At 39.6% G+C, this 134,094-nt stretch overlaps 12 protein-coding genes across 14 annotated transcripts; 5 read left to right on the top strand and 7 right to left on the bottom strand.

The window, feature by feature from the left end:
* Positions 1–22,184: 22,184 nt before the first annotated feature.
* On the top strand, positions 22,185–28,896 carry taf5 (TAF5 RNA polymerase II, TATA box binding protein (TBP)-associated factor). The gene is made up of 11 exons (XM_063884632.1): positions 22,185–22,608; positions 23,987–24,215; positions 24,372–24,687; positions 25,267–25,430; positions 25,616–25,751; positions 25,921–26,041; positions 26,123–26,252; positions 26,915–27,079; positions 27,178–27,355; positions 28,011–28,188; positions 28,329–28,896. The coding sequence occupies exons 1-11, from the start codon at positions 22,191–22,193 to the stop codon at positions 28,541–28,543; spliced, it is 2,250 nt and encodes a 749-aa protein (XP_063740702.1). The 5' UTR covers positions 22,185–22,190; the 3' UTR covers positions 28,544–28,896.
* atp5md (ATP synthase membrane subunit k) lies at positions 28,897–30,516 on the bottom strand. Its single transcript, XM_063884633.1, has 4 exons — positions 30,364–30,516; positions 29,323–29,427; positions 29,106–29,199; positions 28,897–29,015 (listed from the first exon to the last, which is right to left on the bottom strand). The coding sequence occupies exons 2-3, from the start codon at positions 29,407–29,409 to the stop codon at positions 29,110–29,112; spliced, it is 177 nt and encodes a 58-aa protein (XP_063740703.1). The 5' UTR covers positions 29,410–29,427; positions 30,364–30,516; the 3' UTR covers positions 28,897–29,015; positions 29,106–29,109.
* A 94-nt stretch (positions 30,517–30,610) lies between these two features.
* On the top strand, positions 30,611–50,832 carry pdcd11 (programmed cell death 11). The gene is made up of 36 exons (XM_063883851.1): positions 30,611–30,645; positions 31,089–31,229; positions 31,713–31,853; positions 31,988–32,152; positions 32,477–32,638; positions 32,742–32,856; positions 33,000–33,169; positions 33,322–33,429; positions 33,542–33,754; positions 34,612–34,736; positions 34,836–34,896; positions 35,725–35,871; positions 35,973–36,224; positions 36,949–37,074; positions 37,163–37,357; positions 37,465–37,635; positions 38,094–38,307; positions 38,392–38,544; positions 39,179–39,291; positions 39,874–40,373; positions 41,349–41,411; positions 41,635–41,731; positions 41,826–41,915; positions 42,018–42,120; positions 42,963–43,140; positions 43,940–43,996; positions 44,079–44,201; positions 44,304–44,426; positions 45,435–45,600; positions 46,639–46,770; positions 46,861–46,998; positions 47,169–47,419; positions 48,525–48,693; positions 48,901–49,054; positions 49,251–49,416; positions 50,261–50,832. The coding sequence occupies exons 2-36, from the start codon at positions 31,128–31,130 to the stop codon at positions 50,430–50,432; spliced, it is 5,415 nt and encodes a 1,804-aa protein (XP_063739921.1). The 5' UTR covers positions 30,611–30,645; positions 31,089–31,127; the 3' UTR covers positions 50,433–50,832.
* zgc:175214 (uncharacterized protein LOC557610 homolog) lies at positions 50,825–60,395 on the bottom strand. The gene is made up of 8 exons (XM_063883852.1): positions 60,216–60,395; positions 59,700–60,125; positions 59,150–59,511; positions 57,258–57,411; positions 55,879–55,921; positions 55,322–55,363; positions 54,544–54,626; positions 50,825–51,722 (listed from the first exon to the last, which is right to left on the bottom strand). The coding sequence occupies exons 3-8, from the start codon at positions 59,172–59,174 to the stop codon at positions 51,602–51,604; spliced, it is 468 nt and encodes a 155-aa protein (XP_063739922.1). The 5' UTR covers positions 59,175–59,511; positions 59,700–60,125; positions 60,216–60,395; the 3' UTR covers positions 50,825–51,601.
* Positions 60,396–64,475: 4,080 nt separating this feature from the next.
* Positions 64,476–68,888, bottom strand: LOC134864351 (calcium homeostasis modulator protein 1). Of its 2 annotated transcripts, none has more exons than XM_063883259.1 (5): positions 68,740–68,888; positions 68,435–68,513; positions 68,099–68,320; positions 66,958–67,545; positions 64,476–65,585 (listed from the first exon to the last, which is right to left on the bottom strand). In XM_063883259.1, the coding sequence occupies exons 4-5, from the start codon at positions 67,501–67,503 to the stop codon at positions 65,076–65,078; spliced, it is 1,056 nt and encodes a 351-aa protein (XP_063739329.1). In that variant the 5' UTR covers positions 67,504–67,545; positions 68,099–68,320; positions 68,435–68,513; positions 68,740–68,888; the 3' UTR covers positions 64,476–65,075. The 2 variants fall into 2 exon arrangements, with proteins under 2 accessions (XP_063739329.1, XP_063739328.1); XM_063883258.1 differs by having other exon boundaries at positions 68,435–68,567; positions 68,740–68,834.
* Positions 68,786–73,482, top strand: LOC134864349 (inositol 1,4,5-trisphosphate receptor-interacting protein). Its single transcript, XM_063883255.1, has 2 exons — positions 68,786–69,083; positions 69,878–73,482. The coding sequence occupies exon 2, from the start codon at positions 69,878–69,880 to the stop codon at positions 71,762–71,764; it is 1,887 nt and encodes a 628-aa protein (XP_063739325.1). The 5' UTR covers positions 68,786–69,083; the 3' UTR covers positions 71,765–73,482.
* zp3c (zona pellucida glycoprotein 3c) lies at positions 71,884–74,761 on the bottom strand. The gene is made up of 8 exons (XM_063883257.1): positions 74,163–74,761; positions 73,969–74,075; positions 73,745–73,848; positions 72,959–73,142; positions 72,746–72,872; positions 72,574–72,662; positions 72,299–72,372; positions 71,884–72,106 (listed from the first exon to the last, which is right to left on the bottom strand). The coding sequence occupies exons 1-8, from the start codon at positions 74,706–74,708 to the stop codon at positions 72,024–72,026; spliced, it is 1,314 nt and encodes a 437-aa protein (XP_063739327.1). The 5' UTR covers positions 74,709–74,761; the 3' UTR covers positions 71,884–72,023.
* A 717-nt stretch (positions 74,762–75,478) lies between these two features.
* On the top strand, positions 75,479–81,219 carry LOC134864352 (ras-related protein Rab-40C-like). Its single transcript, XM_063883260.1, has 6 exons — positions 75,479–76,170; positions 76,262–76,322; positions 76,416–76,476; positions 76,585–76,662; positions 77,323–77,545; positions 79,378–81,219. Exons 1-6 carry the CDS (start codon positions 76,017–76,019, stop codon positions 79,683–79,685), a joined length of 885 nt encoding a protein of 294 aa, XP_063739330.1. The 5' UTR covers positions 75,479–76,016; the 3' UTR covers positions 79,686–81,219.
* Positions 81,220–82,178: 959 nt separating this feature from the next.
* Positions 82,179–85,632, top strand: wfikkn1 (WAP, follistatin/kazal, immunoglobulin, kunitz and netrin domain containing 1). The gene is made up of 2 exons (XM_063882697.1): positions 82,179–82,761; positions 82,864–85,632. Exons 1-2 carry the CDS (start codon positions 82,498–82,500, stop codon positions 84,364–84,366), a joined length of 1,767 nt encoding a protein of 588 aa, XP_063738767.1. The 5' UTR covers positions 82,179–82,497; the 3' UTR covers positions 84,367–85,632.
* Positions 85,139–88,515, bottom strand: mettl26 (methyltransferase like 26). Its single transcript, XM_063882698.1, has 6 exons — positions 88,161–88,515; positions 87,754–87,916; positions 86,490–86,549; positions 86,303–86,370; positions 85,518–85,596; positions 85,139–85,421 (listed from the first exon to the last, which is right to left on the bottom strand). Exons 1-6 carry the CDS (start codon positions 88,352–88,354, stop codon positions 85,365–85,367), a joined length of 621 nt encoding a protein of 206 aa, XP_063738768.1. The 5' UTR covers positions 88,355–88,515; the 3' UTR covers positions 85,139–85,364.
* Positions 88,516–89,106: 591 nt separating this feature from the next.
* ccdc88aa (coiled-coil domain containing 88Aa) lies at positions 89,107–111,885 on the bottom strand. Its single transcript, XM_063882926.1, has 29 exons — positions 111,498–111,885; positions 111,324–111,415; positions 108,741–108,846; positions 106,726–106,795; positions 105,652–105,710; positions 105,474–105,557; positions 104,706–104,846; positions 104,321–104,496; positions 102,791–102,872; positions 102,084–102,242; positions 101,814–101,960; positions 101,564–101,708; positions 100,231–100,869; positions 99,433–99,638; positions 99,146–99,340; positions 98,583–98,713; positions 98,349–98,490; positions 98,071–98,244; positions 97,095–97,256; positions 96,600–96,877; positions 96,366–96,509; positions 95,625–95,811; positions 94,764–94,909; positions 94,468–94,560; positions 93,704–93,915; positions 93,102–93,179; positions 91,824–92,078; positions 91,613–91,678; positions 89,107–90,707 (listed from the first exon to the last, which is right to left on the bottom strand). The coding sequence occupies exons 1-29, from the start codon at positions 111,558–111,560 to the stop codon at positions 89,683–89,685; spliced, it is 5,457 nt and encodes a 1,818-aa protein (XP_063738996.1). The 5' UTR covers positions 111,561–111,885; the 3' UTR covers positions 89,107–89,682.
* A 2,583-nt stretch (positions 111,886–114,468) lies between these two features.
* Positions 114,469–124,432, bottom strand: pld5 (phospholipase D family member 5). Of its 2 annotated transcripts, none has more exons than XM_063884316.1 (10): positions 124,157–124,432; positions 121,649–121,785; positions 120,727–120,910; positions 120,135–120,243; positions 119,581–119,708; positions 117,692–117,889; positions 116,835–117,007; positions 116,553–116,718; positions 116,055–116,145; positions 114,469–115,735 (listed from the first exon to the last, which is right to left on the bottom strand). In XM_063884316.1, the coding sequence occupies exons 1-10, from the start codon at positions 124,202–124,204 to the stop codon at positions 115,473–115,475; spliced, it is 1,497 nt and encodes a 498-aa protein (XP_063740386.1). In that variant the 5' UTR covers positions 124,205–124,432; the 3' UTR covers positions 114,469–115,472. The 2 variants fall into 2 exon arrangements, with proteins under 2 accessions (XP_063740386.1, XP_063740387.1); XM_063884317.1 differs by having other exon boundaries at positions 116,856–117,007.
* Positions 124,433–134,094: the final 9,662 nt, after the last annotated feature.

Raw genomic sequence — 134,094 nt, 5'->3', positions numbered from 1 at the left:
TAACATGGTTAAAATGGGGAGTTTTGTGGCACACTTGGTGCAGGAAAATCTGCATCTAAAACAAAGCCATTTTATCAATTACCATGTAAGGTTCAATGTTAATTCTCAGTATTGCAATGGAAATATTATTCCATCATGTTCTCAGGTCTGAGGAAGGAGATAATCATGTTGCTTTGATTCATCTCATAACATAAATGTTGCTTTGGAACATGACAGGCCAGAAAGCAATGTCACCATGACCTTTTCATGGACGTATTCTTTCGACAGGGCCACAGTGTATTAAAGAAAATATGATGGATCACCAGCCGCTGTACTGCACGGTGATCTTTGTACCCCCCGACGCTGCTCCACACACTTACAGACCCTGAGACCTTGGGCCCCTCGTGTCTCTTATTAGTTCATCTCCCCTCGTCCACAAACTGGGTGGAACAGTTTCAGTACTGAATGTGCATGTGTGTGACGCTGGTTGCAGTTCTTCAAAGATTTATACCCCTGCAATGCTGCTGAATAGAAGGTGTGGTGGGAGCTATCCACTAAGATGCCAGTATAAAAGCGCTGTTATGAAACAGCCCTCCCTTCTCATGCTTCAAACTTGAAGAGTGCTTCAACTTTCTATTTTAAGTTTCACCTTAGGCCCCCTTCCTCGCAATAACCATAGAAAATACAGGAGAGTATTACAGGGCTACAAAGACCAATGTAGACAATAACGCCTGTTATAAGATACTCTGGGGATAATAAGAAATGCATAGCGTCTGAAAGCTATCGGGTGATTACTCCTTCAGATCCAATGCAGTCATCATACATTGCAAATGGCTGATTTCTCAAGAGTCACATTACAGTTATTGCACTTATGCTTGTCGTAAAATAGTTGCTGTGTTTTAATAAAGCAGTATTCACTAAAGATTTCTCCCATCAAACCTTTTATTGCCATCTATGTTGCTGAAAGCTTTAACAAATCCTCTTATTCACACCCTCTGAAAGTATCACATCTTCATTATGCATAATTTATCGAGTCCATACTATTTTCAGCTAAGCCATTTTGCTAAACGTAAATATTCTTGCATTTTTTAAGCAAATTTACAATATTTTGCCAGACATGTCTGGACATATTTAGACATTTTAAGAGCTAAACTAGAATTAAAAATGATTTTCATTTATGTATGTTTCAATAACGTTTTGGTATACAGTATGAGTTGGAGAGGTTTATTAGCAGTTTATTTATTAAAATCATCTAAATGCATACTCATTGACTGTTGCAATGATTCTTTTCCTGGTCTTCGCCTTAACAATCTTTATGAATAAAGGAGGCTTTGTTGAGGGAAAAGCATGTTTTATGTTCTGTCTAAGTGATAAGTGTCTGTGGGGGGCTGTGATGGTGGGGAGAATCAGGACGTGGAGCGAGAGGGCTACAGCCGTAAATTTTTACCTATAGGCCAGCGTCCTAGCCATCCCTCTTCACTGGACTGAGGCGTTGGCTCAGCAGACATTAAGAATGTGATGGCGTGTGACCTTTCACTCACACACACACACACACACACACACACACACACACACACACACACACACACACACACACACACACACACACACACACACACACACACACACACACACACACACACACACACACACAAGAAAGCTACATCACACTAACATAAGGCAAAAACTGCAGACGTGTTCAGGCAGTTATTCCCTGAACATGGGAGATGGTCACATTATTCTTTAACCTTCATCTAAGCTTCTAAGAGTCCTCTCTTTTGTGACCAAACACAAATATTTTGTGATCCATTTGGTCTGGCAACATAGTTCTCTTTTTGGTATACGAAGTAGAGATTTATTGGAGGCCATTCAAGAAACATCTTGGTAAGTATTGCAATAAAAAAAAACTAGAATTCCATATTTTTTGATTATTTGCCTTTTTTGTCCCTGGAGTATAAAGGCCCATTAAGACAGAATGTTATGTTTAGTAAGGAATATAAAAACAGTTTGAAAGGCGATTTTTATTTTCAGAAGAAAATTGAAAAATATACCTTGCAAAAACCCCTACTTCTACTTTCATGTTGTAAGTTGCTAGCAAACCTGCTAACAATACAACAAGAATCAACTGAGTTTTTTTGTGTCAAACCAGTGTGACTTCTGAGGTGCTAAGCACCATCATGGGTTCCTGGTGGTAAGTGAATATCGTGTCAGCTAACTGCTCATGAAACCATTTAATTTAATATGTTACAAAATCCACAATGTGCAGTCTGACTAGCTAGCTGTTTCTCCCTTTTTCCAACTTTTGGCACTATGCTAAGCTAGGCTAAACATGTAGCTGAACTTGCACAGAGATGAAAAGGCTATATGTTAAGCTAATGAGCTGATTAATATCAGAGCTCTTTCCTCTACACATAGAAAGACATTTTCAATGCATTTTTTTATTAGCAGTCATTCAACCATTTGACTCAGCAACAGATGGAGATGCATGTTTTCCTTCTCTTTGAACTTGTTAACCAAATGTTAATTTGTGAGACGATGCTGCTGTTTCCTTGGAATCTGTTTCTAGCATCCTGCTGTGCTTCAGTAACTCCGGGGAATTAAAGCTCTCAGAGAAACAGTGTGCCCTCGTCCAAACAGGCACACAAAGATACGACTGAAGAGAGGATTATAAAATGATACAGAAGCCAGATTGAAGCTACCGATAGTAGTAGTTGAGTCACAGTTTTAGATAATGGCACACTGAGGCAGGTGGTAATGTATGTTGGATAAGCCTTATACATGTGAAAGTAACACCTAAAATTGGTTTGTTGACAAGAAACATAATATTCTGTGGGGAAAATTGCAGTTATTAAGGAAGTATTAAGCATTAAATTGCCATTCCAATCTGTTTCTATGCCAAGCAGAAAGTACTGAGTCATTTTGAGGTAGGCCCTCTGTGTGACGTAGGGTTCTCTCCATTAGGCTTCTTTTTTTTCTTCCTTTGTGCTAATAATAGCAGAGACAGAGCCAGCAGAGCCAGACATACAGACAGACAGATGGACAGGCAGGCAGACAGGCAGGCAGACAGGCAGACAGACCATCAGACAGAAGGAAAATCTTGAACAAAGGGGAAGGCTTATTCTGGACCTCTGTTTTAGGATGGAGTGATATTGGGGGAATTCAACCGGAGAAATACAATTTCATTATGGGGAAAGTGCATTACACTAATCAGAAAATAGAAAAACGGCACGGCCTTTGTTCTTTTTCAATTACTTTTGATATCGTAGATAGATTTAGGGGTTAATGTTTCATTTGTAGTAGTAGTAGAGTACAGGTTAACTGACTTAATCTACTATAGGTGTGATCATTTTTCTTTCTTTCTCTTTGGTCAAATGATCAGACTAAGCAAATGTGACACTCAGTCAACATTTAATCTTCTATTTAACATTTATAGACAGATTTCAGAAATGTTGGTTAAATCAAGTGCTTATTATTTATATATGTTTTGGAGTTGGAGATCCTTATAGTACAAAGCTATATACACATGCATACTTCAATGATTCTACACCAGAACGAATGTGATGAATGCAATAGTGATGTCAAATCACTTTGCAACATTGGAATCTTCCAAACCTTCCAAAAAGCATCGCACAGGACTGTCTTGGATGACATCTCATTATTTCTTTCGTTTTGAAGAGTGATTCATCGCTTCCTGCAGCTATTAAGTGGAAATGACTAAAACCCATTCCTGTAGAGTCTGATAAGATGTTAAAAAGAACTTATTTTTAGGTTAAGAGAGAGTTAGGTACAAACTGATATGAGCATAAGCCTTGCACCCTGATGCTGTGCACTGGAGCCAGATAAAGTGTCACTGTGGATTAATATCTGGTTAAAAAAATACATGGAAGTGACTTTCAGAACATATACATATTTTATTTTGCTTCTGATAAATGCATTCTGTCATAATTAAGTTACCTAAGGAATTATCTTTGATGCCTGATAAGCCATAAAGAATTCCTGAAAAAATAGGAGATGACCTTGAGTTGACAAATACTGTAAATTCGAATTTCTGTCATACTTCTGCAGAAATACACAGAGTGGGTTAAAGAGTGAATGGTTGCTTGGTCCCTATTCAGATGGGACTCATTATTTTGGTGATGGAGAGTGCAGCAAAACAAGTTCAATCTGCAGGGATGTGTCCTTGGAGGAACCTGGTGCTGAAGCCTGCAACCTGACAGTATCAACAGCGGATGTATTTTGAAATAAAACCCACATTAAAGTATCCATTTAGGTGGTGACATTCTGGTTTATAGATCCATATCAAGCAATCCTCATGAAGCTCCAGCCAATTTCAGAATGTCTTTTATATTAGCAATGTCAGTTCAAGTTGTTGTTCCATAGATAGATATTGTATCAGTTAGGTCCTGTCAGGTTCAGATACATGGATAACACAGAAGTGCATAAACCATGTGACAGTTCTTTCAGACAAGTATAAGATCACAGTGTACCATCATGTTCGGAAATGTTGCTTCAGGTCTTTGGGGTGTGTGCTGCCGCTGGTTAATCCATAATAGAGCAGCTGAGCCCATCCAGGGCTTTCTATTCACCATCCAGCCTGCAGACTATGACACAGCATTCTGAGGGAGAACAAAGAGAAATTTAAAGTATAAAAATGATGTGAAAAAAATCACCTGGGATTAAAACCCAGTAGTTCAGTATTTGAAAAACACTAGAAGCGAGCGTCACAAATGAAATAATTAATCATCAGGCGCTGAAAGGGTTTCCTGTGATCCGTTTCAATGATCAAATCAAATGTTAAAAATTCCCTTTTACAGTTCTGTTAGGGCTCTAATGACACATCCTGAACAGCTGAAAGATGAGAGACAAGATTTTGATCATGATTTTTCTCAAGGCTTCTCATTTCTTCGTTGTTGTTGTTGTTGTGCATAATCAGAAAAATATTCAGATTACTTCACCACCATCTTGTTCGATAACTGTGGAGTTCGAGCAGACGTCTGCATCATCTTAAAAAAGCATCTATTTCCAGTGATTTTAGCAAGCATCACGTGGATTAAATATAGCATTTCATCATTAGCTTTGTTCAGCATTATTTGGCCACATCAGTGTGAGCATTAATTTCCTCTACTGCTGAGCAGCTGTGAAACTGTCAGAGGTCAGAAAGAGTCCTTGCGCTATCATTAATCTTCACACTGCAGGATTTAATCAAATACATTAAAGGATCATTTTTAATAAGGCCATTATTTCAAAAATGGAACACATTTCCAATTAACAAGGTATCTGTAGGTCTATGGTAAGAACATATTTCCTGGTCTTTGTTTTTGTTGAACCAGAATTGCGTGCAGGTTAACCTAGGAAAGGACTTCAGAATGTAAGGGCTAATATTGCCATGATGACTGCTTTTCAAGATGGTGAAGACACTCGTCGGGAGAACATACTAAAGGTCACCTTGGACATGAGATTGTTAATAATTAGATCTCAATTGAAAATAAACCAAATTGGAGGACTCATAATTATGACACTCTTTTAGGACTGATAAAACTGGAAGCGTTTCAAGCTGTTTATGAAAAGAAATGTAAAAAATAACAATCGTCTTATTTTAGCACCAGGATTTCAAACAGGAAGTAAAAAAGATAGCCTAGCTCTGTCCAGAGGTAAAGCTCAATCATTCACATATTATATCAACAGGTTGGTCTTAAAGATAATTAGTTTAGGTTAAAAGATAGTAGATTAAAGATAATAGTTTAGGTTAAAAAAGAAAATACGTACGTATGGTTGTCCCGTAAGTTTTGTACAACCAGGTTTAAAAAAGTCATCGTCAGGTTTCATACAGGCAAGAACAGCTGCTTTCTGTGTGAAAAGTTCTGTTCTGTTTTGTTTGACCTATCCATCAACCCTAACACAAATCTTAAATCACCTTCCTCCTTTAATCCCGTTAAAATTACTATGGCCACTAGAGGCAATCTTGCATGTGCAAAACTGACGCTATAGCGCCACTGTCCATTTTTAACCAACACAAATACTGATGTGTAACAAAAGTGATTTGCTGTGTTAAAGGGGCTTTATGTTCTGGACTATTTGATAACCCCTGTTTCCATTAAGATAAGATAACCAGCAGCTGGCTGCAGCCTGACTCTTATTGGACAAATAGGACACTGGTACTATTTTCTTATCTAACTCTCTGCAGGATCGATATGTCACTGTATCAACCAAACAATCAATGTATCACTTTTTTTTTATTGACACCATAAAAATGTTGACTGCAATAACAAACTGTTACCTTTTACACATCAAGCAAACACAATCCTATCTTTCTGTTTTATTACTTCTATGGCCTGATTTTTTTTTTTGCTTTAGCTGCTAAATGCTCGACCAGTTACCAGCTTTGCAGTTTCCCTTTTCCCCTTTACAACAGGTTTAAGGTATTTTCTCCCTCAAAACATCTGGTGGCTATTCATCAGAGAACTGTAACGGAGGAAACGTGACACATTAAACCAAGATGATGCGTTGAATAAAAATGAAACATCAGAGCTGAGCAATACCGGTGAGTCCGTTGAATTCTCCCTGGGATCATAAAAGGAACCTTTTTACATTAGATATTACTGTTAGACCCCTCATATTTCTTTAAATATTAAATAATGAAGCTTAAGTAATCACAAAGTCATTGCTGTAAGCTTGTTTTGCCTCTCTCTCCACAGTGGTTTCATTTGCATTGTCAATTTCATCTTTATCTTTGAGAGGATTAGTGTCGAACCTTAAAAAGAACCCTCATTATATTCTGTTTATTTTGCAATTGAATCACTGCAATTTTTCTCACAGTGTTGTTAGTTAAAGAAACATTTGTGAAAACATTTAATGTGGCCTTGACTGGATTGATCTGCTTCCCATGCTCATGTGATCGTTTAGCTTCAACACAACAATCAGCAGCTTTTATTTTTTCTTATCAACAAACAATCATACATGCAATCCCTTCTGAAGATGTCCTCTCGTCCAGACTCCCACTGTGAGTGAGATTACTGTTTGGTTTATATTTTGTGTTAAACAGCCTCACTAGCTACCTACCAATGTGCAGCAGAGGGTGTAAGAAGTGGAAAGGGACACAGAGGGGGACACTCCCTTCCCCACACAAAGGACTGCAGGCTGTCAGGCTGCAGGAATAAAGATTACCTGCCCTCCAGAGGCCGACTTATTGACAAAGCTCCCATGCCGTATAAAGTCTTGAAACATCCAGACGTGCACAGGGGCCCATTGGAGGGGGTGGGTTTTGGCTGCCTGCATTGAGGGGGATAGTGCCGTCCATACACTCCCCTGCCCCCCTTTTGAGAGGAAGATAAGTGACATGTGTATCTAATGAGATAAAGGTGAGATGTTATATTCTCTGCTGCTGCGAAACAACAGCGTTACCATTCAGCATTGATCAATCACCGACAGGGATTGATTAAAGCACTTAAGCACATTCGTACTTGAACACTCATTTTTGGATAGCTTTATTTTTATGTTGTCCCTTTACCCTTTATATAACCTTAATTTTTAGAACTGTTTACATTTCTGTGTATTAGTAATTACTTCTGATGACACATAAACACCGCTGACCTGTTTCAATTAAACACTATTTCTCCACCAGGCGTAGAAGATATTAGACAGATAGATGGATAGATAGAAGTACTTTATTGATCCCAGTTTGGGAAATGTTTGCGTTGTACCGACATAAAGACAAGGCATTGTACATTACAATAGAAATAAAACAGCATTAAAAAAAAGTAAAAAATATACATATCGTACTTAAAATGTACACAAAATATAAACAAAAACAAAATATAAAGGAGGATATTATATATGTGTATATATAAATTATAATACAATGTGTTTGTTTGTTCTGTCAGAAGCAATTTTGGCATACAACACGACCAATGACTTTTTACCAATATTTTGCGTCTGCAAGATATTGGTAAAAATAAAGCATTTTAGCATCTGCACTCTTTTATGTCTTGGTTCTAATTTTTACAGATCTGAACAGGAATTGGAAAACTGGTTGTGTTATTGTAGAACATACAAAATCATTGTTGTTAAATACTTATTTATACAAGCATTGTTCGGCGGGATCCTGAATTGTCCTTCTGAATGACCTTTTCTCCCTAATTGTTGTGCATATGACAAATAATGACTTGAAGTGTGCAGGAGGCATGTTATTTCACACTGCGTACATGGCTGCCACACCTCGGAAAATCCTGCATCAGGTCCGGGTTAAAAATATCTCAGTGCATCAAAATGCAAAGCACACTCTCTGCGCTGTTAAAGGCATGAAGGTCATGTTTGAACATGTCCTCTTCATACAGAAAACTGCTTTAGGTGAAGTTTTAAACGATACACAATAACCACAACAGGCTGTCCATATTGAGTATGGGTTTAAGAAAACAAATCCTCTTATGTCATCGATGTTTTTGCGAGAGAAAGCAGTAATTGTGCAAATGGGGTTTTAAAAGGAAGTCAAACAACATGAACCAATCAGACATGTTTAACACGAATCAATGCACACCAGTTTGAATTTAAATTGACTATAAAAACATAGATCCTTGAAGAGCGTGACAGTTTTACATATATTTGCAGATCAATGTAAAATAACCAGCAAACACTGTCTCTGTGGGATGACATCGTTTTAATGAGAAGGATGACATACAGCAGCAATTTCCTACTAAGGATATAAAGTTGAAAGCAATAGTGTTTTAGTTGTTTGTAAGTAGTTTATCAATCGGATAGCCATAAAAAGCTATCACTTTTTCTATGAAATGTTGAGAAAAATCACTTTGGCTGGTGCTTGTGCTTTCTTGCTTTGTCTAATTCTGGCTTCTTTTATTCTCCACCCTGGTGCAGAGCATCCATACCAGGATACATTTATAAAAAATTCAACATTTTGGGCAACGCCCAATGGCGTAAAATATTGACGGTACAATCAGTGCAGCTACCCAGAATCCCAGAGGTTGTCTGAAAGGAGGAAGGCAATCTTTTGCCATGCATCTCTTCATTAGGGAGTGGCAGCAGGCGTTTTAATCCAGGTTTTTTTTTGTAGAAAATATAGTATGAGGGCAAAACTGTGGCGCTAATCTTATACATAAGATATATCAACTCTTGCCAGAACATGGCGCCCGTAAACAAGATGGCGCTGCAGACGTTAACAACAACGCAACGTCAGAGCGCCGTCAAAACAAAGCTGTCTATGTCGTCTAACGCTCTATTAGACACGATTTTCTTACTTTTGGAGTAATTATACACTTTTTGAAGAAGCTAAATATTCTTTAATGGCATCACTTTAACAATTTACGGGGAGAAATTGGCATTTTGGTATGACAGTAACAGGGCGCAGTAATAGTAGTATTACAATTTGTAATACAAAAGCAAAATAAAAATCACACACAGATAAAATGCACAACCCTGAAAAAACTAAAATCTTTCTTAACATCCGCTGGGCTAACGAAATGTTTCTGATTCCTGATATTACAAAAATATTTCTTTAAAAGCACGACACTTAAGAGTGTTGAAAAAGGGGTAATGTACACCTACAATGAAAGAAAGAAAACGGATGATTTGAGGAAACCCACATTGTACATGTGTTGGTAGATATATATATATATATATATATATATATATATATATAAAGCTTCAATTACACTCAGGATAAGGAATGTTGTTGCTCCATGTCGCGGTAAATCTTTATCATCAGTTGGGTGTTTATTTTTTAAAGTTATTAAAAAGTAGGTTCTAGGACAAGAAAATCAGAAAAAAGCAGGGGTGGAGGGATGTTCCATCTCAGTGCCCCTGTTACCTGGTTTAGACACAACCCTGAAATCTATAGCTATGTGATTTTAACCTCATATTTGTTAGAAAATTAGCACCTTCTAGTTTCAGATAACATTTGGCAGATGAGTCCATTCCAGGATGTTGAATAAGTGTTGATGAATTGGACACTTTGACTAGTTGGTTGCAGGATCCATGGGGTTTGCTAGGTCCTCGTAACATGGCAATCATCTGGAGCCTGTGCGAGTGTGTGCACAGGAGTGTGTGAATCTATTTAATGTAAAAACATTTGGAATTCCGTGGCCAATCACAGTTGTAATATGCTACGAGAATCAGTGTTCTTATAACTCTCTGCATAACAGCCTATTCCCCAATAGGAACCATAGTTCATTTATTAATGACTTTTTCTAAAATGTCATCTTGTCTGATCTGTGATGCAAAAATAAATGATTTATTAACCATTAATAAAGTCATTTGTCGCAAGCCATAAATGCTATAGTGTACCATATACCATTTTCTGTGTGTTGAATTATTTCTATGGATGGTTTAGCTGGGAAAGCGGCCACCGAGGTTTATCGCCCCTTTAGTGCCGCATGCATCCCTCAGCCTTCACCCGCAGAAGGTGATAATGTCTTTGTACGTGATGGTGTGTGGTGTGTGGGTGTGTGCTTAGATGAGTGGTGCTGAAGTATCGAGCTGCACCGCCATCAGCTTACTCCCCTGTGCCCATTTGAGCGGCAGTATCTCTTTCCACCTTCAAGCTTTAAAAAATGACATCAAGATTAGGGACCTGGCTGAGTGTTTCCCTGGAAGTAAGTCATTTAAGCTAACCTGCTAGTCATGGGTGAGTGCAGGGTAATTACAAGGCATCATTCAAGATATTAAGGCGGCAAAGAATGACTTTATAGCATTATGATTCTCTTGGTCGGCTAACAGAGCGATTGTGCTCTTAATAAAGGCAGAGACAGTTATGGCAGTGTATCACACTAATGGCTGCTTTCATTAATCAAACGTCACCATTGATCAAAGGCATTGCCCTATCGAGTGGGAGAAACAGATGTTGTTAACTCATTGACCCAATTTGTTTTGGCAGTGTCAGCCGCGGTGTTACTGGCCGGGCATGAAGACAAACTGTAGCCTGTATTTTTATGGTCAGCACAGCCCATTTATTTCACTTATGTTATGTGCAGCGTCACACACTCGACACACATTCTGCACTATATGTGGGGGAAGGTTTGAACACTTATGCAAGACTGTTTGTCTACAGCTGAGTTCATTAAAGGCACAATATGTCATTTTCGGACACTAGGGGTCTCTCAATCAAGTCAATAATGAAAAAATTAATATGGTAAGCGTTATGAAGTAGCGTGGGATCATGGGAGATGTTGTCATCCTCAGTAGTGTATTCAGCTTCAGTTAGGATTCCTTGAGTATAAATTGTTCAGGTTTTTTTTTAACCTGAGCCTAATTATCTGCAGTTTTCTTTCTACAAAACAAAAGGACTTATAACTACTTAAAACATCAGATGAATCAGTTATTCTTGAAATGTGTGATTCTTTTACAGTGTTCTGTGGACAAAGGACATCCCCGAGGGGCTGAGAGTCCATCCTTCATCAGATTAATACATTTAATTCATATATATATTATTAAAAATGACCAAGATGTGTATGTGTATGTTGCATGTATGTATATGTATGTGTATTACATATACTGTATATTCATTTAACAATATTTCTAGTGAATATTCGTGTGTATGAGTCTCACTGGCAGTGAATGTAGTGGATTACTTTAGTCGTTGTTTGTTTGTTTGTGTTTTTTGTTTTTTATTTTTGTCTTTGTACATTTATCAGTACAAACCATTTTCTCATTTGTATATGCATATATTTTGCTTCCCATTTCTAAATGACAAGCCCTGGTTATGCATTGTCGACGCGTAATAAAAATATGTTTGATCTGAAAAAATGACCGAGATCTAAAAGGTGTACTGTAAAAATGTGGCTTAAAACTGGATAAAAAATACATTTATGGCACAAAGGGGATAGTGTACACAAAAGACTGATGCAGGAATGCATAAACCCTAAAATGAGTTGGCTTTTTAGCACTTTTGGGTTCCCCCGTCTTGAAGTCAATGGTTATTTGAATTTGTAAGGGTCAGATTTGAAGCTTTTAAGAGGCTTAATAAAGGCACAATGCTAACTGGACATGGGCCTACAAAATACAGGCAACACTATATATTTTAGGCTCCTTAATAAATAATTTCCATGATTAAAACAAAGAATTTCTCTATATCGGAAAAGTCTTTATACATTTGCAAGAACATGACTCAACAAAATACATATTCAACATTTAAGTATAGTTGTTTTTAGACATGTTAATGCAGAAACGTTACCCATTATACCTTAAGTGTCTGTTTTCCTATATCTCTATCCTCCTCCCTTCGTCCGCCTGTCTGTGTGTCTCTGGTCCGGCTCACACCGCAATGCTGCAGCATGCAGTACCCATCAGAGACAGCTTTTAAATCTATGATGCGAGGAACCTCTGCACCCTTGGCTCCACCCTCTTTGCTGCACTACACCAACACAGCAAAAACACGCAATGTCAAGGCATCCCATACAGTATGCATGTGTGCATTATCCCCCTCATCCCTCCCTTCTCCTCCTCCCCTCCTCTCCCATCACATAAAGTGCTGACTGGAGTCCTTCCCCACCTGCTGGCCGCCTTCCCAGAGGCTGATATACTGTGTCACTGTACACACATTAACAGCTATTGATCGGCCAGAAAACACCAAAGGCATTCCATTATGTTGGCGTGACCGTAATTAAAAATGGCAACTCATTCAGAGCCTGTGGGGCCCTGAAGACTCATTCAGGCAACCTTTTTCCGGATGGCAAGCCGCTAAAATATTTACCTCCTCTAATGAAGTGAAGGAATCCAGCCGAGTGGTGTAAAGGTATGCATGAGGGGCCTGTGTGCAGAGGGTTTTGTTTGTGTGTACTACAAGGGCAGCTGATCCCTAGCAAGCCTGAGCCCTATAATTAGAGAGCAGATCGATGGAGCAGGATCAGCTATTAATTAAAAAGCAGTTCAGAGGCTTGTACAGTCAGCTTTTGAGAAGACTGAAAGATCATATATCACTTGCCTGTATAAATCCATCCTCAGGCCTGTTCACAGGTTTGTTTATTTGCTGGTTTTGGGTTATTCCCACATTTTAACTATCTTGTTTCTGAGAGCTGTGAGAGTTTCTGTCACAGTGAGCTGTGAGGTTAGTATTTGATTTACACATGTATGGATGAGACTTTCAGGTGGTAGCCTTGCGTTTCTTTACCCATGAAATAGCATAATTACAGGCTCCATCAGTGGGAAGATTTCCTGTTATTACTATGGAAATCGAAACGTTCATTACACTGAATAATTTGCAGTCCTTTTACTCCGGAATATGAACGGCAATAAAACCCAGATGAGATTCAGATTCCATTAGAGATGGATATAAAATAAGCAGAATACTAGTTATTCTGATTTCTATTGTAAGGTCAATTTTAGAATCGGGGGGGACAGGGCTGCCCCTTCCCTCTGGAACTCACTCCCTAAACACAACTGCTTTAAATTTGAAATTAATGTTGTGTTTTATGTATTTTAAGTGTTGTTTTAATTATGTTTTTATGAATTTTCAGCCAGTAAAGTGTCTTTGAGTTTCCAGAAAAGCAACATATAAATAAAATGCATTATTATTATTGTCATTATTCAAAATGTTGTAAACATGATATATTATTCATTAATATATTTATTTCCCTGTGAATGATCTTCCTTTTGAAATGGCTTTTTAGGATTACTTACCAACTAAATTAGACTACATTTTTCCATTATGTGTATTGGTTTTTGGGGTGTATTACATTTAATCTTCAATACATTATGGAGCTCACCCATGTACAGAATAAAAAAACGTTCACCATACACCAATGACATCTGTGAATATTTCTAGCTAAAGGGAGACAATAAGGGTGATTAGGGAAGTTTCTTTTAACACACACATTAACTCACTTGTTTGTGCATTCGCCTTTTTGTCATTTCGGATGTATGTATCTTTATTTTTTCACACTAGATAGAGAGAGAATGATTGATTACCTTTTTGCCCCGACCTTCCTGATGACAAGGCAGAATGGAAATCAATGTGTCCTTTGCCAACAAATTACCCGATAACCTATGTGGGAAAAGGTGCTCCTAAACACTGTAGCCTACAGAGAAAATCAGGGTTTAGTTTGGGTCCACAATTACAGATTTCCAGAATTTACCCAAAGCTCCCTATGAGCTAAACATGGATCTTATTTATCCGCCAGTCTATTGTCCGGGGTGTCCTCTGAGAAAAATCCTGCCAATGTGACACAGACTGGGAGAGAGAGGTGCGATATCCCTCCATAAATTATTCAAATGTATGATGGGATTGATGGAAAGAGCTAATAATATCACAGTGTCCTTCTTCTACTCTTTTTGGGTTCATACAAGAGACAATTATGTTAATGATTTGTCTCTAAATTGTCACCATTGGTTACAAATTATAATTATTGATTCAGGCTTTAAGTACCGGGCTCTGACCTTTAGCAAATTGGAGGCCACCCCTTTATTTAACCTCAAAGCAGCTGTCAGTGTGTGTGTGTGTGTATGTGTGTATGTGTGTGTGTGTGTGTGTGTGTGTGTGTGTGTGTGTGTGTGTGTGTGTGTGTGTGTGTGTGTGTGTGTGTGTGTGTGTGTGTGTGTGTGTGTGTGTGTGTGTGTGTGTGTGTGTGTGTTAATCTTTAGACATGCTCATTGGACCGCAGCAGAGACTAATTCAGTAGGAGAGCTATCTAAAGAGGTTTTGATTGCATGGACAAAGGACATTCATGCAGGGAATTGTCTCTCACATAAAGCGTAATTCTGCAATAACAATATGTGGTTCAACAACAAGGAGTTATAACAGCAGCAATAATTATGATGTCATATGTAAGACGGAGACATGCAGTTTGGGGTGCATGGAATTACGAGTTGAATCAGAATGCTTCAATAGGACTCTGCGTGTTTCTTGGTTGGAGTTTGTTATGCCGCCTCACTGCGCCGTGTTGCCTTATTAGTTTTAGATGGGGCCTGCATTATTTATAGTGATAAAGAAAACAGTGGTGCACAACATTGTGTTGGGAAGGACCTGCAGTAGGGGGGCTGCTAAAGTGCCTGGTTAAATCTTCTGACAGAAAATGCGTGGGAGGGAACTGAGAGAAATAATACAAAGGGAGAGGGAAGAGAGATCGTCTGAGAGTGAAAACAACAATACAACATGACAGTGTGTAAATAAGATCATTAAAGACTCAAATAAATGTTAGGATAGATGATTTTTGCAGTGTAACTACTCAAAACCACCTCAGAATAATCTATAAATAGCTTCTGAATTTATAATCAGTTTCTCTCTAGTCAACTGAAGAAGATTTGAGTTTTTTGGTGTCTATTTCTATAAAGTATCAACCAATCACGATCAAGGACTGCAGGTACACAGACTGTGTAAAGCGCATAATAATTGAGCTCTTAAAACATTTTTTAAAAGCATTTCTGAAACAGCTAGAGGGAAGATTTTGACCAAAAAAAAGCCTGACTTTGAAAAGTTTTGGGGCACTTCCTGACAAAATATCGAAACATAGGTGGCAAAAGAGGTCGGGCTGGTTGGCAGAATTTAATCTGGTAACCCATTGGCTATCGTTGGCCAATGGGATTTTGCTTAAAATTAGCTTAATATTAGTTAATCAATTGGCTACTTGGACAAAAGTAGTAGTAATACAGGACACAATGGATTTATGTAATGTGGGTGTAGACAAAGTAGTCCTAAAGTGATGGCCTATTTCAATGGCAAACATAAAAATTAAAATTAAATCAACAAAGGAAAGTTCCTTTATAGTCCTCGACATATTAAGCTTTCTCTACAGCGTCCATTACAATTACATTCGAATGCCAATTAGGTGATGATGTCATTCAGCGACTTCTAGCGACTTTTAGGACAGCCAATACCCACTTTCCTTATTATGGAGCTGGCAACACTGGTACTTGTAAAACAATCTGGTTATAGACTTTGACTCTCAACTCCATTTTCTTTATTGCGTCTTAAATTAAAAATACTATATGCGTTAGCAACATGGCTGCTGTTAGAACAAGTTACCAACAAACAAGTGGTCCAAAGATGTCGACATGTGGCTAGGAATCGGGATTCATTGACAAATTTAAAGTGGCAAGTACACCAAGGGATGTTTTGTTATTATTTATTTTAAATTATTTTCATTTTATTCAGGAAACCGTAAGCTAGCTTTATTCTTAGCTAACATTATCACAACCCAACAGAGGGCGTAAACTTACTAACTTTTGCCCAAGGTAAAGTAACGTCCCCAGCCCCAAGATGATAAGCATCACCAGACCACCATTGGTTCCTAGTTTGACTTTAGACTTTGATAAATTACAGAATGTTTCCCTTAGTCATGGCATACATAGCCCATTAGCTGTTCTTGGGGATTGAACAAAGTTGCTGCCGTGCGGTTGCTACCAACCTTCTGTGAGGCTCGCATGGTCGACTACTGCGTGCGAGATGCAGACTTTCAGTTAGGTCGGTATTGAATAATGCAGGCTCCCCGCATTTTACCCCCCCACCCCACAAAATGGAGATCTCTAGTGCACCAGTTCTGCCTTCACACCCATTATTCCGCTTGGATGGGCAAAAGGCTCTAAGATGCACTCATGCCACCCGCACACAAGTGCAACATCACACACACACACACACACACACACACACACACACACACACACACACACACACACACACACACACACACACACACACACACACACACACACACACACACACACACACACACTTCCTCACAAAGGATGGGAGGAACAGCATGTGTTAGACAAGGAATGACAGGATAGAAGCTAATCAGAAATAACAAGGAGCTTCTAGGCATTTACGGAAACATAAGGACGGATTTGAGGGGAATTAATGGCAACCACATAAATATTTGTGATATAATGTTTTAAAAATAATAAAATGACAAATAAAACCTACATGTACACTGTCTCTGACCCCAACCATGTCCCTAACAAAATGTAGGTTAAAAACTGGAGGAAAAAGCAATTCCTCTTTGTTGCTAATGGCTACCAGAAGAGGAATCCTCATCCCTTTCTGCTCACTTCTTGCATCACTGAAATCTGCTTGTTAGCTCTGCTGTTTCACTTCATCTCTCACACACCACACTTTACACTTGCCTCTCACCCCTCACATTCACATGCTCCTCTCCTCTTTGTCAGCCGAACATCCTCTGAATTTGAGACACCATCCTTTCTGTCTTGTTACTGCTCCCCATGCGTTGCCCCACCCCTTCCTGTTCCCTGACCCGATCCCCATCCCAACCAGCATGCTGCCTTTCCCCACTCCCTTCTCTCCCTTCACCCCCCCCCCCCACCCTTTCTTCTCTTAGGGCATTTTCTACCTCTTCTGAGAGTCATACCTCATGAATTATTAACTTCCACATCTCAGTTGAGGGATTTTTTTTTCTGCGTTTCCTAACCGTTTGCTGCTCAGAGATAGACAGGTAGTGGTTTCTGATGCAGGAACTCCTTTACAGTGTGCAGGTAAACACAACAGTTTTGATTTACATGCCTGCGAGTGCTGGGGGGCCCTGCCTGAAGAACAATGACACAATCTCAGAAAAGCAACGATTGACAAACACAGCAAGCCAGACGATCGTTATTAAGGTGTTAAATTTAAAGAATATATAAGAAGGGATCCCAGAAACAGCTGTGGTCGTATCATGTTCGATTATTCCTATAATATAAGGGCCTTTAAATAACGACATGTAAATGTATTTTAAGTACATGCAGCACGACTGCGGCATTTCTCAAAGCTGGGAAAACGGGGATCTTACATGTGCATGCATTAAAATCAAACATAAAAACTCCTGAGAAATGACTGGAAATCTGCCACGCCCCACTCTGCACTCCCTCCCAGGAGGACATCACTCTCTGTTGTATTCTATTCTATTCTATCTCACACACACATACACACACACTTTCCTGCAGAGTAACTGAAATCATTTTTCCCCACTTGAGGTGATGCCAAAAAATACAGATTAGCACATCAGCAATAAACCTTCCCTCCATCTGTTAGTGGACATTTTTACGGGCACATAACCCCGCAGGCTTGAGTGGACATCCATAACAGCGCATCATCTCCTGAAGCGCATTATCAATGTAAACACAAAACCTTTTAATTTAAATCAGTAATGCATGAGATGGAATCAGCCACAGACTGGATAGCAGTGAACGTAAGCTCTTATAACAAGTGCAGGCAATTAACATGACAACGACAAGAGAGCCATTACATGTTTTATGTTGAAACATGCAGGGATTTTATAACGTTTGCACTGCATAATATGCTATTTTATTGCTCTTGAAAAGTGTGTTGCAGATCTAGAGGAATATAAATGTTATTCTTTTTTTTTAGGGTCTTTGTGTGTTCGTAAAGAGCTGTGTCTCCTTTGCTCCTTTGTGATGCCACACCCTGCTGCCTCCTGACACACACACACACACACACACACACACACACACACACACACACACACACACACACACACACACACACACACACACACACACACACACACACACACACAGGGAGAGGGATAGGGTGTTGGTGTGGGAGTCCTCCAGCTTCTGCAGACACAAAGAGAGAGAGCGAGAGAGAGAGAGAGAGAGAGAGAGCGAGAGAGAGAGAGAGAGAGAGAGAGAGAGAGAGAGAGAGAGAGAGAGAGAGAGCCTGAGCAAAATCGTCACTGAGGTGTGAAAGCAGCAAATTAGGTGTGTCTTGACTTACACTTTTTTCTATTGTGAAGAGCATGCAAGCTGCTTTACAGTACTGAACGAAACCACACACACCAAACTGAAGGCATAGAAAAGACAAAAGGGGACAGAAGTGGGCGAAGGTCACTTAAAATCCATAAAGGATCTGGTGAAATGACTGACCTCTAGCCGCCTCCTTTACCACAGAAAAAAATAAAAGGTGGAACATAGCTGCAGCCAGGTACTGTAGAGGAGGGACAGATGAAGGTGAAAATGTAATCGATTTTTTACGAAAATAGCAGATTTCTAGGTATGGACTGTCTGTAATTACATCTAATGTCACAATATAATGTAAGCCAGGAAGAGATCTTACAATTGCTTGAATTTGTCCTTGAATTTGTTTTAAGTGGACCTGCTGGGATGCAAGAGACATTTCTGACTTGATCTGACCGTAATAATTATCATGTCGGGTCTTGCCTTTTGTCTGATATTGTATCCTTTTTATCCTTTCCTATCTATCGTATTGTTTGGTATTGCTTCGTAAATACACTTACATCTAAATTAACTTAAAGCAAGTGGAAGGAATCAGATCAAAAGCATAGCGATAAATGAAGAAATATTCCACAAATGGTAAAAGTGTGTTACACTGTACTTAAGTACAAATTTGAGGTACTTTCACTTAACTTGAGTATTTCCCTTTTATGCTTCTTTGTATTTTTACTCCACTACATGTATTTAATACCTTTAGTTACTTTACAGATCTGGATTAATGATGGTAAATATAATCAGCCCTTAAATCAGACTTTAGTTCACCTGGAGTAAATCCAGCAGCTACCCTGCAGTATACAGAGCCATTCAAACTAGCTGCACCTTTACCAGCTCTGAGAACACTTTAATGATCAATAATTATAAAACATATCAGAGATATTATTCTCAAATGGACCAATCAAACAATGACTTCTTTTATTTTTGGTACTTTAAGTAGATTCTAATGCTAATATACTAAAATACATTTTGAATGCAATACTTTTACTGTAACAGAGTAGGAATACTACAGTACTTCTACTTTTATTGAAGCGTAAGATCTGAGTTCTGGTCCCCCTTTGAGTATTAGCACTACTTTTTCCTCCGAAATGTATAAGATGAAAGTTATAACGTAAATAAAATGTTATGGCTGCAACAACTCATTTCATAATTGATTAATCTGATGTTTTTTTCTTCATGATTCAATTAATCATTTGGTCTAGGAAATGTCAGAAATGTCCCACTTTCTCAAAGTCCAAGGAAATGTCTTTAAATATTGAATCAGTATATAATAGAAAATGGGTTAAAACAGCAAAATCTCAATACTTAATATTTAATAAAAAGTATTATCTGCCCTTTTTGCATTAAGAATGACTTCAACTAAACTAAATGATTATTTCACCAACGCTGCAGCTCTAATAAAGTTTCACTTGTCTCTTCTCACTTGGGCAATTTATTCCTCAGGCACCAGCCCTACTTCTGCATGTAATCACTCAGTTTTATTTCAAATCAATGTCAACACTGGTGAGCTGCCATGAGGAGTTAGAGCAAACAGGGGAAATAGCTTTTTTCCGTCTCTATTGTCACTCATTATTCTTTCATCTTGAAAATAAAAGCACTTCAACACAACAGCCAAATGAAGAGATTATATAAAAACATCAAAGCACATGTCACTGTCCTCTTTATGGTGGTGCACTCAGGTGCAGCCTCTATGGAAATCGCAATATGAAGATAACACGTATAGATCTTCAATCAATATCCTTTAAACGTGTTTCGGCTCTGGTCATCTGCATATCTGCTTGGAAAGTCACCCATGTGTGTTCAAACTGCCAATCTCAGTATAATGCCACATAAATGGTCATTCAGTGACACTCAAAAGGAACCACGTTACATTGAGCCTGCACTGAGGACCACGCCCTGAGCTGCTGATGTTTGTCTCCTACACCCTCCAACCAACCAACCAACCCAACCCCAGCCCCCACATGGAGCTGCACCACGCAATGTTATATAATGTCACCTGCTGCTTCTTCTTTTGTCCCACCCTTCAATGTGGACCTGAGCCCAAGTAAAACCTGCTGCTGAGTTATCACTCTTATGAGCCAGAGCAGGAGAAAGAAGCTTTTACAAGTACATCCAAGCTTTGATTCAGTAATTGCTACACAGATTTCAAAGTATTTACATATCCAGTCTTAAAGGTGTTATTAATTAGGATGTAAAGAAGGGATTTGTAATGAATGAAAAATGCTGAGAGTGAGTTTACATGGCATGTGTACTGTATGAAAGATCTAAAATGAAATGCTATTAAGTTCTGATTTTCGACGGACAGCCTATTAGAAATGAAAATAAATGCCGTGCTGTCCCAGTGATGCACAGTCAGCGGGATACGAGTGCTTCTCTGATGGGGAGTTTAGGGAGGGAAGGTGTGCTACTCTCTAGGCAGAAATCCCGCCTCAGCAGAATGCAAAGCACTGCTGGTACTTGTATGTAGTTTCTATCTGTCATGTGCTTTTATATAAGTATAAAGATAATATATAAGTGATATATAATTAGTAGTTTTATATAAGGCAGTTGATCAATCCAACTGACAAACACAAAGTTGGGTTGATCAAGATCACAGTTAAATAAAACTTGTATTTTCTCTCTGTCTGACATTAAATAGTTGTGTATCCGATATAAGAGGAGATTCTGCATTATTTAAAAATCATGTGAATGTGAAGCAAATAAACGTGGGTCAAATTCTATTATAGCAGTGAATATTTAAAGGTGTTTGACTATTGATTGGAAAAAACGACATATGAAAGCTCTGGGAATGTGTGACAGACTTTTTTATTTAAGGATATTTTATAAACACATATCTGCTAAATTGAGAAATGATTCAGTTGCTAAATAAAAATAATCATTTGTTTTCAATAATCCTTTTTCCTTTACATTTGTCCAAGAAGGAGGCAAAGTTGTTGGGACACTAGACTGGACAGGGGTTGTGTGGGACCAAAGTGCCACCATCTGGTGCAAAATGGTACATCAAATCATATAAATTAGTAAATTAAATATGCATTCCTTCTTGCAGTATATTTAAAAATTGAATAAAAATTATAATTGCTGCTTAAGTTAATTCAGTTTAGATCTAATAAGATCAGCCTTAATTGGTGAGATTGTAGGGCGTTCAGTGTTGCAAAAAACCCCAAAAAAACAACGACATTACTAAGTACAAATGATAAGAAATAAAAATAAGAATACATAAAAACACAAGTAGAAAGAAAACCTTATAGAATGAAAATGACAACAGGTCCAATAGGTCTTTGTTAACATTAAAATATCTTATTTGAGAAGTGTAGGAGCATAATTAATTATGTTGATGACTACATTATTGGGTATAATTTTAGATTTGATCAATAGTCGCTACCAACCAGCAGATAAGATGCTGATGGCGCTAGCGGCGGGACTTCAGCGCTACGTAAGATGACGCTGCATCATAAGCACCAATCAGGTGTCCTAAACTTACATTTTAGTGTTTTCCGTTTTTGAACCTCGCACATGCGCAGTTCATTTCTAAAATGGCGGCCGTACAAGGTGGTCAGGTCGAGGCGGTTGAAGAAAAAGACATTAAAACAGAACCATCAAACGATGGCGGTGGAAATAATAATGCAAATGATGGAAGGCTGCTTTCTACGTCCCCCGGCTCTAGTTCTTCGACTGGAAGTAATAAATCAGCGGCAGGAGCCCCGGAGGACCAGCAGACGCTGCTGGCGGTCCTTCAGTTCCTCCGAAAGAACAAACTGACTGAGTCCGTCGAAATATTGCGTCGTGAAGCCGGATTACCGGAGGATTCACTGGACCTGAAGGGGGGTGACACCTCTGGGGCAGGTTCTGGTGCTGCTGCGGGCACTGTGGACCTAGCAGGCGGGGATGCAAGCGCTCTTCTCAGCCGAGTCACCAGCTCAGCCTCCGCTGTAGCTCCGGCGCCAACTAAAGGTCCGATTACAACTTGGCTTGTGCCGTTTTATTGTATGAAATGCTTTTGCATAGGGAATATGTACATTTAAAATCCCCTACTATGAGTGAGAAGCATGTGCTCCTTGGATTACTATCAGGTTAAACAGAGTTGTACTCAATGACCTGAAGTCCATAAACTACTATGTGTTGATCCAACTCCAAAAATACGCCCAGCGGGGGAATACGGTTGTTGCAGCAGCAGACGGATGAATACATACAGATGAGTATAGAATAAATAAAGATAAATCATAGGAGTTACCTATGTTGAAATGAAAGTGTAAAATAGCTACACAGAAATAAATAACCAGGGTAAAATATTATACAATGAAGTAATGGTTTGTGTTTATCTGTATTAATATAACATAATATGGTAGTTTATGGTATAATATAGAATATGAGACATAGTATAAGGTGTAGCAGTGTAGTAATATAGTAGAATAGTCCATACTGTTTTGTATAATACAACAACATTGTGCAAGATATACCATAATGTAGGTTGTTTAGTACAGCAATATATAACATAAAGAGTACATCAAATATAGTGTTTAGTGGAAGTTATAGCCAGTTTTTTTCACAAAGGTATATTTCCGGGATTTTATTATACAGATGTGTATTGTGTTTCTGGTAACTGTTTCACATTTTCATGTGATCACAACTTTTAATGTCTTAAAGTCTTTAATGAAGCTAAGCGATCCAATTAGACCAACTGCCAACTATTTCCCCATTCATTCAAATGTGCAAGCACCAGTACGCACGTCAGTTTGAGTGCATTTGCAGGTAAATACAAAACCAACAGTTCTTCAGATGTGCTTTATGCAAAAAAGAAAATCTGACTCAAGGAATAGTCCATTTAGTAGCTTTTTATTAATTTGTGGAGTCTTAGGAATGCACACAGAAATCCTGGTAAAGAATAACACCGAAAAATATATTTTGAATATATATGTATACAATGTAGTAAAAAACAAATGAATACATTAGATAATAAAACATTTCTAAAGTTGAAATTTAAAGATGAGCAAATAAAAAAAGTTGTCACTGCCTTGATTGGTTAGTTTCAGTGTTACTATGTGACCTGGTCAACCCGACCTAACCCTTAAACACACCATTGTACTGAACAAATAAACATGAAGATAAATAAAACTGCCTTTTAATTTATTAGATTCCTTTATTTCATTATTGCATTTATTTCTCTTTATATTTTCATTTATTTGTTTACTTATTTCAACATTATAATTTTTACAGCTTTTTTTTTTCTTACACTTTTATGAAAGTTCAACAAAACAAACAACCTCAAACAATACTAACTTGAAAAGCTTACCTTAAATTGCACATCTCACTCTGCCTTGTTCCTCTGCAGCTGCTGGGGAGGATCAGCCGGACGTCAATGTGGTTCTGTCGGCTTACAGCCAGCAGGGAGACCCCCCTCTGTACCAGGTTTACTACAGCGGCCTGAAGAAGTTCATAGAATCGGTTTTGGACTGTCACCGAGCGGAGCTGTCCCAGGTCTTCTACCCGCTGTTCGTGCACATGTATCTGGAACTGGTGTACAACAACCACGAAAGTGAGGCCAAGGCGTTCTTTGAAAAGTGAGTTTCCTTGACATAATTTGTGTCAAATTCTTTGGTGACATATAAGGATTTCTGATTCTGGTTCGTTCCAATTTAAAACTCTTTATTTGTATTAATAGCATGAAATCCTGGATATCTGATAAACCCTTACCTCTCTGTTTGTCTCCCTCTCAGGTTCAGTGGGGATCAGGAGTGTTACTACGAAGACGACCTGCGCATTTTGTCCAGCCTGTCCAAGAGGGAGCACATGAGAGGCAACGAGACGCTGCTGGACTTCCGCACCAGCAAGTTCGTCCTGCGGATCTCCCGCGACTCTTATCAGCTGCTGAAGAGGCATCTGCAGGAGCGCCAGAACAACCAGATCTGGAACATCATACAAGAGCACCTCTACATCGACATCTTCGATGGCATGCCCCGCAGCAAGAGCCAGATCGATGCCATGTCTGGCAGCCTGGCAGGAGAGGGCAAGCGGGAGGCCAACAAGGCGAAGGTGGGATTGATACACCAGCACGCTTATTTAAAAATGTTTCTTTGTTTCCCAATCAGGGGTCTTTTTGCACCTGTCTCATTTAACTCACTCTGGCTGTGTTTTTCAATGCATTATAAAAGTACTGCAAGTCTATCGGAACAGCAAATTCTTGGATAGAGGTAGAGACATCTAATAAATGTACAGTATGACAGTAATGTAAGAAAAAAGGCAAGTTGATTTGCTTGGAATTATTTATTAAGAATTTTTTGAATATACTGTATATTTCAATGTTTTTCTGACTGCAGATTTGTACTGAAACTGGTTATTGGAAAGACTTTATTTTTAGCAACATTTTATACCTGAAAATTAAGTATTTTCTACTTTATCTTTTTTTCCCACTTTTGGAAACATTTTCACACCTGATGTGTTCAAGGATCGTATATCATTTTAAAGACCTGTAGATTTTGCGATGATAAATGATGTCATTTTTACCTTTCTCTTTGAAGAAAGCATGCATTTCTAACTCATGTTGGTTGTGAAGTCAAGACAGTTACCGGTTGTTGAAATAATAACATGTTTGTTTCATTATCACTCAATCAGGTTTACTATGGACTGCTGAAGGAACCAGAAATTGAGCTGCCCCTTGATGACGAGGATGAGGAGGCAGAGAACGAGGAGGGCAAGCCCAAGAAGAAGAAACCCAAGAAGGACAGCATGGGTTCCAAGAGCAAGAAGCAGGATCCTAATGCACCTGCACAGACCAGGTAGAGTTAACATTTTGTGCCCATAATTATAGTTTAAATAAATGTAACCACCCTCAGTACAAGAAGGTTTATAGTGTTTTACTTGCTAAACATCCAAGCTTCACATTCTAAAGCTTATAGGACCTCATATTTTCAGTTATTTACTTGAACATCCTTAAAAGTGTGACCTGTTTTTTGTTGTTCAGGATACCCCTTCCAGAACTAAAGGACTCCGACAAGCTGGACAAGATCATGTACATGAAGGAGGCCACCAAGAGGATCCGCCTGGGACCAGACATCCTGCCTTCCATCTGCTTCTACACTTTCCTCAACGCTTACCAGGTAATCACTCATAACCTATCACCGGGTGGTGGATAGAATGGACAGTGGTGGTAATCTACGTAAGGGTAATATGCAGCGAGCCGGCCATCCTAGCTCTAATTATTATTATTATAAGACGTGTAATAAAGGACAATCTTTTCGAACTATTCTCACCTTTTTCCCCCTTCAGGGTCTGACTGCTGTTGACTTCACAGACGACTCCAGCCTGATCGCAGGAGGCTTTGCTGACTCCACAGTACGGGTGTGGAGCGTCACGCCGAAGAAGCTCCGAAAGGTCAAGTCCGCAGCAGGTACGTTAACGACCGTTACCACTGTGAATCCCTCTTGATGTTATCCTTACTCTCTGTAACACAAGTCTCTTCTCTCCCAAGACTTGAATCTGATCGACAAAGAGTCGGACGACGTGCTGGAGAGGATCATGGATGAGAAGACGGCCAGTGAGTTGAAGGTCCTCTACGGACACAGTGGCCCGGTGTACGGCATCAGCTTCAGCCCGGACAGGTACAACACTTGTTATTGTTCAATTTACAGATACTTTATCATGTGCACTCAAGACAACCATTTTAAACATGTATAGGGACTTTGAAAAACAAAACTTTTGTAATAGAATGCTTCGAAATAAGCTGTTTTGCACAGACAGTTCTCTTGCCTACAAGCAAATGGTTATTAGAAAGGCTTTTGGTAAGATGCCTGAAATAAGGTCAGCGGTTTTTTGTGCTAGTTGAATGACACTTCAGAGATTGCTGTGGACATTAAACGTCATCTCACCAAACATGGAAAACGCATCCATGCCGCCTTGTTGTTATACTTCTCCTGCCATATTTATCTTAGGGTAGAAGAAGTAAGAATCCGAAAAGACAAATCACAAGTTGGACTGGGGCTGTAAATCAGGATTTACCATGGTATAGTTATTCCAAACGTTACATTTTGACTTCAGGCATATGCATCAAGGTTTTTGTAGCAATATTTTAAAATCCAATGGGAAAATCCCATGGCTTGTTGTGGAGAGAAAACTTCTTCCCTGTAGCGTTCTGTTGGATCAGGCAGAGTGGTGAAGTAGATGGAAAGTATTTTAAAAAGGCCCTCAGTGGAGAGACCCTTTACTACCCCTTCTCTATGCATTCTAACTTGCCTTCTGCTGACCTTCTCGTTTTGCATTCCAGAAACTATTTATTGTCGAGTTCTGAAGATGGTACGGTCCGGCTGTGGAGTCTCCAAACCTTCACGTGTCTGGTGGGCTACAAAGGCCACAACTACCCAGTGTGGGACACCCACTTTTCCCCTCACGGTTACTATTTTATCTCCGGGGGACATGACAGAGTAGCCCGGTAAGGACCCCTCCTTCTGTATCACAGAGTGAAACACATATTGATACACAGCCCCTTCTCATATCTGCCATTGTCCTTTGTTGTGCTTTCTCTGACAGCCTGTGGGCGACAGATCACTACCAGCCTCTACGGATCTTCTCTGGCCACCTAGCTGATGTCACTTGCACCCGCTTCCACCCTAACTCCAATTATGTGGCCACAGGGTCATCAGATCGAACCATCCGGCTGTGGGACGTCCTGACGGGAAACTGTGTCCGCATCTTCACCGGTCACAAGGTCAGAGGAGTCTCCTGATCTGTGCCCTACCCATTAGGAAAATAATTTATTAAATTGTACGCTATCTAAAGTAATGAAGTAAAGCCTTAATATGACTTAACCTACAAACAAAATGATGTATTTGTTTAGAGAAATATCTTTAAAGTTACATTAACTTTGGAATCTGCGTAGTAGATCATAAGTACAAGTTTACAAAATGTCACATCAGCCATTACTGTGATGTGATCTACACTATAACATTTAAGTCATGACCTTGTGATTTCATTCCACAAATATAGACAAGCACGACTCATTGTGAAGCAATTGCAAAATAGCGCCATCTCCTGGAATTATACGTTTTTATTTTCATTTTGTTAAATATAATAACGTATCTTCCCACCCCCCAAGTAGTAATATATTAATGCTTAAAAACTAAAACTAATTGAAATTATTTTTGATGTTAGTTTTTCAACCAGGCGGGATATTGTTTTCATTTAGTTTCACATTATGACTATACTTTATACTTCTTACTTTGGTTTAGTTTATTCTGTCGGTTTAGCAACACATTATTTTTGACGGATTTCTGAAATTACCAGATAACAGTATAAACTTGCTGTTTTCGAAGTTATGAGAACGAGACACTTCTGTACTGAGCCTTTAACCTCTCATCTTCCAGGGTCCTATCCATGCGCTAGCTTTCTCTCCCAATGGGAAGTTCCTGGCATCGGGGGCCACTGACAGCAGAGTGCTCCTGTGGGACATCGGGCATGGGCTGATGATTGGAGAGCTTAAAGGCCACACAGATACTGTGTACTCCCTGCGCTTCAGCAGAGATGGAGAGATCCTTGCCTCCGGTGAGTTGAATATCTATCAGCTGTTGCATTCGAGGACGTAAAATCTGCTAGAAAACGATAAAGCTACGATACCCCACATGCTGCTTTGAGTCGTTTCAGCAATTAACATGCAGTGACAATGTCTCATCTCGTTGTTCCAGGCTCGATGGACAACACGGTTCGTCTGTGGAACGCTACAAAAGCATTTGATGATTTAGAGACAGACGATTTCACAGCGGCTACAGGACATGTCCATCTACAAGATAACTCCCAGGAGCTTCTGCTGGGCTCCTACACGTCTAAATCCACTCCCGTCATACACCTCCACTTCACCCGCAGGAACCTGCTTCTGGCCGCCGGGGGGTACAATCCATGAGACATTATTTAATGAGAAAATCATCTATAATGCTTGAAATTAAGCAAACATTTGGTCCCCAAGGAACTGAAGAGGTTTGTGGTGTAGTTGGAATGAAACTGTCAACAATTACACCGCGCGGCTGAGAATCCAGCTGTGAATGAAGATAAAGTATTTGGTTATCCTTCTCCTGTTCTGTCTAACAGATATTTTGCAGACATCCCCTCACCATGCAAAGTGCCATTGATGATTAGAGATCGTTCTGTTTTTTTAAATCACTGCCATGAGTACAGCGTTGTTCAACATGTGGCTGACATGTCTGTATCATAGTATTTTATACTGGTGTACACTGTAAATAAAACATGTTTTCTACATTTGGGGCATAAATTGACTTTATTGTTTACATAGGGAAACAAAAACGTATTTTTACTACAAGCATGTCCAGCTGCTTCCTCCACTCCAAGCTGTTAGAAATGTTGGTCAAAATGGAAACCTGTAAGGAGAAAATAAAGGGCCTTTAGTTTCTGGAATAGATCAATACTTTCCTCAAGTAAAATTGATTTTGAAACTTTAATGAACTTACATGATCACTCTGCTTTGATGGCTGCCTGTTTCTTGGGCTTCAATTTGAAGAAGAGGCCAATGGCTAGTAGGCTAGCATATGTGGCCAAAACACACTGGGAAAAGACAAAAACAGGCATGATGAGAATAATCATAGAAGCATGACAGTTTTCGGCTGCTTGAAGTTCAACCCTGTATTAAAATGCAGTTTCTTTATAGTAAAGTTGCATACAACTCACATTCCTCCTCCCTGTGATTGTGTATGCGTTGAAGTACTTGGCAAAGCCAGTGAACTGAGGGTGGTTTCCTGCATCGTGGCCTCCCATGATGGATTGTTGATGTTCCTGTAAGAAAATGAAATAAAGGTGATTGAGTTATGATGAATAATAGGATATGCAAGCAGGACAGTTCTTGACCTATACACAAAGACATGATGCTGAAATGATTAGTCTCTGACATGACATAAATAATCAAAATGTTTGATAATTACACTTCTTTTAAGAGACCCTGTTAAGTAATTTTTGCAAACCTTTCTGATAGTAACTTAAAACTTGTTTGTGTCTGTTTGAAGAGCCATGCATGACATTTGAAGACTTCACCTTGGGCCCTGGGATATTTTTCAAGATGATAATCATAAAAAACAGATCGATCATTTGAAGAATACCACGTTTCACTACTTACAAGGAGCTTACTTTTGATATTAAGGCACACAATACATAATGTATTTGTTGCAGTATTGATAGCTCTGCAGGACTGAGTGTGGGAAAACTGCATGTTATTAAAAGTAAAATATTTGACACAATATGCACAAAACAACCTTATTGCAAGTGTTAACGATAAGCTTAATTGAATAGCGTTATTACATGCCATTGTATGATGATTCGCTTGACATGCTAGGATCCAATGTTGCTAATATGTCAAGACGCTAAGGACATGCTTTCGTTCAATACACTTTTCTATAAACAGTCAATGCAATACACTTATAAAACATTTGTATCGTAAGGACAAAACAGTACAGTTTAACCCAATAAGATTGTGGTTGACAAATGCTTAAATAGTGGGCATTCATTCATTCTGACTTTCATTAAACAGTTAGCTTGTGAGGGTTAAAGTTAGCTTCCTATGTTAGCTTGCTTGATAGCCAGTAGTTTAATATTCAGACCGCTGCTTAGTGTTGAATAGTATATTGACACACGCCTTTGGATACAACATGAATACAACTTGGCATTGTCAAAAAACAATGTGAATAGTGTTTTGTTTCTAAATCTGTTATGACTTACCTTCAACACTCGACCCTTAAGCAAACAGAACGAGACAAGTGCCCTTCAGTAAAGCAGAGGCCGCGATGCTAAATTTCCAAGGAAATCCCGCCTACTCCTAGCAACCCTACGTGTGTCAGTATTGGTCTAAAATAATGTCACTCAAAGATAGTGTGTCACTAGACCACTGAATGGCTTAAGGTGGTGCCAATCATTCTTTCTTGTATGTGATTGGTGGAACATTGAACAGCGCATGATAGATGTTCTTCCGGGTTAGGATCATGGCGTGTTGCTGAAAAACATGTGAGTTTTGCCGGAGATTTAAATTCTGAGAGAACCTTTTGATTCACTTTTGAATCCATTCGAGTTTTATTGATTTTGAATAGGCTTTTTTTTTATGCTGCCACACTTTCTTTGTGGTCAGTCTGAGTGCTCATTAGCTCACGTTTTCTCGTGCATTTGTAGTGGTAACTTTAAATACAGCAGTATTGCAACTGATCCTTTTAAGGTTTGTTATATTTACATATTTAGATGTACATGTGATAACTCAAACACTATCTGATTAGAGAGGCTATCATTCTTCTGTTTTTGTAACACTAAAATAAAATGTAAGATCTCATGTTAAATTATATGAAAGGCACAATCTAGTTCTAATAACACATGTGTCACTTGGCATAATCTATTTTGTTGTTTCATTTGCTCGGGAAAGAGTTTATGTTTTATTTGAATGTTGTGTTTATCGACAGTGTGTTGAATGTTCTAAGACATCTGAAACGACATCAAACATGGCATCATTGGAGGAGGACTTCCCTCGAGGAGGGACGGCAAAGAAGCCCATCGAGAGTAAAATAGCTGTGCAGAGGACAGAGGTGGACAACTTGTTCCAGGTAAGGTCCAACTCGTTCTGTCTTTTTGTCCATATAACTGTAAACATACTTTACTTTGACTAGCCAAATCACTCAGGATTGTGAAATACTTATAGAGCTGTGCTTGTAATGCAATCCCAGAAAAGAAGATTATTATTAATTCTATAATGCTATAATACCCCTCTCATTTCACACATTCTGGTCCAAACACACCTTAAAATAGGTTTTGAAGATGAGAAATGAGGCAAGATACACTTAACATGGAGATTTATATTTAAATATTTGTATGAAATACAGTATTGTTCTTCATTTAAATATGTGGGAAAGTCCAGGGATGCAATAGTCGAATCCTATCCAAAAGTATGTTACCAATTACCTTTAATGGGCACATGATATATTTGAGTATCGATCGTAAGCCCCTGAATTCAATCAAAATGTTATCCTTGCAGACTTAATGATATCAACAAAACTAACTTGTTAATGTTCGTTGCTCTTCTGTCACAGTCAAATGAACCATCAGAAAAGAAGAAAAGAAAGGGGGCGGGCAAAGATGACGGCAAGAATCTCAAGAAGTCAAAGACAGGCAAAGAAGGCAGCCTGACCCTGAACGCAGCATCCAAGTGTGTGGAAATCCTGCATATGAAGGTAAAGCATCTCTCTAGAACCAGCACATGTTAAAAATATTAAATGTGTTTAGCAGGCTCATTTTCTCCGTTAAATTATATAGTATATTTGGCACGTCTGACTTGATCTTGTTTGTATTTTTCCTTACTTCCTAGAATCTGAAGGAGGGGATCCTGATGCTGGGCTGTGTGAAGGAGGTGACTGACTTTGAGGTGATGGTCAGCCTGCCCTGTGGCATGCAGGGCTTCCTCAGCATCAAGAACATCTGCGACTCCTACACCAAGCTGCTCAGTGAGCAACTGGAGTCAGCTGATACAGAGGTAGGCCTGCGGAGTGAGGATTATGTATGTAATTGTAGGATATATCATCAATGATTTACAATTCATCATCCACTCAGAGTTGTTTTTTTCTTATTATTTTTTAATGGGATGTGAGTTCTGACTTGTGTGCTTTATTGGAAATTTGGAGTATAAAATCAGAGCAACTGACTTAAGTCTAAGGGTCTTTGTATACCATTTCTATGTCAATACATTTCTTAGGATACAAGCCTTGGATTTAAGATTTTCAACGACTATGTTTGTAGCTATTGTGCAAATGACATTATTGCTAATTAATCATTTGAATTTGTATTTTTCACTTCACAGGAGATCTGCTCTCTGCAACACATCTTCTCCCCAGGCATGCTGTTCAGGTGTGTGATTGCCAAGCTGGATGTAGCCAAAGGAGGCACTCTTAGCATCCAGCTGTCAATCAATCCAAAGCTGGTCAACAAGGCTCTCACTTCAAGCTCTCTGAAAGCTGGCATGGTCAGTCATTAATAATCTTCAGTTAAAAATGTACTAACAAAAATCTGATACCCCTGTGTGTTTATTTAACAATTTCTTATACTGTTATTTTGTGACTACTCAGGTCTTGAGTGGATGCGTGGACAGTGTGGAGGATCATGGCTACATAGTTGACATTGGCCTCAGTGGAACCAAAGCCTTCCTGCCCAGGGAAGCAGTAAAGGACAAACACCCAGAAGGTGTGACATGTCATTTTCTGAGAAAATAAACTAATTCACTTGTACATTTTCTTACCCAGACATACAACAGTTTGCCAATTTTTTAGCAATTCATAAAGTAATGGTTTAGTGTCTAAAGCATTTGTGTGGTCTTGTCTCTCCAGAGCTGAAAGTGGGTCAGAACTTGACTTGTAAAGTGGATGAAGTAAAGAACGATGGGCGTATTGTCCGCCTTTCTATGAGCACCACCACCCAGGCCTGTGCTGAATCTGAACAGGGCTGGAACCTTACTAACCTGCTGCCTGGACTTCTGGTCAAAGCCACCATCAAAAAGGTAGAGAAAGCTTTTATTTTGGTAACAAGTTCATCTTCTCTCCAAGGAGAACGGTTTAATCTTTCCTGTGACTGATACACTCTTACAGTCACTTCCACCTCTTCAGTAGTAGCGTTGATCATTTGAATTAAGTCTTTTTGTTTATATTGCAGGTGACCAAACATGGCCTACTCTTGGACTTCCTGTCCTCCTTCACTGGCCAGGTGGACTTTCTCCACATGGAGCCAGATCAGACATCCAGCTACACTGAGGGAGCCCAGGTAACACTGACATGGAACATGGATCCTGTTGCTCATACATTATAGAAATGTGCTTCACATCTGCTTATATTCAAGTATAAACATAGCTGCCTGTTTTGCATCCCTCCACCAGGTTCGAGCCTGTGTGCTGTATGTGGATCCGTCCAACCGTCTGGTGGGCCTGAGCCTGCGCAGCTTCCTCATCCAGCCCGGGTCCAGAATCAACATCTCTCCTGCTGGAGGAGACCGCATCGGCGAGGTGGTGAATGACTGCAAGATGACTGCTATGCACCACATGTCTGGAGCCTTGTTGGAGCTGCCTGACCAAACGATGGCCTTTGTACATGTGAGTCAGGGGGGCGCTTTTTAAACATTGAAGCTAATTTTATAATAGTACGATAAATGCTCTCTGTAAACATTTTTCTGACTCAGCATTGGGTTTAACAATTAAAGGTCCCATGTTGTAAATATTGAGATTTAATTCTATATTATAATGGTTAATGGAACATAAATACTGTGAAAGTAATGCATTGCTTTGTCAAGAGGTTAACGAAAACAGCCCATATTAAAAAACTGTCTTTAAACAAACCGTTAGGACTTATAGAGTGGGGCAGGGATGACGTATTTTTGTAGGCCGACCCGGAAGTAAGCTGCGCATGGGTTCCTTCGACAAAAAAGCAATGCGATTTCTCCATAGGATTTTGGAATATTGTAAAAAATAAGATCTGTGGATAACGAACCTGTTTGATAAATGCACGTTTTGTTCAGCCGGATGATGACCCTACTTTTAGAATTTTCAAAACATAAATCTAATCTCCAGAAGCAAAATGCTAACGTTATGCTATAAACGAACTACAGAGGAGTACAGCAGGGTCACAGGACTTCAACGTCACGCCAACTTAACATCGTTTCAACTGACTTTCAGGCGCTTGCATATTTTAACAGGTACAAGTTGAGCGTTTGTTTTAAGAGTTTGCAAGAGCATAGGTACTTGCTTTCAAGCAGAACAGGGGCAAACAAACGTAGCGGGAGTGTTTACGTGTTGAGACAGATGGTGAATACATGTGCAATATATATACAATACATTCCGACAGACAGAATGTGAGTAAAGTCTATAAACATGTTTTAGTAGAAACGTAAAATTCATGTATGAATCTGAAAGTATGTATTATAAATCTTCTTTAAATGTATCCTTCATCACAGAGGAACCACGTTAAGGAGTCTAGCGAGCCGTCCAATGAAAACAGATTGCTGGCCAGGCCTCAGCACATCTGCAGGATCATGGACTTCAGCCCCATGGACCAGATTCTCTTTGCTAGTCTGCGAAAGTAAGTGTTACCTCATTTACGAAGGATGTTGTGTAGTGAGCATTGACTTTCCCACTCTCATTTGAGATGTTGACTAACCTTTTTCTGTCCTGATTTCAGGAGCGTGATTGCAAAGCGATTTTTCAGATATCAGGATATTCAGGCCGGGGAAGTTGTAGAGGTAAGAACAAATTAAAACACTCATGCAATATGATTTATAATCTATTTTAGCTAGTTTTGTTATGATAGATTATAAATCAAATATTTTTGTGCACTGAGGCGATGCCCAACACCACTGATGACTTCAAGCAGATCTGTGGATTTTAGGTATTAGAAAAGGAACACATTTGTGCATAGATCTTTTTCTCTTTGCACCATAAAGTAATCCAATCAAATCAGAATGTGGAATTAAATAATTTGTAACTTAAGACTTAAGTAATTGTTTAACATTTTCAGAAATTAGTTTTTTTGCCTATTGTGTTGGCCGAGCTCATCAGCTTTTTCTAATACTTCCATTACATTGAGGTTGCCTAGAAAAGAGAGGAAATAATAATTCCCTGGTTGTTTTCAAATAACCTATGAAAGCCTGTTTCCTTTTCTTTATGAAAATAACAAACTTTCTTATTCTAAAGGCTAAGTTTAGGCCAATTTAATTTTTTTATTTAACTAGCGGAAAATGTTTTCCATACCCATCATTCCAACAAGAGTATTTTTAAGATATAGTCACATTTCTTAATACATTTTCTTTTGTGTAAAACTTCCAAAGACAATAACCCTGTTTTTGTACCTGGTGTAGTTTTCTGAGACAATTTAGATACATTAACTGAGGAGGTATATATAGGTAACTACATATTTTCGAATTTTGAATGTATAAAGTATTTTCTAACTAATCTAATCTGCCTGAGAACATAATGTGAAAGCTGGGCACAATTTATTCATACCCCATTCTGCTCTCTCACTGTGTTTAATGTCTCTCACTTTGTCTTTCTTCCCTGTCCCCCCCTCTAAGGGCACGGTGTCAGTCCTGCTGAGTCACGGCATGATGGTGAAACTGTCTGACCACATTAAAGGCATGGTGCCCCGCACACACCTGTCCGACATCCTGCTGAAGAACCCAGAGAAGAAGTACATAGAGGGCATGAAGATCAAATGTCGGGTCAGTGAAGAATCCCAAAAATAAATCCTCTAACGTGCAGATTCCCCTGTCATTTTTAATATTAGTCTTATCCCTCTGTGTTTGTGATGATGTTCCTCCAGGTGCTCTCAGTGGACCCAGAGAATAAGAAGCTGTACCTGACCAGGAAGAAGGCCCTGGTGGAAAGCTCCCTGCCGCTGTTCCTCAGCTTCAGCGACGCGCGCCGCGGCCGTGTGTCCCACGGCTACATCGTCTGCATCAAAGACTTTGGCTGCATCGTGCGTTTCTACAACAACGTGAAGGGCCTGGTGCCGCTCAACGAGCTCAGCTCTGAGCCCATCGTCAGCCCGCAGGAGGTCTTCTACGTGGGGCAGGTGAGGAGATCATGGAGGATTATGACATAGTTATCCGCTGAGTTTTCTCTGTCTTTTGTTCAGGATATTTGGGAACCATTATGAATTGAGTTGCAATGATTGATCGGAATCTCAATCATCCTTTTTTTTAGCCGGTTAAATTTGGTATATGAGGTTTTTTTGTCACACATAGCAGTTCAGACCTTAACATCACAGCCACACAAACACATCCAAAAACAGTAAGTGAATACTAATTTTGAGCAGGTTTATACAAGTTAGCATTTATATTAGCATCGATGTTCACCACTAGGTGGCACAATGATCCTTAAATCGTCATTATATTTCCCCAGGAGGGATAAACATTTGGTTTAAAATATATAAGGTGTATAAAAATGTCACAGTGGGATATACTGCACATTATTTTCAGTTGGATTTTATTTGTCAAGTAAGTTGAAACATTTAATTATGAGGTTAGAAAAATGTCTGTAATTTCATACAGTTTTGGAGACTATTTTATTTTGTAAAAGTCAAAGTTTGTGAACATACCATTAAATTGAAAATGTAAATGAATACCATTTGAAAAATGTGTGCTGTCAGTTGTTTAAAATAATAAAAATAAAGTCGGAATCTGTAGGTCAGACTTAAAAATAAATAAAATTGGCCACGTCGATGCATCTATAATTGTAAACAAACCATTGGCTGTTAATTACTCATTCACATGTTTTGTTTTCCATTGTTTTCCCAGGTGTTAAAGGCTAAAGTCCTCAACTGTGACCCCGCTAAGGAGAAGATGGCGCTGTCATTTAAGGCGGCAGTGGAGGGAGACACAGCCGAAGCTGCCCAGCCCCAGTTTGACTGTGAGGTGGGGAAGGTGAGTCCAAGGCCTTGTGTCTCTGTGTTTATACTCTTATCTTAACGTATCAAGTTTTGTCTTCAACCTGTGTATTTTTATGATGTAGAAACTGGAGGCCAAGTTGCTGAAAAAGACAGTCAACGGTCTGGAGGTGGCCATCCTCCCTGACGAGTTCCGTGCCATGATACCCACAATGCACCTTTCTGATCACATGTCCAACTGCCCTCTGCTGTGGGAGAGCCTGCAGGAGGGAGACAACATCTCAAACATCGTCTGCTCCAGCAAGAACAAACAGCAGATTGTATCCTTTTAGTGACAGAGTTATTCAGTACAGTGTGAATTATTTACTGATGCTCATAGGTAAGGAAGGAAAGTTTTCCCCAGCTTTCCTTAGCTGCTCTTTTAAAGACCATCACCAAGAAGCCAACAGTGCGATGGTCGCTGGAGGAGGGAATGGTGGCCAAGGACTTCTCTGAGATCACAGTAGGGATGCAACTGGTCGGCTGGATCAAGAACATCATGTCGTACGGCGTCTTCGTGGAGTTCCCTTACGGCCTTGTTGGGCTCGCACCCAAGTCTGTAAGTAAAGGGCTTCTAAACTGAAAACCTCCACATATAAGATGTTTTTATGTTTTCCCTACTACTTCATGTTAGGGCCAGAGTATATTTTTAAAATAGAGACAACAAAGCTGGAGGAGCAGGGTAATATTCACAGAAAAAAATATCACACACTTATTAAGAAAAAACTGAATATTCCTAGGTAATAAAGTCATACATTTGTGTGGTGTCAGAGATTTTAAAGCAAGAACTTTACAATAATAAATGGGATACATATCGTCTCCTTTTTTCTTCAAGTCCCCAGTAAATGACTATTTAAGTTATTTTCCAGTATATTTACCACTCCTAGTTATATAACCCCATGGATTTCAGATATTCAGTTCTATACTCTTGGAATATTACGTATTTCCCTCGGTCCATTATTCATTTTGTCATATTTCCCCACTAAACCTTCCCCTTTTTTTCTTTTTTTCTTTCAGGCCATGACCAACAAGTTTGTCAGCGATACAGCGTCCACCTTCAAGCCGGGCCAGACGGTCCTCGCCAAAGTGACCAACCTGGATGAGGAAAAACGGCGCTTCCTGGTCACGCTGAAGATGTCAGAGGTCGTCTCTCCGGACGGGGATGCCCAGACCAGACTCTTCAACGGTCTGCAGGAGAGAAAAGCTGTGTCTGATATGTTGGCTAGCAGAGGTAAGAACTTATCGCTCTTTATATTTTTTCTGTAAAGTTTGTCTCCTGTGTCTAACCTCTTGTCGTCTCTGTGTTCCCTCTCAGAGAACAGTGATCTCCACCAGCAGCTGGCTGCTCTTTCTGTGGGGGAGAAGCTGAAGCTGACTGTAGACACTAGTTCCAAGGACAGCGGCGCCACATTTAAGTCTGATGATTTGACCGGTGCCACCATACTGGCCACCAAGCACCATGTCATGGGTACGTATTTCACCAGGAACATTTAGAAATTTTGAGGAGATGCCTTAATATTTAACTCCTCTGTCACGATTCTTTAGAATCACATATTGTTCTTAAAATGTCCTGAAAGGCATAGTAGAAAAAGACTAGTATTAGGTTTTTTATGTTAGGATTGCATCAAACTAAAGTATGTGGTAAAAGATGCTACTGCATTATTCAACCTACATTTCAGTTCGTATTAAATTGAAGTTTTTTAGGGCAACTTTAAACTTGTTTTACAGAGAGTAGAGAGATGACAGGAAAGAATGGAACAGGAAATAAATGATCATTGTCTTAAAATAAGCCACTTTCATAAAGTTGGAGGGCTTGCAAGTGAAAACCTAAATGGATACCATTAATATAGTCTATCTGGTGTGAGGTAAATAAAAAAAACACTTTCATTGGTCTTGTCCTGCCCCCGTCAAGTGACAAGAGGTATTTTTTCAGACTTTAATGAGCTTCATCCAGAGCTGCAGAGTTTGCCCCTGTGGCCCTGACTCCCCATGAGTTAAACTAATTCAGATATTGCATTGATCCTTTTAGAAGATTTTATGTATTTTGGCAAAATCATTTGATGTAAGTGATTAAAGCCTTCTGTTGGCCCTACTGTTTCCAGGTGCTAATCTGAGCCCAGGACAGAAAGCCACTGCGGTTGTCCTCCATGTTGACATCCTGTCCGGACATGTCCATGTGTCCGTCCTCCCCAAGCTGGTGGCAAAGAAGAAATCTGTGAGTATTACTTCAGAACTATAGCATTTAACAGCAGACATGAAGCCATTTTAGGTTCAAAATATATTTGTATTGTATTTAAAGGAGCTGGTATTTGAGAAAAAAACTGACAATCCAAGATAAAGAGTTACATTTGAATAACAGACACTAAACTATCTAATTTATGACAAAAAAACTTTTACTTACTGGGTTCATGTCATATAAATAATACATTTGCTAGAAACAGATGAATTTATGGCTTGTATCTCAGTTGTTTTTTTATACTAATGTATTTTATTTTTTTTATCCATAAATGATTTTTTCCCCCTGTAAATTTACCACTTACATTTATTTGTTTTCAGTATTTAACTCCCTTCCCCAGCGTAGTATTTATTTATTTTAAAATGAAACTTACACATTACTTCACAAAACATGTTCAACAACTTTTGATGTCATGTGGACATTTTGAAAACTAATTCCCCAACACTGCTTACTTTGGAGCAGCCTGATCAATCTGTTTCCTACAAAATTTGAGATATACGACTGTGATCTTTCTTTCATGTACTTATTGACATTTTGTGTATATTATGCGTGTTTGTACAGTTAACCGAAGGAACGAAGTACACAGTGATGGTGCAGCACGTGGACCAAGACTTCGCCGTCATCTCTCTGGAGGACACGGCTCAGCTGACTGTGATCCAGACCAGCAGCCATCTGAATGAGATATTCCTGACCGACTCAGAGAGGCTGAAGGCAGGCATGAGTTTGGCCGCTGAGGTGATAGAAGCCAGCTGTGAGGAGCTGCAGGGGCTCCCCCTGGTGTCCTGGGAGCGCAGCGCCCCCAACCGACAGCGCACAGTCTCAGAAAACCTGATGAGCACCAAAGGCTATCGTTTTGGGGACATGGTGCAGGGCAAGGTGCGGAAGGTGAAGCCGTCCTCCATAACGGTCACGTTAGAGGATGGGAGCACGGGCAGTGTGCACGTGTCCGAGGTGGTGGAGGCTGCAGATGTGTGTGAGGGATCCTTCCCCACATCCTCCGTTAAAGTAGGCAGCACGATCACCGCCAGGGTCATCGGAGGACGGGAGGCATCCAGTCAGAGGTAAACACCGGCAGGGGGTTCACTTTACATACATGTATTATTCAAACAGGGCAGTGGAATATATCATAGCAATATGATCCTTTATATGGACTTTATCTTCTGGTATTCTAATAATAAATAAGTGTCTTTCCTAGTTTTAAAGGCTGCGTGAGATAAGTGAGGATTTCTGTTCTAATTGTTAGTAATTTGACTGATTGCAATATTCTCAAATCAAAGGGAAGGATCATTTTATTTACTTTATCTCATTGAAAAATATATTTCAAAGTGTTTATTTTCTTTTTTTTTTCAAGAGGGTCTGTACCAAACAAAAGTATTTTATTTGGTCAGTAAAATACCATTTATAGTAGTAGGCCTGAACAGCTGCAGAGTATTTATTTCAGACTTTTAACATATTTTGCCTTTAATGCAATTATGTCATACATAATTCCCAACTCCAAATTGGATTAAATTCCAATGAATTGAGCAGCTCTAGCGTTTGCCCACTTAACCATTATATCCACACCGATGATATCAGTATATACTGTAGGTATTTGATCTGAAAAATCACGATATTGTATATAGCCCAGCCATAATACAGGTTCCTAATTAGGAGCTGAAAATACTTAAAAACACGTTTTCATTTGAATGGGTTTGAAAAGTGCTTGAAATTGTTTGTTCATTGCTTCATAATAAATAACTGATTTTAAAAAACTAGGAAGTAACAATATTTAGATATAGAAATAAAATGAGTCCTAATGTAATGATAAAAAAATCACTTTCCTTATACGGTATGTACTCTATAACACATATTTAATTAACTGCAGCTGAAAGGTGCCTGCTTTAATTTGACTTTGAAAAAGTGCACTTCTTCCTTTGTCATATTATTCTGATTCAATATGTGATCATGAAACCAGCGTGAAGGAGGCCATGATCCTGAAATGTTATTTATTAAACTGTATAGTACTTGAAAGTAATCTTAACTTTGTTCTTTTTCAGATTCTTGCCCTTCTCCCATCCCAAATTTACATACACCATCCCTGAGCTCACTCTTATACCCAGGTAATTACTCTGCATAATTACCTTTAATATGATTTATTCCTAAAGTAGTAAATGTACAGTATTCCCAGTTTAAAACCAGTGATTTATATTTCTGACTTCTGTTTTAATAAAACATTATACAGATGGTAATTACAAAGATATGGTGGTGGTGTTTGGATGTGTCAGCGTGTGCTTTATTTTTTTGATTTGTCAGTTTCTTATTGTGTTTTTTTTCTTTCTGCAGCAAACTGGATGAGAGTGCAGATTTCAAGGCGGTTTCAACAAAAGAAAAACTAAACCGCTATAAGGTCGGGGAGGAAATTCAATGCTTTGTTTCAAAGGTAAGTCTGGGAAAATCATAACGTCTTGCTTTTTTTCATCAACCTGAAAAATCTGCTCTCCTGATCTACAGTGTGTTTGTGTTTCTGTCCACAGTTTATTCCAGAGAGGAAGACTCTGGAGGTCACCACTGATCCTTGTGTCACCGGGACAGTTGAACTGCTGGCCATGATCACCAATCCAACAGTAGGCTTTTCCTATCAATTGGTCCATGTCTGATTATTTTCAACAGGAGAAAATGAGAACCATCAATTGTAACTGCTGTGATTTGTTTACAATTATTTTCAGGACGCCAGCCACCCCGAGAAACTGTACAAGCTGGGTCAAGCGGTCCAAGCCAAAGTGGTGGAAGTGAGCTCCAAACCTCAACGCTTGATACTGTCACTCACGGGTAGGAGAAGCTCATTGCTATTATTTTCCATATCATTACATATAGGATGCACCGATACATGTTTCATGTTTTACACATTTATGTTTCGCTCTGTGACCGAGAGAAGTCGTTGTTTTTAAATCTGAGGGACAAAATGTGAAGTCAGGGCATCAATCTTGAATGATTAGAACAGTGACCGTGGGTCTGCCGTTACTTCATTCGCAGGTTGGGCCCCGTGTAGTGGTAAATGAAATACATCATTCAATGTTCTTCAGAGGCCGTCATTTATTTTTGTGACTTTGTTATAATGCTGCTACTCCCTTTAACTACTCCCATTCACTTCAAGTGAGTTACTACGCTCGCTCAACTTGCCACACGCGCATCCCCCACTCTCTCTCTTAAAGGGAAAGGAGGCCCTAGTCAGCATAATGCTGCTATTACATTTTACATAGCAAACACATCAGAATCTGTGTAAGCAAAATTGTTATTCTATGCATCGGCCAACATTTTTTTGTATCGTTGCATCCCTAATGACATAACACTACATGCTATTTACTTACTTGACTAGAATACACTTAAATATGCCAGCAGGAGCCATTTATGGTTAAGCTATTTTGCCCGAGGTTGCTTCGGCAAGCTGAATGCAGGGGCTGGGGCTCAAACTGCTGACCCTATGATTTGTAGATTTGTCATCTGTATCCCTCAGATTGTTTATTAAAATCAAAGAGAGAGAGGACAGCCCCTGCTGTCAACATGTGAAGTGTCCTTGGGCAGCATGCTTAACTCCAAATTGCTCCAACAGATGGCCAACAGTGTGTGAAAGTTAGTTTCCTGAGCATTCCATTTACCGTGTACCATTCCAGGTGTCCACAAGTTGGAGGAAGGCAGTGTTGCTCTGGGGATGGTGACTAATATCCAGCCGCACATCGGCCTCCTGGTCAAGCTTCCATTTGGCAGCATGGGGGCCGTCACTGTCACCGACCTGGCCGACGCCTACAGGCCAAACCCTCTGAACGGGTACATCAAGGACCAGCTGTTCAGGTCAGTAGCAGCAGACAGAAAGTAGAGCAGAGCTGCACAATTTGTTTGGAATTTTCTGACATCATAGGAAGCGCACTATTTGGTAAAGGCAAAATATGTTAACATTTTATTCTCTTTTTCTCTATTTTTCTACTGAATTAGTGGGGATTTGAATACACTACATTCAAAATGGAACTTCCTCCAAAACATTTTAATACATGTTTTAATGATGTTGTCAGTAATTCTCAATATAATCACAATTAGATCATTTTTCTAAGTCGTATAAGCCTCTTACATAGACACATTATTTATCAACAACTTATTTCAGCTCCAAACTTTTGTTTATGTCTATTTTTGAGACTAAAGGCCACTGCTTTTTCTGTATTACTGTGCTTGTACTGTGGAACAAACTCCTTGAGGATATATAGATTGTAAAACCAGTTGCATCTTTAAAGTCCCCTCTGAAAAATGGGCTTTTATAAACAGGCTTTTATGTGAATGACTCCCTGTGCACTTTAAAGTTCTGAAAGTTTTGTTCTGATGTTTTATTGCAGCTTTGTTGATTTCTGGTTTTAGTTTTCCTTGTGTTTTATCTTTTTTATTGCTGCTTATATTGCATGTAAATCACTGTGGTGATTATTATTTGTTTGTCTAATTTTTCCATATGTTTGTGTAAACCTAAAGGAAACCACTTTAAGAATCCTTACTGCCTTACAGCACTACATGTAAAGGCAATATAAACAATATAAACTACAAGCATCCCCAATTCATCTTCATTTATCTTTTATCGTAATGTACATTTTGTCTCTTTTTGCCTCAGGTGTTTCCTTCTCGGGGAAGAAAATGGCAAGTGGCAGTTGTCTCTACGTCCATCGAGGTAAGAGCACGTTTGGTTGGAGTTTCTGTAATAAATTGAGTCGTGTCACAGCAGTTGTTTGACTCTAACTCTGCTCTTCCAGACTCAAACCACAGCAGGCCAAGCCGGCGAAGGACCCAGAGGTTTTATCTTTAGACAAACTGACGGCAGGCCAGATCATCAGAGGCTACGTGAAGTCTGTGGGAGAGCAGGGGGTCTTCATCAGGTAAATGAGGAATTCATGCAACACTGAGCCTCTGGGAGATGTCGTTCCAGGGTAGTTTTCCAGCGTTTATCACCATCTTTATTCTACATGTTTGTCATCCAGGTTGTCAACGAGCATCACGGGAAGAGCCAAACTTCAACAGTCCACCAAATACTTTGTCACCAACCACAAAATCCTCTCTGATCACCTGACCCCCAACAGCCTGCTCACCACCAAGATCGTCAGGTAGGGAGGATCAGATTTAAAAAAATGTGATTTCAGGAGCTGCTCAATTTTCAGCTTTTGGACTGACCATAGTTCAGTGTCAGTTAGGGTGGCGATCCTGTGCCGGTCAAACCTACATGTGTGTGCCACGATATGGTTCGTGTCACACAACTTGCATGGGAACAGACAGCAATGAACACACGCACAGAGTTTTGCCAAATCGGCTACTTTCTCACTAGATGTAGGTACTTTACAGATCCTCTGAGCGATTGTACTTATGGGAAAAAGCTAGAAATACATATTCAAACATATTATATTGTAAAGCATGGGGAATCTCCCTCTGGTCAATTCCATTATTTTTGGATGATTAATTGCATATATTCTGATAAACAAAAGTTGGATTTACCTTGCATATGGTTTATTCATAATTTAAGAACATACATTTTTCATTAAAGAAAGGATACGCACATTCTCGAATAGGCTGTCACGGATAGCTCTTAGAAAGAAAGACAATCTGAGCTAGAAATACAAATTCAGACATATTATATTGTTATTCATTCAAAGTACAAACGTTTTTTCAAAAGGGATTGATGAAAAATAAGTACATGTTTTTGATAGATAAAACAAAAAGGCCAATCAACTTATTAATAGGCCTACATACAAAGAATATAGTAAATTATTCTTTATCATTGATGATCTTACAAATTTTATTAAAGAAAAGTTACAAAATGTCAAATGTATTTCTTTCAGAGAAAGAAAATCAATATCAGCCAATAATATTGCAAACTGTGCATCTCTATTATTATCCTGTCTGTGGTCATAGAGTTTTTGGAAATAAATAAATAAAGGAATAAGTCATCATACTGGACGCGAGACAGGGATTTGGACAAACAGGAAGACAGTAGTGCTGTAATGCTGATCGGGTGTCTTTCCTTGTCTTTCCCTGTGCAGCTTCAGGTATCGGCTAATTATAGAATCGCTGCTGTCATCGTTTTCACCCTGCGGCTCTTTTTCTATTCTCGTCCTCAGCATTGACACAAAGGAGGAGCTGGTCCACCTCTCTCTGCTCCCAGAGGACACCGGGAAGCCTGACATCCTCCCAGAGTCCCTCGGCCTGCCACTGCGTCTGATAGGAGAGGAGAAGAAGGCGCATGACTCCAACAGGAGGAAACGAGCAGCGTCCGAGAGCGAAAAGGTAACCAACGGCTTCAGTCTCCTCTCCCGTCAAACTTAACTTCCTTCATGCTTTGCACATTAACTAGTAAACACACTGTAGAGGACTTGTACTCAGCTGTGTGTGTGTGCCGAGGTACTGGAGGTTAACTGCCCTCGGTAAAGAGAAAAACACTTACACGTGTGTAATGAACTAGTTATGACCTGCTCATTATCATTTGGGCTGGAAGTACTAAAAGCTGCATCGATTTCACCCTCAGTCTGGATTTTAGACCTGAAACACCATGTTATTAAAGGGGCCCTATAATGCTTTGTCTTTCCTGTCTCTTGTTAGATGCAGATGTAGAGTTTTTGTGCATGTAAATGGTCTGCAAAGCCTAAAATCCCAAAGTTCCTCTCTCTCGCCCAACCCCCTTTCCTGAAACGCCTCCATTAGACTCCTTTGTTTACTTCCGTAACATAGTGACATCACAACGTAACACCTGTGCTGGTTTTGGCTAGTGCTCCAACAAATTCTAACCCTAACCCTAACCCAACAAAGCTAGCCAGCTAACCAATGAGAGCAGACTGGGCTCTGGTTTCAGACGGAGGGTGGAAAGAGGTGCTGCAGCTGCAGTATGAGAAAATAAAGAGCTTTTTGAACATTAGAGCATGGAGACATGTCCCAGTAGAGACACAAAGTACAAATGTGAACCTGAAAAGGGGACAATATGGCCCCTTTAATGGCATTGGGATTCTGAGGAGACATTGCCGTGAATTGGGCTTATCTTTAAGAAATCATCAGGAAGCAAAACATAATGGACAGATAAAGGATACGTGATTTTCTTTACCGTACTATATACAACGCAAGCAATGACAAAATATTATAAATCCCTTTTATCTCAGAAAATATTCTATTTTTTCTCATTAATTTATACCATTTCACATTTCTTTTTTCTTTCTAGGAATGTTTATGTTTGAATGTGCCCTCTTTTGGTCATTTATTTTTTCTTGCCCCAATACGTCATGTTGCTGAAACACTTATCATAATGTTTGTATTTACTTATGTTTTATTCCCCAGAATCCAGCAGAGTCCACAGTCCCGAAGAAAAAGAAGAAGACAAAGAAATCAAAGGGTGACGAGAACGATAGCGGAGTGGAGGTGTACTTCAGAGAAGAGGAGGAAGAAGAACCCAAACCTGTCCCTGTGAAAGTAAGTGACTACAGTGCAGTTCAGTTTTCAGTACAGTAATATCATCGTCCCGAAGACTTTAATAAATGTCCCTACTCTGTCTCTCTGCAGGTGACACAGAGCTCTCCATCCAGACTGCAGCTGTCAGCAGGTTTCTCCTGGGACGTGGGGCTGAGCTCCCTGAAGCCGGCCTCTGCAGTGCAGGAGGGTGACTCCAGCGATGGAGAGGACGAAGATGGAAGCGGCAAGGTGAGCTTATCATAAAGGATCTTCTGGTTGACGCGACAAAAGGAATACAACATCATTATACGTTAGCAGCCTAAAGATTATCTCTAAATGTCTACTCCATCTCTGAAGTTAAACATTTTCTACCATCATTACTTATTTTTCTTCTTGGGCGCACCGTTCTCCTCTACCAGACCCAGAAGAAGTCTCGCCACGAGCTGGAGCAGGAGAAGAAGGCGGCGGAGAAGGCCCTGGTGCAGCGGGAGACACAGCTGATGGATCCCAGCCTGCGGCCCGAGGACGCCGCTGCCTTCGAGCGCCTGCTCCTGGCTTCCCCCGACAGCTCCCTGCTGTGGCTGCAGTACATGGCTAACCATCTGCAGGCCACGCAGATCGAGCAGGCCCGCGCCGTGGCAGAGAGGGCCCTCAAAACCATCTCCTTCAGGTGATTTGAGTTATGGTTAAACACTTCTTTAGCTATTGAACTGTGTTATTCAGATACATTTATTTTACATAGAGGCCGTTCAAAGGCAGCAGGAAGGGCAGAAATAAGTTTCCATCTATCAATTGAATCTTGAAAAGGTCTATCAAAAAAGAACAGCTGTTTCTCCCTCTCTTATCCGAAACAAAAAGTAATGAAATCTCACTCCATCGTCCTTCCTTCCTCACTTACAGTCAAGATTGAGAGCAAGATAAAAAACTAACAGTTGCCTTGTATTGTGCTAACTTAATGGAACACGTTAGGTATGGAATTAATATGCAGATGCCCCATCTCAAATTGAGACCAAACTTTTGTATAGATGAGTTTTTGAGCACCTATATAGTCTGTGTTTGATTAGGAGTGCTGAGTCTGCAGTCTCTGGCAAAATACAAATAACTGCAATAACAACAAAAAAACCTTGAACGTACATAAACAGAAAAGATCACAACAAATATAAGAGAGAAGGCTACAATTTGAAAATATCGTCTCTCTACAGGCCTGGCTAAGAAAATAAATAAAAAAGCAACATATTAATGGAGTCACCAGTTACATTTTTAAGTTACATTTTCTAAAATGTTTATTTTTAGAATCAGAAATATTTAGTTTGTCCCACAGCAGGGACATTTAAATTGCAGTTAAATGCAAAAATAAAATAATAAATACTAATATTTTTTGCCTAAACCATTTTAATAATTCTTATTATCATTAATAATAATAATAATAATAATAATAATAATAATAATTATTATTATTATTATTATTAATATTATTATTATTATTATTATTATTATTAATGATAATAATTCTTATTATTATTAATAATAATAATTATTATTATTAATAATAATAATAATAATAATATTAATAATAATAATAATTATTATTAATATTATTATTATTATTATTATTATTATTATTATTAATGATAATAAGAATAATAATAGTTTTTTAAGTATTTGTTGGGCTGATTTTAGATAAAGTAATGTATGCATATCTGGTGCCATAAGGTGTGCCCAGGGATGTTTATTAACATATAATTGATTTCTTTTTTCTTGTCCTGTCTGGTCAGGGAGGAGCAGGAGAAGCTGAACGTGTGGGTGGCGCTGCTGAACCTGGAGAACATGTACGGCAACGAGGAGAGTCTGAAGAAAGTGTTTGAGCGGGCGCTTCAGTTCTGCGAGCCCATGCCCGTCTACCAGCAGCTGGCCGACATCTACGCAAAGTGCGACAAGACCAAGGTACGATCATAGATACTTTATTATATTTTTGAATGCAGTTCTTCTCATTTGAGTGGAGTATTTTCAGTTGGTACTCAAGTAAAGGATCAATTACTTCTTCCACCACGTGTTACTACGATCTGCTGACTGTATTTGTGTAGACAAATGGTTAAATACTGTTCGATCGCCACCAATGTCAACATGTCCCTCTCTCATGTGTGTATCCAGGAGGCAGAAGGCTTGTATAAGACGATGGTGAAGCGTTTCCGTCAGAATAAGGCAGTGTGGCTGAGCTACGGGACTTTCCTACTCCAGCAGGGTCAGAGTGACGCTGCCAGCGCTCTCCTGCAGAGGGCGCTGAAGAGTCTGCCCTCCAAAGAAAGTAAGAATCCCAAATGAGAAAGACGAAGAGTCACAAAGCAGTTTGAGTTATATTTTTGGGCTGTACACCCATCTTTCAGATCTCATGTCGGAGTGCATTGGGTTTATGTAACAATTAATAAATAATTCTCCTCCTTACATTCCGAGTTGTGTATCTCCACAGGTTTTAACCTTTCCATATTCATGTTTCCTCTCAGGTGTGGATGTGATCGGCAAGTTCGCTCACCTCGAGTTCCGCTACGGTGATTCAGAGAAAGGTCGCACCATGTTTGACAAAATCCTGACAAGCTACCCAAAACGCACCGACCTGTGGTCCGTCTTCATCGACCTCATGGTGAAACATGGGTCGCAGAAGGAAGTCAGGTGAGCGAAAGACCCTACTTTGCTGTCTGACTCCTTATTGTCACTTCTAACACATTTTCAATCTCTAGACATTTTTTCTCTATAGAGGGAAATTAAGTTGCTAAAAGATGTAAATTACAGAGTTTCTTAGGATGATTTGACGTGGAGTTGTATGAAAGACTGTTCAGCGGTCATTCAATTGCCTACAGTAGATAGCACACAGCACAACCTTAGTTTTGGAGACACATGCCAGAGTTTGGCCTGGAAGCGAAGTAATGTACTACTTTGGACACGTACATCAGACTAACATCATTTTATTACATTTAAAATGTTTTCATATATTTAAAAGCGTAAAAGAAAGGCTCACCTAAAGCAAAGCAGTTAGAGTATATGTTATATTTAGAATATTTGTTCTAGTTTACCTTTCTATGAGTCCTCTCTGACTAAGAACTGAGGCTTTCAAAGCAAACCGTCTCCATTGAAAAAAAAAAAAAGTGATTTTAAACTGGCAAAACATTTCCTGGATACAATAACACATTTAACAAACCAAATGAAGCAAGGAAACACGACTAACTTCCATGTTCTGTTTTTTTCAATGGAGTAGCTACGAAAAAAGTACTAATACCAGCTTCAGTTCCCTGCTGTAAATGTTAAATATAGCACAGAAGTACTTTGCTTTTCTCCCATGCCAGAAATCCTGACCGTTACTAATCCACTGTAGGTGCCTCATACAAATGTGTTTTTAAATGGTCCCTTTAATGGTCTACACGAGAAAATCGGACATCCGGTTAAGTGATTCGGACCAATTTTATGACCAATCCTAATGAATTCTTCATGATGTTTTCCAACTTCCTGTCTCCTGCAGGGCGCTCTTTGATCGAGTCATCCACTTAAGCGTTTCAGTGAAAAAGATCAAGTTCTTCTTCAAGCGCTACTTGGAATACGAGAAGAAGCACGGCACCCCGCAGAGCATCCAGGCTGTCAAAGAGAAGGCCATGGAGTTTGTGGAAGCTAAAGGCACCGAGGCTGCCAACTAATGACCAAACACACACAAATAACGCCTACTTTTTTGTGTTATGTGTGTGGACTGCAGCGATCTGAGCCTCACGCATGTTTGGGAACAAGTTTGTGGTTGCTGATGCTCGTACAGGGTCCCTGCTCAAAATGATCAACTCCTCAGCTTGTATCTTAGCTATTTTATTAGTCTGGGGACTGAAGTTCATAACTTTTGTAAAGTGAGTTGTAGCCATCTATAAATGTCAAAACAAACTTGTATTTAACATTTCATTTTGGGCAGTTTTGTGTGTCTATGAAGAGTAAAACTGATGTCATTACTTTTAATTTACTGCATATTTGAATGGCTTCCAAACCTTTTTATGGGGGCATTTTTCTATAGAATGACAATGACGCTTCAATAAATCCAACACCATTACAATACATTACGTGACGTTTTATTTAAAAGCAACAAATACAAAATAACAATATATAGGGACATGTTTACATACAATACATACAGGCAAGACTAGTTTTCTATCAGTCTCTTTTTAAAAGGGAAAGGGCATGGGACATACTCTGTAACAATATTGTCTACTTTGAATCGCCATGGTTGTAATCCCGCTGGTCTTAGTTTCAGACGGAGGCTGTGGCTCTACCTCTGTCTGCGTTTCACCTACATTGGCAGTATTGAAGATGCATGTGTGGCACAGGGTTATAGGGTGACTTGACATGGGTTTGTGCTGGCTGTATTGGTAACACCCCTGAGATATAAGAGGTATCCATACTGATCCTGTACTCTGATGTCCCGCTCAATGCCTGAAGTGTTTGTCTCTGGCAGTGCTGCACTAGTCGTCCAATGACAGTGGCAATGATATCCTGCTCTCTAATGTGGCTCCTGTTTCCTGTCATGTTTAGTTTTTTTTGGTGAACAGTGCAATATGGAAGTTGAACTAGGAGCACATTTTTTTTATGAAAAGATCCTATTCATCCACCCACTCCCTGACTGATTTGACCAAGTCATTTTGGCGCTGTCACTATCCAATTCCCATCAAGGCGTATTGCTCAAAGGTCAGCAGCAGGGCGGCCACTTTGGGATCGTTATCAACATTTCCTGTGAGATGTCTTTAAGATGACCGCTGTCCATCATCCCTAGTGTATTAATGTGTGTGTTTCCTGTAAGGGGAGTTTGGTTTCCTCTCACACAGCTCTTTCACACCTCCTCCGGATCCATTGGACCCTCTGCACCCTGGGGAGCGTCTGTGTGGAGCCGGAGGATGGGTTTGTTGCACATGGGGCAGACGCTGCGGATCTCCAGCCACTTGAGCAGGCACCTGACAAGACAAAAAATAACTGAATAACTGAATCTAATTTAACAGGAAACCCTATCTCCCCTTATTTATGAATCCCTTTTTGCAGGAATTAATTTATCAACAAAGACTTATTTTTGCTTTATTGACTTATACAGTGGTATGCAAAAGTTTGGGCACCCCTCTGAGATTTCATGACAATTTGCTTTTCCTTTATAATAGAAGATCACAGCAACAACATTTGTTTTCCTACAAAGATGTAGACGTTTTAGTGTTTTCCAGACCAAAATTCTTAGGGTAGCATTACATAGTTTTATTATAATAAAATAAAATGCAAAAAATGGGATGTGCAAAAGTTTGGGCACCCTTATAAATAGCATTCATTTCAACACCTGTACGGATTTATAGCTGACAGGTTGCTGCACAAAATTGCTTTGATTAGCTCATTAGACCTTCAATTACAAAGACAGGTGGAACCAATCATGAAAAAGGCTATTTAACATAGGTAATAGCTGGCTGTGCCTGGCCTAGGTTCTTTCTTAGGGAGTGGCAAGATGGGGACCTCAAAACAACTCTCCACTGACCTGAAAGCTAAGATAATCCAACATTATAAATTAGGAGAAGGGTACAAAAAATTATCTGACAGGTTTAAACTGTCTGTCTCCACAGTCAGAAACGTAGTTGTGAAATGGAAGGCCACAGGAACAGTCCGTGTGAAGGAAAGATGTGGTAGGCCGACAAAAATAGGGGAAAGGCACAGGCGAAGGATGGTGAAAATGGTCACAGAGAAGCCACAGACCACCTCCAGAGAACTACAACAACATCTGGCTGCTGATGGTGTAGTTGTTCACCGTTCCACAATCCAGCGTACTTTGCACCAGGAAGAGCTCATTGGAAGGGTGATGTGCAAAAAGCCTTTCCTGAGTGTTAATCACAAGAAGAGTCGCATGAGGTATGCAAAAGCACATCTGGACAAGCCAGAAGCATTTTGGAACAAAATACTGTGGTCAGATGAGACCAAGATTGAGTTATTTGGTCATAACATGAACAGGTATGCATGGCGAAAAAAACACACTGCATTCAATGAAAAGAACTTGTTGCCCACTGTAAAATTTGGTGGAGGATCTATCATGTTATGGGGCTGTGTGGCTAGCACAGGTACTGGAAAACTTGTTAAAGTTGAGGGCCACATGAATTCCTTACAGTACCAGGAGATTCTTGACAAGAATGTTCTAGAGTCAGTCACAAAGTTGAAGCTACGCCGGGGTTGGATTTTTCAGCAGGACAATGATCCTAAGCACCGATCAAAATCCACCAAGGAATTCATGCAGAAGCACAGGTACAATGTTCTGGAATGGCCATCCCAGTCCCCAGACCTTAACATCATTGAAAATGTATGGATTTATTTGAAGAAGGCTGTCCATGCACGGAGGCCAAGAAACCTGACTGAACTGGAGACGTTTTGTGTGGAAGAATGGGCCAAAATACCACCTGCCAGGCTTAAGGGACTTGTCTGTGGCTACAGGAGGCATCTACAGGCCGTTATTGCAGCAAAAGGAGGCAATACTAAATATTAATGGAATTATTTCTTAGGGGTGCCCAAATTTATGCACATGCCTATTTTTGTTTGAATGCACATAAACATGTTTCTGTTTGACCAATAAAAGTTATTTCACTACTGAGATGTTTCTGTTACCATAAGGTATAACATATGTTAAAATGAAGTTGCTGCTTCAAAAGCTCAGCAAGTGACAAACTGATGCAGTGGTTTTCCTAAGGGGTGCCCAAACTTTTGCATACCACTGTAAGTAACTTGTTTAAAACCATTTGTAAGGAAGCCCGGTTCTGCCATTGTGATGAAAAAAATCCTGTACATTATGAGAAGCTTTTCACAAATTAAATGCTTGTAATATGTCATTTACTATTGTTGAATAATAAGAAGCTTACATGAAGAGAAAATTAATTTTAAAAGCTTCTCATAATTTTGAAAAGATCTCAATCATTTTAAGAAAGTTTGTCTCAATAACAAAGAAACATCTTTTCTCCCATAAAGATTATTTATTTGCGGGGAAATTACTTTTATATTTGTTCAACTTACTATATAATGTATTTGTCAACCTGACACATTTTGGTGAAAATTGTGCTGAGATATTTGAATGTTGATCAATTCAGCATCATGGAATGAGGGTGTAATTTTAGGAAATACACTTGTTCTCTTTCTTGTCATAGTTGAACATATGAAATACCACTGAAGTGTGCAAGGCAAGCTACAGCCAGTAGCATTATTGGTAAACTTGCTTTGACAAACTATCCAAGTTCTTCTACAGCTCACTATTTAAATACTGTATGTTGTTAGTTGATTCAGCACATATGGAATCCCATGGAAGCCAGTGTGATGGAAAAAAGATGATAAAGTAATAAATAAGTATATAAAAATATGGTACATATATACATTTAAAAAATATCAACCTTTCTTGTATATCATTTTGACATTCTTATTAAACTAACTTAAACTAATATAATGATTTACATGCATTATATTGACTAAACAAGTGCTAGTTTCCATGTTTTCTTTTTCTTTTACAAGCAGCATTTGGTTTCCATACCTGACAAATCAAGGCGTAAACGAACAAGTTGTAGTTTGTGCCGGACTATATCTTAACTATTAGCTCTTGCCAGGCAGTGAGCGACAGCGGGTATGCTAACTGTTTTTTCCTGTCTATTCCTAATGCTAAGCTAAGCTAGCCGTTTACCTTTTTAACAAAAGCATCTTCCTCCTCATCTTACTATTGCCCAGAAGGCCAATAAGCTATCTATTTATAATTTTGGTTTTAGTAAAACTCACTTCTTGTGAAATGCATGTGAGCAGGGACACACTCCCAGTTCATCTCTGGTCCTGAATTCTTCCAGACACACTGCACAGGTTTGCTGCAAGGATGGAGAAAAAAACAAAGTTAGTTCAGCAATCTACATTTCATTAGGTTATATTGTGTTTTCCCTAAATCTGTATTTAACTGGGGGCCTGTATCTCAAAACAGCCAATAACAGTGGCATTTGTAAAGTACATTTAAGTAGTATATCTATTTAATCAGACCTAGATTTTGAGCATAGCACAAGTAATGCTTTTACCTTAACTCTATTTCTAACAGGACTAATAAGACCTTGTACATAGGCAGAGGTTGGACAGTTAATTGAAAATCACGGCTGACCACCACTGCCTTGGAAAAGCAGCAAAGAATTTGCAAAAGTCATCTTTTGAGCAATCACAAGAGACAGAGAAGGGATCTTTTTATAATGCATATTGAATGAGTGCAGTTATTCCTGGAGTCCTAAATTCTGCTTAAAGGAGAGAGCAGAGCAGGCGCTCTCACTTTTTTTTTTAAATGACTGCATTTGAGTTACAAGATCTTTCGAGGACATCTTGAGTGTGTGCTGCATGTTAATCACATCTGAGAGGAGAAATTGATTTAGTTAACTAACCGAACCCTGCCAGCTTGAAATGTGTCATCTGCGCTGGAGTGGAAACAGTGTGGGGGTAACATTATATGTGTACTGCTGCCAGGTCATAACATATAAGCACAAGTGATGTGTATGAGCTTTTGTTTGCAGAAAGAATGACTTACTCCGAGAAGGCTCAGTTTCTTGCTGGCTCCCTTCAGCACCACCTACAGTTACAAATAAGAAAAGGACTGAAGTATTGTGTGATGTGAAGGATGTGTCAGCACTATTATGCTGGCAGAAAATCGATGGTGTAAAACAAACACTTCAGATGGCTTGAATAACCTGCATGTGACTGGTTTGAAAAGTGTCTGCAGTAGTGGCTCCTGTTTGTAATCTCTTTTTCTTTCATATACAAAAAATAGATCATTATGAATACTACAGAGAGATGGAGTTGAACCTTCATTGAGGAGGAAAATATTGTCATTACTGTCACAACGCAACATTGTGACACCCTGTAACCAGATAACCATATCGGGCCTTTTCACACTGCAGCTGGATGAACAGATTTGAATCAGAGGACAAGTAAGGACACTCGATGAAGACAAGGTCATCTATAAAGGGTGGTGTTATGTTTCACAGTTGACGATAATGGAGTGAAATGCTATAGTAGTATTCATAGCCAGCCTTAGAAGCGGGTGTTACATGTTCAACCATAGTGACATATACTGCTGGGACATACCTCATTGTAGCTGAACTGCTCTCTTGTTCCTTGTTGTTTCAACCTGAGAGAGGCAGAGAAAGAACAACATCTGTACGGTAGAGGGATTGGTGTAATAACTGTAACTTAATTCAGTGGTTCTGGGGGCCATAACCCTATTGTGATATATTGTGTTTACCACTGCAGATAGTAAACCCTCAGTAGCCTAGGCAATTTTCCATCCAAATGTAACAAAAATGTTTACCCCATTTTGAGGTTATCAACAAGGAAAATCACTGTTTCAGTTAACCACAGACATGCAACCTGTTATGAGAGGTCATAAGAAGATATTCCTTCATCTTAGGGGGTTTCAGGCAAAACTGGCTTCATAATATCAATCCTCAGTATTGTCTTATCAACAAGCAATGTAATAGTGTTGGATGAATTGTCACTCGTACACATTTTAGAAACTGTATTTCAATGTATAACTTAATGGATGACATGTTTGATCATATCACTTTATCTAAGACTATTTTAAAACTGGTAAGGATTTATTTGTTGTATCATTGTGTCATTTATAATACTTGCACAACATAAAAGTCCTATATGTGGTATTCACATCTGCCACACGGGGTAGCGCAACAAGTTGTTAATACAACATTAAGGCTATACCACTTATGAAAGGCCAATATCTTTGACAAATTACTTATTTGCACTTCCAGCTGATGTACGGCAAAACTAGAATTAATTTGGATTTGTGTTTGTGTCCACCTGATGAATGTAAACCAAATAAGTACTTGTTTTAGGTGTAGCTAGCTGGTTGGCTAGTTTGTTGCTAACTATTGTCTGCTGTTTGGTGCTTGGCAGGTAGCTTTTTGTGGGATTTACAGCCTTTTACTGAAAACAGGAAGATTTATCAGTCTCTACTGTATCTCTATTACTGGGCGGTTTTTAATTAAAAGCGTTAGTTTGGCTGCATGTTTTAAGATATAAACATTAGCATAGCACAGGGACAACAGGTGGAAATAACTTAACTAAATCAAAGCACAGTTTCTTTTTAATTTAATATATTTTTGACATTGTCCCTGATACAAATGTAGTGAACAAACTATAAATTGTTTTCTATTCAAACAATTATAGACCATATGTTTGATAGCTCTGCAGGACAAAACTCCATACATTTGCATCATGATCATGAGCTACTATCATCACACATAAAGATGTTATACCCAAGATGGGTTTTCATTAACTTGAAACTGCTGTAGCACAAACTGGGTTGCACTCTTGCTGTACCCAGTGACACCACTTTACTTTTTGTACTTTCTGCTTTTCCCCACATTTCTCATGCTCTACCTTTCCCACTTTCTCCCAAGATTTTACAGTCAACCTGTCAACATTCCTCCCAAACCTTCCCAACCTACCTGAAAAGATAGCAGCAGAAGATGAGGCTCAGCATAAAGACAAAAAGGCCGATGCCCAGCACAATGACGTACACATTGAGCGGGAGGTGATAGATGTCAGACGTCATGCTGCAGTAGTGTTCAGAGCGCTGAGAACCCAAACCACACAGGCATCCTGGCAGGAAGAGTTTACAGAATACAAATAACATACTGTTAACTCTTAACTTGTAGGGTCAAAAATGTTGTTCAATACATCTTCTTTCTCTTTAAAATCCAATGTTGTTAAATATAGAGAAGCAGTCATGATGTGGGACTATCATGACAGTTAACTTCAAAACCTTTTTATTTATAGGTGTCTATGTTATAGGTATTTTCAGCTATTTTTACAAACTCAATCTTTTAATTTTACTTCAGAAAACAGAGAGCTACTGAAAACACTAATAGTTTCCTGTCAAACACCACAGCACCCTAACATCTAACAGTATCCAGTTGCTAGCATTGACTTTGCAAGCCTAAATTGGTAGCCTAGATTTTTCAATTTGCACAGTCAATCGTTAGGATTTAGTGAGCAGTTCAGTTCATAATATCTATATTATTTGCAAGCAGTAAAAACTTCTTGAAGTTGTTTGGTGATAAGGAAAAAAGGGAATCCTGGAAGGGCAGCAGGAGATTGTTGATTTTGGTAATTAATTATTATTATTTTTTCATACAATTATTTTTGTGTTTGATTTGGATGCAGGTGTTTCAAGAGAGCTTGTGACTGGCACTGTGGTGGAAACTGTATCACTGGACCGCGCGTTAATTGGCTGTGAACAAGACAAACATGGAGGACAGACACCACTTCCGCCACACCGCCATCTGCTCCACAGACTCTATAGAGGTGACTGGAGGAGAGTGTGTGTGTGTGTGTGTGTGTGTGTGTGTGTGTGTGTGTGTGTGTGTGTGTGTGTGTGTGTGTGTGTGTGTGTGTGTGTGTGTGTGTGTGTGTGTGTGTGTGTGTGACAGCACTGGGGGATGGAGGATAGGGATGTGTGCTGTCTGTCTGAAATGTGTGTGTGTGTGTGTTGCAGGTGGTAGGGGGTGGGGTATATATTAAACAGATTGAACTCCAGGGACTAAAGGACCATTTGGTAAAACAATAGCGGAGGAAGCCCCACTTCCACAGACCACATGTGTTCCTATTAATTTGAAGCGAGGATGTTCTTTGCCAGCCTCGAAGTCCATGTGTCTCTCTTTAGAGGGAATGAATGGGTACAGCTTGCACATCGTGGGGGGTATGGGGTGGATAATTTGACATGGCTGGGTGGTTGGGGGATTTACAGGGGAAGAGGGGGGTTTAGTGTAGGGAAGACCTGGGTAGCATAATGAGAGATACAATTATGAACAACCTGGATGCACTTCAGAATTAGTAGACAGTAACAAAACAAAAGAGTATAGAAAAAGTTAGGGAATAAAAAAGGACAGACCAGGACAGCAATCCATTTTGACTGGTAATATTGCCACATGTACGTTTCTTAGGAGTGAAAATGAACAGAATACACGCGGAAAAGGGCCTCTAATGTCTATTAATAATCATTATAAATTGTCAAAGTGGAATGCTGTCATAGACCTTCTTGATCTTATACATTAAGGATCCAGCAACTAGCCTTCAAGGTTTAATCATGGAATGAGCATTTCAGAGAACAATTATCTTCAGTTTCGGTTGTCATGGTTGTCAAACAAACATGACCTTGAGTTATTTTTATATTTCCTCTACATTCTCTCAGAAATGTTCCCTTTCACAAGTACACCCATGACATGGATCCCATTAGCTGAGCAGCAAGCTGAGTAACTGACTCTATGAGATACAAGTTAGGACACGCGCCACCACCTCTTGTGTATTTGGCAGACAGCAGAGAAATCCACTCACTTACCGTTACACCATTGGAATGGTTGCATGAAATTTGACTCCCAGGGTAGCAGCAGTAAAATCAGGCCCTGTCAGGAGAAGGCTGGAGGGTAGCCAAGCTCGTGGGCTGGAGCTCCGGAAACTGGATCTGTTTGGAGCCTAATATTCAGTCCTTTTGTTGGCTTGTGTCAGACAGCTCCTCTGAAAAAACAACTATCAAGATTTTTCAGATTTGCTCGGATTCCACAAAGCCTCGGGGAGGTGCAGTTTTGTTGGCTCAGCAGTCTGTGCTGCCCAGCATTCCCCAAATCTGGATTAACCACTCCGTGTAAAGACTGGGAGATTTGGTACTGGGATTTGGACCAGGACTGGAGACCTCATGTGCTACTGGATCCCAGCGAGGATGATGTCATTACAGGGGAGAGAAGGAGAAACAAAGAAATCTTGTTGATTGTTTTTGCAGATACCTCATACCATGTGTTATTCACAAGTTGTTATGTTGGGAAGCTGAATCTCACTCAGACACAATGTCATAAATAAACCTCACAGGTTACTCAGAAACAGTGAATACTTACATTTTCTGCAGAAATAGGCCTCTTAGACTTCTCTTTTCCTTCTGCGGTGTCCTCCCCTCGCCAAATTCAATGACACCCACCGTTTAAAATGACAGTCCTCGTCCAATAAAGGCAATTATCTGGCATTAGTCTGCGCTTTGTCTTCCTCCCCAAAGCTGCTTTTTTAGACGAGGATTTTCACAAGTCTCAACCCCCTCTCCTCTGTTGTCTCCTCCTCCAGTCCTCTGATCTTGCAGTGGGTATTCCTCCTCGGTGTAGATGTGCTTTCTTCAAAGCCCAAACAAAGTGAGCACAGCTCCATGCAGTCAACAACAGTCCTCTTGCTGGGTTTGGTGCTTTGCTGGTGTTAGTGTGTCAGTTAGTGCATGTGTTTATGTGCGCAGGGTGGGGTGGGGGGGATCCTACTCTCCCTCTAACCATCTGCTCCTTCAATTGAGGAAAAAAAAACAAATCAGAGACAAAGGCAGTGTGTGTGCAGGAGTGTGTCTGCGTGTGTCGTGTTCAGACTCTCCAAACCTCCAGCTGGCTTTGTCATGGCAGGCTTCCCCTCTTCCTCTTTTCAATCCATGATGATGCTCAGAGAGAGAGAGGTTGAGAGAGAGATTGACAGAGAGACTACAAATCGCCTTTCCTTTCCTCCCCTTGCTCCTGCTCTACTCTGCCTTGGGTTTGTAAACAGATCTGTGCTCATGTGACCAGCCGTTTTGCCTCGCAACTCTCCTCTCCCTCAGCCCTCCCTCGCTCCCTCTGTCCTCCAATCTGTAGGCAGAAGGAAGGCAGAATGAGCACGACACTGACGAATAGGGCGCCTGCAAGCATGCTGCTGTGTGTGTGTGTGTGTGTTTGTGTGCGCACACAGCCGTGTGTGTGAGAGCGAGGAAAGAGAGAGAGACGTTTGCAGCAAAGTGGAGGGAGGCCCCGGTCAGCAGCATGCGCATGGCAGATGTCCTGACAACCAAAACAAAGCCGTTTGTGTGTGGAGTGGAGGTCAGCAAAGAACCAGAAGAAGACGCAACCTCATCCACCGTCTCCTTCCTTCACACGTACACACGATTGTATTTTTAGAACAGATTGTTATTCATGTTTGCTTGGTTTGATCTATATATAAACATCTTTTCAATTTTTTTGCAAGGGGACAAGGAGGCAGGGAAGATGGGGAGGAGGAGTCTGTGGATAGAGGGAACAAAGCAGGAAGAAAGGAAATATTAAAGAAGGAGAAAGAGGTAAACACAGAGAGAAAAAAGTCACAGTCTGGACAAAGACGTCCATCCACCCCCACACTGGGTCCATGGCTGGGGGGAGAACAGCTGTTGGGCTACTGGGCGAATTGTGAGATGGTCAAGGGGAGTGCTACTTCACCAATCCCCAGGGGGAGGGAGGAAGGGAGGCTTCAATGGGATCCATGCCATTTTCATTCACCCTCCCTTCTTCCCCCTTCTGCACTAGTAATGACATTACTGCTGAATAGAGGAACAGCTGGATTGAGTGCACAGATGCATGAGCATATAAACACTATTCCTGTATACTGCATGCACTGTTGGGTGTTTACAGGTTTCAGAATCAGATGGGATGTGTGTTGTTGGAGCTGCAGGGTTGGTTCTCATTGTTGGCTTGTGGAGGATGGTGGTTTTGTTAACAGTACGCCCTCTTGTGAAATATGATGAAACACCATTGTCAACAACAGCTTCCTGATGATATACAGATTGTGAGACTTTACTTAAGAAGAACTTAAGAACTCTACTGGGGTGAATTTTGAGGTACCCACACTTTACATTTCTCAGTTTATGCTACTTTATACCTCCACCATACTACAATTTGGAGGCCAATAATATTATTTTAACCCCACTACATGTATTTGATAACTTAAGTTACTTTGCACATTCAAGCACTTAAAGAGGCCTTATTATGCTGTTGGGGTTTTCCCTCACTGTAAGGACTTATATAGTTTTTTTGTGTGTGTAAACGGTATGCAAAGGATAAAATCCCAGTGTCTCTCCTATATATTCCCGCCCCTCCCCCCTGCCTGAAATGCCTCGATTTGACTTCTTTGTTACCTTCCGTAACATAATGACATCAATATGTAACACGTGCAATTCTATTGGCTAGCCCTTCAAAGCGGGGGGGACTTCTCTAAGTGGTTGACCATCTTATAAATGCTGATGTTTTGTTATAGTTAAAGATACCCAGCAGTGTATGACTCAAATAAAGTTAGCTTTATCTTTACCAGCTGCAACACCAAATTATACATTAATTTTAAAAATCCCTATCCAGTGAACTACTATTCTAAAATGTGTCATTCTGCAAAATTATCACTTTTACTTAAGTACTCCTGCTTACACTTCTGTCCTTCTTGAATTAGATTGTAATTTATTTTACCACTGTAGGGAAATACTATGTTAAATACATTTTACTATATTGCTATTGCTTGAAAAGGCTTTTTCATCACACATAGAAATCAATTCCTTAATGTTTACCAAGGAGTGACTGACTAAGCTGGGCGCAAGAGAAATGCAAATGTTGGCCTTGTTTTTCTTTTCTTATTTAAATTATTTTGGTTGTCCCAACCTTTTTTTGTTTTGCATAAATCATAGCTTTGCCATATTGCAAATACAGCAGCATTGTAGGTGTATCTCGAATAACAAGGTTAGAGGCTAGAAATGTGCCTCAAGGCCTAACAAATTACACAACATATACAGTGGGGCAAAAAAGTATTTAGTCAGCCACCAATTGTGCAAGTTCTCCCATTTAAAAAGATGAGAGAGGCCTGTAATTTTTATCATAGGTATACCTCAACTATGAGAGACAGAATGAGAAAAAAAAATCACATTGTCTGATTTTTAAAGAATTAATTGGTAAATTCCTCTGTAAAATAAGTATTTGGTCACCTACAAACAAGCAAGATTTCTGGCTCTCACAGACCTGTAACTTCTTCTTTAAGAGGCTCCTCTGTCCTCTTCTCGTTACCTGTATTAATGGCACCTTTTTGAACTCGTTATCAGTATAAAAGACACCTGTCCACAACCTCAAACAGTCATACTCCAAACTCCACTATGGCCAAGACCAAAGAGCTGTCAAAGGAGACCAGAGACAAAATTGTAGACCTGCACCAGGCTGGGAAAACTGAATCTGCAATAGGTAAGCAGCTTGGTGTGAAGAAATCAACTGTGGGAGCATTTATTAGAAACTGGAAGACATACAAGACCACTGCTAATCTCCCTCGATCTGGGGCTCCACGCAAGATCTCACCCCGTGGGGTCAAAATGATCACAAGAACGGTGAGCAAAAATCCCAGAACCACACGGGGGGACCTAGTGAATGACCTGCAGAGAGCTGGGACCAAAGTAACAGAGGCTACCATCAGTAACACACTACGCCGCCAGGGACTTGACCAGACGTGTCCCCCTGCTTAAGCCTGTACATGTCCAGGCCCGTCTGAAGTTTGCTAGAGGGCATTTGGATGATCCAGAAGAGGATTGGGAGAATGTCATATGGTCAGATGAAACCAAAATAGAACTTTTTGGTAAAAACTCAACTCGTCGTGTTTGGAGGAGAAAGAATGCAGAGTTGCATCCAAAGAACACCATACCTACTGTGAAGCATGGGGGTGGAAACATCATGCTTTGGGGCTGTTTTTCTGCAAAGGGACCAGGACGACTGATCCGTGTAAAGGAAAGAATGAATGGGGCCATGTATCGTGAGATTTTGAGTGAAAACCTCCTTCCATCAGCAAGGGCACTGAAGATGAAGCGTGGCTGGGTCTTTCAGCATGACAATGATCCCAAACACACCGCCAGGGCAACGAAGGAGTGACTTCGTAAGAAGCATTTCAAGGTCCTGGAGTGGCCTAGCCAGTCTCCAGATCTCAACCCCATAGAAAATCTTTGGAGGGAGTTGAAAGTCCGTGTTTCCCAGCGACAGCCCCAAAACATCACTGCTTTAGAGGAGATCTGCATGGAGGAATGGGCCAAAATACCAGCAACAGTGTGTGAAAACCTTGTGAAGACTTACAGAAAACGTTTGACCTCTGTCATTGCCAACAAAGGGTATATAACAAAGTATTGAGATGAACTTTTGTTATTGACCAAATACTTATTTTCCACAATAATTTGAAAATAAATTCTTTAAAAATCCTACAATGTGATTTCCTGGATTTATTTTTCTCATTCTGTCTCTCATAGTTGAGGTATACCTATGATGAAAATTACAGGCCTCTCTCATCTTTTTGAATGGGAGAACTTGCACAATTGGTGGCTGACTAAATACTTTTTTGCCCCACTATAAGTGTTCCGATTAAAGTTGTTACTTTTGAAAGCCCAGGCTGATTCTAGTGATTCAGTTCAGTTGTAGTGATTATTACATTTAAATAACTCTGTAGCTTTTGCTTGGGTGGCCTCAAGTGGCAGTTTCTTGGTAACAGAAAATGATAAACTGTAGTATTGTGTTGTGTTCACAGCAAAAGCAACATTATTTTGAGTGTTGATATAGCATCTACAATGTTAGCATACCCCTGATCTACCAAAACTCCATACAGAATACTACAATTGTTCAAGTTAGTTGATCAGACACATTGTTTTTCTTTTTAATTGATGAGATTATTTCAGTCTTGTAAAAATAAACACAAATGATTCATGGTCAAACTGCAAACTCATTTAGTAATGTTGGTTAAACAGAAATATCATGCTAGCTAGCTTTAGCTACCATATGCTACTAGACTTCCCGGACAAAGCAAGTCTGTAGCAGCGAAACATGTGAGTGTATTGCATTTACAAGAGAGTGTTTTATTGGTAATGAATTCAACTTTTTATTTATAGGAGACAAATTGTGTTATTACTCCTTCACAAGGAGCAGCAGGGACTTGACGTCCACACAACATTTTTCTTTTCCCTGGAGATATTTATGGTGGCTTGCACTTGAGAGCAACACAAACATTAACCAGTGTTGTCAATCAACAAAACTCTCCAGGGTGCTGTTATAATGTTTTGCTACCAGCCTGACACAGCAGTTCTGCAGCTTACACTTGACAGAATTCAGCTTTTTGCCAAGCCCTGTCCCACAGAGAGCAAGACCACATTGTTTTACAGTAATTCATCACTTGTAGCTAAAAGATATTTGATAAAAGGGGAAAAAACTCAAAAAACAGGTGGGCGGTTTTACACCAAGAACTAGACATATTTTAAGTTAAATGAAATGTATGTGAACAAGAAATATGTTGACATTTGCATTAAATGAGTGCCATCAGTCACAATATATCTTGCAATGCATTTGTACATTCTAAAGCACTTTGACAAATTACTAAAACTAGCTAATAGAAACAAAAATAATTCTGAAAGTCTGACAGCTTTGAAAGTCATATAGGAGCCAATGCAAGCTTGTGTTTCAGACCTTACTGTAGTACACTGCCCATTCCTTTTTTTCCACTTCATGGGTGTGTCCATTTACAAGTCCATTGGCAGCTCCCTTGGCGTTCCCATTCTGATTGCCATTGCTTTCACCCCCCATTTGCTCCTTTCTCAGAGCCAGAGGTGGCTTACAGGTGTGCCAGTTCCATAAAACCTTATTCATGTCATCCTGCGCCCTGATACCCAGAAGCTTATCTTCGTCACTCCTCTTATCCTCCTCTTCGTTGTCACTGTCATCCTTGCCGGAGCGATGGTGGTGGAGGCTTTGCATCTCCCCGCTGATGTTCTCAAAGTACTGGTGAATGCAAACCTTGGCGAAACTCTTTGCGTGCTCCTTGCAGGTGTCATCGAACATCTTGCGCTCAATGTCAATGTAATGGGACCAGTACTTGGTCTTGAGGAAGGCGGCTTGAGTAAAGCATGGACGAATAGCTCGGATCAGGAAGGCCGATAAGGTCATCATAAGCAGAAACATCCATCCACATGCCTGCAAAAAAATAGATACTATTAAATGTATTTGTGTGGCAAAAAATTACCCCAATTCTCCTTAATGATAATTAAGTATATGAAAGTAGATTTAAGTAGATTAGTGTTTGTGTTCCTGCAGATACTGAAGTGAAAGTGTCCTACATGTGACCAAAAAAGCATCTTACTGAGCTTCCGGACAGTTCCATAGCTCATTAACAGAATCTGTATATCAATAGACTTTTCAGAGACATCTTACTTTTAAGCCTGTATAATATGGCCTGCGGCTGATCAAAGACTTATAGAACAGAGTGGGTGTTTTTGGATGGATTGAAATAGGTCCCAGTTCCATGAATAATAAATTTAGAGGCTTATCTATCCCTCTAATAAGCGAAGAGGAAAGCTTCAGTGAGCTCAAAGTGCAAGGCTAGAGTCTGGTGCAGATTTGGGTTACAGTTTTTGAGGAATGTAGCAGAGAAAATTTGTCATCATATGCTGTAATCAAGTTTAAAAAAAAATGATTGCTAAAAGTCTCCCAACATTTAGAGACACTTACTGTAAATCGACTGATTAATACAAATATTTACTTAATTTTGTTCTATAAATCTTTACATTATTAGTTTTATTTACACCTGTACCTTTCATAGACATGAATCTACATAAAATAGCACAATTGAAATATTGTTTAATCACTATTATTTTTCAAAGGCGAGGGTAGCTATAGCCCTGAAGAGAAAGCAAGACAAAAATATGGTGGTCCATGTTCAAAGAAATCTAACAAACAGTGATTGGTGTCAATCATTTTTTTTTGTCAGGACCATTTTTTGCTATGCTTCTTCTAAAAATGAATCAAGGGGGGAGTTTTAATTTCTACAGTGCACGAAAGAATGATATGCAATTCCTCTTGTGGCCTAAATGTGTATTACAACCACAATTAAAACCATGATCATGGCACAAGAAATCTGCCACACTCCTGCCCTGCTGACAACAGATGCAGCTTCATAAAGTGTTCTTGTTTCTATTTAGCAAATGCATTCTAGCTATGTTTTCTTGGTTAGCTAGCTAGCTTTGCTGAACCCCCATTTCCCAAAAACATACTAGCAGTAACTTTTGTTCAACAATTTTGGTGCTTTGGACAGAAATAGGGTTGACATTCAGCAAAGGAATGCGGGTCGAATTTCCACCCAGGTTGCTGTTAAGGACCTTAGCACCGGGTCACCACACAGATACTTCTAATCATCACATTTTGGCCTCCTAGCTACTCAAACATGCTATTTAAGTGAAGTTTGGTCTTTTCTAAGTGTCTAATCTGTCTCTGTCAAAAGCATGCCAAGTTATACCCCCAGTTTAACATCATTCACAAAAAAGTGTAGAAAATAAAATAATCTTGGTACCTGTGATATACACTTGATGTATCGCGAGGCCGCCACCCGTATTTCCTGGTGCTCAAATAGGTCTTTACACGGAATCCTGGCCAGGAGTTTGAGCTTCTCTGTTTCTGTTAACCCCCTCATGATGCTGTAATTCCCAAACTTTTCAATGTCCAAGTTGATGCTGAAAGCACAGAGGAAGCTTTTCCCATCCATGAGGGTGACGGAGACCCACACTGCAGGTGCTATCAAGGACCTCTGTGTGATGGAGCAAAACATGTAGCGAAGGATCGTTGGATCCTTGTGCCGTTTCCCAGTCGGTCTTTTCCATTCCTCCGCAAGCACTGACACGTTATTGTTCAACACAAAGCCTAACAGAAAGAACCATATGGATGGGATAATGAGCAGTCCGATCCCATAGTTGTAGTTGTATTCTGGCATACAGGGGCAGCTGAACTCGAAGGCCGAGTACATCTGGGCACTGGCAAGTGCCATGATACCGCAGATCCCATTCATAAAAGATTCCTGGTTGGATTGGAGGAACTGGAACATCATACGAAACTTATCCATTTTCGGAGATGTGGTTGATCTTTAGTTCAGATGGAACTGAATCTGTAAAAGAACATGCAGGAAGTTGGAACGCAATGAGTGTAAAAAAAGGCAGCACATCATGCTGATTCTCTTGGCGCTATGATTCACATAACTCACTTAAGATAATATGTTCTATTTAAAGACTTTTCCTGTTGAAGTAAGAGTTAGAAAGTTCATATTCAGGGATTGAAGATTAGAGTAAAATGCTGGGACATTGTTCTGGAGTCAGAGTTATTTTCACACTTTTACTTATTATTGCTGTGTTCTTAAAAACTTGTCTGGTCTGAAGTAATTTTAACCTATAGGACTATAATTTAAATACAGTATTATTATTATATGATGGATTACCTATTCTATTAGCAAAATGGTTCCAGAATATACTTATAATGCACTGACTTTTCTTCCTGACGAGATTTGATGAAGACTTAAGTGTAATCAGTTTGATAGAGTATTATAAGAAAATAGATATTTATTTATATGTCACTGCCTGATTAAATATAGATTTAACTAAATAAAAAACAAAAACAAAGTCAGGCATCCCAATGATATTGATCAAAAAGACATTTACACTTACCCTTTTTATTTAGAGTCGATAAAATAAATCATACACTGAAATAGTCCATGGTAGATAAACTGCAGTTTTACTTCGACACAGTAGCTCGGGACCGACTGAAATGTTCTCCTGGAACTCTCTGTGGTGATGTTCAAAGCCGACCACATCACCTGTCATCATGCTCCTCCCCGCACAGGTGTTGAAGTCGATGTAACAAAAGATTGTCCTTCAACTGCACAGTTTCTTTAACAGAACAGAGTGACAGAGTCATAAACACACTTCTGAGTCAAAACTTTTGCAATTCACATATTTTTGTCCTGTCTTAGTATTCATAGTGTTTATGGAAGTTCCCCAAACCTTGGGGATGCAGTGTGCAGCCAGAACAATCCAGACATGCAAAATCCATCTCCAAACATTCAAATACCCGAGGCTTTGTCTGGAAAATGTGGTTGTTGCTTAAAAGGTGAAGGTTGAATCTGTTTCTACTTATCTAATCAGAGGCAGAGGACAATAGGTTATATCATGGAAAATATGATAATTATTCAATCTCATAGGGATTTTTTTTCTCACAAAGTCCTTTGAACTCAACTGCACCCACTGGGGGAGGCAGCTCTGGATAAACCAGTTAGAAGTCATCAACAATATAAAAGGCCGGGGCTTACCTCCTATTCATAGCTTGTACACAATTTCATCAATAGTGCATGGCCTAATGCTTGGTCCTTTAAAACCTGATTAAATTTATTGTGAAAGTTTATGATTCTTTAATGACTCAGGCTTTTATGACTATTCGGTTAAACTTACAGGAAGTCTGTGCTATCTGTTTTCTTCTGTGTGATGCACAGGGAAATGTCACAGCAGAGGGTGTGCAGGAAATAAGTCACGAAACACGACCTGCAACGACATCTAAAAAAAGAGAAGAGATCACTGAGGCTCTTGCTTCCTCTTTTGTACCTATCTGCACGTAACCGGAGCGTTGCAAACCTGACATAATTCATCATTTCTTTTGGTGCGTATTCTTTATCTTTACTCTATTGTTAAGTGCAGTTATGAAATGTGTGTGTGATATAAAATGTAGTTACAGAAATAAGTAAAATGGTGTTATCAGGCCATCCAGGAAGTGGCTTCTTTGTTGTTGCTTTGCATCATCATGAAAGTTTGCCTGCTGGCACAATTCACATAAAGTGTTTTTTTAACGGAATTGCAGGGACTTCTATTGATTTAAAATAAAAATCCCTTACCTTAGCATGTGAAAGATGTAGGTGTAGATCTAGGGCTATTCTAAATCTATGCATTCATTGATTGCTGTATGAAATGTCAGAAAAATTGTGATCCCATATCCATCCTGAAAGTCCAAGAAGATGTCTTTAATTGACTTGTCCTGTCAGTCCTTAACAGAACAAGATGTTCAGTTTAAAAGAAAAGTATGGATGTTTAAAAAGAGGGTTGTATGAGGTATTTATTTATTTTAAAGTTGGTCACAAAAAAAGGAGGGAAAACCTAAAAAAGATTAACTTTGAATTGAACTCACTTTGAAGTCCTGACGGTTTCTCTAAACTGGGGGTGTGGGGGCATGTACTTTAGGCAACACTGACTATGAATATGTATCTCATGCAACCACATTTTAAACGATCCAAACTCTCTCTTCAATATGACATTAAACAGAAACACAGAAAATACTGTATGTTAGAGGCTGAAACAGCCAAAAACATTGATTAGTCGACTAGTCTCTGCAGATCTATCATTTTTCAAACCACTGAAATTCTTTTGGACAATTTTTAATGGTGTTTGACTCATTCACAGATGATGCAAGATATTCTGCTGCGAGTGTTTGTGGTGGCTCTGGGTCTCCTAACATATCCAAGGGAGGACCCCGGGGTTGAGGAATTGGACGATTTCACCACAGTGGGCATGCAGAAGCATGAAGAGAGGCTGCTGAGAGAAGAAGAGAAAATGGCCCCTGCCAACGAAGAAATTATGCATACTGACAATGGAGATCCTCCTGATGGCTTTTACCCTGATCAATATGTTACTGAAAAAATAACTGATTTAGAAGATGTGACTGTCACCAAACAAGAATCAGAGGAAGACGTTGCTGACCACAACGTCAATTTTACAGAAATTCAACCACAAAATCCCCAAAGTGAACCTGAAACAGTTCTGAAAACTTCCCAAATTGCCCAGGATCTTAGTGGAAATGTACAGTTTGATGAGAAAAGTACAGAAGACACCCAGACTGATAGCTCTTTTCCAGATCCAGGAAGCCCACAAGGACCACAGGAAAAACCTGAAGTGATTGGTTCGAATGAACAAGAATCCCCTTCATCACCCCTTCACACTGTGACATCAGAAAAGAAAAGTTCAGAGAAGGACATAGCTGACTGGGAGCGGGATTACCTCTGGTACTTATGGAATGCACTCTCTCTAATTTCCATGATCCGCTTCTTTAGGAAATACCTCGGGAAAAATTCCCAAATGAAACAGGAAGAAACCAAGGCCTTATCTGTGACCTGCACTTCTGCTGAAGTGCTGCTACCAGACAGCGCCACTCTGCAACAATTTCATTCTAAATGTATTCAAGTCTCATCTGATAAGTGGAAGGAGTTTTTGGAGGGGTTTGCAAGTGATCTATTGGAGGCCATGAGGGCCGTCTGTGATATAAATGGTGGTATGGTGATTGAAGACATTCAGATAGTTGACATGTGCAATATCATTGTCCCTTTTACCCCTCCAGATCCTTATAGTTTCAAGTGTCTGCTCAATCAGGCAAGTGACCAGCTCCCAGATATGCAAGCATGTGGTCAAATCAAACTAGTGGAAAATAATACCATACAACATGGCTGCCCCTGCCAGTCTCCTAATTCAGAGGACATGGTGTGCTTACTGCATTGTGAGACTGAGAAAGTAAAGACGAAAAAGATTGATGGCCTTCTCTGCGTGAAGAACTCCCCCTTTCTGTCAAAATTGAAAGTTACAACATGGTTTCAGAGCACCATCAAACAAGCATGGGAACAGATTTCTCACAAGTATGAGTTTGAGTTGAACATTCGCTACATCAGTGCTCCAGGTGCTCTGGTTGTTCGATTTAGATCGGGAAAGACGGTTAGCTTCAGAATGAATCCCGTCGTTAAAATCCACACTGATGCTCATTTCTTCATTAATCCAAACTCCAATGGCTTTGATACTTTCTGGGCGCTCTCCTTGACCATCTATGAGGATCGTTTCTTGGAGCACATCTCTAAACGTCTGCCTGTAAACTCATGCCACAGACAAACTCTTGAAATTGCACATTTCCTTCATAAGAGACAGACCGCAATTTCAGGAAATAGTTCTCTCAGGAATATCCATTTTAAAACTGCACTAATGCATCTCGTTTTTACCAAAGACCCATCAGAGTGGAAACCCAACTTTTTGACTTGTAGGCTACAAGACTTATTAGCCTTCATGGAGAGAAGCCTCAAGAAAAAGCAGCTGCAACACATTCTCATTGGGAACCCTTTAAGGCAGAGGGTTATTGAACTTCCAGCTGAATTTACCCAGGCAAAGACAGTGAATCTCTTCCATCCCCTTGTGGCACACAACTGCATCTACAGAAATGCTGTGGTTCATTTTCAGGAAATGCTTAGAAATGCACACATGCTGATTAATGATTATGTCAAGTGTATTGAGGGTACCAATTGTGCCACTTAAAGAAATAATTTCACTCAATTGTGAAATTAAGTCTGGTTTAAATATTTTCCCTTATAAAGCAATGAATGAGTACTGTCACAACTTCAAGAATAGAACAGAAACATCTAGTAGAGAAGCCATTTAAAAAAAAATGTTTTAATTCTGACCATTTTCACATCACATTTATTTTTTTAATAGTCTTGGTCCCAGTGCATCAAGTAGTCTTTGTGCGCTGCCATGCTGGGGTCCTCAAAACTGAAAGTGTCAGCATCCAAGAACTTCATACTGGGATGAAGCTCCGCCTTTCCATCTCTCTTGTCCAGGTCCACCTTCCAGAGTGAGTGGAGATCATAGTCCTAGTAGCTGAAAAACAAGATTACAAAACTCAACATTTTAGGGACAATTAGTCAGTTCACATGTTAAGTTTTTCTCATTGCCCCTAAGGATTTGGCCTCTTACTGCCTGTAAAGGTCATAAAGTGATGCTTCAGTTGCATAAATTCATAGGGCCAGGTTGGCATGATTTCCTTATTCAACACAAAATGTCTGAACTTACCCTTAGGAGTTGCAGAGGAGCAGGTTGTTTCACAGCAGGTGCACACAGAAGCATCCCCATACAGCTCCTTCCACCTAAGCCGTAAAAAGAAATTAAGAGAAAAAAAAAAAATTATGAAAAAAAAAGAATCAGGTCTCGAAATGCTAGCTTGAAAACAAGTGTAAGCAGAATAATAAAATTAGCTGAAAAGCACAATGCACATTTGATCCTTTAAAGACTTAGAAAGCAAGCTGGCTCCACCTGTGGAGGGATTTACCTCACCACAGTCAACTCACTTCTTGGTAGCTGAATCATAGTTGCAAGCCTTTGACTTGGCAGTTGGAGTCACAGCCCCCATGGAGATATCACAGTGCATGTAGAGTTGCTGAAAGATATTAAGCCTTCAGAGTTAATTCACACTTTCCGTTTAGAGAATTAGAGCTGTGTAGTAGTTGATATTGACAGTACCTGTGATTTAGATGAAGTAGAAACCTTGTCCTTGAAAATCAAGGCACTGATGCTGAATTTCTGAGAGATCTTTGAGGTACCGGTGATAAACTTTGACAGCAACGACACCTTGCTATCAATCATGCAGCTGCAAATAAAGAGTAAAGGCATGTTTTATGTATAACAAAGAACACACAAGATGCCCATTTTTGTCAAAAATAATCCAAATCTCACCCATGGTTGTCAATGACTGTATATTTCGGTGTCGAGGTAGAGTCTTGGGAGGCAGTCATGAAGCACTTGTTGATGTACATCCTCATCTCTCCAGTGGATGCCGCCTTCTCGAGTTTCTTGGCCACAAAGTACATTGGCTGGCCCAAGACGAAGGATTTGCCAGCAGCGACTTCAGCGCCAGATTCTGTGGAAAAGAGACATCAAACTAAAGCTTTAGAGTCATTCAAATTAAGCAATGCAGTTTCACATATGCCATTTTGTATGAAAATGCATGCTGCTTTTGCGCAGTGATACATTCCAGAGAACACTTTCAGTGCATGCTATAGTATTGTGTATATACATTTTTTTTTTTTTAATGGAACCTGCAAAAATCTTGCTATGCTGGCATAAAAAAAATAAATAGAGTTGAGATATCAAGTTTCTCCTGCTACTTTGCATTTGTAGTGTCCTTTTCCATTTAGGAATTAAAGGGGCAAGATCTCAAATTAAGCTTAAAGCTGCCAATAAAGTCATTTGTCACACAAGCTTTGACCCAATTATTTTGTTTTCCCCTCATGGTAGTTTTAGACAATGTGCATTATAAGAACTCTAATATACTTGCTCATTTGTGCCACCACATTGGTTTATTCTGCACTAAGATTTTAAGCAGTCTTAGGAACCATGCAACATTAGGAGGATCTTGTAATATATCTAAAGTTTCTCCCCAGATCTATTCAAGGTTCATATTGAGACTTGGATAAACACTTAGCAAGAAAACAAGTATATTTCTGTTTAAAAGAAACATACCATCTTGAGGAGTAAGGGTGAAGCTGCTCTTTGGTGTGAGTTTTTTTAAAACACTGCCTCCCTTCAGTTCCGGGTAGAAGCCGACTTTATAGGAGTGAAACAACCTGGAACAGCCAAAAGAACATTAAGACAAGGTAGGGAACAGCAATTGCCTTACAGCTTAGCATTTGCTGTATTGAAATCAGCAATTTAGAAAAAAAAAAACAAGTGATTAAATATCTTACCTGGGAAATTTACACTGCACAGGAATGGTAAATTGCATTTCTCGTAAAACTACAGTGGTTGGCTGATAGTTGATCACATTGTTAATCGCCCGGTAATCTGCATTATTCTGGAACAGACAAAGATTTGTGTTGGTTGCAGTTTGCCACTGCAGTTAAAAATTAAAAGAAAAAAACACAAAAACTTCTTTACCAACCTCTGTCTTGAATCCACATTTATCTGTCAGTAGGTACAGGAAGTAGTAATGCAGTCTGGTCCCTTGGTTGACAGGACAGGTGCCTAGTTTAAGGGATTTCCATGCCTGTGTGTACTTAAAGATCTCTTTCCTTACTCTGACATACATTCTGTCAACATGGCACAAAATTTCTATCATCTGTGGCCTGGCTGTTGTTCCGGATGCAATAGTAGTGGTGGCAGTCTTAAGTAGCATGTCTGTGATCGAGGATGGTAGGGGTCTGGCACCCTTTTCTGGTTTGAATGCACTTGTCTGGTCTTCGGAGGAAGATACAACCAGATACTCAGGAACTCGCCTTGGTGCAAGTTTTGTAGATACACCATTTGCTGCCCTCAGGAATGTCGGTGCAAGGTCCTCACTCTTTTCTTCACTTATTACTTTCTCCATTCTCACCCACTCTCGAACAGGGTTTCGCAGAAGCGGGCCATAGCGAGCTCTTTCTCTGGACTGATAACAGTAGGCAGAACAAAACACCACTAACAAAATCACAGCATGCATAGGCGCCATTTTCACTCAAGAAAGTGCCTATCACTGATACCGACAAGACTGGATACTTTGGTAGTGTATCAGCTGGCTTTTATACTCTGTAATCAGTCAAGAGAACTCCACACAGCTGCTGCAAATGCTAATCAAGAACAGCCAATGACAGGTGACCAACAATTATCACTCTTGTGCTCTGTAATTGTCATACACCTGTGCAGGTTTGTGATTGTATTTTAATTTGAAATGTCCTTATCAATTCCAATACAATAGCATTAGCTGGAGATTAAAATAGAATTATTTAAATCAAACAAGTTACTCAATAAAGGTTAACTTGTCCCCCTTCATGTTTAGGGAGCAGCAGAGCATTTCCATAAAACCCTTCAATGTAACTTGTGTAATACATATAGTGAGGCTCAAATACATCAATTACACCATTTTTATTTTGTGTAAAAGAGAAAGAAAAAATTGCATTAGCAATATATATTAAATACATTGAAACATACAATTACAATAAAGCTTTAATAAAAAGCTGCAAAACGTATTTATTTCACTCAAATGTGTTTAAAATAATCCACGAGCAGATTTATTATGTTGACCTATTACTAATAAAATTAAAGGCCTAAATGTAATTTTAGAAATCAGAAATATCAATCAAATAAAACAATTTGGCGGGTTAGCAATAGTAGGACTAGAGAGAATGTTTTGTGTTTTGTAACATGTTTTATTCAATCATTTTGTATTTTTTTAAATGTGATTTGGTTGCGTTTCTTTTATTTTGTAAATCACACCGCGGATGTTACGCAGCTAATGATGTCATCAACACCAGGAAGTTCCAACACAGTCCGTACAGACGTTGTGCTTGGAAGCTGAATATCTTTAGTTGGCTTTATTCTTTATAGACAAATTGAAAACAATCACATTTGGTCTGGTAGAGTATCGTTATATGTTTCGTGTCATCTATTTGTGCTAGAATGCGTTATTATCGCTTGCGTTTGCTGGCTAGCGAACAAGCTAACAGCTAGTTAAGGTTGTTTTGGTTATTTTTGTTAGCGTTATATTACACTGACGGTGTCTAGACTCGGCTTTCTTTGCCAATAACGTACATTTAAATGCATATTTCTACAGTCGAATCCGGACACAATTATATCTGCTTGAGTCTACAAAAGAAAGAGTTAGTGTGAATCGTGGGTAGTGTAGCAGCTAGCTGGTTAGCTAACATCAAACGTCGGTCGGCTAACTTTAGCTTCCAGTGTTTGGGACCGTCTGGTTTGTCCCTTTTCCCGAAGATTGGACCTCTGGTGAGCTTCAACAGCTCTCTGTGAACCGGATCCAATGCGGGGGATGATGGGGACCCAGAGTAGTCCAGTGAAGAGTTACGACTATCTCCTGAAGTTCCTTTTGGTCGGAGATAGCGATGTTGGGAAGGGAGAAATCTTGGAAAGTTTACAAGACGGACCAGTGGAGTCTCCCTATGCCTACAGCAGTGGTGAGAACCTTTCTCAGTTTTTTCAGCTGTTTAGAAATCGATTTAAAAGACTGGACTGACTCACCTTAATTAACTGTGTATTTACTCTCAGGCATTGATTACAAGACAACTACTATCCTGCTTGATGGAAGAAGAGTGAAATTAGAGTTATGGTAAGGGTTTAAAAGAAATATACAATGATGCAACAGTGACTGTCCCATAGCATGTTAGTGTGCTTACTTTACATGTCTGTGTGTCTTCCACAGGGACACATCTGGGCAAGGCAGATTCTGCACCATCTTCAGGTCTTACTCTCGTGGAGCACAGGTGACAACTTGTAGAGCATTTTCTGTGTTTCCCCTCACTGTGATTTTGTATAGATCTATACAAGTATACTGTATATACATGTCAACATTTTTTATTTGTATTTTACAGGGGATCTTGCTTGTGTATGACATCACTAACAACTGGTCGTTTGATGGCATAGACCGCTGGATACGGGAGATCGATGAGGTAATGCCCTTGTATTAATTTCTGTTTGACTATGAAACAAAGGAAATGCACCCTACCATCTGTAAAGAACGTTCATTGTCATTGCAATGGCTTTATTTTTTTAATCTAAAATAGAATATTTAGTACAATAATGAAACACATTTATTCATATTAGTCTTAAATGTTAACATCTGGTACGGACATACTTTGGGAAAGTATCTAACAAAACAACTTTTTGAATCCTTTTGTGTATAAATTGTCAAATGCAGAATGTTTGAAAAATTTGAGAAAACCGTTTGCGTAAATTAAACTTCATCCACTCTTTTTTTGACTGCATGTGTGTGATTTCATAATCAACTGGTTATGCTCCTCATATTCTCTGAGATGCACACAATGTTTAACACTAAATTTAGACTTAGGGTACATGGGACTGCCGTTTTTTTCTCTCTCTCTCTCTATATATATATATATATGAGTGAGAAAATCTGTATTCTCATATGCCCAAAGATTACATTTACTGTGATAATAAAAACTCAGTTTATTTCCAGATATGTGATTGACCAAACCCAGAGAACACTTTCACTAAACGACATTCAAGGGGTCTTGCATAAATAGGTTATGAGATAGCATGTAAAATTGCTTTAAAAGCTCATTTTCTTTCAATTTTTTGTTGTCGAATAGCATGCACCAGGTGTACCCAGGATCCTGGTGGGAAATCGTCTTCACCTGGCTTTCAAGCGGCAGGTGCCAACAGAGCAGGCTCGCGCCTATGCGGAGAAGAACAGCATGACTTTCTTTGAGGTCAGTCCGCTGTGCAACTTCAACGTCATCGAATCCTTCACAGAACTTTCACGCATTGTGCTGATGAGGCACGGGATGGAGAAATTCTGGAGGCCCAACAGAGGTGAGCTGGTTAAAAATAGCAATTATGGCAGATTATTGATTTTTTTCAGTTTGATACAAATGACAAAACAGATGAAGGCTGTTTTAGATTGTATTTGTCCAAAATCAGAAATGTATTTGACAGACTCAAACGCATGTAAATTACCTAATGATCTAGACATTATTTCTGAAAAGACACACTGCTCTTGAGTGTTTTAAAGATTAGGTCTGCACCATTTGAAAAAAACCTAATTGCACTTATTTTTTTACTGAAATTGCAACTGTGATGTTATCACAATGTAAGCGGGATTGATATTTTCAAATCATTATTCTTATCATCATCGAAAAATACATTAAATTGTTATGGTATTTTGGTCTTTTTTTAAAGAGATCTCTACTAAACAGGCATATTTTGTTTATACTCTTTGTAGGCTGGGATAGCTCCACAGCTCCACAATAATTCATTCAAAATGGCACTTAGCACATATTGAGAATAACAAATATTGTGCTTCCTGCGATATAATGAATTGACTAGTCCATATTGCAGTTTTGATAACATTTGATTGATTGTACAGCCCTAAATGAAATGTGTTGTTAAGGAACAATTTCAGTGTCCTTTACAACGCCATGTTTTGTGTTTGGCGCTCAAGAATCCACTTTCTCCTTTAAGGAATCCAAATGTATCAGTGAAGCAGTCTCTGTGACTTTTTTCCGAATATATTCTGTCTTTGGGAGTATTCTTTTTGTATTGCTTGATCATATTGCATTAATCTTGGGCAACACAGTAGACAAACTGTAGTATATATCAGAGGGTGGAATTACAACTATATCCTGTTATTTAAAAATATTTAAGTTCTATACATTTATCTTTCTATAAGACAAACGTGTGTAAATGGAAGCTATTTTCAACTGAATTGTTGTTGAATATGAGAAGGGCCTGGAAAAAAGGAAGAATACAATTCACTGAGCTTATAAACAAAGCTTAAAATGTGATATAACAATTAAACAATTATAAATGTGCAGAAGCAAAAATGTGTATCTGGTGATATGCATCAGCTAAACCATCCCTTTGTTGTGAGGCCCAAATTAGGGCTGCACAACCAATCAAAAGGCAGGCAAAGTCACAATATCCAAATTGCAGTAAGCACTTTTTATTTACACAATTACTTTTTTGCTAACTAATCATCAGTAATGTGGATATAATGGTTAAAGGGGCAAAGCCTAGAGCTGATGATTCATTGTAAGTGTATCAATTGTGCAGGGTAGACTTGTGCATGTCTAAATTGCAGTAAAGGAATATTTTGTTCGAGGCAACAAGTCCCGCATGCTGCAAGACTTCCGCCCTGTGTAGCGGATTCTCGGTAAATGAAATCCAACATTCAATGTTCTTCGGAGGCCGTCGTTTATATTTGTGACTGTGTTACATTGCTGCTACTCCTGTTAACTTCTAGAAATGTACTATGCTCTCTCATCATCTCTCTCGCTCGCTCTACACATGCATGCGCCACTCACCCATTCCCCCCACTCCCTCTCTTAAAGGGATAGGCTGCCTTAGTCTGCATTATGTTACTATTACAGTATGTACAGTAGAACATCGGCAAATTGTTTCCCTAAACATCGCTATCGGCTGACCTTTTTTAAATCATTTAAAAATAGTTATATTATTATTTTTGTGATTAGCTTTTTTATTTTCCTCCTTTACATGTTAACAAACATACATAGGAACAACACTTCCCCCCCCCCCCACCCCCCCATATTACTGTATTGAACAGCACTACACAAAATACAATGGTTAAAGAGTACTGCCACCAACGTTATGAGTCATAACGTCCACATTTCTTGTCTGTCCTGCAGTCTTTAGCCTCCAGGACCTGTGCTGCCGTTCCATCGTCTCCTGCACCCCTGTGCACCTCATTGACAAGCTGCCCCTCCCTGTCGCCATCAAGTCCCACCTCAAGTCTTTCTCCATGGCCAACGGCATGAACGCGGTCATGATGCACGGACGTTCATATTCGGTGGCCAACAGTTCAGCATCTGGGAGTAGCGGCTGCGGTGGTGGGAGCAAGGGCAACAGCCTGAAACGCTCCACATCGTTCAGGCCTCCACAGAGTCCTCCGAAGAGCTCGTCATCATCCTCTAAGGGGAACTGTAAGATCTCGTAGTGAAGGATTGGAGTACTGGTTAAATTAATAAATGTGTTGTCGCTCCAAGAGGTCCTGAAGGCCATAAAGGAGCACGGAGAGCCACAAGCAATCCTCACCAGGAGCATATTTAGCTGTGAACTTTAGATTGGTTTCTTTGCGATGTGCTGGACCGTATTGTGGATGTTCCGTTTACCCGTACTGTTCACCGAGAGAGGCTCACTATGATCAAGTAAAACCAGATTACCCCTGGGACCGACAGATGTGAATCTAAGGAGCATGGCTCACCTGTTAACACTACAAATGAGTGGAGGGATGTCAGCTATCTTTTATTATGAAAAAGGATCTATGGTATTTAAAGTTGTAAATAAGCTGTATGTGCTTGTTGTATTGGTCTGTGTTTGGTGATTCGATCCCGGAGAGGAGCTTCTTATGCTTCTTTTTGTCTTCAATGTTTTGGCAGACCTGCTTTCGGTCTACCAATTTATCTGTGTTTCTTACGTCTACCATGGAACACTCCTTTCAAGGGTGCTTATTTAAAACTCAGATTTGTTTTTAATTGAGGCTTGAATTGAATGTCACAAGAAGCAAAATAAATAACGAGACCGTTCTCTAGCACTACTCAATCTGTGGAAACGACAAAGTTGAGCCAAGTTGTCTGGTTTTTAAAGACTTCCTGTGGTGCCACCGTTTTTTAATTTCAGCCCAAATGAATTCACCCTCCATCTCCATCAGTCATCGGGTTTGGACATCTGTTGACTTTCTCAGGCCATTTTCGCCTCTTAATCTAATATTCTCAGTTGCAGCTTTATCACTTTAACTGGTTTTAGCAGCATGGTCAGTTATCAAAGTATTAACTTTTTGGGGGGAATTTCCAGAGATTGATTGTGCTGATGAGGAAACCTTGAACAAGATGGAGCCTTCGAAAAGTGCTCTTGTGTCTTTAGCAGTAAATTGTAAACTCGCTTTGGTGAGAGGAATATTTTTTAATGGATTGCTTTTTGGGGATTTGTATATGCAATGTATTTATGAATGTAAAACAATATTCTTCTGCTACTTTGCTGTGTCTGTGCAGTAATATGTGGGACTGTGAGAATCAGAGGTGGTAAGTTATATTCATATTTTTTAACACGTTTTGTGTATTTTTACTGTAATTTTATTATTTCCCAACCCTCCTCAAAATGTGTACAATAGGAGGGGTTAGAATGTGATGTCAGAGGAAGACTTGGACTTTAAATCATAGCTAACAAAAAATATTTTTTCTTTTTCCAGAAATCCGAACAAACGCTTTTATTTGAGTTTCTCAAGTTTCTTTCCACCTCTGAATTACCGTGCTTTACTTCCACTCCAACATTCCCAGTGTCATGGCGTTATATCTGTGATACGCTCATTGAGGGCATAAAAAAATGTGGTGCATGTTTTCTACTGGCGCCTGTTGTCTGAGACAGAAATGTAAAGCACTATTACGTAAACGTTTGATAATCAGAACTGTGTTTGCATACAATTGTGACTCCATTGAAAACAGACCTCCAGCAAAATAAAGGGTAAAGCTACAGCAGCGGTTGACTTTATTTATTTTTTCATTCATTTATCATTGTGGGAATATATTTTTGTACCCCTTTGTCCAGTTCGGGGGTCGCCGGTGCTCAAGTGCAATAAAACCTTTTTTTTCGGGGGTTGGGTTGAATTGATTATCCGCTCTCTCGGTATTGGCCAGTTTTTTTGGGATAACCGGGCACGTCGCTGCAGCGCATGAATGCAGAGCGGTCAAAAGTCACTCAAAGGTTGCAGGGTCACTTCCAATGAAAAGATGGGGTGGGGTGGGGGGGTGGTGCAGCTTCTCATCGCATGGGAGCCGTGTCGGGACAAAGATGCGTCGCCTACTATTGGAGAAAGTGGTCGCTTTACGCCTTCCCACCTGACCGCGGCATCTCTGAGACCCGTGTGAATGAGCGACGGTGCTGAAGTGACCGGCGTCTAGACAAGAAGGGACGTAAACAACATGTTTTGCCAGACAAGATGCGACACGCCCCGTGTTTGTTTTACACGCTCCCCCCCCCCCCCCTGACTTTTTCTTCAGTTTTAAAAATGTGGTTTTACGCAAAGAAAACTTGTATATGCACTCGTTTTCTTTGCGTAAAACATCCGGGAAGGCGTAATTTTTACCGAAAATGACATTATACCCAACAGCCAGATACCAAGTTAATGTCCTTATTTATGAATGACACCTCTATAAATGCTGTCTGGAAGCTTTTAACGTTGGATTTCTCACCGGAATGTGTAGCTCCTTGAGCACGGTTGTTGGGACAGCTTGCCACCACCGCTCCACGTTTTCTTTGATGTTTTTACAATGTTTGTCCAGTTGCTTAGTGCATGGTGTTGCTTCATAAGAGTTTCAGACACTGGACGATCGTGGGGGCGGTCAGAAGGGGCTGCCCTTTCCACCTCCATTCACACTCTGAAAGGCTGATGTTGCGTCTTTCACTCTCATTGTGCAGTTCCGTTCGCTTGTTTCGCTGTCCGGTGGAAATCGACCTGAATGAGAGTTTGTCCAATTGTTGGAAGAGGTTTGTTTAGTTTCTCAAGGCAAGTATTTCATGCAACCCGAGTGCATGTTTTACAAGCGTTTATGGGATTTATTTTGTTCGGCGCATGGGGAGCTCGTGTTGATTTTCGGGATTGCTACACCTCTTTGTGAGCCCACAGGCAGAACTGACTTCCACAATGTTCACGCACGAAACGGACGGCTTCATTTGAAAATCGACTTCAGAATTTGAAGACTTAAAAGGATGAATGGATTTACTCTGTGGGGGACTCGTGCAAAAGAGCAACTATGTATAAAATCCCTTTACAACTCTTGGAGCACAGATGCATAAAGGATCAAAGTTGGAATATTAATGGACCAAACTCGAATAAACTAGGATGGATTCGTGCGTTTTTGTTGATGCTCCTGATTTGCAAATTACCCGAACTTTCTATGTGTGCAAGTGTGGCAGGAACCAAAGTTGAACACGAAGGATTTTGTCCAAACAAGCTGAATTCCAACCTCTGGGTTGATGCGCAAAGCACCTGCGAGAGGGAATGCAACATCGACGAGGTGGTGTTATTTATGTTTTGGTAAACTAATAATCATTATTTTATTACTTAAAAAAAATATATATTTCAATCTGATTTGATAAATGCTGTTTTGTGTGTGCAGGACTGTGCTGACTTTGAGAAATGCTGCACCAACGTGTGTGGTCTCAACAGCTGTGTGGCTGCACGTTTCTCTGATGGTATTCCTGCCCAGCCTGATGGGGGAGGAGGAACTGATGCTCCCTCCTCCACAGCTACCTGTGAGGGCTTCATCTGCAGCCAGCAAGGAGCCACCTGTGACATCTGGTTAGGACAACCCATCTGCAAGTGCCAGGACCGGTGTGAGAAAGAACCCAATTTCACCTGCGCCTCAGATGGCCTCACCTACTTCAACCGCTGCTACATGGACGCGGAGGCCTGCATCCGTGGGGTTTCTCTTACAGTGGTCACCTGCCGTTTTTACCTGGCTGGGCCCCACACCAGTCCACTGCCTCAGGACACTACGGCCAACCCTACCCCTACATCCTCCCAGGAAGACCTCATGTTCCCAACGCTGTACTCAAACCCTCACCACCAGTCCATCTATGTTGGAGGCACAGTCAGCTTCCACTGTGATGTTATTGGATCCCCAAAACCTGATGTGACATGGGAGAAGCAGAGCGAACGGCGTGAGCAGCTTGTCATGAGGCCCGACCAGATGTATGGCAACGTGGTGATCACCAACATCGGTCAGCTTGTCATCTACAACGCCCAGGTGTGGGATACGGGTATCTACACCTGCATTGCGCGGAACTCTGCAGGAGTTCTTCGAGCAGACTACCCTTTGTCCGTAATTCGGCGGGGTGAGGACGACTTCTCTGATGATCCTGAGATGCCCATGGGGCGGCCCTTCTCGCCAGCAGACTGCCTGGCTTCAGTAGACTTGAGAGTGTGCAGCAGCGAGCGTCACGTGGACTGGTTTTACGACAGCAAGCTGAGCACTTGCGTGGCCTTCAGCAACGGAGGATGCGATGATAGCCGCAACCGATTCGAGACTTACGAGGAGTGTAAGGCCTCCTGTCAGAAAGAGGGGATGGGCATCTGCTTCCTGCCTACGGTCCAGGGTCCCTGCAAATCTTGGGAGCCACGTTGGACCTGGAATTCTGTCCTTAAACAGTGCCAGGCCTTTGCCTATGGTGGCTGCCATGGGAATGCCAACAGCTTCAACAGCAAGAAGGAGTGTGAGGCGAACTGCCCACAGGCCAAAAAGAAACCTTGCAAGGCCTGCCGGGTGAAGGGGAGAATGGTGCCCAGCTTATGCCGGAGTGACTTTGCTATTGTGGGGCGACTGACGGAGCTGGTGGAGGATCTGGACTCTGGATTAGCTCGCTTCAGCTTGGAGGAAGTCCTGAGAGATGAAAAGATGGGATTGACTTTCTTCAATACCAAGCACCTGGAGGTGACTATCGCCAAGATAGACTGGAGCTGTCCCTGTCCTAACATTACCATGGAGGAAAACCCTTTGCTGGTGATGGGTGTGGTGCAGGACGGCATGGCCATCATCCAATCAGACAGCTATGTAAGAGCCATAACTGAACGCAGACTCAAGAAGTTACGTGATGCTCTGAACAAAAAGACCTGTGGATAGAAGGCCTGGAGTAGGACTAGTCTGGGGTCCCCTTTACCTTAAGCACTGAAATCAGAAAAAAAGCTGATATTTAATTATGAGTCTTGAAATCAATCAACCCAAAATGTGTTAAAATACTGTAAAGGAATATTTCACCCTCAAAATGATCATCAGTTGCTCACACCGTGTTAACTTCAATGTTTTTGTAACTTTCATTTCAAAGAGAAGGCTTGTGGGATAAACAAACTTTTCTTCAAATTTTTCAAGAATTTATATCAACACAGGGAATAATTGATGTTTTATTTTGTGGGGGAAGTATTCCTTAAATAAGACATGAGATAAAATATCTACTATACTGTATATATTCATTACAACACAGGTTGTACTACATTCCAGGTGTGTTGCGAGTCTAATACCAATGTTATGTTATTTTTGAAATAAGATCAAATATAGATGTTCTTTTTTAAATAAATGTATTCTTAATGTTTTGAATTAGAATAGTAGGCTGAAGTACAGCCACACAAGTGGATCAACTTGTAAATATGCTTAGCTAGTGCTCTCTATATTACGTTTTTCTATGAAATTGTATTAATTTTATTTTAAAATAGCCTTTTTATACCAGTCTTTCGTCCATAGGTGTTTTATATAGTTTTTGTTTTGTTATGAATGATTTCAATATCTTATATGCAGCACGTTCTCTTTTAAATATCTCCCTCTGCAAAGCACTTCTGCTAACTTAGAAATAGAAAGGAGTAGGTGGCTGTACGGAGATAAAAAGAGTACAAACACATCATATCAGTGAGCATTTTTTACTCAAGTGTGCAATACAGAAGAATATAATAGAGTAAATGGAGTAGAATGCCAGTTCTGAGTAAACAATTGCATTGATGTCAATGTGTACCAGAATATGGGAAAACCATTTATTAAAAGTTCCGGGGAATTTGGCAAAGTATCTGAGCTTCAAGTGTAGGTTAAGGCGTTTGGACCGTTGTGCTCCCCATACTGGACCTCAGGACACTTCACACCAAACTCTCTTTCCTGAACAGAAGACACTTGTTGTTGGCAGGCATGTCCATCTGGAAAGGAAAACATTTGAAAATCAGACTTTAGTAAACTAGTAATCCCATAACTGCACTGTTTGTTTATGATGTTTGAATGAGCTTTGTACTCACGATTTTCTCCAGGAATAAACCACTTCTCTCTGCTATAGAACTGAGGAAGGAGATATCCCTGAGTCCCCACTCTGAGTTCCTGTAAGATTAAAGGCATACAGTCACCTTTGCATTATTTACATTTTTTTAATACAGGCAAAATATTACACAAACAAAACACAACAATATGATGACATGAAAATATGACCTAGTAAAAAAAACCATGATAAAAACAAAACAATTCTCTAGTAAATCAAATCATTTGTTAAACAGTAGTGATTTTTCAAACTGAAATATGGCAGGCAGAAGCATATTTAGATACAAATAAAGATATATTTACATAATGTATACAGTCCCCGCCCATCATGTTCTTTTATGTTACTTTGAAATGGTTTGAAGCAATTATTGTTTCCAAAGAATTTGGCAAATGTAACTTCATATTACTTCCTGATTTGGCTTTAACTATAAATATCTCACTCAATAGAATAATTGTACATATTATCTAAGGACTATTTCCACTCATAATCCCCACATGACGTTAAAAGTGTAATTTTACACAAAAATGTTTCGGGGCCTTCTTTGGATATTGGTCCCCAAACTCGCAACATATAAACAATATATATATATATATATATTTTACAAAATTCATGTTCAGAGTTCGAAGTTAATCATATTTGTTTTTTAGTAGCTGTAATATTGTAGAATACATTTTAATTCAAACATTCAGGAGTAGGAATCAATAAAGAAAATAGATGCTACTGTATGTAAATTACATTGGCTGTCCATCATGCTTTTGAACACTTTACCTCTGCCGTAAGCTGTAGTCAAAGTCAATATTACTTTGAGGCATGATCTGCCCATTCACCGCATATGGCTGAGGGTGACAAGAAAAGATGTTATGCAGTTTTTACAGGCACGCTTTTATGTTTATATTTCATAACATGTCATGAATGTGGTGAGTGCATGTTTATGACTACAAGGTCTTTCACTCACCCCGTATGTCATGAGAAGACCTTGCGGCTTCAGCACTGCCCCGGCCCCTTTGAATAAACCCTAGGAGAAACATAGTAATCACATCACACGCAGGGGGGATTACTTTATGTTCCTGATCTTTTTTATAGACTAAAAGACCCGAGGCAGAGGTAGTGAAAGGGCATTGCTTACAGTTATTATCTGAGGTCAGAGGGTTCATACTGCAGATACACTCTGGGGGAATTATCTCCACTTTATGTAAACTGGAAACCGTGACCAGACTGTCAAAGTTGAAATATAAAATAACTTGGCTTTTACAAATGAAGTTGAATTTATAAGCCATTAAAACACAATGTTGCTCAATAGTGGTCAATCATTATGAGTAAAAATGCAGGTATATTGATGTTTCTTTTGCATCTGACAAATACAACAATTTAAAACTTATTTAAAATAATATACAAATAATGATAATAATTGAGTAATAAATACTTAAAAATTCTAAAACAGTGGCCATAGAGAGATAACATTTATATATCAAGGACACAATCTACTCATTTATGTGCACAAGATATAATTTTTAACACCAATTTATTAAATCTTCATGCATTTATTGCATTTTGCAGTAATTGAGGCCCTCATTTATTATATTCTGCAATCAAATAATATCTTGTGACTCTTATTACGACTGCGTGTTTCTTTATTTTAAGAAATATTTACCATGAAAACACAATATAAAAATGGTTATTTAAGTTGATGTCATCTAAGGGCCCCTCTGCTATACAGGGCCTCAAGACTAGGAAATAATACCATTTCTGTTTTATGCTTTAGTGGTACACAGTATTAAAAATGGATTAAATCACCCCAAATTAAATACCACACCTTCAATCTGGAGCCTTTGAGGGTCCCAGGGGCCTCACTTTTGGACTGGGTCCTTTGGTTTTTTGATTTGATAAATCCAACCTCAACACTATGGCTATGTTCTAAAGCACATCACATACTTTTTCCTTTTAGTGTGTTCTGCAGCTGCCTGTACCACTAGGTCATACTGCTTTCTAATAACATTTCAACTCGACCTTTGACTCTCTTGATTATTTATTCCCTGCGCAAAGGATTGTGGGTCAGTATCGCCAGAGACATACTGCTGCACTAGGACCTCCTGGCATGTCTGTATTTGAGATACTATGTATTGGGATATACTAAATCTAATCTGGTATGCTAAATAGTATGGTAGTATGTGGATTGGACGCAGTGTATTTAGCACCTATACAACCAGCTGTCCTCCTACCTCTGTGCAAGCCATGGGAGAAATGTGGATCATATTGATGTTGACCACCAGATCTATGCTTTCTGGCGGGATGCCCCCCCAGTACTGATAGGGCAGCGAAGCATCCAGGTGGATGGCAGGCCTCACATTGGGCAGCTGGTAGTGTGCTCTGTACGCTTCGATACTGAGAATGGGAACAAAGGACATTATGTGAATGCATGCAGACTCCAACAAAACACAGCCCTGCATCAGTGGTATTTAATGCATTTACCGTAATACTCAGATACAGGGCCAATGCCTTGCTTTAAGGTAGCTACGCAGGAATTATAATTACCGTAATAACCCGAGTAATTAGTAATTACATGCTGTTAATACGGTATAACTGTTATGTAACGTGTTACCTAATGAAACACACAGCCTGCGTTTACCTTGCAAGAGACTGGCGGTCAAACTCTGAAGGCTGCCAGATGATATTCCGCAGGGATTGAGCAAAGTGTGTGACGTGCTGCCCGGTACCGGAGGAGATCTCCAGAGCCTGCAGGGGTCTCCCGGTGTTCACGCTCTCCTGGAGCACCGCGAGGATGGGCTCCTTGTTCCTCTCCGCAGCGGCGGCGTTCAGCATCGTGCCAGGCCCCGGGTATAACTGTCGAGTTATGCGGCACAGTCTGCGAAACCACTCCAGTAGAGCTGAGTAACGTCAGTCCAGATTGAATAACTCAAACACCACCCACGAATGTTTTGTTTTTCGGCCGAAAATGGTCTACTTCCGCAAAGCCTCACGTGACTTAACTGTCATCCAATGGGAAAACTGAGTGGGCACAGAGCTCCTGCACCGTTAGTAATAATAAGAAACCAAAAATGACAGTAATACTAAAATATAAAGATAAGACTTTTATGATTTCAAATAATTAATAAAAATTGGTATTTATATTAAAATTATTATTATTATTAATAATAATAATGATAATAATAATACACATTTATTGGTAAAGCAATGACATGTTTCTCGTATTTTTGCTTTACAATCAGAAAAAAACAAGATGGAGAATTATCCACTCTTGATATAATTAGACGAAAAAATTACATAAAATGTAATATATGCAATATTACATGAGATGGCCGTAGATGGGCAATAAAAACCCTTGAATAAGAATAATATTAAAATCTTCACCCATATTTGCTACATGTATATATTTATTGGCAAAATCTAAAAAACAAAACATCTATCTCAAACTACTAGCATTGAATAATTAAAATCAATCAATGCATTTACTCATTGACATCATATCTCAGCAAGATGCTATTTGGCATTCAAGGCAGTGTAATTTGTAATGTAATAAAAATGATGACAAATCTAATGTTTATGTAGAGGGTTTATTTATTTAAGGGAAAATAGCATTCAGGTATACATCGTATTTTACAAGATTTACAGTTTTTCTCACATGAAAATCACATTTCCCCCAGGCTCACATTAAAGTTTAACAGCACAGAAATCATATAATAACTTAACAGTTCCTTTAAAGTAACAGGACATAAATAGAAATGGCAGATATTAACAAAATATTTTGGCAAACACAAATATACATAACAGGATTGTCAGTGTGGTGACATAAAAATAAAAAACAGGCTCGAGTCTGAACAACAACCTAATAACGGGGCAAAAGAGGAAATCTATCCATACGTCATTCAGTTATATTAAACATAATTTGTGCAAAGAGACAGAACAGATGAAGATAAAGCTGTGAATATCTTGAACTAATACTCAGCTGCATTATATGAGCTGGTGAAATTACTTAAGCTGTGTGGGAGAAAAATAACACCTCTTAACACCTTTTTTTTTTACACCTTAGCTGTATAATCAGATGGAATAGCATGGAAACAGTTAATAGTGTGCTTCAGGTTGACAAGATAAAAAGTGGCCTTCCTACACAGTATTTAATCGTGTGACAGCTACTTCTTCTCTTCTTTCTCTAGCCCAGTGTCACATTTTGCATTTTGGCCCTGCTTCATCGTTTTCGGCATCTCAGATGGACAGTTTTGCACCAGATCTGGATTCAGACAGAGGAATGTTTGGTTGTTGTCCAGGGCATCCAGACTGGTCATGGTTGGGACCACAGAGTCGCTGAATATCGTGTTAGAGAAGACAGAGTTGAAAGTGAACGAGGAGCCAAGAAGTGACTCCTGCACAGGAGGTTTGGGGTCATCCGTGGGAACAACAGCTGTTGGGTCTCTAGGAGGTTTGACTGGAGGAACCGGCTCACTGTTTTTTGTCTCTGGTTCAGGTTGACCTGCTTCTTCCTCCTGATGGCTCTCTGAAACCTGGACGGACAGCGGGTCAGCCTTCACCCTGCAGTCGCTGATTACACTGGACCGCCGGGACGATCCCTCTGCTGTGGAAATGACGCTGCTGGCTCGGGGGAGACTTTTGGGCGACCCTCTCAGTCTGCCCTCTTTCCCCAGAGGGGTGGAAAAGCAGTTGAGGCAGCCGGACATTGAGGATGACTTTCCCTGAACATACAGCACTGTGATAGGTGAACAAGCCAAAGCTCGGGTAGTTTCGACTTTGCTGGAGCTGGATTTTGAATTCATCCCGTTGAGCCCTGGGTTCACTTTGACTGTTCCCACCGTGTCTGAAGAGCGACGCGTCACCTTCACCCTTGACCCCCTCCGGATGCTCTTTGTACCCCGTGTGAGCCAGAAGTCCTGAGAGAGCACATGGTTTTTCTGTTTTGGCATAGCCTGGATTTCCGAATTCTGATGGGCGATGGGCATGGTGGAGGCTTTCTCCTTGTGCTGCTGCTTCAGTGTGTGCTGGGGGGTGGATGTATCACTGGGGGGCTGGAAGGAGGAGGAGGAGCGGCGGGAGGGAGGCTGCTGGATGGGGCTGCTGCCGTTTGACCATGGCTCATTCTCTAGGCTCAGGTTGAACTCACCGCTGCTCTCACTCTGGGCTCGACTCTGGATGCCATTCAGCCCTGGAAAGAGATTTCTTGTATTACTAGTTTTCTTACATTTTATGTGTATATATGCAAATGAGTCATTATTTTCAAAGTTCCCCCAGGTTCTTGATATCCTTCAAAGTTTATACATTTGAGGGATATAACTATATAACGAGTTTGAAAGACCTTGAGACTCCCTGAAAATTAATGTCAGATGTAATTCCAAGTTCTGAAATAGAAATTTAAGTTATTTTACCGGGCCTAGTATTATAATTAAACAAAATGTATGGTTTTGCCGTTGTGTGTTGTCGCAAACATATAAAAGTCACAGTATAATACGTCATAAAAAAGTGTTGCGGGCTTACAGTATGCCATTTAAAGTCATAAAACATTATTTGAAAGAGTCTAAAAGTTTAGTATATCTTAAAGATGAAGATGAAGATGAAGATTCAACTTTATTGTCATTGCACAGAGTACAAGTACTAGGACAACGAAATGCGGTCTCTGCATTTGACCCATCCTAGTGTTAGGAGCAGTGGGCTGCTATTATGTACGGCGCCCGGGGAGCAGTGTAGGTAACCAGTGTCTTGCTCAGGGACACCACGGTGGCACTTGGTCTTACAAGATTTCTTTCCAAAAGTACATTATCAAAGCAAAAAAGAGAAAACTCTCAACATTTACCAATAAGAGCTACAATAAATACACCAGTTTTATCTCTATTAGGAAATCATGTCAACTGTATCAACACAATATTCTTAATGAGCAACAGGGGGCAGCAGAGTCCAGTCTTTCTCTACCAGTTGCTGGTCTCTGTGGTCAGCATAGTGATTAATACGAAACAAGGTCATGATTGCAATTTGATGGATTTACTCTAATTCCCGAGCTGGTAATACATCTGAATGTTTGCTGTATCCTCTAAACGAGAATCCGCAGGGCTTTACCGTGATTCTGCAGCTCGTCGTTGTCCTCAAATCCAGATGGCACAGCGCTATCATTTGATTCCTTGTCTGTGGGGAGATATACCTGAATGAATATAAGGGACTTTTCAGCATGAATACAAAAAAAAGAGGGCCGCCTTAGCTCCACTCACCTCTTTGCATCTAACTAATGAAAATGACATTAAAAGAAAAAGCTCATGAATGCCTCATCTACCTGTCACCCTGAGCTCAGAAACATCTGGAACAGTGTCGGTGGTGTCAGTGGATGTGATGATGACGTGGCCGGATGGTGGAGTGGTGGGAGGATTAAGGTGGAGGATGGACAAGATGGATGTGGATGGGGATGAGGACAATGTGTTCTCCCTGTCCTCGTCCACATCAGCCTGGGACCCCTCCAGCCGCTCTGCGCTCTCCGCCCAGCGCTCCTCCCACAGCGGGGCTGCGGCGGGGGACACCAAGCTGCTCAGGGCTGCATTGTTTCAGCAAGAAGTGGGAGGTGGATGAGGGAGGAGGGTAAACATGGAGTTTAAGAGGTATTGTAGTTCTACGGTGTTGTAAACATGGACATAGGGATGGTTGGCTTTCTCCATAAACACATAAATAATGGTTTTACATCATTAATCCCTACAGTACAACTGCTCCTGGTAGGGCCGAGCTCACACAGCACCAGAGTCCTCCTGCAATGCAGCATTTCTTTGACCTCTGATGAAAATAGCCCAGATTGTCTTCAAAACTAGCAACACGCTGCAAAGGCTTGAATATGTGATATTAAATTATATTAGTGTGCTAAAATGAGGTTGGAATGGAAAGATTGCTAACACGACTCCTGATTTTCCACCTTTTTGCAAACAATGATGTTTCAATATATGGTTATTTAGGCATCTAGTAGAAAATAAATATTAAAGCATAGAAGTGTTTTAGGGTCTTTGTTCATTAAATAACAATAATTGCGGAGCTAGGAAAGGGGGGTAATATTTCCAGTAAAAAGGTAGCATTTCAGAGTAAAAAAGGATATTTCCTGATGTTAAATTAAGTGGGAAAAAGATAAAAGGAAAGACTAAAATTCACAAAAAATGCTTGAATATTGTCTGAGATTATTGTCATTAATACGTGGAAAAAAATGCAAGAGAAAAATCACAGAATTTACGAGAAAAAAAAAGGTTTTATATTCTCTGAGAATTTAAAATGATACATTTTTGAGAAAATAAATCTGAAATTTCCCTACATTAAAGTCTCAAATGTCCAAAAGTTACATTTCTCCTCTTTAATCTTAAAGGAAATCTGTTTGTTTTTTTTTACTGTTAATGTACATTTTGAATCTATGAAATTCTGAGTTTGTTCTATGAATATCACCCCCCTCTACTGGCTCTGTAGTTATTTTTAAACCTACAATGGCCCTTAAACGCCGTCATACTTAGTATTATCCAGTTAGCAATGAAACAAAAGGCTACAGTCAAGATGAGGGTAGACACAGGACCACGGTCTTTCTTACACATGGAACGACGGAAGAGGGACTTGACTCTGTCTCTGTCCTTCAGTCTGTTCCTCATGCGGGGAAACATTTTGGTGGCTATGATGTAACAGCAAAGTGACGCCACATGGGAGGTAGACAAAGGGATTGATGCGAGCAGAGAAAGGGATGTAAGGGAGGGAGAGAAGTGGGAAGGGAAGGAAAGGACACAAGGGAAGGAAGGCAGGAATGAAGAAATACATTAGGACACAAGAAATACATGTGGAACACATATTGAGGAGAGTTACCACACATCATGCATCAGGAAGAATGACCGCTTGGACACATGCTCATTTAAATTCAAACACAAACAGTATCTGAATTATTTAAGTATTTATTAGAGTTTTACTTTAAAATCCCTTTATTTGAGTTGCTGCGTTTCCTTGAATGTTGCTGAGGGAGAAGGTTTGTCACCTTGGGAAGATCTCTGAACACATTCCTAAATGATCTCTGTGCCCTGCCTCTCATGATGACTTCACTTCCTGGTCTATGGCTGAAGCAGTGGGGGGGGGGACTTTGGTACACCGATGACACCGCTTCCGCCAACTCAATGGGAGGTGTGAAATCGATAAGGTCGTACTCACTGCTGTGACGCTGGGGTGAGATGACGTCACCTGCCGAGGTGCAGGCCGAGCCTCCGGATCCGTCTGAGCTGATGAAGGAGCCGTTGTCGTGAGAGGCGTGGTGTGGCTCGGCACTGCCCGAGTTTGTGGGAGTAGGCGGGCAGTCCGGACCATGCTCACGGCTGTTGGATTTAATTAACTTCTTCAGTTTCAGGGTGATCCAGTTTCCACGTCTGTGAAAGGGTAGATTTAAACATAAAGAAGAGATCAATATATCAACAACCATACAGAGGTGAGTTTGACTAAAAAAATGATATTTTGGATTGTTAGAAATCTGAAATATCCCTTTAAAATGTTTAATTAAACTATGGATACTTAAAGCTGCTGTTATCAATCTTCTCCTTTAGAACTCTGCAATTCCTCATAGCTTCATGGAGCATTTTATTATCTTGCAGCTCCTTGTTTTGGTTTTAAAGCCAACAACTTTACTTTTTTGGTTCAGCCTCGCTGCTTTGATAATGGCATAAAAGGGCTCCAGTTGTTTTCAGTAAAAAAACAAAACAATGTCAGCTAAATGGAGCAATTAAGCTTAAGATAGATTTTCTTCAGGAAGTCGATGGGGACCAAAAACCAAACAAAAACCACCTGTGTGAGATGAAAATAAACTCTTAGTATTAAGTGAAGTTCTACATAGTGATCAAAATGTAAAAAAGTTATGTGAATACTGAAATCTGACATCCACCATTTCTCCATAATCATGAAAAAAAGAAATCATAGTCTCTTACCTGCGAGGAGGCGATGGCTCATAAAACTTGTACTGGTCCATTATTTTTTCCTCCAGCTTCTCCTTCTGCCTCCTCAAATCATGAAGCTTGTCACTGAACAGAGACAGAGGAAGACATTAATAAGATCATCAATTATAATTGTCAGCCTGCTGCTAATTGTATTTTCTTCAAGTACCAATCACAAAGGCGCCATGCGTTAGCTGATGAGCTAATTAGTGTAGCATGGTGTAAATCAACACATAAGACCCGATTTGCTGCTACATTATCTGGTCATGTTGTTGGGCCTATTTGCTTACATATACTGTCGCTCTTCGACGTGAAACAGGTCCTTGCTCTCCATCGTCTGCTCCAGCAGGGTCCGGTTCTGCAGCATCAGGGTCTCGATCTGGCAGAGCAGGTGGCGATTCTCTTCCTCCAGGTTGCCCTTCAACTGACCAAGCAGCTACAAACCACATAGAAAAAGCAGCCCCATGTGCATGTGTGTAAGCAGGTATGTAAGACACACACTATCCATCTATGTTCCTCTACATATGAGTGTTTAGAAGCGTGGATGGTGATATGTTACGAGTGGCAGTAGGTGTGTCTGTATGGGAAAACTATATATATACAGTAGCCATGTGTTAATATGTTAATCATTTTATCTTTTATTGTTAAGTATGTATGATTTGTATCTCTTATGGAACTGTAGGACAAAAGTGTCCAGAACAAATTTCTTTAGGGTAACAATGAAATATATTAAGGTGGGTGGTATTGTAAATGATTAACCCTTTTGTGCCCAAATACTATGCTTAATTGTGATTGGTCTAAAGTCTTGCACTTTGGATACATACAAAATAGCTAATTATACTATCTTGTGGTTTTCTAAATATATGAAAGGAAAAATGTCCTATCATACTATATTTAGTCTTTTGGCACATGACTGTTTGTTTTTAATTCCAGGAATATAATAAGATATACTGTAAGTAAAAACAGCAGTCCGAATGCCAAAAAATAAAATATAGTATGATAAGACATGTATAAAAGTATAACAATCACTTGGGTTGGAACAAACTGGTTGAACAGAAACATGTTGCACTACTGTACTTTTAGCTGATTTAGCCTATGTAGCTCTGACCCTAAAGAGTGAGCTAAGGTTAAATGAATGGAACGGTTTATACCTCACACTGGTTGGTGAGCTTTGTGGAGGAGATGTCCAGCTGCTGGAACTCCTTCTTGAGTTTGGAGAAGTCGGCCTCCAGCCAGGTGTGCTCCAGCTTGGCCTCGTTCAGCTGGCTCTTCAGCTGCTTGTGGTCCACCGTCAGCGACTCGTTGTCATTGAGAAGCTGACGGTACGTCTGGTTCAGCCTTAAAGAAAATAAAAATAAATGAATGTTTATCACTTTTGTACAGCGGTGGAAGGGGTATTCAGACCTTTTACTTAAGTACATTTGGAATACTGCATGGTAAAAATACTATTTAATGAGTAAAACTTCAAAAATACAAATATGAAAAAATACTTAACGTAACAAAATTAAAAGCACCCATCATGCAGAATGGCCCTTTTCAAAATCATACATATATTTTACAACTCAGTTAAAATAATTATAATCACTAAGAAATTATGCTTGAATCAGTGTAATGGTGTAGCTGGTCAATCTGCTTGGTCTCTTGACCTACAATCATACATCATAATATATTAGTTGTTATACTTATTTTATAATAATCAATAGTAACTTAATTTATTCAATAATTTTTGTGAAATATAAACTAATATTTGCCTCCGAAAAGTATATATAATTATTACATAGAAATACTGAAATAAAATACCTCTAAATTATATGGAAGTGCACAACTTGATCAAATATTCTAGGTTCAATGCCAATCCTGGCCTGGTAAAGTGTGTGGGTGTTCCCCCTCACCAGTCCTTCTCGTCCCGCAGCTTGCTACACTCTGCAGCCGTGCTCCTGTGCTGCTCTTTCTCAAGAGTCATCCTCATCTGCTCCTCCTTCAGGGCTTTCTCCAGGTCTTCCAGCTTGGTGCGCTGCTGCAGCAAGCTATTGTACCTGAAGATAACACCAACACACACACAGACGTCAAAACCATATTATTATTTGTAAAAAATATTTACTCAATTTAAAAATACATCTTCATACCTGTCCTGTGTGGTTCGATGCTCCAGCTCCAGGGTGCGATGGGCGTTTTTCAAACAGCCGTGCTTTCCCATAAGGGCCTCGTACTCCATGGCTTGGCGCTCGTGCAGAGCCGCCAGCCGCTCGTGATCTCGTAGCAGCTGCTCGTGAACGCCGCGCAGCTCTTCGCGTACTCGCACAGCGCCGTCCCGCTCGCTTTCTGTCCCCGACTGCTGCTGTTGCAGCTGAGCATTCTGGGCCATGAGGGAGGCGCTCTGCGAGTTCAGAGTGGACTTTTCCACCTGGAGAAGGAAGGGATCAGAGGTTAATGTATCATTTTAGTTTCTACAGGTCAGAATATAAATTGGAGTGCTTTTGATCGTCCATTATCATCATTTAAGCAGTAAAACCACACGCAGTGGTTTCTTCACTTTTCCCGTTGCTAATTATATATGTGTATACAGGGCCTGTAACATTAAGTGAACCACAGCGTAAACAGTGCGTTTGTGATAATGGCACCTGCAGGTTAGCGTTGTGTGTCTGCAGGGCCGTGTTGTTCTCCTGCAGCGAGGCCGCCTGCCTCTGCAGGGCGAGGATCTGAGCCTGCTGACTGTCGGACTGACTCTCCAGCTGCCTCAGTTGCGCCTGCACAGCCTGACGCTCGGCCTCCAGTGTTGCATTCTGCAGGGTAGAAGAGAAGATCACTGTGAGGTAACATGGAGTGTTAAGTTTAGGAACTCAGCTGAGCAAAATTAGCCTCATGCAGGAAGCGATATACAAAAATGTTCCATTTTATTTTTGTTTGTGTCCACTATTTTTACCTATGTTCTCAGTAGCCATTGGTTTCTAGTATGCCGTCATATTTTATTATTATTTTAACTTTTTCTTTCAGGTAAAAAGTGCACATTACAAGGTATATATTTTTCTTATTTTGCATTTTCTTTTCTTTTTTACAGTCCAGAAAGTCAAACAAGTTTAACATTTGAAACTAAAAAAGGGATGCATTTCATATAATTCAATGTCGGTCAATATTATGTGTAAGTGTGACTGAGCTAACAAGATATTATTCCATCGAATAAAAGACTGTTGATGATATCTGTTCAGCTTCTTATTGGCTGACATACTATTCTTAGATGTTTCCTTTAACGCTGGCAATGACTCTGGAAAATCACATGTTTATTTGGTTAAATTGTATTCAACAGTAGCTTCATTTCACTACTGTAATTGTTGGGCATGTGCCCGAGTATTTCAGTGGGTATCACCTATGCTAATGATTAACAATTAGCACCAGCTTTCCAGTTTATGATCAAGGGGGATTCATCATTCAGCACTCCTGGGTTAGAGAAGAATTGAATTCTCTTAACAGAAACTTAAGAGCAAATAAAAAAAGAATCGAAAAAAGAATGAAACACATGGTTTGTTCTACTACTTAAATAAACACAAGCTAATGTTAACCATTTTTATATATTGGTCACTCTATAGGTCTTTTACTTACATTCCTCTCCACCTCAATGAGACGGTCTTTGAGCTTCAGCAGTTCTTTGGTGGCCTCCTGGCTCTCACGCAGCCATTCACTCATTGTCCTGCCGGTATCAGAGGGAGGGGAGCAACTTGAAGCTGTCCACTCCTCCTCCTGCCTCTGCTGCAAGGCCTCATAGCTCTGCTTCACCTGCGGGGGTCAAAGGTCAAAAATCAGTAAAAAAAAAACGTTATACGTTCTTTTTTAAGTGACACTTATAGTCCTCATAGGTGACATTCTATGGCACAACGTACAGTCTTGAGCTCTTGCCGCAGCTGCTGGTTCAGTGCGGAGGATTCCTGCAGACGAGCCTCCAAAGCCGCCATCTTGTCTTCTTTAATCTGGAGAGATCTTTTCAGAGATGCCTCCAGTTCTGACTCCAGCATCTTGAACCTACTGCATAAAGCACAGAAGGATTCATTTTACTAAATGTGGTATAATAACACTCATCATATTAATTTCAAATGGGTAAGGATGGGAAACCCCACCTGTTATCTGGAGCCTCTTGTCGAGCCTGCTGGGCGCTCTCGTGGTTCAGGACTTGCATTTCCAAATCATGGGCCAGCCTCTCCAGTTCATTGTTCCTCTGCTGGGTGTTCAGCTTCTCGCTCACCAGCTCCTAGAGATGGACAGTATATGTGGATTACACATTTTAATGGACATTTGATAAGTAACATTTTTCGTGTAATTTACGGCTTTAATCATATAAAATATTCAAGTTTATTTTTTCTTAAATTTACAACTTTAGCTTTGCAAATTATTATTATTTAAAAAATACATATATATTATCCCCTGTCACAGCTCAGTAATTTTACATATTTTTTAACCTACAAAACGCTACCGGCTTAGTGATTCCCAAGCTAGTAATGTAAATGATCAGGTTAAATAAATTTCACCCAAAATAATTGTGACTTTAAATTAATAGAACATCAAAATCTGAGGACTGTTCCTTCTTCTCCTGTTAAAAAACTGTAAATTATCGGTGAAATGTCAGGGGAGGTCAGGTTAGATTATCTATTCAGTCAGCGTAAACGAGACAGCACTCCCTCACCTCTCTGAGGGTGGCCAGGGTCCTCTGGTCGATAGCAGCTTGCTTGGTCAGTTCTCTGTTGTCTCTCTCCAGGCCTTTCACCCTCTCAGCAGTCTCCCTTAACCCCTCCACCTCTTTTACAACAAAACGCATCTCTCTTTCCAGGCTGGCCATACAGACGTTGCTGCTGTCTAAGTTGGCCTCCTGGATTTCAGCCTGAGACAGAGGAAGGTAGAACAGTGGCATGTTATTAAAGATCAAAGTAAGTCTTTCCAACAATGTTCTTCTTAGAAAACAAGCTTCCCGACCTGTTGGCGGAGGCGTCGGTTATCTTTCTCCAGCTGCCTCTTCTCCCTCTCCAGGACTGTGGTCTCTTGCTCCAGGCTTTGCTTCTCTGCTTCCAGTTGCTCCAGGCGTCGTGCAGAGATCCGAAGTTCCTCTAAAGTGGCCTGCAGACTGTGGTTCTCTGCCTCCAGCTCCTGAACCTCTGCCTCCAGGCGCTGAACTCTACGATCTAAAGAGATGTAGGGGGAACAGAAGAATTAAACTAAATAGTAACTGAGGCCTCCTGTGTTACTTGGAACTCTTCTAGTTTTACTCACATGCCTCCATGGTGAAAAACGAATCAAAAAATTTAGAAAAGTCTTGATGAAGAAGACAAATTCAAGTCCCATTTAGCCCAATGTAACATATTTTTCTTATCATTTAGAACGTTTATGAAAGTTCGAGAATGTTTAAGCTGAAGTGTTCTGCAAAGGTTCCCTATTCTGCTAATTTGCAGGTTCATTATTGTATTTTGTGCCTCTACTGGGACATGTTTCCATGCTTTAATGTTCAAAAAGCTCTTTATTTTTCTCATACTGCCTGTGCTGCAGCACCTCTTTCCACATTCTGTCTGAAACCAGAGCCCAGTCTGCTCTGATTGGTTAGCTGGACGGCTCTGTTGTCATTGGTCAACTGCTAAGGGATGTCCTGCCTCTTAGTACAAATGAAATACTTACTTCAATACATTTTTTTTTAGCTTTTGGATTCATAGTTCCCCTAAGTTGCATTCAAGAATTCAGGGTACGTTTTTCTTGAATGTGGCTTTGCTCCACAGAACCTACCGGTGTTATCGAGGGAAGTCTGTAGATGGAGGTTCACTGTGTCCAGGGCCCTGCACTTGGCCTCCAGCCGCTGAGTGTGCTTGCTGGCATAGGAGGAGCGTGTTGGCAGACCTGTGAGGATACTGTCGTAGCAGGGACTGCTTCCCTTCGAGCCAGGGGAGCGGTCACGTGATCCAACAAAACAATGGAGCCTGTTGTGATGGTTTTCTAAGTCTTCTAGATCAGACATCAGCTCTTTGAGATGATCTCCACCGTCTCCGTCCTCTAGCTGTCCTTTCTCCTGAACATGAAGGTCTGGATTATCTGTGAGGACGATCTCACTCTGTACTTCCTCCCGATCTTCGGTGTGGAGAGGCTGATGGCAGTTTGAACCTCCATTCAGCGTCTGCTGTGTCACTGTGCTGAATGCAATCCCATTAGTGCGGTTTTGGATATTTGAGCAGGTGGTCTGCAGCTCCCTGGGTTCATCTGTTGATGAGGTACAGTTGTTGGTGCTGCAGACCAGCTGGCAGCCACGTTTGTTAATCGAGGCAGCTCTGAGTTCCTCGATGATCCTTAAGAGACTTTGGTTCTCCTTCTCCAGCTTCAGCATGCGACTGCACGTCCTCTCACTCACCTCCTCGCTCAGAGTCTGCTGGCCTTTACACAAACACATGGTGCCAATTAACTGAAGTACAAGAGGACTTACTGTAGACATGAAAAAGTGCTGTGAGGCTTTTTTTTAGACAGAGTTAGACACACTCGTGGATAACTTTATTATGTCTGAACCAATTTAAATTGGTTGAGTCTAGTTTGGCTCAGTAACAGAAGGTTTAAAGTGTTTAAAGGGACACCAAAAGTCCAAAATACATATTTTTTCCATTTACATTTAGAACTATATATACTGGACATTTATAATATTTTGTATAAAATATTCAAGAGTACTGGAGATACCGTCTACGGAGATGTCTGCCTTCTCTCGAATATAATGGAAGTAGATTGCACTGGCCAACAAAAAATCATGGAGGAACTATTTTCTTTCTTGACCTGCCAACAGTTAAACCTTAATGGCCGATATCTCCAACACTCAGAAACTCACACTAAGACCGTGTTTGGTGAAACATCTCCTGATTGTGCCTATACTCTAAGTCATGTTTCAGCAGACATTCAAACTGACTGCAGAAAAACTGAATGCTGAAACATAAACAAACCAGTTTTGTCCAGAGAAAAAATCTCTAAAGTAGTGAAAAGTGCTAACGGTATTATAGTGACATTTCCCTACATACCCCACCATTCCGATCATCCCAGCCATTAATATCACATTACTTTATTTTCAGGTCTAACCAGCTCTTACCTTGAGAGTTCTCAGTGGTCTTGGAGAGCTGCTCTAACTCCCAGCCCAGGTGCTGGGACTCCTCCATGCTCCTCCTCTGAGCCAAGCACAGAGCCAGGTTCTCCTCCTGCAGCTCCTCAATGCGCCTTCGATCTGCCTCCCGCTCCTGAGACAAAAAGTATCAGCAGGGGAACAAGAACAGATTCTGCACAGCTGCAGAAAGGGAACTAAGGGATCTACTGCTGAGTTTTCCTTTATTCAGCAGTCTGACCTGTTCCATGTCGTGGACCCTGGCCTTCAGCAACAGACTGTGCTTCTCCAGCTGGTGGATTTTATCGGAGCGTGCCCTCCAGCCTTCCAACTGATCTTCCAACACCTCTTTGGTCTCCTGCAGCACCCTGTTGTCCTCCTTTAGCTCCTGAAATGCAAAAAAACAACAGTTTCATCAACACATGATTGTTGCATTCAGTCATTTCTCAACATATAATCAAAATTCAGATCTTAAATTTCACTTGTAAATCATTTCTCAGACTGCATCTACCTCCACTTGGGCCTTGTAGAACTCTATCTTGTGCAGTTGCTCCCTGTAGCGGCCCACTTCGCTCTCCAGCTTGTCCGCCTTTATGGCTCTCTCTCTCAGGGCATCCAGCTCGTCACGGTAGGTGCGGGCTGCGCGGGCGTCTACGAGCAACTGGGAGTTCTGGTGAAGGTTGAGACAGGTGTGGTTTATAGCAGAAACCTGAGTTTGCATCGTTCTTGAAAATGTATCTCAGTGGTTTCATGTCAGTGTCAGTTTGTTAGATTATATGTATTTAACAGTCCCATATTGTATAAAAGGAGATTTTGATTTTTAAGCAGGTGTTAAATGAGGTGTCAGGATTTCAGTTTTGATGTCACAACTATACTATATAAATAGAAAGTGCCGTACAGTGGCGATACAGTGATTCCCCGTGTGCAATGACAGCGCAGATGCAAAAGACTAGTTTTTTTCAGGATGCATTTTAAAGAGTTAGGTGCTAAACTGAGCGTTACAGAGAAAGGGCAAGTACAGATACAGTGTGCTCAGACAAAAAAAAAAGCATGAACCTGAAATTTGACATGATACAGGTATGTCTCCCCTGCTAACATGTACAGGACCAAGGCTTAAGCAATGAATACATTTGCATTAATCTGTATAATCTGCAGAGCAGTCAGGAGGTTACTGTGTCCTTTAATTTCGTTCTTTTCTATTCTTTCCAGTCTTCAAACCTCCTGCTGGATCCTCTTCAGCTCTGTCTCCATGTTCTCCAGCTCATGTCTGCAGTCCAGCGTCTGCTCACTCTTCTCCTCTCTGGTGGTGTCAGATGAGTGGTGAGGAGAGACAAGCAGTGGCTGGTTAGTGAGTCTGGACTACTTACTACTTGTTCAATGCATCTACAGTATTTGAATAGTTTGATTTGATCAAACACAAAAGGACAAATTAAAATGCTTGCTCATCCGATACCTTAAGTGGGGTATAGTTGCTAATTTTTGTTGCACAATATTACATTTGATTTCAACTGGGACTGCACAATTAATCGGAATTTTATCGAAATTGCAATAAAGAGTAGTGCAATATCCAAAATAAGTATTTGGTGAAGGCGAAATATATGAAAAAAACATTCTGAATGAAGTATATGGCTGTGGCAGAATCTTGTTTGGCAATTATCCTCTTAAAACGATGACAAAATTATCATTTTAATATATTTTTCATTTAAAATGTGAATAATGTTCTAAATAGGATCATTCCCTCTATTATTCGCCGCTACAATATCAGTCAAAATAATTGCAATTTGTTTTTTTTATGAAATATCTATATTTCATTTTGTTTCCAACATGTTTAGAAACAGTTGCATGGTTGAAGAGCTAAAGCAGGCTCTGATGAACACTCAGTACGCACATGAAAGAGCTGTTAAAGGCCGGGGCTATACATGGTGCTTTAAGTGATATTGTGTTTGTTCAGTATGTGAATCTGAGCATCTAAACAAAGAGCACAATACAGCCGGGACGATGGGACCGAGAGCAATGATGGAACTGAGATCTTGATCGGATCAGGGTTAGTGTGTGTATGTGTGTGTAGTATCAGCTGAATTGCGGAGCCAATGTGGGTCAGTGGTGGTGCGCAGCCATGGAACCTGCCAAGCTGGCCGTAATGTGGGCCAAACTCCCAGGGGCATCGCTTATCCTGTAGTATCGCTCTGGCTCTCATTCACTCTCTATTGGCAGTTCCCCAGAGGCCAGGCTAACGCTTCCTACCATCATCCATCCTGTGGTGAAACTCAAACTGTTCCATGAGATGATATTAAACAATCACCTACTGTAGAATGTAGAACTTCTACCAGTAAATACTTATGATTTCATCCCATACGACTTGCATTTAGATCTCAACAGTTATCCTATGCATGTTTGCTGTGACATGTTCAAATGACTTTTTATATTCTCCTGGTAAACTATATGCAAAACTTTTAGCCTATAAGGGCAATTCAAGCAAAAATTAAGACATTTTACTGTAAAATTATTTACATTGTTATCTTGAAAATGTGTATTTTTTTACTCTTGTAGATTCCCAACTTAGATCTAAAAGATATATATTTAAAGGTTTTCTTTTGGTAAAATGTTGTAATACCTTGAAATCCTTCCAGAGTTATCACACCTGCCCTGTTATTAAATTGGTTCTCCTATAATAAGCTTTTTACGGTTCTTTCTTGTTTAACCTTCTTGTTTTTTTGTTGTAATTGATTTAAATTGTTTGTTACTCACAGTTCTTGTCTAAGTCGTCTGATTTTGGCCTTAGAGTCAGCCAGCTCCACCGCCAGGTGTTGCTGAGTCCCCGCCTGCTGCTGCATGCTGGGAGAGTAGCTCCCTGAATGTGGGCTGGAGGGGCTATTGAGCAAGCTAACAACTCCTTCCTTTTCCTGCATCAGCTCTGCTATAGTCTGCAAAAAGGACAGGTTACAGATTAGCTTTAGCATAATGACTCAATTCCCAATTGTCTTCACAAAAGCTGACCGTCAAGCACACTTTGTAACCACTTTATACCCAAGTACAACATCTTGTACAAAATATGTTGGGATTGGACAGGTTTATATAAAACACAAGGCTTGAATACATCTCTTAAGCAATCATGAATGACTATGAAATGTACCTCTAGATGCGTGTCCCTCTGGTCCAGCACATGTCGCAGGTGCATGGCCATGTTTCTCGCTACGACCTCCAGCTCCTCCGGATGCACCTCGCTGGACTCCAACCACTGCAGGTCCACCACGTTCTCCTGACTGAGGGTCAACTGGTCAACATGGAAAGGGACAGTCAGGGTATATAATATGAAAGAATACAAAATCCTCCTCAAGAGGCAGCTACACAATGACTTGGACAGTTCATTCTCTCCTTTCCGAATGAATCCTTACTACTTCCAGGAATTTCATATAAACTGTATTTTACTTCATAACATCACTGCTGGCCAAGAAAACCCTCTATGTCCATAGTATTATTAATTTTTAGGGTTAGCAATTACTTCAAAAATACTTTAAACATGTACACATACATACTCTATACAAAGAACTGTAATTTCAGATAAATCAAACATTACAATTAGTAATCTATACCTTACAAATAAAACATTTTCAATGTTAAAAAATACACTTTGCATATACAGCATTTACAATATTTGATATATTTTTTGAATGTAATGTTACTTTGTGGACTTTGCTCTCTGTCCTTTATTCCAAATTGAAGAACAAATCAAAAATACTGTTAAAGATAAAGATGTTATGAGATAATTGTTGAAAAAAAAATAGAATTAGAAATAATCTGTTATTACCCAGGCCTGTTTATTTGACAAGCACAACAGTACACAAATTGATTTCCTCTATGACACGGCTTTTCAAAGTTCATGTCATACACAGTCAGATACCTCCTGAATATGTGCAGCTATGGCAGCTTTCATGTCAAAATCAAGTGTCTGGATCCTCTCGATGTACTCCTCTTTTCTCTCACACTGAAAATCGAAATGTGAACAGATTTAGATCTCCACAGCTAATGCCGGCTATTTGAGGTTTCTGAACAGAATGTGTCTCTCAGTCAGGATTTACCTGGACGGCACATCCCAGGAGCAGCAGCAAAAGCTTCTTCATTTCCTCCAGACTTTGTTCTGTTGGGGAAGAAAAGGTCATCTGATAAAGAACGTATCAGGTTAAAGTACTGAGGGCTGCTGGAATGGATTTAAGTTGAATAGAGCAATGGTGAATTTGGGTCACTACTCCCCAAAGCCCTGACATCACTATGCAGAGTGGTTATCAGACTGATGGAGAGCCATTGAGTTCAAACTGTCAGAAAATGTACCAAAGATCTATAGCAGTCAATCTGTTAGGAAATACTGTCAATGATTTCAGGGCTGGGTGTCCTTTTTGGGGAACAATGTGACCTCATTTTCATTGTTCACTAATTTAAAAAGATAATCAAATGTTTTTGCATTTTTGCCATTAACTCATTGCAATTAACAATTACATTACTGCTGATTTAATTTAATTAAGCTGGGCTGTTTTAACACTATGAAATACAACATTTCCCATTCAATGTAACATAAAATGTCCCCATTGCCACAAAACAAACAAAGAAACTAACAAACGAATAAAAAATAAATAAATATAATAAAAAAGTAAGATTTTTGTTTTTTTAATATTCAAGAATGCTCTTAAAAATGTTTTTTATATTTGCAATATGTGCAAAATAAATAGAGATCTACATCTGAATTGTACACAGAATTAGATTAAATTGAACATCTTTTAAATATAAATCCTTTACCTAAATATGTTAGTTCCACTCTAATATGTAAATGATCCTTTCAATTGATTGGCAATTGGCATAAAGAAGCTGAGTTTTTTAAAAATGTGGCTATATTATTTTTCTAAATGTAAGAAAAAAACATTTTTAATATAAGGACACATGGTTTGTTTGGAAAACTCTTCATTTTCTCTTAGATTTTCTTATGCAACTGGTTCAGGCGTGTCACTAAATCTATAATACAAATGTCTTGGTCTCAGGTCAATCATGGGAAATTGATGCAGTGCATATTGAGTATCAGCAAACAGACTAATCAGGCTTCCAACCACATACTGACTTAGCAGCTCCAATAAAGACGAGAGAGGAGGAATAAAGGAGCGTACCACAGTAAGGAGTCCTGCCAAACAGCAACATGTTTGGCAAAGGAATCATGATTAACTGTCTCAGATTTTCCTGCAAAAAGAAGAGGCAGAGAAGGAGATGGGAAGAGAAAGAGGAAGATAAGCACATTTTAGACCAAACAAAGGACATAACACTTAGTGCAGCAGAGCCAAACATCTTGAATGGACAGGAGCGTATGTATGTACAGCACATAGCAGCTGCCTGAACACATGTATAGAAACCCAGCCAAGAAATGGACGAGCGCTTTGAATGGGACGATGACGGAGCCAGTTTCCCTTAGTACGGCCTAGAATCAGGCTTTAAATGGCTTGCACTCATGTTTTTGTGTACAGCATGTGCGCTGGTGTCTCTGTGAAGTGTAACAGTGCTTGCTCATAACTTCTTGAGAAAAAGCGATCAGGGAATCAAGGAAATTATTATACCCATGAAAGCCACTGCAGACTGGAATCATTTATTTGTTGATGTCATACAGTCCTACTGCCAACATTTCCCACGTGACCCTTTAAGGAAAATCCAGCCATGCATCTCCCATCCACCTCTCCTTTCATATGATTATGAAGCTGTGAGAAAGTCTCTAGTCTCAAGTCTAAGCGTCTTTTAAGGTAAGAGAAAACTGTGATCGAGAAACTTGTTTTGTAAAAAGGGTTTAGCACGAGCTAAGAAATAACCAATCGAACATTGAACCAGACACATCACAGGGCAGACACACCATTTATTTTTCACTTTTGTTAATATTGCATGGTAAGGCATTCGGTCGTGGCGGAAATCTGTGCTCTTCAACTGCCTTTCTAGCTACCAATGTAGAGCATATCAGTTGAATCTTCATAAACCGTTGACCCATTGAATGGGTTTTGAAATATATCTGTGTGGATCTTTGGTTAGCTAGCTACATTGCATTAGGAGGGCTAGACCCAACAATTGTTTCACCACTTTTGACAAAAATTGAAATAATGTATCTCAACAACATACCCATTAACCAACACCATGTTAACATTGTGCTTGTTAACTTGTTAGCATGCAGCCATTAGCATGTAGCTCAAAGTACCATTGTACTAACAAATTGAACAGTTAGCTTAGATGTACAGGTTTTTCAGTCTTATTTTTTTAAACCAGTGGAAATGTGACTGCTCAAAAAACGCAGAAATAATCAAATCTATTCCAAAATTGGACCAGTATGGATGTAGTTTCTATGTGTCAGTGAGTAAAAAAAAATGCAAGAGCTGCCCTATATCTACCTTGACTGCAGTGCACTTGAATAAATCCTGTTTTAATGAGCAAATGCATGAATAAAAAGCTGCAGTCTAACTCCAACATAAACTAATTCAGATGATTTCCTTCCTGTTAGGTCCACGGTTTGAGAGCTGTATTCAATGAGACCAAGAAGTAACCATCCATTGTGTAATCAGTGGAAAAAGGGATTGGATATGAAGATATCAGAGATCCTTTTAACATGCTGTAACAAAAGAATATATAAACCCATCAATCCTTTGCGGTGCTAATCTGTAGAACTCAATTGTCTCAGCTTGAGTGAAATTACTTTTCTTCTTATCTCAGCAGATCTTAGCAGAAGAAAGCTTAGCTCGAGTTGTACTTAATTTCTCCAACACAGACATCAAATCCAAGACTGAACATCAGGGGATGTCTGCCCATGAATCTTATGACTTTATATGTCACGCTCTGTCCAGCATGAGTGAAGCTCTCTGCTGCGCTCCAACCTCGCCCATGTGCAGATTACACTGATGTGTACATGACTGATATTTAGGGCAGACGTCTTAAGGAGAACTAGTTGATCTGCTTGGACACAAGTGCTACTGACCAACAATCTGGACTGCGCATGTTTGAGCCAGATGTTGCGTGATGGATAATTCAAAAGGGGCAGAATATAAATGTTCAGATATCATAATCCCATGTAGAGAGAGATGGAAAGCTTAGCAGCTTGGAGTCTTTATATAACATATTTCATATGGCTGAGAAAAAAGGGGGAGGGAAAACTCACCAGATAGTAAGTCTTAATTTGCTGGACGAGGAAGTTCAGGTTTTGGATCCTCTGACTTGGATCCCTGCTCACTTTGTTTGCACCCTGAGGTGCAGCTGAGGGGTTTCTGAAGACAACACAAAGGCATTTTACTTCACATGTCAGCTGTTCACAATCAAACAAATGTCTGTCAGTGGAGTGGAATGAGAGTCTAAGAGAAGGGATCTCCATGAAGACATGTATGAGGTCTCCATTCATTCCTATCTTTAGCCGGTGTGACGTCATCCTTTCAGCCAACAAACCACACTGTTTCAGAGCCAAACGGGTCGGCATTAGACTTTCCAAAGGGAACACTTTTACTGGATTTTTGGGCTGTTGGCCCGGGCATAATGTATTCTGGGGTGGCACTGTAATATATTATAGGGCAGCAGAAAAAAACCGATTCAAGGCGCTTTTGCAGTTATACATGTCGGACCTCACATTGTTGCTCAGGAAAGGAAATAAGATCCTTTTAAGAATTAAAAGCTAAGTGATAGATTAATTTTACACAAATGTATTCAAGGCCTTGGGTACAGATGGGCCTGTCACAATAAAAACTTTTGTTGGATGAAATACTGTCACGGAAATAACAGCGCAATATTATACATACATTTTTTATCAGGAAATTAACTTTTAAGAATATTCAAACATTGGAAATACAATTTATTTGAAATATCCTTAGTGAATAACACATACAATCTTCACAACCAGAATCACTAAATAAAATTGACGATTTGGCTCAGAAATGTGCCACCAAGTCTTACCATAGTAAACTGCTGTTTATTCTGGCATGTTGGTGACACTGTTATGTAAACAATTACAAATGCAACAGGATATATTGAACTCCACAAGAATGACCGAGGTCACATCCATATAAATTAACATAAATCAATAATGTAAATATTGTGACGTGCCTACAGTTAGAAAGACGTCATGTATGAAAGAGAGACGGAGATGCTACCAGTATGTCACATTTTTTCATCTGTTTGTCTCCATCACTGTGTTGTTTGTCCCATTTATCTCCCTCCCCCCTCCCTCATTCCCTCCCATCTGTGTCCCAGTGCTACTAAACACCAGCAACAAGGCCTTAATCCCAGAGGGTCTCCCAATCCGTGAGATTATCCCGCCTCTTCCCCCTCCCCTCCACAACCCTTCCCTCTGCATTGTTCTGCATTTAAGGCTGGTTATTGAGACCCAGGGGGATAAGTGGGATGAATGGATACTGTAGATCTAGTTCTCATCTATTACATCTCTTCTATTTTAGTTCTACAATATGTAATTTCATTTTAACATGAGCATTAAACTTTGCCCCCCTGTCAGCTCACAGCAGTTTTTTATCCCACTGTTAACAGAGCTGGAGCAATAAATCCACCAATTATTTAGATAAAGATATATTTCATGCAAAAATGGCGGAAAAAGCTGTTTCTCCCCTCACATATGAAAAGCTCCCAACTTCTCATTGTGATATATAATTAAAGTGAATATTTTGGGGGTTTGGACTGACAAAAAAGGACATTAGATAGGATTTGTCTCTGGGAAAGACATTTTTTACAATTTTTCTGACATTTTATTGCCCAAACTATAAATCCATTAATGTAGAAAGTAATCGTCAATAGTGGAAAAGTTGATTGTTGGCAAAATATATATGTCAACATTTTCTAACTTGATTGTTTATAACGATACAACCACGTGTTTTTGTTGTCAAGTAATAACAGAGAACATCTAGTCTCTACTGTAGTGTAGTTTACATGTGATGGCCCACTGTCAGATGCAGGAATAAAATGCAATGCTTCAAAATGTTCACATTCACTTGACAAAAGAAGAAAGCTACTTAAACTTGTTTACATGTAAAACATGCCTTTTAAAAATATTTCTATGTAAAATATCAGCCTCTCATATCAGAGAAAATGTTCATCTTTGGTCGATCCGAATAACGTCTTTTAAATGTTTTAAATCGGATACTGTTGACATGCTGAGGACATATCATTGTGCATCCCAATTTAAACTGAGGACCATCAGTTAGTGTTTTTATGGGTGAGGGTAAGTCCCTCAGAACATAAGGCACCCAAATCATAATCTCTTAAGTAGCGTCTTCACAGTATCTATGATGTCCCTTATGTCTTGGGAGTCATGTCTTTGTAGTCCTGTCAGTGTCTGTAACTTTAATGCTAATTGTAACATTTCTGGATAAACCCAAACCTGTAAAGTAATAAGGGAAGTAGCATTTAAAGACTGCTGCAGACTACAAAGATCCCCTTCATTGCTGCAGGGTGACAAAGCCTGTTCTGTTGGTGCCTGGATAAGACTGTTAGCAGAAGGTTAATACTGTACCATTATCGGCTATGGGAGAAGATACCCAGCTCTTTAATACAATACTCAATTATTATGGTTTGTAGTGTAAGAATAATGTACTTAATCACCATCAGCGCATGCTATATCAATATATGACTGCCAAAAGATTCAAAACATAGGCTTTTATTTTGAACAAACCTGGAACACCTCTTACAACTGAGACAAAAAATGTGACAAATTAATTTAAGCTGCAAGAACAAAGCTGTGACTTACATTTGTGTCATTATGTCATTCAAAAAGACTCCATCCAGTAACTCAGAGAAGTCCAAGTGCATGCCCCCATCATGTGGCACAAATGTCCTCACCTAAATTAAAAAAGGGAATATTATGAAACATGACAGGATTAAATCACAGGCAGGAAATCATATTATTCAGATTTCTTTTTACCCAAGTGACAAGAGGGCTCAGCATGAATTGATCCAGGCAGGGCAGAAAAACTCCACTCTCCATCGTTACCAAGGTTGTGTGGGTGATACAGCTCCAGAGAATATCCCAGTTGTGTCAGTCAGGGAAAAAAAAGAGTGGTGGCAACTACATTTCCTGCAGAAGTGAGGCATCCTTGCAAGAATGCAGCCTCCAAATCGTCCCATCCATTTTGCTCAAACTAGTTGAGAATGTCCTCTCGGCACTGCGGTTTAGTTGCGGCTTTCACGCACAGACTCCTCTCGGTAGGGTGCCGACAGACACATCCGCGACATAGTGCCGTTTAAACGTCCCTAAATCGGTGTTCAAGCACAGTCCTGTAAGCATTTTATCTCGCAACAGCACACTGACATCTTCCCGGCTCCTCTGCTGCTGCAAAGGCATCTGCCCTCAATCCCCCCCCACAGCCCCGCCTCCTCTACCCAGCTTCCCTGCTCGTCAAGAGTTAGCCCTGGTGAATGGTAGACTTTTCAACTAAATATTTAACCACCAAAAGTGACAAGTTAGCAACATGTGCTACAAGAAACTCCCATTTCAAAAAAGCTCGCTGCTCTTGAAATACATAGCCTAGTTGTGTAGCCTCTGCAGCAGGATAGAGCTATGAAATATCTTCGCCCTTTAATCTGTCACCATGACAACAGCACCCCCACCCCTACCCATCAGCAGGAGCCTCTTTTTCACACGGCAACACTGCCGCTAACACTGCACTGTTAGCCACTTAGCTCAATATTAGCATGTTGTTTTATTCAGCTAACATTTAAAGAAAAACATTTTTTACAATAGTCATTTATTAAAAAAACAAAAAACAAAACAAACTGAAAACCAAGCAGAAAGGCAAACACTACCAAATACAATTTAAATAAAAACAAATCGAAGCAATAAAAAGACAACAAAAATGCAAGCAACTGTTAATAAAACAACAACAAAGTTAGTTAGAATTTGCCCTAATAGGTTTGGTTAAGTTCCACGAACCTGTTTAGCACTGAAATAATGGTCAAGGGTGTGATGGGATGAGGTTATTTCGCCTGAATAAAAGACATCCAAACTCATCATGCCAAACTTTGGCTGCCAAGGCTTTCAGCCTCTAATGGTGCTATGGCGCCTCCCAGTGTTACAAACTACAAATAAGTCTATGAATCTGTAAATTGAGATAACATAAAAAAAAAATACAACTTTTTTAATCCTGTAGGCAAACCACTTTGCCAGAGATTGCCTATCTTTATAATAGCATATTTATAAAAACCAAGTATTATTATAAAGTGTAAAAAGTAATACTACCTCCTATGACTGCCTAATAGAATAACAATAAAAGTACAATACATTTAGTAAAATGGGTAAGCTAACGATAAATAATGTAAGAAAAACCCTCTATCCTTCCTAAGAATATCATACTATATGCTTAAAATATGTCTTACTTTCATTATAATGTTCCATTTTTTTTTTAACTTCAAGGACATATTTGGGGAAATGTATTTGTTGTTTAGATGTATTGCATTGTACAAATGGTTAATGGTTCTGTTATTTAGCTTGCCTTTATTAATATAAATATGGTGGACAACATACCAATAACACATATCTCATTAAAAGTGTAAATAATGCTTTTTAAATGGCTGTACTATCCTATCTCATAACAATAATATCAATGCAATATTTTAATGACTACTACATTTATTGGAAAAATTCTTAGTGAAGTTGAAACATCTTATCAGGAGTTAAATAAATGTTTTATTGTCCATTTATATTAACAGAGAAACCAATGCTTTGTACTTTATTTTTTTTAATGTAATCTGATCATGTAATCTAATGTGTGTGTTAAAAACCGGTCTTACACTGATTCTATTTCAGTGTGTAGGTGGTGTGAAGGACCACTGTTGGCTAAACCACCATGTGGGTTGTTGTCAATCATCCTGTTTTGGAATTTTTCTGCCTATCCCCGCCCAAATGTGGCCCAAAAATGAGTTCTCGGATGGATTATCGAACAAACTTTAAATTACAGTGAAAACAGGAGAGGTGTAGGATAAGGAATCTATTGTTGCATCCTACTTTTAGATTTATAATGAATTCATGTCTCTTTTTATTTACTTTTTTCAATAATCCTATTTTTAAATTTTATTTCTTAGATTTTGAAGTGCGTCTTTCTTTTCTCTTTTTGGTGTACTTACGTTTGATACTAATTTAAAAATGTTAACCTGTGTCTTTTATATAATTCGTTTCATATCTGTGAATACACATCAAGTGATTTCATGTAAAAGGAAATGGGCAGTGACAAAACGGCATGCTAAATCTATAATCATCTTTGTTTTAACTAAAAAAGTAAAAGAGACAAATTAAACTCAATTTATTTTTTAGACTATTTGTAATGTTATAGAGTGTTTTCTTGGACATACTAAGTTACCCTGTTTTATGAACAGGTGACTTTAACTTTGAACAATATAATATATTTGAAATATGCAGTTTGAGAAGAGTACATAATAAACACTAACCCTGTTAAACATGCATGCCTCCTTCTTGCATTTATTTCCAATTACATTAAAATGGTGAAGCCTTTATTTAAATCCAACAAGAGGAATGAGTCCTCATTATGTTTCATATTTACATTTCCTTCACTTGCAATTTGCATGACAAAGGGGAACCAACCTACAGCTTGTTAGTGGCTTTGATAAAAGGAAAACATAAATAATGGTTGAGCAGCACTTAATGAGTCACTGCTCATAACGTTGTTTTCAACAAGAAACTCGGCCGTAAAAGTCTTAACATTATCTGGCGAGAAGCATATGATCTTGTTTTTGTGGGAATGTGTTTACAATATAACTGTTGGCAACACTGTTTCCCACATGACGCTGTAATGAACACAACAACAATTATAAAAAAGATACATTTTATTAGGTCAGGTGATAATAATCAATGAAATGATCAACAGCTTTAGCCACCGCTGTAAATCTACTGCATATATGTATACATTCAAGATTTTCTACAATTGATGGTAATACAGCATTAAATTATTAAAAAGTGTATAAAATACAAATAAAAACGAAAATCAACAAAAAATAATGCATCATCATTAACTACTAAATGTGATTTGTTTCGATGAGGTTTATGGGATATGTTTTTTGATTTGAAAATATGTTTAACACTGAGCATATTGATTTTATAATCAGCATATTGTTTGTAGTAGTAAATTGTTTGAATTTGAAATATTGCTTTTAATATCCATGCAGCATGTCATGCTCATATAACAGTCAACTAGATAGATATTATTTCTGTAACTAGTAGTGAGTCAAATTATAACCTCAACATTGTCTTGAGGGACTACGGAAGCCCTGAGAGGCGTATGAGAAAAAGAAAAATCTAGTGATGAAGTTCAATATTTATTGTTTTCAATATTGTTTGTGGCAGGAGGAGAAAACATCATATCAAGTTATTTTTTTCAAGTAAAAAAAGTTTTGCCAGGTGACATTTTGGTTTCTTTTTCATAGGGAAAAGCATTAATTATTTTCGCAGTGAGCATATTGTTCTCCACGCACTCAAGGCACATATATTGTGTGTAGGCAAACCAATACATTATATTACATTTCCCTTCTGTATATGTTTTGGATAAAATTAAATGCTATCAATTATTTTAGACATATTTTAAATATGGGCTAGTGGTGCATAGTGGCCTCTCGTGGCTAAAATGAGTATTACAAGAAACACTGCAGATAAAATGCAATTGCCAATGGCATGCCAAGGAGAGAAAAACATATATTATTGATTTACTATCAGAATTTAGTTATATAGTTGCCTCTCAGTACTTCCATTATCTACTGTACTTTCTATTATCAAAATACAGTTGTAAACTCAAGTCAAGTCTAAGAATGTAACTCACTTTCTCTAATTGTGTATATGTTTTTAGAGTATTCAGCCTTAAGACTTTTAAGGATACAGAAAGACATTCTGCGCTTATAAAGATAAAGGGTTGTTCCAATTGTTTTCCTCCTTAGACTCCATATGCATTTCCCCTTGTTTGATGTTTCTGTATTTGCCCTGTTGGTCTTTGTTTCCTTGTAGGTTCTTAGCATATCGGGACTTCCAGTCTCTCTCAAAAGCAGCCTTGAGTTGTTCTAGGATTGTCGCTCCTCTGTCTTCAAGACTATTTTTCATCTTGACAACCAGCCCAACTCCTGTGTTAATGGCGAGGTCACTCCCAACCCAGTCATGGTTACCTGTGGATAAAAGGTATTATGTCAAGGAAAAAAGACTTTAAACTGTAGAAAGCTACTCTGCTTTTTTCGTGCATCTACACATTTATATACAGTATGCTTCTTGCGTGACTCAGTGTTAGTTAGCAAACATTTAAGAAAAAGTAAACAATTGAAAAATAAACAATAGCCCTTGTTTAAAGAAAAGAACCACACAATTTGTAATAGCATATAGTATAAAAACAAGAAAACTAAATAACAAATAAAATGTGAACGTTAGTTGTTACTTTAATCCTGTTAACAGACAAGAATAACAAACAAAAACAATTTAAATATCTCCTACCAATGTATACAGCATTGTCTGTCACCATGTATTTGTTGTGGTTGAGTCCATGTTGAATATCGTCCTCTTGCTCTTTGTTACTAAAAAAACGCTGCAATAATGCATTTAACAAAATTAGTTTAAAGTATGGAAACCTTGAGAGGCAATTGAGAAAAAATAACTAATGTAACGTTTTTTAAATAGTGTTTGCTCCTGAGACAACAACCTAATTTTGCCAGGATTGAGTATTACAACAAACACTTTTATAGTCAAACTTTGAAAGATCATCCTGGATCATAGGGGTGCGAGAGATGGAAAAATATGTCAATGAAAACGACAGACTTCCACCTTTTTCACCTGATCTTAAGTCTAAAACCCAAAAGATACTATTTACTATTTACGTCACAATAATTTTTGTTCTTTGGGCTTCCATAGATGAAATGTCTATAAGTTCAGTGCAGATACTAAACAACAGCTTTCATGGAACACATTTTGGAATAATTATTTTAGTTGACGTACCACCTCTAATGAACAGTTTTGCAGCTGCATGCATAGCGACTTGAGGGAGCTGACAAAGTTAAAGGTGAGCGGATGAGTCTTCTTCCAGAAGCTTATCAGCAGGCGAACTCTGACTCCTCTAAGTACTACGGCTTCTCTGATGACCTCATCAATAGACGACCAGTACCTATTGATGCAACCATTGTAATCAGACACCGTTTTACAATGTAAATACAAGATCTGATTACATCTAAACAATAATAAAATATATCCGTCAAAGGAAACTAAGTTTGAAACTCAAACCTTTTAGGAATTCTGACGTACCTCGTGATTGAGGTTCCTCTGAAACTCCTGCTCACAAGAGGGAGGTAGTCCGTCACAGATATGAAGATAAATGTCTTTGCATTTTGGATGACTTGATGGATGGCGTCTACATCCCTGGTGCGATCTTTAGCACAGAAGAGTTCAGGCGAGGTCTGCAGGAACCACAAGCCCAGATTTAATAAGAATTGAGTAAAAGCGAAGAACTGAAAGGTCAGAATAAAGGATTTCTAGAACTTTTGGCATTCAGTTATTCCACTATCCACAAACAAAAATTGACAACCGTAACTTTTCCTTTAAATCCCGGTGGAAAATGTTACGTTGATGAGGTCAACTTAATTAGGGTTTGTGAATATCCAAAATGTCAAATTCAGTGTAACATTTTGACAAAGTAAAGGGCAAGAAAAACAACTAGGCACATTTCTCGAACCATGAATCAGGACATCAGGCACAAGAGCAGGTTGGAGTTGCAGCAGCTTGTAACAGCATGGCTCCATCACTTCCTACAGGATGATGAATGTCCTGAATGCAGCTGATAAGCATGTTGTCGCTTAGAGGGTAACAAGATTCATTACTGTCAAATTAGGCTGAGGTACTGAGATATTCAGACCCGAGATGCTCCTCAGTGTGATATTGACATGATTAATCACACCTGTGTAGGTCTGTTATTAATTGCTAATGAAACTTTAATAAAGACGTCCACCAACTCGTCCACAGTCAGGAAATAGGGGCCTTAAGAGGAATATAAAACAGACAATTTCCAAGCTGTGGTTCATGAATTTTGAATGGAGTCAGTTTATGTGTTAACATGCTGTAACTACTGCTTAGTTGTTCCTCACAGACACATAAGCAGCAGCCTCAGTGGCGTTGAGTTGTAGCTCCAGGGCGTCATGCCTCCCGTAGATGGCTGTAACTCTCTTCGACCAGATGGAGGGGATGTAGTCCCTCTCGTGGAGCTGCCAGTAAAAGGAAAAGACTCGGTGGAGGTCCAGAGCCAGACAGCTGCAGTTATACACCACCACCCCCAGTTCTTTCCTCTGCGGGGCGTCAGAGAGGAGCACAGAAGAAGAGGTGATGCAGCAGAAAAGTTGCAGTCTGAGTAGAGTGCTCACTGGACAGATAGCTTTTACAATATGAGTCAGGAAGTAAAGTTAGGTAAAAGGCAAATGTGAGGCTGATTTCAGAGTTAGAACAGTAAGACTTACTGTGTGAGGTGATATGATTATCTAATAGTGTCCATCGTATAGTTAGATTATAATAGGATGACGGCATGCTGTGAGGCTAAGCACCCTGGTGCTCAATGCTAACATAAGTGTGCTAAGATACTCATAATGACAATTCCCATATACCGCGTTTATCAGGTTTTAGCCACAGAGTTATTATAATACATTCTACCTTCGGGCTTTTGTCCATCCTGTGACAAAAGTTCAGATTTCAAGATTTTTTTATGTTGATCCAACCTTGCAAAGTGAAGCAACAAAAGAAAAAAGCCAATTTACAACCATTTGTTCTTTGTTTATTGAGAATTGTATCCAAGGGAACAATTAAGTCTTTTATTTGAACATTTGTGAGTTTTTTTGGGTGAATGTACCAGTGTAAGGTCAGATATTATCCACCCTTTTTTGTGGTACATTTTCAACAATAATCTTCTTTTAGAAATGAACCCACATTCTTCTGTAATTAATATATTAATTTATTTTAGCCCTTAGACATCTACTTAGTTAGAGGTATGAGGAAAACAGTAATTATTGAATATTCTAGATGATCGTTTTAATAGCTGACATTGAAGGGAATGCCACTAGTCTGCAGATTTTTTGTCATAAACCAAAGTAAGTACGTGTGTATCAAATTCAATGACAGTCCATTTAATAGTTGTCAAGACTTTCACTTAAAACCATAACATCTTAAGTTCATGGTGGCGCTAGAGCAAAAGGGAGTTGGACTTGTCCTCTGGGAAGAATGGTTGCAAAATGTAGTAGCAAATCATCCAATTAAGGTATTTCAGTGTGGACCAGAGCATGGCTGAAATAGCAAACAAGAGTCTGTTGTTCTAAATATGTTCTCGCCTGGTCATTAGTCAGACAGCAGTCAACTGTTTTTTGTGTAATCTATTTTGGTGTGTGACCCAGAAGGATGCATACAGAGCTTTCAATGTATTCTCCTATAGTGAGTTCTCTTTTTTCCTTTACTGCCCTCGTTCATTTTTTGTGTGTTTCCACACTATACATTAATATATATTTCCATTTCTTCCCTTTGGCTCCTTAGTGAACTATGCCAAACTGTAGTTCTACCTGCAGCCCACTTTGAAGCATGAAAAGTGCCAGGTAATCACTTTAAGTAATAGTATGCTAATGTTTCCTGGTTCCTCCCCTATTGCAATTACATGCTTAATGCAAAGGGGAATGCTACTTGTCTTTCTGGCCCGCCTCAGACAGCAATCTTAATAAATCACCCCTGAAGCCCATTTAAGGTTGCTGGAGTAATTGCATGAAAAGTTTCAGGTGTAGAGTGAAACTAATTCAAACTCAGTGTTATGTTTTAAGTCCCTGTGAGGTCCGTATGTTATCGGTTAATTACATTTTGTACAGCTCTTATTTCTTAGAGACTAAATCTACTGTTAACCGTTTGGACTCCAGAATGTACAAATCTGGCCTCACCTAACTGCAGAGGCTCGTTTATCTTGAGTCTGATTTTACCCTGCGCTCATGCTGTCCATGTTTGTTGTTACCTTGGAGAGTGACCTCCAATCCATATCGGCGCTCCCGATGTAAATGTGCTTCCGATCCACTATCCAGAATGACGAATGGAGTCTTCCTCTGGTAAAAGCAGTCATGTTCACAAAATGAACCTCTGCATCTAGACGAAGCAAAACAGAGAGACAGAGGAAGAGTGGTGGTACACTGTGAGAGTTGGAATAAATGAGATAGAGAAGACATGGAAATGTGCCAATTGGCCTTGGACTCTCACAAAGCAGGCAGGAAGGATGAGAGGCAAAGGCTTTGATAGAAAACCACCCAGGTACATTTGCACATTCAGGATTTTTTAAACTTCATTGTCAAGTTTGGCCCACATGACCCCTAACCCTACCCCTAACCCTTGCTGTGTAAAGCTATGGATGGGGCCGAACGCTGTAAAAAAACTACCAAAATCAAATAAAAACAGTACGTTTGTGCACTGCTCATGCTGTCAGCGGGGTTCTTAGATGCAATAAATCTTCATTCTTGAAGCTACAGTAGCATTACAAATAGCTGTTACGAGATGAAAAATATGACAGCCTCTCACTGTGTGCTGCCAAGGTCTTCAGTTCAGCAGAGTTAGTCAGACTGCTGGCAATCTTCAGTTTTACCCCATGAGATTTCAGGCTGAGCAGTCTCTGGAACAGCAGCTGACCCTGAGGAAGACAGGGATGTTCTGTGTTACTGTAGTGGAGCATTAAAGGGGCATTTGTGGATGGCCCGTAATGACAAATCTCCTGGACTAGCTCATTAAAGGCTACATACAGATATACTGTAAAAAATAATGGCATTTCCTCTTACAAAACACCTGCAGTTGGTTCATGATTTGCAGGAATGTAGGGGAATATATACCAACCATGCTTCGTAGGACATTCCACAAGCAAGACCATTACCAACACCATCAATGGATTTTAATGTATATTCATTTGTTTATTGTCAGGACTACTGAGCATCATGCTATCATGCCAGTGGAAGAACAATCCCCTTAGCACTTTTGTTATGACTGCCACTAAGTCACTTTCAAATAATAGATGTCATTTGTTGGCGTATTGTTTGTCTACTATTGCTTTGATTTGGGTTAGTTTATAAATTGAATGGACAATAAAGTCATCTGATTCTGAATCTGAATGATTTTGTACCTGTTTGCCATTGCTTGGCGTTGTTTCCAGGTCCCAGGGGTTTAAGGCCCAGACCGGAGACACCACCTCAACTGAGTGCTTCGCCTGGTCCAACAAAGTATGAAAGCCAACAGAGAGAGGGAGGTGGGGTCCGCCATCCAAGGGGAGAGAGAGGTCGTCCGGAATATTTTCCACAAGCACGATCCTGAAAGTAACACACGCTTCCTGAGTTTCTGGAAAACTTAAGGCGGATCTTCACAAAGTGTGTTTAGGTGTCCTTGATAATACTATGATACAATTCAAGACAAGAGGAAAAAATACAACACAGCAATACATGATGCAATAAAGCACGATGCCAAACACCACGCAAAACAGATCAGGTAAGATTCAATGCAACGAGATTTATAGATTATAAAACGATAGCATCTTACACAACATGATATTACAAAAGACAAGAAACAAGATTCGACAGCACATTAAACACGAAATTACACAATAAATCTTACATTTTAGTCGAAAATAAAATGTATTTTGCATCCTCAGGCAAGTCTTTACTACTGCATATTTGAATAAAGTTGCAAAGCCCTCTGTGTCTCTAAAGGAAACTACATGAAATCTGATAAATTGACCCCAGTAATGCTGCTTTAGTCAGAGTCAGGCCAGGATCGAAAACAGTCAGCAGGGCAATATTTCAGAGGTTACTGTGTCACCGGATAGCAAATGCGTATCTTTGACCACATATTGTGTAGTCAAAATGCTGTGTGAGTAATGTAGGCATCAGGTTTTGTTAAGGTATCAGAATGACTTTGTAATGTAATAAATATATATTAGCGCACATTTTTGGCAATAGTTCATGGATTTTTTTTACAGGATACTTGATTGGCATACCTTATTTTTTACATGCCTTGTTATGTTATTATTTCAGACTTGCAGAGCATCTTACCGGCAGTCACGGCTGCAGTTTTCCTCTGTGATACCGTCCTCATCGTCCCCCCAAATGTCCACCGATGAGAAGATTAGCACCACCAGCACAGCGAAGCAGCAAAGGAGAGCAAAGATGGCAATGCACTTCTGCTGGGTCTGGAACACAAGTTAGACACAAATATTGAGATAAAGTCAGGCTTAAAGGGACATCTGTAGGGCGACAATCGGCTACTCACACCAAAACAATTTGAGATTAAAATAGCGTTAGAGGTAAGAGGAAACCATTTTTATTTTTTTATTTTTTGTAGACTGTCCCTTTAATGAATGCATGCTGATCTCAGCTCTTACTCTCACTTATTATACAGCAGGTTAACAACTACCAGTGAAGACATTGACAAGGCAGTTATTTTTGGGTGGTGTACAAAAGGCAAATGATCTGCCATTAAATGCTAATGTCCTCATTCAATATCATTGATCAGAGGTTCGGATTCACAATCAATACAACAACAACTACATGTCTTCTTCTGAGTGAAGAAGCTCTCGATTTGACAGCGAGGCTGCAGAGGGATTTCTAAGCTCTGGAGCAAAAAACCACCCCAAGCTTCACAAATCTCACTTTATGCCACGGGGCAGAGGACAAGTGAAGTGGAACGCTCTCCAGCTGAAGGCAAATTGATACACACCAAAGCCCAAATATAAGGAATATATATATAAATAAATACTTTTCTTTTTACTGTCTGCTTTGTTGTTGAAGCGAATCCCCAGCTGAAGGGGATTTTATTACCTCGGTGCCAGCAGAGATACACTTTATGTAACATTTATGACAAGCAATATTAAAAGCTATATTAGTGTACATGTGTGTGGAAGTACATGGTACATACTGATTTTAATAAGGTAGGAGTGACAGTCGGTAGGGTTATGAGGCAGCAGCCTTATTGCCCAGATCCAGCCCGAGGAGTCTTCATTTCCACTTTTTTAAAAGTGCGGTAAGGCATTTCTGTTTTGCTTACTACGACAGATTTTTAGCCTCTCATTTGCGGTGTCGGTTTCACGGGCTGTCATCACATCACATTACGTATTCTCTTTTGTTGTTTTCGATCAATCAAACGAACAACTTTGGTAGTGTAGGCAGTAGACTTTTACAGAAAGATGACTCCCCAGCTACTACTTTTTTTGTATAAATCTGATTATGAAACAAAATAAAAACACAATTCAGCAGGAACTCAGGGAAAAGATAGGGGTTGGAGGATGTTTGTCAACTTCATTTCCTACTTTTCTCCCCACTGTCTCTCTCAGTGTGATGCTGACAGACTGATGTCAGTTGGATGCACCTCATATTCCCTCTGCTGTCCACTGAGACCAGGAGCTCTTCATCACATTTAACAGAGTCAAGGACCGTGTTTGGCTGCTTGGCAGTAAAGCCTCATGATACAGAACGAGACTGACACAGTGAGACAGGTCAGTCGACTTAAAGCTGATGCAATGAGTTACCATAATTCATTCACTACATAAAACACCCACAATGGGTTGTCACAGCTGTTATCAGAGACGTTAAAATAACCCTACATGGTTGCCTTTGAGTTAAGAGCCGACATGGTTTTCAATTATTCAATTACTAGTTTGTCATTTGGAACAAAATTGAAAATGATCATTATTAAAGGCACAATCAAATGTGTGAATGTTCTCTTTTTACTGTTTTATTTCGTGCTAATGTCTGGGTTTTGTAACAATGTTTGAATAAAACAAGTCATTTGGGCTTTTTTCCCCTGACATTTTACATAGGCTTGATCATGGTAATGACTGATGAATCATTGTTCACACTTTTAATGTCAATACAAATGAGTGAGTCATTTATCGAGCAGAAAAGCAAATATGAGCACATTTCAGCATCTCTTTTCTTAGTTTTATTTTTGCATTCATTTGAATGTCTTTGGGTTTTGAACCAGGATTCAGAAATAGGGATGAACCCTCTGGCTTATTATAGACTAAATCATTAAGTGAATGGCCAGTTTCACCTTCCAAAATGTGTGCAATTTTCTTCTTTTTCTTGGTACCTAACATTGTTTGGAAAAATTAAGCAAATTTGAGGCAACCCCTTGGGCTCTGTGATTTTGGGACAGTCATTTTTTTCAATGTGATTTAATAGCGCAAGGCTTAATTAAACATAATTGGCCACAATTTTAATAATCAATTGAACAAACTAAGACATTTATCAATTTAATTTTATATCATTGTGCATTGAATATCTATGATTAATCTGAAGAGAGCTTCTTTGGGAAATTGGGACATACGATTTTCTGGCGTTTTACAGACCATTATTGCAAAAAAAAGAAATGATTCCTTGCAGCCTTATAATCATTTTATACATGTGTGATTCCACTGAATGATTGAAGAACAAATGAATAATTGAATAATGTAATGGAAGCTAACAAGAAAAGCCTCGGGCAAACATGCACTAAAATGCCCTCAAAAGCAAGGTGAGAATAATATCGCAAATTAAAAAGATGCAGAGTGTTGTAATAATCACCTTTAAGGGCTCCTGGGGGGTCGGTCCCGCCATGAGAGCGGCACTCATTCAAACTTCTCTGACAGGTGGGGAAACTGCAGCTCAGTCTGTGTGAGTCTGTCTCTCCGTCTTCATCACCCTCCCCTCAGCCTGTCCCGCTCCGATGTCTTCACTCTTTGCTGCCGTCCTCATCCTGCTGGTTCCTCACTGTCCTGGAAGCAATGTGTGGGTCCGTCCCGTGTCTTGACATGTTTTTTCAGCCTCTAGCTGTGTGTATGCTGCTCATTCTCTGCTTCTCAGAGGAGGTGGTGAGAGAGATGGAGAAAGACCCAACCCCTCTCGTTCAAACGTCCAATACAGAGCTGTAGCTCAGAGCCCCAGCAACCCCCTCCCTCTTCCTTCTCCCATACCTCGATTCCTCTCTCTTCTTCCTCTCCCCTCTTTATCTTCCTCTTTCATCTGCCTTGTGAACCAAACTCATTTGGCAGAAAGCAGTTGGACTTGCTTAGGTTAGAGGGGAGGGATGCTGAAACATGCCATTGGTGATCCACAGAGTGTGACAGCTGCAGCAAAACTCTCCAATTGTTCTGAACTCATTAGGAGGGTCGAACATACACACACGCACACACAGTCCTGCACACTGTACTGCTCAGACACAATGATTTAAAATGCCCTATATCTCCCATTAATAATTTCAACTTCAAGTCAGCAGTAATGGCTGCTTTAATCCCCCCTGTGTTTAAATTGTTGTAATTAATGTGCTTTTCAATAATGCACCATTCCACAACACCCATAATTGTTTCACTTCCCCTTTATATAGCTTCAAACTAAATCCCTGCCGTGTCGCTTTGCACAGAAGAACGTTACAGGGCCTCTGTGTTTGGACATGAAATATGCAAACCCCTTCACCCATTTAATAGCCTCAACCCTTTTCTCACAGAATAGCATCGCCTAAGAGCAGCACACAACATATGCTGCTGACTGCAGGCAAGCTGCTGCTGTGTTTATGAGTCCAGCACTGTACAGTGACTAAAGAAAAGGACCTAATGGGTTTTGACAGAGAAATGATGGAAAGACATGTGCAAGGTGAAAGACTTTTTCAAAAGTTGAAGTTTGAACTTGTTCTTATTGTGTGATCATCTGGTGCACAGTTGAATTCGTCTCATATTTGATACAATATTGATATTTAATACATATTTTTATACAAATACCGGCGAAACTAATGACATTAACATCTGTCTCAGCTGTAATTTGTGTTGCTGATAAGCACATGCTAGCATGCTTTATATGCAAAACTAAGATGATTTATGAAGCAAACAGTAAACCTGCTAAACCTCAGCACATTAGCATTGTCTATGTTAGCATTGTGGATGTTAGCCTTTTTAAACTAAGATGATTAACATGGAAATAACATAATAAAGAATCCATAAAATCTGAGTAAAAATATAATGAAGACAGATGTCTTGGCATCTGGGTTAGTTTTATGGATATAAAAGAAACAACATTACAATGACACTAACGAGTGTCAATTTGTCATATAAAATGGAACGCGCTTAGGTTTTTAAGTGAATCTTGCTTAACGGGGCTCTATTATACACATTTTCAGGTTCATATTTATATTTTCTCCATGCTTTAATGTTCAAAAAGCTCTTTATTTGTCTCATACTGCCTGTGCTGCAGCACCTCTTTTCCCCCTCTGTCTGAAACCAGAGCCCAGTCTGCTCTGATTGGTTAGCTGTCCGGTTCTGATGTGATTGGTCAACCGCTTAAGAAATGTACTGCCCCTTAGCATATCTTCTTCAATCTGTTGAAAAGCTAGCTAATAGAAGCGCAAGTGTTACATAGTGATGTCACTGTGTTACAGAGGTAAACAGAGATGTCCAATGCAGGCTTTAAAGGCAGGGGGAAGTGCTGTTGAAGTGAATTAAAGATTCATCTTGTTAACAAAGCTAGCCAGTTAGTGTTAGCGTTAGCTGATGAAGTAGCATTTCCTGTGGTATAACTCAGCCTGCCGGGCCTCACTCCTTTCCAGCTCCACCCTCACACCTACATTTGGTCACATCTTTTTATAAAAAAACGAAAAGACGACGGACTAAATGCAAAATCTCAAGGCTTCATCTCTATAAGTCCAATAACAAAACGATGACTACGCCAACTTCTTTTATAGAGTCGATCTTTCCATTACACCCGTGCAGAGCACTTGCTGGATCTTAGCTTTGATACTCGTATAGTATATATATATATATATAAAAGTATATTTAATAGCACATTGATCACACTGTAAACATATTAATGTATCTCTTTTTACAAACTTGTTAACAAGCTGTTCATTCTCGTTCAAATCAATTAATAAAACAACAGATAACTTGTCACTCAAATTCCTAGAACGTAGGTAGGGTACACTTTGTATTATAGAGGCCTGGGAGCATTGTGTGAGATTCATGAAGGATATTAGTAGCAACAAGGAACAAAGTCATACAGTGAGACCTGCTGTGTTTGTCTGGGGCAGGTGCCCTCTGCATGTCAGCCTGACTGTGAGCGAAAAAGCAAGAGCAAAAGAAAGAGACAGAGGCGACAAAAATGTTTGGACCACTTCCCAGGAGTAGTCATTGTTTGCAAAAACACACTTTTGAACAGGATTGGATTTTCACCGTTTCCTTGACCCTCATGAACACAGACCATCAGCTGAGACAAAACCACAGGGCAGTTTTTATGCAGAGCAACAACATGAACGAGATCCCCAGCTTACTGTAAAGGTCAGTAACGGTCAGTCCAGGAAACCGTTGACATAAACAATTTACCAACTGCACAGTCACCAGCATGATGCACCATTGAATACTAATGTATGAAGTGCCAACCAGCATTTTCTTTCCTGCTTTGTTGAACAGCTAAGAGCTCTTCTAGATCTGTCCACTTTTCAAGCAACACTTTGTGCAGCAGAGCCATTCATAGGTCACAGCAGCCTTTACAGTTCATTATGATTGCCTCCTGACTGTACAGGTCATCTTAATTGCTAATGTACCACTTCTCCCGTGTTGAAGACAGTTCTTCAACACAAAAGACCAATTAGCAAAGTCTTTGCCTGAAAGAGCCACACTGCAAGGCACATTCAGACTTAAGATTAAGTTACTAAAAAATGTGTGTGTGTGTGTGACAAAAATGCAAGGGTGAAAAAACCCTGTAGTCTATACTTTAAGTATTTTCAATTTAATCAACATTATAAGACACCCCTTATTTCCATAAACGACCAAAAATAGAACCACACATCTTAAAGGTATTATCCACAACAATAACCTATAACCCCTTTTATTACCATATTTGATCATTAAATATGGTGTCAGGGGAAAATATTTCTGAAATATCTGCAAGTAAAATCATGGTTTTAAACAATATCTAATATGCCAATCATCTATCTTCATCCCACAACTAAAAAAAAAGAAATAACAAGCTATCCATACCATTGATAAAACAGTAAATGTACCTATATATCACTCCTGCCAGGAGCAAATAAAAAGAAACAGATCAACGTGATTACATTTTGCAACTTACAAATACCTCTCACGCATCCGCCCTAAAGACGTTCTCCCGTGCTGTGTGTGTGAAACGCAGGAACACACTGAGATTTACACAACTGTTCTGTATTCTCTCCTTCTAATATTCTATTCAAATTTTGTTTTGAGTTTTGTTTTTACTTGAAAAAAAGTGAGTATTTATATCATCACAAGTATGTTGTTAGGTCCTAGTTCATGTAGAACTATATTCATTGAAATGCCATGAAAACAATTGTTATTCGTTAACAAGACCTTTATGTTTTCAGCCCATTTCAAGCCAGGATATGTTTCTGACCTACAATACCAACCCCTCCCGATTTGTGCCAATGAAGCACGCCTCCATGTACTGTAGGAGTTTCACCTTCACTCCACAGCTCAGCAGGTTTCCATGCGTGCACATGACATGGAGTTTTTTTTCTAATGTTGCTTTTGCGTCACAGTGGGCAGTATGTGCTGAATGAAGGCTGACTGTGCGCATCAACACGGGAGACAGCTGGGCAACATGCCAAAAGGACTGTGGATGGGTTGCACATAGAGATTCAGTAGTGGGGAATTACCCTGTTACTGTTTGGGCTTGAACAGAAAGTGTGTGAAAGAGTGTCTGTCCACAGCAGAGCATAAGCTTATAGCTCAGCCTCTGCAACTAACGTGTTTAAAAGAGAGAGGAGGTATTAATTGTTTAATTGATCGTGTGGTATTGGATTTTGTTTCATGACTAAGCACTTTCTTTCAAATGTTTTTTTTTCCTTTTTCATTTCTCATTACATGTGTAAAAAGTGGGGGCATAATGAGGATCTTAAACGACAGCATTCTTTAGTGTTTTGCTTTTCCTCGGACTCAGCTTCTGGACTTGAGAAGTGAGTGTGTTTTGCACATTGACATTTAGGTAAAGTGCAATCCGATACTGCAGTAATTTTGAAAACTAAAATTGAATTTAAGACTTTGCTCATACATAAATTTGATACACCAGAAGGGTGAATAATCAGAATATATGTATAGGAATTTAAATAACCCTAGTGACAGGTGCACAGTTCTTTTGGGCTAAAATATGTGGGATGTAAATTTGTCAATTGAATTTATCTGCTGTTGAGAATTTATGAGCAACATAAATTGCTTGGATGACAACATGTTGGTAATATTTAACTAACCAACACACTGGACACAAAACCTGTAGTATACTGATAAATGAGGCCAACCACCTTTAAAGATACCCTTTCATGCTTTTGGGGATTTTCCTTTTCCTGTAGTGTGCTCTATAGGTATTTGTCCAGAGGGAGTTTCTTTCCCACACACTCCCCTGCCCCCCTGCCTGAAACATCTCCTTGGTTTACTTCCGTACTATAATGACATCACTATATAACACTCTATGCTATAGCTCCAACATATTGTACGTGATTTGCTAAGGGGCAGGACAAAGGAGACTGGTTGACCAATCTCAACAGAGCCTGACAGCTAACTAATCAGAGCAGACTGGGCTCTGGTTTCAGACAGAGGGTGGAAAGAGGTGCTGCAGCACAGGCAGTATGAGAAAAATAAAGAGCATTTTGAACATTAAAGCATGGAGACATGTCCCAAAATATTAATATGAACCTGAAAAGGAGCAGAATAGAGCCCCTTCAATGCAAAAAGAAAATTGTTCATGTGGAACAGAAAGACTGACGTCTGGATCCTTAGCTAACCTGCTTTAGGTGGATGAACTATTCTTAAGGTAGCTCTGGATCCCCGCCACACATTATTATTCATCTCATCTTTATAATGCATTTATCATCTGCCCTTTTTTGCATTTTTGGCTGATCCCTCCACCCCCCACTCTATCATACACACATGCATACACACACACAAACACACACACACACACACACACACACACACACACACACACACACACACACACACACACACACACACACACACACACACACACACACACACACACACACACACACACACACACACAAAAATGTAAAAATCATCACTGAGCCTAATTCGTTTGCTGGCAAAAGATAAGTTGATTCATCCACCTTTAACAAACCCAATTGTGTGAACATAACGGTTAAACCAGTGTGTAATCTTTACATTATCATTTTAAAGTGTCCAACTGTTTAATAGGTTAGAGGATATTCCTTTTTTGGTCAACTTTTAGTGGCCAAAGAACTCTGAGCCCTTGTGCACCTCAGCTGATTACAGTATGTCCCAGTATCACAGAACAGCTGTAAATATACTAAATTTAAATCTGTGCTAAGATGTCAGAATAAAAACTATAAGAATAGAATGCCTGTCACAGTTTACTGGAGCCCAAGGTTATATATTACATTAACAGTGTTTATTCTGTCAGAGGAATGGTCCAAATCCCAGAGACATTACTCTCGTTTAACACAGGGCCTTTTTTTTCTTGGAAAGGAAACTCATAAGTCAACTACTAAAATTGTTTCCAATTTATTTTCTGTCGACTAATTGAATAACTGGCAAATCATTTCAGCTCTGCTCTGTGTTAGCTTTGTTCAAAAATAAATAACTAAATAAATACAAAATAAATTCAGACTACAAATAACTTGCTTTCATTTTTTTTTTTCAAAAACAATCAAATATCTGAGAATAGCTTCATGTTTTGTAGGTAGATCCTTCATATTGCTTTTTTTTCCTGTGTTTGTGCGTGTGTACTGTGTGTGGCGGTAGTGAAGGAAGTGATAATCAATTCTCATTGGAGGCAACGGAGCTCACTTTCTCCAGCAGTAATCCTCCTGAGCTGAGGCTAATGCACCAGAGCATGCACAATGAATGGCTTTCCAGAGAATGAAACTCATGCCTCTCCTGGGCTCACATGTTGACTTAATGCTCCGGAATATATTTTAACACACTTTTGGATACATCTGAATATACTTTAAGATACTTCAAAATGTTTGGATCAACTTTGTCAAATACTGCTTTTTAATTTCTAAGTGGACCTCTTCTCCGCTTGGGAACCAAAGTGTTGTCAGTTTAAGTCCTGACCGGATCAAGTACACTTTGGAGAGGTAGCTGGAAAGATGCCCGGTACACCAACAAACAACTGCTCCCAGTTGCCAAACCACTTGTGCATGTATTGTATTTTGGACCTGTGTGATGTAATGTACAAAACACCAGCTTGAAATCTGGATTTTCCTTTGGGAATGAATAAAATATGTCTTAAAGGCAGATATTTAAAGTGGATAAATAGTTTTAGGTACATCCTGTCTGAGATACATCTAAAAGGTATCTCACCTGTTCCAGCCTGTCTTTGCGTTGGACATAGATGGATGAAGAATATCCCTGCTGCTGGACGGCACTGCTGCTTCTCATTTGGGACACACAGGGCAGGAGCGCAGGGGGGGCCTCCTCTTGCCCCCTCGACCTTGGATCATCTGACAGCTCCATTGATGACCTGTGTGCCTCTGTCCGCCGGGGTACAGGCAGTCTGATGTGCGCAGACACACTCACAGCCGAGGACACACAGAGATCCTGTCACTCCCGTCTGCCCTCTTTTCTTTTCTATCTATCATTCAGTAGCTGAACCAGCAACTACTGCCTTCTGAGCTACAGTATGTCTGTTTGTGACCAGAGCACCTCCTTAAACCCTATCGGACTTGTTGGGTAGGGTGTGTGTGCTTCTGTGTGTGTGTGCACCACAGTCTCAGAGATGGAGGTGCTTTCAGAGCTGCTGCAGCACTGGACAAGACAGAATAGAGTGAAAGAGAATAATCTGATTTGGAAAAAATGTGAGAAGACTATCAGACATGAAGACACGCACACTCACACGCAACTGTATGAAATCAAATTTCTCCCATTCTCACCTCACATACAGAATACTGACACTGCTAGGAGAAACAGAACATCCTGAAGAACGGAAGCCTCACCTTAAGAAACCCTTCGCACAGGGCAAAAAAGATGCCATATGGCTGATATTAAATGGACCATACAAACACACAAACAAGGTGACTGAGGTTTTTTCTAGCCAGCGCAATTTACTTTATGGGTTCAAAATGTTGCTGCTGTAAGAAAAATTGACTTTGCCCTGATGTAATTCACACAAACCCCCCTGTGGCTACTGTGTCAATACTAGCCGAGCTACTGTAAGTAGTATTTGAGATTCATTAATTCAGCACTTATGTAAAATAGGCCAAAGAAAGAACCCATTACGTTTCGGATTGGGTCCAAACCACAGCAGGATGAAACATTTTTGTTCTTTTCTTATGGAAACGGACTTGTGGGAGGTCTCTGCTCCCAGTTTTTAAAGCTTTTTACAATAAATGAGAATAAATGATACTACTATCATGTCGGTTTCTTATCTTTCCTGTAAATATAAGGCTATAGCCAATACTAAGTTTTTTTTGGCAATAAAGATTATTATTTAACTGATCCATAGATTGTGGTACTGTTCAAAGAAATGTAGCAATGTGCCAACCAAAGCAGAAAAGAAGCAGGCAGCAAGCTAGTAAACATGCAGTGGTGGAAGAAGTAATAAGATCATTTCAGGAAGCAAAAATGCTAATACGAAAGTGTAGAAATCTTCAGGTACAATTGAAAGTTCTGCATTGAGAATCTTGAAAAATAAATTTGCATCAAAATGGATATAACGTTTATAATATTCCTGGATTCTGATTATTGATGCATTCATTTGTCAATCACTTAAATGAAGCAGCAGATAACGGTGGAAATAAATGTTTACGGTAGTTTAATCATAATAAAACATTGTCATTTGTTAGATTCTATTTTGTATTTATAAACTGTGGTGGTCAACAAGTGCAAACGGCCCAAAACACTTCCATTAGAAGTAACGCGTTGCTTTTTCAAAAACAATACTGATAATCCCTGAACATCTTGCGCTCCTCTCACGGCAGTGTGCATCTCTTTTTAGTGTCCCCGTTTCCGTTGTGTTTTGAGCAGCATTATTCTTAGTATTTGTGGCATATCGTTTATGCAACGCTTTTAGTAAACTGGGCATGTGAAGTCAAGTTGATGAATGTTTCTTCATTTGCCCGTGTTTTGGCACAATTGTGTTTCATATCTGCATTGTTTGCAAGCGAAGCGCGTTTCAAGTACGAACACCTCAAATTCATAATTAAGTGACCACAGTACTTGAGTAACATCTGATGGACTGTACCTACTCAATGTGGCTTTGTGAGCTACTACCACCATGGATTCAGTTTGCTGACAAAGCGTGTTTTGTCTCATCCTGTTGTTCCTCACCGAAGACCATAAATTATGAAGGTGTATCAATGTGGAGGAGCAGAACATGTAAATATGTAAATACCTCTGCTATAGTGCACACACACACACACACACACACACACACACACACACACACACACACACACACACACACACACACACACACACACACACACACACACACACACACACACACACACACGCACACACACAGAACTGCCTCATACATCTTTTTCACACTGAGGCCGTATGGGTGCTAAATCATCAATGACAGTTCAAATTACACTGAAAAGCGCATAGGTGCATCACCCTGAATACCTTAAAAGTCATACTACATTTTTATTTGTCTACATGAGCAAATAGACACATCCTTCTCACTTCAAGGAGGTCCAGACTGGCCACCCAGAGCCAAAAAAGCTGTAGTGATATCATGAATATTTTATTTAAATGCAATGAATAACATCTACTAGGGAATTTGAACTTGATAAAACTAAGTGGGAGCAATTCAGCCAAAGTGTTCCCGTTTATGTGAACACCTGCAGAAGCGCTGACGAGCACCAGCAGCCGCACTAAATGTTGTTCGCAAGGGAGAAAAACCCTGACACAGCTTTAAGGATTAAGGAAGTAGAGCAGAATATCTGGAGACATACAATTAGTAGTGCAGTGGCTGTGGCAGCCAGGCCTCTAAAACCTAATTTGCCGTATGTTCTTGCCTCTGCAAAGAAAGAAAGAGAGGCCAGAGAGGGAGGGAGGGAGGGAGGGAGGGAGATGAGCTGGTGGAGGAAGGGTCTGGGAGGTTGAAGTATTGGCTGGTGACTGCCGAGAGGAGATTCTGGGCTGATGAAGAAGTAGACACTTAAAGGGAGTAATCAGCTTTTACTTGACCTAAATTAATCATGATTATCTGATTAAGTTCACTTGATTTAACGTACTTTTCATGTACTTAAAAATGTTCACTTAGAATACCAATACTTTTTCATTTATGTATGAAAAAATCCATTCTAAGCAGTTCAAGTACCTCCTTGGACCAATGTTAACCCTCCTTTCCTTTATCCCTGCAATAACTTATTTTTCAGTCCACCTTTAAAACATCATTATTGCCAACTTTAAAGCAAACATTTGCTTATTTCAGCCTGGTCCCCTAAAAAAGGTTCCTAGACCATAAAATAGACGAGCAGCTAGTTTTGACTACTTAATATACTGTGGTGTAGTTAAATCTAT

This window comes from Eleginops maclovinus, chromosome 5, assembly GCF_036324505.1.
Source record: "Eleginops maclovinus isolate JMC-PN-2008 ecotype Puerto Natales chromosome 5, JC_Emac_rtc_rv5, whole genome shotgun sequence".
Lineage (NCBI taxonomy): Eukaryota > Metazoa > Chordata > Actinopteri > Perciformes > Eleginopidae > Eleginops > Eleginops maclovinus.
This window is presented reverse-complemented; position numbering and strand designations above follow the sequence as displayed.

Bases quoted from the DNA above. Each gene is read 5' to 3' on its own strand.
- LOC134864351 (XM_063883259.1), bottom strand. From the start codon at position 67,503: ATGGATAAGTTTCGTATGATGTTCCAGTTCCTCCAATCCAACCAGGAA. The intron at 65,586-66,957 runs GTACCAAGATTA...ATTTTTTTGCAG, and splicing joins ACATCAAGTGTATATCACAG to GCATGTGGATGGATGTTTCT.
- zgc:175214 (XM_063883852.1), bottom strand. From the start codon at position 59,174: ATGCAACCATTCCAATGGTGTAACG. The intron at 55,364-55,878 runs GTATGTCCCAGC...TTGTAACTGTAG, and splicing joins AGCAGTTCAGCTACAATGAG to GTGGTGCTGAAGGGAGCCAG. The intron at 51,723-54,543 runs GTGAGTTTTACT...TTGTCTTGTCAG, and splicing joins TCACATGCATTTCACAAGAA to GTGCCTGCTCAAGTGGCTGG.
- wfikkn1 (XM_063882697.1), top strand. From the start codon at position 82,498: ATGTATAAAATCCCTTTACAACTCTTGGAGCACAGATGCATAAAGGAT. The intron at 82,762-82,863 runs GTGGTGTTATTT...TTGTGTGTGCAG, and splicing joins GGGAATGCAACATCGACGAG to GACTGTGCTGACTTTGAGAA.
- LOC134864352 (XM_063883260.1), top strand. From the start codon at position 76,017: ATGCGGGGGATGATGGGGACCCAGAGTAGTCCAGTGAAGAGTTACGAC. The intron at 76,171-76,261 runs GTGAGAACCTTT...ATTTACTCTCAG, and splicing joins TCCCTATGCCTACAGCAGTG to GCATTGATTACAAGACAACT. The intron at 76,663-77,322 runs GTAATGCCCTTG...GTTGTCGAATAG, and splicing joins GGATACGGGAGATCGATGAG to CATGCACCAGGTGTACCCAG.
- ccdc88aa (XM_063882926.1), bottom strand. From the start codon at position 111,560: ATGGAGAGTGGAGTTTTTCTGCCCTGCCTGGATCAATTCATGCTGAGC. The intron at 108,847-111,323 runs GTAAGTCACAGC...TGTTGTCTTCAG, and splicing joins AATGACATAATGACACAAAT to AAACCCCTCAGCTGCACCTC. The intron at 99,341-99,432 runs GTCGGGAAGCTT...CCTCTGTCTCAG, and splicing joins ACCGACGCCTCCGCCAACAG to GCTGAAATCCAGGAGGCCAA.
- zp3c (XM_063883257.1), bottom strand. From the start codon at position 74,708: ATGGCGCCTATGCATGCTGTGATTTTGTTAGTGGTGTTTTGTTCTGCC. The intron at 74,076-74,162 runs GTTGGTAAAGAA...TGTCTGTTCCAG, and splicing joins AATGTGGATTCAAGACAGAG to AATAATGCAGATTACCGGGC. The intron at 72,663-72,745 runs GTACTGTCAATA...AATATCTTTCAG, and splicing joins CTACTTCATCTAAATCACAG to CAACTCTACATGCACTGTGA.
- pdcd11 (XM_063883851.1), top strand. From the start codon at position 31,128: ATGGCATCATTGGAGGAGGACTTCCCTCGAGGAGGGACGGCAAAGAAG. The intron at 32,857-32,999 runs GTGTGACATGTC...TTGTCTCTCCAG, and splicing joins AAAGGACAAACACCCAGAAG to AGCTGAAAGTGGGTCAGAAC. The intron at 46,771-46,860 runs GTAAGTGACTAC...GTCTCTCTGCAG, and splicing joins CCAAACCTGTCCCTGTGAAA to GTGACACAGAGCTCTCCATC.
- atp5md (XM_063884633.1), bottom strand. From the start codon at position 29,409: ATGGGAGGCCACGATGCAGGAAACCACCCTCAGTTCACTGGCTTTGCC. The intron at 29,200-29,322 runs GTGAGTTGTATG...GTCTTTTCCCAG, and splicing joins CAATCACAGGGAGGAGGAAT to TGTGTTTTGGCCACATATGC.
- mettl26 (XM_063882698.1), bottom strand. From the start codon at position 88,354: ATGCTGAACGCCGCCGCTGCGGAGAGGAACAAGGAGCCCATCCTCGCG. The intron at 86,371-86,489 runs GTGAGTGAAAGA...TGTCACCCTCAG, and splicing joins GTCTTCTCATGACATACGGG to CCATATGCGGTGAATGGGCA. The intron at 85,597-86,302 runs GTAAAGTGTTCA...TTAATCTTACAG, and splicing joins GACTACAGCTTACGGCAGAG to GAACTCAGAGTGGGGACTCA.
- pld5 (XM_063884316.1), bottom strand. From the start codon at position 124,204: ATGAGTGCCGCTCTCATGGCGGGACCGACCCCCCAGGAGCCCTTAAAG. The intron at 121,786-124,156 runs GTGATTATTACA...CTTGTGTTCCAG, and splicing joins CCCCCCAGGAGCCCTTAAAG to ACCCAGCAGAAGTGCATTGC. The intron at 116,719-116,834 runs GTTTGAGTTTCA...TTGCATCAATAG, and splicing joins TACGTCAGAATTCCTAAAAG to GTACTGGTCGTCTATTGATG.
- taf5 (XM_063884632.1), top strand. From the start codon at position 22,191: ATGGCGGCCGTACAAGGTGGTCAGGTCGAGGCGGTTGAAGAAAAAGAC. The intron at 25,431-25,615 runs GTAGAGTTAACA...TTTGTTGTTCAG, and splicing joins AATGCACCTGCACAGACCAG to GATACCCCTTCCAGAACTAA. The intron at 25,752-25,920 runs GTAATCACTCAT...TTCCCCCTTCAG, and splicing joins CTTTCCTCAACGCTTACCAG to GGTCTGACTGCTGTTGACTT.
- LOC134864349 (XM_063883255.1), top strand. From the start codon at position 69,878: ATGATGCAAGATATTCTGCTGCGAGTGTTTGTGGTGGCTCTGGGTCTC.